This window comes from Marmota flaviventris, chromosome 2 (genome assembly GCF_047511675.1).
Source record: "Marmota flaviventris isolate mMarFla1 chromosome 2, mMarFla1.hap1, whole genome shotgun sequence".
Taxonomy (NCBI): Eukaryota; Metazoa; Chordata; class Mammalia; order Rodentia; family Sciuridae; genus Marmota; species Marmota flaviventris.
The window spans coordinates 81,886,745-82,017,473 of NC_092499.1; the positions used below are offsets into that span (position 1 = coordinate 81,886,745).

At 36.0% G+C, this 130,729-nt stretch overlaps 4 protein-coding genes and 2 pseudogenes across 4 annotated transcripts; all 6 read left to right on the forward strand.

The window, feature by feature from the left end:
- Nucleotides 1-3,345: 3,345 nt before the first annotated feature.
- Nucleotides 3,346-13,012, forward strand: LOC114084770 (olfactory receptor 4K15-like). Its single transcript, XM_027925789.2, has 4 exons — nt 3,346-4,265; nt 4,842-4,883; nt 10,950-11,039; nt 12,337-13,012. The coding sequence occupies exons 1-4, from the start codon at nt 3,346-3,348 to the stop codon at nt 13,010-13,012; spliced, it is 1,728 nt and encodes a 575-aa protein (XP_027781590.2).
- A 16,906-nt stretch (nt 13,013-29,918) lies between these two features.
- Nucleotides 29,919-30,854, forward strand: LOC114084769 (olfactory receptor 4F21-like). Its single transcript, XM_027925788.2, has one exon. The coding sequence runs from the start codon at nt 29,919-29,921 to the stop codon at nt 30,852-30,854; it is 936 nt and encodes a 311-aa protein (XP_027781589.2).
- Nucleotides 30,855-33,535: 2,681 nt separating this feature from the next.
- Nucleotides 33,536-37,284, forward strand: LOC114084768 (small ribosomal subunit protein eS6-like; annotated as a pseudogene).
- Nucleotides 37,285-68,355: 31,071 nt separating this feature from the next.
- LOC139704623 (olfactory receptor 4F21-like) lies at nt 68,356-71,178 on the forward strand (annotated as a pseudogene).
- A 13,174-nt stretch (nt 71,179-84,352) lies between these two features.
- On the forward strand, nt 84,353-85,309 carry LOC114084991 (olfactory receptor 4F6-like). The gene has a single exon (XM_027926140.2). It carries the CDS (start codon nt 84,371-84,373, stop codon nt 85,307-85,309), a length of 939 nt encoding a protein of 312 aa, XP_027781941.2. The 5' UTR covers nt 84,353-84,370.
- A 4,296-nt stretch (nt 85,310-89,605) lies between these two features.
- On the forward strand, nt 89,606-104,594 carry LOC114084895 (olfactory receptor 4F4). Its single transcript, XM_027925996.3, is given in 3 exon segments — nt 89,606-89,743; nt 98,288-99,222; nt 104,531-104,594. Coding segments are annotated over 3 exon segments (1,137 nt in total).
- The last annotated feature ends 26,135 nt before the right edge of the window (nt 104,595-130,729 follow it).

Sequence of the window (130,729 nt, forward strand, 5' to 3'; positions counted from 1 at the left end):
TCTCCCCTCAAAGTGTCCACTGTCCTATACTGACCTATCTTTTAGGCCATGGTTTATGGTGGAGAACTAAGACTGTGGAAAGTGAAATTGTGGATAAGTGAGGACAACTGTATGTACACTTCTCATTATTTATAGAAATAGTAAAGGATGGATTTAATCCAAACTGGGAATTTACAACTGCACTTGAATTAAAACTGATACACAATGACCACATATAATTAATGTGCACAGTGTGATGAGATTGACTTATGCACCCACCTAAGAGATCTTGATCACAACCAAGATAATACACATATCCAGCACTTACAGAGTTTTGTTGGGTCCCTTTGATTTTGTGTGATTTTGTGTATGATATTTTGAGTTGAGGGGGTAAATTTTTGGTGTTTTGCTATTTTGGGGGAGTTGTCTTGTAAGCTACAAATGTAAGATCTACTGACTTGAAAGATATTTAAGTATACAATGCCATATTATTTAATCTGGACATAGTGTTGTATGGTGGATCTACAAGGCTTATCCATCTGGAATAATTAATTCTTTATGACATTGAATGCCTCCTTCCTTCCCTCCCTGCCAGCACCTGGACACCATAATCATGTAGTCCACTTCTATGAATTCCACCATTTGAGATTCCTCACATAAATGGAATCATGCAGCATCTGACCTTCTGTGACTGGTTTTATTTCACTTTAGTATAATACCCTTAAGATTCATCCATGTTGTCTGAAATGATAGCATTTCTTTCTTTTGAGAAAGGCAATAATATTCACTATATGTCTACACAAATAAATTCTTTACTGATTCATCTGTCTATAAATACTTACATAACTTCCAGTTCTTGGCTATTGTGAATAATATTTCAATTAACATGAGATCAAATCAGTAACTCTTCAAGTTACTGATTCCATTTCCACTAAATATATGCCCAGTGGTGAGATTGTTGGGTCTTAAGCTAATTCTATTTTTAATGTTTTGAGGAATTTCTGCACTGTTTTTCATAGCTGTTGTACCATTTCATGTGGCAACTAACAATGTACAATTTCCCCATGCCTTAACCAAAATATTTTATCTTTTATTTAAATTTTCTTTTCTTACATTGTAACTTGTATTTAACTAATCTAACTTGCACCCGGTATTGAAAAGGGTTCAATATCACATGATGTCTTCAAATCAGGGAAGGCTGGAAGCTAAAGATCCCCAAGGAGCATGAAAGCAAAAGTCTCTCCACATACTCAGCCCTATTTAAAAGCAGAACTGGAAAATCTCTAGCTGTAGTCTACTCTTCACAGTGTGTATATACCACTCTGAGGTACACACACTATCACCAACACGGGTCACTGCAGAAAGCTAACTGGACTTGGCTTGAGATGTAAGGTAGATTGTAGTGTAAGCCTTGTCATCCAGAGAGGATCTGGTGTCAGAGCTGACTCCTGTAAAGTAAGTAAATCACAGATTATCTGATTTTAAACTTCTGCTGCATTCCATCCACTAATTTAAGAATAATTTTTTGGTTTTGTTGAGCATTTTTCTACAATTGTATCTGTTATTTAGTTGAAGTATCTGAAAATATTAAACATTTTTTTTCTTCCAACTGATCCCTGAGACTTTTGGACTCTTTACTGCAGTTTCACAAAGTAACAAAAGACAAAGTCCTTCTATACTCTTACAAATCCCAGACCCTCAGGTTTGAGGAGTTGGATTACAGGTAATTTAATATTCCCTAATATTTTCTAATTCTTTTGGACTGTGACTTTTCTACCTTTTTTTCAAAGTATTAGAAGCTGCAGAAATATTCAGGCATTATAATTAATAGGATAAAGTATAGTCAAGCTGAAAACAAGTGATAAAATTGAAATTATTTAAATATAAATGTGTTTCTTTTCCTGCTGTTATTGGCAATTTAAATTTATTTTTATTTTGATTATGTCTTCATAGAACAGAAAGTGTATTTCACAAATACTACTTTTCCTAGTCTTTTCAAAATCCAGATTCCAATCAAAAGTCATGTCTAACATGGAAGTTATATTGGTGGCTTTGCCCCTCTCTAGCTAAACAATGGGGAAATCAAACTTTCACACCAGCAAAATGGCAATAAATGTTATTATTATTAAAATAGGATTCTTTCAAAGTGCCTAACACAGAGCTGGCATATGATTGCTAATTGTTGACTTTTGAATCTTCCAATTTCTAGCCTAAAAAATGGTAAGAGAAATAATACTGAAATTGAGATGAAACAAGAGAAAGACAGAAAGGAAAGGAAGGAAGGGAGGGAAAGAGGGAGGGAGAGAGAAAGGGAGGGTGGAAGGGAGGGCGGAAGAGAGGGGAGAGGAAAGAGAGAGAAAGAAAGAAGTAAAGAAAAAGACAGAGAAATGAACAAAGAAATAAAGAAGGGAAAGAGTAAAGGAGAGAGGGAAAGAAGAAAAAGGAGGAGACAGAAGCAGAGAGAGAAGAAAGAGGAAGGAATTAGAAAAAAAATATTCTTAGGGCTTTGTGGCTTATAATATAAATATTTCAATAAGGGCAAGTGAAATAACATGCTTGCATCAGTCAAAAACAAATGTAGAATTTTATTATATCCCATGAAGGACTAGCTGTCACATAACTATCATTTAAACTAAGATGATATTTATCTTACCAATATGAGCCAAGGGCAAGTCAATGTCTGACAACAGGTGTCATTGCTCAGGCCAAGGAATAAACAGTTTTGAAGAAATACACTTTCATGGAGAAATTCAAAGTGAGGAAATACAGTATTTAATGATATAAATGTGCATTCAGCCTTTGGATCACTTTTTGTACCTGAACATCCTATCTCAAATGATTTGATGATCAGTTTTTCCCATACTGTCCTATAGACTTTGGTTCAATTCATTATCCTTCTACATACCATTTAGCAATAGATTTATGTCCTGAAACTTATCTAGATTGATTCACTTTGGTAAAATAAAGAGGCTTCAAATATATTTACATCTGTGCACTGAGGGCAAGTCTTTCTGATTCCCTGCAGTAGAAGTAGAAGCAGATTTATGACTTGGAAAAACTGTTTATGGGGAGTGTTGACTACAGACAATTTTAATCAAAAAATTCATTTTTTGACATGTGTTTTTATTTAATGTACTGACCTGCATTTCTACACTTTGGTAGCCTCTTGCTTAGTCACAGGGCTGTGCACACATCTAAATTCAAGAAACATTTATTTTGAACTTCAAACTTAGTACAATGCTAAGATTCCCATTTTGTGCATGAGATGTAGTTTTCTGATCACTGAAAGCTGAACATTAATTTCTTGTTTTTATTCTATAAGTTCATCATTTTCTCTTTGAATCTCATTAGAGAAGAAAATACTAAATGGAAGAAGCAAACCAGACTGTGGTGCATGAGTTCATTTTTCAGGGACTCTGTAACTCAAAGGAACTACAGATCTTCCTCTTCCTCTCATTCTCCATACTCTACTTGATGACTGTGGTGGGGAACCTATTTGTTGTGCTATTAATCATCATCGACCCCCATCTTCATTCCCCCATGTACTTCCTATTAGCTAATCTCTCCTTTGTTGACTTCTGCCTTTCCTCAGTTACTACCCCTAAACTGACCACAGACCTCCTAAAGGAAAAGAAGACCATTTCTTTTGGGGGCTGTATGAGCCAGATCCTCTGTGTGCATTTCTTTGGAGGAGGTGAAATGGTGCTTCTTGTGACAATGGCCTATGACCGTTATGTGGCCATCTGCAAACCACTCCATTACTCCAGCGTCATGGACAGACAAAAGTGCATCTGGCTAGTTTTGATATCATGGATCATTGGCTTTGTGCATGCCATGAGTCAACTGTTTATGATTTTGGAGCTGCCCTTCTGTGGTCCCAGAGTAGTAGACAGCTTTTTCTGTGATATTCCTTTAGTGCTTAAATTAGCCTGCATGGACATTAATACTTTGGGAATGCTGATAAATGCAGACAGTGGTATTTTGGCAACAACTTGCTTCATTGTTTTGCTGGTCTCCTACACCTATATCCTATTAACTGTCCGCCTTCACTCTGAAGGTGGTGCCTCAAAGGCCCTGTCAACCTGCACTTCCCACATCATAGTGGTGGTATTGTTCTTTGGACCCTGCATCTTCATCTATCTGTGGCCAGTCAGTATCACTTGGGTGGACAAGTTTCTAGCTGTGTTTTACACAGTAATCACACCTCTGCTGAACCCAGCCATATACACACTGAGAAATAAAGATATTAAGAAAGCCACAAAGAAACTAGTGAATCAGCACGTGAAATCCATGTGATATAGATAGGTAACTCATATAATCAGAAAATCTACTGTGGCAGTCCAGTTTGTCTGCACTTTGGCCTGTAAATTAAATTGTACTGCATATATGACTCATTCTTATCTATAAGCTATGAGTGCTCGCAGATGTATGGCTTGTGGTTTTCTTTTCTGTTATTCAAAATTTGTTCAAAATTCCAATACTTAAAATCTTGCTGCTTGGAGGGAATAATAAGTCTATGTTAATACCCCTTTGTACAAGTTCAAAGATTAGTAAATGATATAAAAATAACAATTTCCACAATTTATTAAATACTACCTATGTTCTCAACACCATGTACACATTTTACCAAGTTTATCTATAACTTGCCTAATCACTTTGAATCAGTTATCATTATTCCTTTTTTAAAAATATATCATGTGGAAGCAGGAAATATATCAATATAAAATTCATTACTTTCCTCTAATATAATTTAAAATTTTAGATCTCCATGGGAGCATCCTATTACTCTTTTACATATGTTTTAAAGCTATTTTGTGTTCCATGTGGTTCAAAGAACATTAGGAAAATTTCTATTCAAGCACAAAGAAGGTGGTAAATGAACTTATTAGAAATCTCCCAATATGGTTATGGAATATCATCCACTATAAGTGTCTTTCTAAGAATATTGTCAGGCTTTCTTTTAAACATTATTTCCCTGCAATAATTTGTTATTCAAGGTCCAATATGATATCTTTGTTTGTTGTAAATAGAAAAAGATGCAAAATGATATATCCTTCCTAATTCTAACTTGGCTAGGCATGATACTAAAGATACTTAAATGGTCTTCTTCCACCTAGAGAACAAAATGACAAATGAATAAAAACACAGTACCATTGCCCTACCCCTAAATGACATAATCCCTTTAAGTTTTCAGGTATTATTTGTTTATATAATTACAGAATTTGCCTTGATTTTTTTAAATCCTTCAATACAGAGGGAGAGGTGTTTGCAGCCCTTTGAAACACCATTTCTTTTCTTGGTTAATACAAAATTTTATACATAGTTTTATCTTACATGAATCAACAAGGAAGCCATGAGAATGGGGAAGAAGGATGCATTGTTTTAAAGCAAAAGCATTTTCAACTGATAAGAACAAAGGCAAGTAGAAACATCAATCACAACAAATTTCAATTATGTATTCATCCCCTACAAAATCCAGATATTTATGGAGTTACAGGCTATTTACCTGACAAATTTTTTGCTTTTAGGTAAAATCTCACCTGATAACAACCCCCACAAAAATACTCCAAACACACACACACAAAAAAAAATCATTCTATGTGTGTGTCTATTAAAATACACAGAGAAGGAAAATAAATAGCTTATTTCATTTAGTAGAATTAGAATGAAAAGACCAATTATATCTACATTATATGGTCTTTTAGTATAATAGTTTATATAATAATTCATAGTCTATACATTTTAATGATGATGTACATCATTTTTCTGGTGAGAATTATATTTGCACATCTTTACAATATCTTAATTTCTAATTTATTCCTATGCATAGAAGAAAGTCACAGTTTCTTGGATCTCAGAGCTATATCAATATCTTACAAGATTAAAGTGACAATATTTATATTTGGAAATTAAAGGGCAATGATAACATGACTGATTTAACTGAGATATTAAATAGTTGTACTTATGGCTTCCCCAAACCAGATAATTATAGAAGCATCACTCATATATGTATGTGAACATATGGTGACTGCTTGGAATGGTTTTAGATGAAATTTCTCAAATTAGCTCATTGATGTGGCCCTTTATTGTTAGAAATCACTATAGCTTCATAAGTGTTTTGAAACCTGCATGTAACGTCCACTTCTACCTCCCTGTGTACAAAACATAACCGTAGGGGATCCTGACTGCATTCTTGCTAGAGTGTATTAGTAGTTCTTGAAAATTGCAAACAAAGGTCTTACTTTCAAGACCTGGATCTGTGTAGTAAGCTGACTCTGAAGTTTTCTGTGTTTCCCAGCATATTCTCAGGATATTATAACCAGGAGCCATCTCAAGAAAGTAGTACTGTCTGTGCTTACTGCTTTCAGAGTATAAATCCTATGCATTTTCCTATTTCCAGGACCTTGAGCAACATCACTGCACTGGCTTAGCAGGTTGTCACATGGAAAGTCAGTCTGGCCCTGGGGAGAGACGCTCATACAAACCTGCTTAGTCTATGTAGAGGGAAATCAGACTGCAGTGGGAGATGGAGGACTTGGAAGGGGCTTCCTTTAAAATCATAAGATCAGGCCAGGCATGGTGGTGCATGCCTGTGATCCCAGAAGCTCAGGAAGAGTTCAAAGCCAGCCTCAGTAACAGCGAGGAGCTAAGCAATTCAGTGAGACCCTGTCTCTAAATAAAATACAAAATAGGGCTGGGGATTTGGCTCAGGAGTTGAGATTCCCTGAGTTCAATCCCCAGTACCCACCTCCCCCCCCCCCCAAAAAAAATCATCAGATCTGGAGTCCAGGTATCAGAGGATGGAGAGTAAAGAGATGCATGTAATGTCCTACCTGGTAGCCAAGTCTGGAAGTATCAGAATCAAGGCAGCAAATAATTACATGAAAAAAAGTTCAACTTATCCAGGGAAAGGTAGCTCAAAACTATACCTGAGATTTCATATTACACCAGTTAGAATGGCAAACATCAAGAATTCAAATAACAGGGCTGGGGTTATGGCTCAGTGGTAGTGCACTTGCCTGGCATGCGTGCAGCACTGGGTTCGAGTCTCAGCACCACATATAAATAAATAAATAAAGGTCAATAAAAAATATTTTTAAAAAAGAATTCAAATAACAATAAATGCTGGAAAAGATGAAGAAAACTTATATGTTGTTGGAAGAAGTGGAAATTAGTACAGTCCCTGTGGAAATTGGTGTGGAGGTTCCTCAAAAGACAAGAAATGTAACTACCATAAAACACACTCCTCAGCTATAGTACTTCTCAGCATTTATCCAGAATAACTACATACCCTTGATTATAGCAGCACAATTCACAATAGCCAAGTTATAGAGCCAGCCTAGCTGTCTATCAACAGATAAATTAAAATGTTGCATATATACACAATGGAGTTTTAACCAGCCATAAAGAAGGACAAAAATTATGTTATTTGCAGAAAATAGATGGAACTAGAGTACATGATGTTAAAAGAAAAATAAGCCAGACACAGATAATCAAAGGTGATTTTTTTTTTCACTCATATTTGGAAAACAGAGAGACAAAGAGGATAAAAAGGAATAGCATGAAACTAGAAAGGAGACCAGTAAATAAAAGGAAAGAGGAAAGGGGTAGAGAAGAGGAAAGGGCAAGGGGAGATCCTAGAGAATGAAGTATGTTATATGCATGTGCAAAAATGCCACAATGAAACCCACTACTTTGTATAATTATTGTGCACAAATAAAAAAAAATTTTAAGAATCCTGGGCAGAAGGTCACATGGCTTTCACTACTCTCCCCTCACAGTGCAATTCTTTACTAACTCCATTGCCTCTCTCGGCCCTCAGGAGCTTCTGGGGAAGCTGACACTAGCCCTGCCTTCAAAGTATGCTACCCAGAAAGCTCCAGCGAGAATCTGTACCTGTGGGGCTCCGCTTCTCATAATATCTCATTCCATCACTCAAAGCAGTTAGTGGCAATCCAAATAGCTTCAGCTGAAAATCAGTCCTGCTGGTCACCAAGCGAGTATCACAAAGGAAAGAAGAGGTGGGTGTCAACCCCTAGTCTTTGCTCTGTCCACTGGGTGCACAGCCCAAGAAGACTCGGAGACAAGCTTTGATCAGCATGGATGGTGAGCATCCACTCTCCCCACTTCATTCAAGCACCTGGATGGGAAAGACATTTTTATCTTCTAGTAGTACTTTTTTTTTCTGTAGCTGAGTTTTCTATTTCTTTCTTCCCATATGTGTCTCTTCTCCTCTGTTTTTATTTTTAATCTTTCTTTTTTCTTCCTTTTTACACTAGCATATGATCCAGCTATACCACTCCTGGTTGTATACTAAAAGGAAATAAGGTCAGTATAAAAAAAGTGATACCTGCATATCCATGTTTATTACAATACTGTTCATAATAAATGGAATCAGACTAGTGCCCATCAACAGATGAATAGATAAAGAAAATCATATACATGTGATATATATTTATATAATAAATAATTATATATATATATATATATATATATATATATATATATATATATATATAAAATTCAGCCATTAAGAAGAATGAAATCACATTCTTTATAGCAAAATGGATGGAATAGGAGGATGTCACATTAAATAAAAGAAGTCAGACACAGAAAGACAAGTATCACATGTTTTCTTTCATGTTCAGAAATTTAAAAAAAAAAATCTGAAAAGGGTCCATGGATTGGAGGAGAAAGGGATTGAAAGGTGGGAAAGAAAGGGTAGAAGGACATGATCAAGGTACCAGATATGCATTTATGGAAATGACACAGTGAAGTGGTACAAATAATGTATTATTAATAAAATAATTAAGTTTATTAAAGAAAATATGTTTTAATTAAAAATTAAACTATCTTTAAAATAAAAACTTTTTGCCTGGAAAAATAGAATTCAATGTATCAACAAAACCAGTTCATTACTTCAAGACAATCAAAATTGATAAAACATTAACAAGACTGATCAAGAAAGAAAGGAACAAGGCACAAATACTCAAAGTCAGAAATGAAAAAGAATACCATTCTACATAAGCTTTAATCCTTACATATATTATAGAATAATATATGTAGAACTTCATACAAAATATTTAAAAATTAATATGAAATGGGAAATTTACTATAAAAAAACTATTACCAAACCCAGAAAATCTTAATGTATTTGTTAAATGATTTTTTGTTGTAATAAAATCATTTGCTGTCCCAATTATTACTGACCACCTCAAAAACTATATCTTCATATTTGGCTGCCTGAGGCTAGCCCTCTGTGACTACAAGACTGATAAAGAGGAAAGGACCTACTCCCTCCTGCTTCCTTCTAGTTTGGCTTTCCCTCTGCCTGCTGTGCCTGTGTGTCAAAGCAATAGCTCACTCACAGCCTCATCCTGTTCCCTTGCAGAAAACAGCACTCATATACTGGCACCATGTCTTAGTCAGCTTTTTTGCTGCAAGACCAAAATTTATATGCTATTCATGCCCATCAACATGCAGTGAAGCTTTATAGTTTAATGTAATCCCATTTGTCTATTTATGTTTTTGTTTCCTGTGCTTTTGAGATCTTGTCTAAAAAGTTGAGCATAAATTTGACTCAAACACTGCATGAAGAGTTAAGAAAGAAAAATTAATTCACTATTAATGGTCATGAACATAAATTTTAAAAAAGCAAGAAACTGAAACAATAAATTATAAGAATACTACATTCTGAAAAGATTAATTTTATACCTAAAGTGAAAGGTTAATTTAAAAAATGGAAATCAATCATATGCTAAAATTAATAAGAATCAAACATCTCAATAAATATAGCAAAACAATAAAATCTAATATGAGCTTATGATAGAATTTTAGAAATGAAAGCACAGAACAAAAATTCCCCCATCTGATAAAGGATATTTACAAATATCTAACTCAAGTTACTTATTGTTAAAATATTGTAAAGCTTTCTCCCCCTAAGATTTGGAGTGAGAAGACATTCTTCTTCCCCACATTGCATTTCCAATTTATTGCAAGACCTGGACATTTACAAAGGGCTAGAGAACTAAATAAAACAGAAATAAACTACTATTCTTCACAGACAATATTTTTGTTCAAAAGTTAAATATTAATTCTATATGTTTCCCAAGTCTAAAATAGTCTACTATTTATAATAACATTTAATACATAATATTTTATGTTTGTTTTTTTCAAAAGATGGCAACTGTGATGATGTGCAGGAATCAGAGTGAAAACAGATAAAAAACTAGATCAAATTTTGTTTTAGTTAGCTTTTTTTGATGCTGTGACTAAAAAACCTGACAAAAACAATTTTAAAGGAGGAAAAGATTTTTTGAAGGCTCACAGTTTCAGAGGTCTCAGTCCATAGACACCAGCTCCATTCCTTAGGGATCAAAGTGAGGCAGAACATCATGACAGAAGACTGTGGGTAGAGGAAAGTGGCTCACTTGATGATCAGGAAGCAGAAAGAAAGACTCCTCTTGCCATATTCAAAATATATACCCCAAAGGCATACTCCCAGTGACCCACTTCCTGCAAACACACACTACCCACCTTCAGTTACCACTCAGTTAGTCCCAATAGGGATTAATTCATTGACTAGTTTAAGGTTCTCATAACCCAGTCATTTCACCTTTATTCCTTCTTGCCTTGTCTCACACATGAACTTTTGGGGGACACCTCGTATCTAAACCATAACATTTCACCTCTCCTGTGGTAAGCCATTGTTATAGATTGTGGCCGCCATTAGAAGATGGCGCTGGCTTCCACTGTGGCCTGTGGTAAACAACTCCTTTTATGGAGAGTTGGCGCGCAATCCCTGACCACCCTATGAGAAAGATCCACGTGGCGGCTTGAGATTGGTATGCGGGAGGCTTTATTAGGCTATGCTTGGGCGCTCGGCGGGGGGTTGCTAGAAGATGATACTTGAATCAAGGCCTGAATAAACTGCTAAAAGAAGAATCCTGTGTCGTGTGTTCCCTTGCCAGCGAGGGGTCGCGACACTTGGTGGCCCGCACGGGGAAGAATATTCCTCGAACCCAGGATCCAGAACTTTCAGCAGTCAGGGTGGTGCACCGGTAAGTTCCCAGGTAAGTGGGAATCTGCAAGCAAATAGCAGGACGCTCCTCTGTAAACAAAGAGAGAGTGGGGGGAAAAAATAATAGAATAGGACGCTCCTCTGTAAATTAAGAGAGAGCGGGACTTTTGTACTTTCACTTTCTTTATAGCTCTGAAAACATTATGGGCGTTACCTCTTCAAGCCCAATTTTGTTGGCCCTAGATGGGTTGCTACGTTCAAAAGGACTTAAGGTAAAGCAGAGTACTTTGCAGATGTTTTTGAGAGAAGCTGATATAGCCGCTCCTTGGTTTGCCTTTTCAGGGAGTCTTACGATTCCTAGCTGGGACAAATTAGGGAAAGATCTAGATTTCGCTCATGAGCAAGGCACCTTAGAGGGTGGTGTTATACCACTTTGGAAGTTAGTTAGAGGATGTATAGCAGATAGTAAATGCCAAGAAGCTGTGAGTGAGGGTCAAGCTGTTCTTGAGCAACTACATGAGGAAAAATCTGAAGGATCACATAGTGAAGTGGTAGAGAGTATTAAGAGTAAGAGTAGTGAGAAGGCAAAAGAGCCTGAAAATAAAAATAGGAGAAGGCTCTACCCAGACTTGACCGAATTAAAAACGCCTGAGAACACAAGCGACTCAGAGAGTTCTGAGGACCTTGATATATTGCTACAACAACTACACAAGATAAAAATAAAAAAAAAAGGAGATACAGGGCACGCAGGCCTACTGTAAGAAGGGAAAGGGATCTAATGTCGGTCAACAAAACTCTGAGGAGGAGGAGGTAGAATATCTAGAAAAAGATATGGTGCCGGTTGCCCCACCCCCGTATGTGGGGGGGAGCCAAGGTTCCGGGAGATCTTTTCATGCGCAAGTTTGGAGGACAGTTAATACAGATATGGGACTTGCATACCCTGTATTTCAGGACAATAACAGGGGAAGATATCATGAGCCTTTAGACTTTAAGATAATTAAAACCTTGGCAGAATCTGTCCGCACTTATGGCATAGATGCCGCTTTTACCCTTACTCAGGTGGAGGGACTTACTAGATTTTGCATGACTCCCTCAGATTGGGCTAGTCTAGTCTGCGCTTGTGTTTCCCCAGGGAAATATTTGGATTGGAGAGCATTTATGCTAGAGGGTGCAGTAGAGCAAGCTGCCCAAAATCATGCAGCGGAACGCCCTGCCTGGGATAAGGATATGCTTTTGGGACAAGGCAGGTTTGCTAATCAACAAACAGGATACCCCCCTGAGGTATATGAACAGATTAATAACATTTGTATCCGTGCATGGAAATCACTCCCAAATAGAGGAGAAGTGTCTGGCAATTTGACAAAAATTATACAAGGCCCCACAGAAACTTTCTCAGACTTTGTTGCTAGGATGGTAGACGCCGCAGGAAAAATCTTTGGTGACCCTGATAGAGCAATGCCCTTGATTAAACAACTTGTCTTTGAGCAATGTACTAAAAAATGTAAAGCAGCTATTACTCCTTATAAAAACAAAGGCATAGAGGCCTGGATGAAAGTCTGTAGAGAAATAGGTGGGCCGTTAACTAATGCAGGCCTTGCTGCTGCTGTCCTTCAATTATCACATAAATCCAGCCCTGTTGCCGGAAAGTGTTTTGGGTGCGGTCAAGGAGGACATTTTAAACGAGAATATCCTAACAAGAAGGGAACATCCAAAATTGAGCCCACCTCTGTTAGCCGTCAACCGGGCTTATGCCCCAGATGTAAAAAGGGAAAACATTGGGCTAATGAGTGTAGGTCCGTCAGAGATATACATGGTCAACCTTTAAAAGATAGAAACATGTCAAAAATCGGCCAGGGGGGCCCCCGACCCCAGGGCCCGCAAATATATGGGGCAATGGAAAATGGGACAATGGAGAACGAGTCATGGCCGTCCCTGCGCCATCCCAAGAATCGCAGAGAGCCACTGCAGGTGCCGCAGGACTGGACCTCTGCTCCGCCGCCAGACTCGTATTAACACCTAAAATGGGAGTCCAACTGGTGGAGACTGAGTTTAAAGGACCTTTACCACCTGGCACTGTGGGTTTGTTAATTGGGCGTGCTTCCTCTGTCCTACGAGGCCTTCATGTTTTCCCTGGGATTATTAATCCGGACACGGTGGGAACAGTAAAGGTTATGGTGGAGGCTCCAAAAGGCATTGTGTCCATTTCCCCAGGAGATCGGATTGCTCAATTGCTAATTTTGCCCAGTTTACATACTTATTTTCCTACAGACTCTTTTTTACGGACAAGTGATGAGATTGGAGCCACCGGAGGGAATTGTGTTTATTTGTCCTTGGATATGAGTGACCGTCCTATTTTAAAGCTAATTATAAAAGGAAAACCAATTTTAGGATTACTAGATACTGGGGCAGATCGTAGCATAATTGCTTTAAAGGATTGGTCAAAGGGGTGGCCGGTGCAGCTCTCAGATCAATCACTAAGAGGTTTGGGATACGCTCAAGCTCCACAAGTCAGCTGCAGGCATTTATCATGGAAAGATTCTGAAGGACGTTCTGGCACTTTTCAACCATATGTGCTCGATCTCCCAATCTCTCTATGGGGACGTGATCTTATGAAGGACATGGGGTTTCAACTTAGTAATAAATATTTAACAGTTGCCCAAAAGATAATGCAGGACATGGGATATAGACCAGGTCTTGGATTAGGAAAAAATTTGCAAGGATGTAGACATCCCCTAGAACCTCAACAAAAACTTAATAGACATGGGCTGGGTTTTTCCTAGGGGCCGCTGAGGATCAAGTGCCCGTTACCTGGAATACAGGGGAGCCGGTATGGGTTCCTCAGTGGCTGCTCCCCTCTAAAAAATTGACTGCAGCTTGTGCTTTAGTACAAGAACAATTGAAGTTGGGACATATAAAGCCCTCCACTTCTCCATGGAATACACCCATATTTATTATTAAAAAGAAGTCTGAAAAATGGCGGTTGTTGCATGATCTACGGGCCATTAATGCTCAAATACAGCTCATGGGACCCATTCAGAGAGGTTTGCCTTTGCTTTCAACAATTCCAAAAAATTGGCCAGTGATATGTATAGACATTAAAGATTGTTTCTTTTCCATTCCATTGCATCCTCAGGACTCCGAACGTTTTGCTTTTACTCTGCCTTCATGTAATCATGAGAAACCTGATCAAAGGTTTGATGGGTGGTTTTGCCTCAAGGCATGGCCAATAGTCCTACAATGTGTCAAATGTTTGTAGGAGCGACCATTGTTCCACTCAGACAAAAGTATCCATTGTTAAAGTGTATACATTATATGGATGATATATTGCTGGCAGCCAAAACCAAATCTATGTTGAAAGTAGCTTACACTGATTTGGTACATTTATTGCAATCAAAGGGCTTGCTTATTTCACCTGATAAAGTACAAACAGGAGGTTCTATTGATTATCTTGGTGCTAGTATCTCTTGTAAAACTATTACACCCCAAAAGGTGACTCTTAGGACTGATAATTTACATATGTTAAATGATTTCCAAAAATTATTGGGTGACATAAATTGGATTAGGGGTTATTTACATATTCCCAATGCTGAATTAAAACCCTTGTATGAAATTCTTAAAGGTGATTCAGACCTTTCTTCCCCTCGGCATCTTACTGAGGAAGCAAGGTCAGCGCTGCTGAAAGTGGAGGAGGCTATACAACATGCTAGCCTTTACAGGCGTCAAGAGGATAAGCCTCTTCAATTATGTGTGCTTGCCACTGTACGGCAACCCACTGGAGTTTTGTGGCAAGATGGTCCTTTATTGTGGATACATCCACGTATATCCCCTACAAAATCTATTGAGTATTATCCTGATGCAGTTGCTTCCTTAGCTATGTTAGGGATACAACAAAGTATACATTTTTTTGGTTTTCCTCCAATGTCTGTGATTGTCCCTTATACGTGTCAACAAATTCAAGTTTTGTGTGCTAACCTGGATAATTGGGCTATATTGCGATGCTCTTTTCCAGGAGAGATAGATAATCACTATCCTTCACATCCTCTTATAACATTTGTTAAGAAACATCCTATCATTTTTCCTAAAATCACTTCTTCTAAGCCTATTCCAGGAGCTACAAATATCTTTACAGATGGATCCAAAACTGGTATTGGAGCCTATGTGGTAAATGATCAACCTCCTATCCAACATCAGTTTGCTCCTGACAATCCACAATGGGTGGAGTTACAAATTGTCATAAAAGTCTTTGAACAATGTCCATTTCCTTTTAACTTAATCTCAGATTCTATTTATGTAGTTCAAGCTTTAAAGGTGTTGGAAGCAGTGGGTCCCATACACACTTCAGGAGTAATGTCTTCCCTTTTTCTCCATCTTCAAACACTGATTTGGAATCGCTCTGCCTGTTTTTACCCTTTACATATTCGAGCTCACACAGGTTTACCGGGTGCTCTTTCTGCTGGCAATGCCCAAGCTGATCTTGCTACTCGTCCTTCTTGGATGTTCCTCGTTTCCTCCTTAGACGAAGCAAGAAACTTTCACAGTAAATTTCATGTTAATGCACGAGCACTTCAAAAGCGCTTTACTATCTCCCGTGCTGATGCTCGCCAAATTGTCTTAGATTGCCCTAATTGTGTCATTTTACATCATCCTCCTTCTGTGGGCGTAAATCCTCGTGGTTTGCGGCCTTTAACAATATGGCAAATGGATGTCACTCATGTCCCTGACTTTGGCAAGCTTAAGTATGTCCATGTGTCTGTGGATACTTGTTCTGGCATTATCCATGCTTCTGCTTTGTCTGGTAAAAAGGCTGAAAATGTTATCACGCATTGCTTGGAAGCCTGGACAACATGGGGCTTACCACAGACCATTAAAACGGACAATGGTCCAGCGTATACTGGACGACAATTTTCTTCCTTTTGCAGCCAGATGGGTATCCAGCTTGTCCATGGTTTACCTTACAATCCACAAGGTCAGGGTATTGTAGAGCGTGCTCATAAGACTCTAAAAGAGATGTTAATAAAACAAAAAGGGGGAATTGGCTTAGGCCACACCCCGAAAGAGCGCCTCTCCCTGGCTCTATTTACTATTAATTTCTTGAATTTGGACATCCAAGGGCGCTCTGCTGCGACTAGGCACTGTTCGCCCTCTGCCCCAAACTTTGGGCACGTTAAGTGGAAAGATGTACTTTCTGGACAATGGTATGGGCCTGATTCCGTGCTGGCATGGGCACGAGGTTCTGTCTGTGTTTTCCCACAGGACCGGACGGAGCCAGTGTGGGTTCCAGAACGCCTGACAAGAAGAGTCCCGACATCAATCAACCAACAACAGGAGGCGCTACAACAATCTCATGATGAAGACCATCCTTCTACTGAGTGTCCTGGTTTTAATGCTGATATCGATGGTACAGGGGACATCAATGCAGTGGTGGGCGGTAGCTCGAACGTGGCCAATGCCGATGCCGGTTCACAGCAATTCTAGTGTTCTCCCCACTCTTTTTTCTACTTCATGTGAGATGTCTGCTCCTTGTGTTTCCCCTAGAGGGGACAAAGATCGATCCTTCAATCTCTCCAGCATCAATCTCACAGGAGTTTTTTGCTTCAGTTTTTCCAAGGGTGATTGCATCCATTTAAAACTTAAGAACTTGACTAACTTGGAGGACCCATTGCAGTACAGTCGGATCTCGCAGGGAGTTTTGGGTGCAGCGCTCCTACAAATTAGCTCAGGGATGCACCAGGGCTCAGGAAACTTGACAAATACTTCTGAGCTTAATATTACCACTCTGGCTATTACTTCCCAGGTGTTAATTCCGTTGTCTCCTTCTAATCAGACCTCTAATGCCACTCATTTTAAGGCTTCTCCTTATTGCACCCCTGAGTATGGCTTCCCCCCAATATTCACGCCTTGCCAAGATCATTCTTTTGAGAAACATCAAGTCGCTAAAGGTTTCTCTCTTTCCCCCTCTCTCAAAAGATATTTGTATAATTTTTCTAGCAATGCTTCCTCTGTAGGAACAGGTTGGTCCTGGTTTCAATGGTTGATTTCCAATGAAAAGGGGGCCACAGCTGATATCTCCGCTTTGGCTCAATTACGAGGAGTCCAAAGTTGGCTGTTTAATGTTTCTGGCAGTACCCAAGACTCAGAACGAGGTAGGAGACTCGGAAATTTTTCACGTAATTCACAATTAAGTAATGCTACGTTACCCTCCGCAGCAGTCTGTCTCCAATCTCCGTTCCTGTTTCTTTTGGCTAATGATACATCACAGGGGATGCTTAATTGTTCTAATGTTACCTGTTATTTGTCTGAGTGTTGGAATGGCTCTTGGACTATGGCAGTGATTATGAAAATTCCAACCTTTGTCCCGATTCCGGTTACTGCAGATCCAGAGTCTTTTCCTATTGTTGAACTGATTAGAGCCCGTAGAGATTTTGGAATTACGGCAGCTATAGTGACAGCTGTGGCGGTATCTGCTGTTGCAGCAGTTACAGCTGGAGTAGCCATGGCCAGCCAGGTACAAACTGCTGCCACTATTAATGAGGTTATTCAACAAACATCAACCATACTTAAATCTCAAAGTAGAATTAATCAACACATTTTATCTGGGATTCTGGCTGCTAATCAAAGGATAGATCTGCTTCAAGCTCAAGTTGAGGAGTTGTCTGTTCTAGTACATTTAGGTTGTGTTGATCAACGTGCACATTTATGTATAACCTCTATCAGATTTAATGATTCCAGGAATGCCTCCCACATCATCGGGGAGTATTTATCCAGAACCTGGTCCATGGAAACAGAAAACTTGATCCAGTCTCAACTAACTCAGATTGCTGTTTTGAATAGCACCCGTGTCGAACCAGTGACTTTGGGTCAATTCACCAGTTGGCTATCCTCTGCCTTTTCCTTCTTTAAGGAATGGGTGGGAGTGGGCATTTTTGGTGCTATGTGTTGCTTCGATATTGTACTTTGTTTGTGGCTTCTCTGTCGCCTTAAAACTCGCCATGCGCAAGAGAAGGCTATGATCGTACAGGCTCTTGCGGCCTTGGAAAATGGCATTTCTCCACAAATCTGGCTTGCACATCTTAAACAGTGATTTCAGGGCATGGTCATTGCACCCCAAGTTATTTTCACATTGCACTGGGATTGGCATGCCCTCTTCTTTATGCTCTCCCAGTGCTGGATAGCCTTTGCACTCTGCAGGTCTTGTTACCATTGCACACAGATGGGTTTCAGGGCTGGTACTTCTTCTCTGCTATAAAATCTATACCTTTCTCTAGGGCTTAGGGATTGTGTTGCCAACTTAAATTTTGTTATTATTACCAGGCTACCTGTGTTATCCTACTTCTCACCGTCGTCACGATGCAGGATGCGAGGCAAAGCACTGCACTTGAGTGATCCCTCAACGGACCTCAAGGAAAGCATGTCCTATTGCATGCGGGTTTGACGTCCACGCCCCGCCCTACGAAAAAAGGTGTCGGCTGATATGGGATCAGGTCTGGGGAAGGCGCCTCCTTAGGACTGGACCATACATTGCAGCCGCTTCTGCACAGTGGGATAGGACCTCTACTTTCGCCTGCATTGTTTTATAAAATAGAAGGGGGAACTGTGGTAAGCCATTGTTATAGATTGTGGCCGCCATTAGAAGATGGCGCTGGCTTCCACTGTGGCCTGTGGTAAACAACTCCTTTTATGGAGAGTTGGCACGCAATCCCTGACCACCCTATGAGAAAGATCCACGTGGCGGCTTGAGATTGGTATGCGGGAGGCTTTATTAGGCTATGCTTGGGCGCTCGGCGGGGGGTTGCTAGAAGATGATACTTGAATCAAGGCCTGAATAAACTGCTAAAAGAAGAATCCTGTGTCGTGTGTTCCCTTGCCGGCGAGGGGTCGCGACACTCTCCCAAAAGCTCATGACCATCTCACAATGCACAATACATTAGCCCATTGCCAAGAGTCCCCATGGTCTTGAAGTTCCAAGATTGCACAAAAGTTCAAGTCCAAAGTCTCCCTGAGACTTAGGGAAAGCTCTGATCATGAGCTCCTGTAAAATATCAAAAGCAATTTATAAGTGTCAAATATATAAAGGCACAGAGGTGACATTTCCATTCAGAAAAATACAGGCATAGAAAGAAGGATGGGACCAAAGCAAACCAAAATCCAACTGGGCAAACAAGTCCTCTAATTCTATGTCCGGCATCTGGAACTTATGGCATCATGATGTTCTCTCCAAAGGACTTGTAGCTTTGCCGGTTACTGCTCATGTGGCATCTCTGTTGGTTTTTCTCTGCTCAATTTCTGCAGCTTTCCTAGGATGACATTCCATGGTACTGGCATTTCTTAATCTCGGAGGTCTCCATCGCAGCTGCAGCTTCTTCCTCACATCTCCACACATCACCTTCTCAGGGGCAACCTGCAGGGATTCCAACCCTGATACGCTGCCTGGCCTCAGAGGTATTCCTTTGAAATCTTGGTGGAGGCCTCCATGACCCTCTAACTCCAGCATTCAGCATTCTACAGAACCACCATGACATGGATGACCCCAAGGTCTGTCACCATTTAGAGAAGTAGCCAAGCCTCCGTGGACCCTGGCTACAGAAACAGTCTGTGAGAGCCTGAGTAGCTGAGAATGTTGAAAAACCTTCCTAGGCCACCCTATGCAAGATGCAAGCAGTGTGTCCCACTCTTACTCCCTTGAGCCTGAGATGGGTTGGGTCTTGCCAATTCCTGAGATGCCCTCAAGCCATCTTTCTTATTATCTCTGGGCAAAGTCTTCAGCTTTTCTTTGGTGGCAGTGATGTCTTTAACTAAATTGCAACTTACTTAGCCCCAGTTTTACTTCCACATTTCAAGTCCAAATTTTTCAAATCTTTCTGCTCACTTTGTGCTCCTGATTATCAAAGTAAATTTGGCTAAGAGCCCACAGCAATATCCATGCTACCACCTGAATGCTATGCTGCCTAGAAATTTCTTCTGCCAGATTAAGAAGCCCATCACTTTTAAAATCAGTTTCACAGAAAGTCTCAGGATACTGGAAAAACATAGACAACTTCTCAGCCAGAACATATCATGAATGACCTCTAGTCCAATTACCAATTGTGTCCTCCTTCTCTTCTGAAACCTCATGAGTCCTGTCTTTACTTTGCATAGTCCTATTTGCATTATGATCTACTGAGCTTTAGAATTCCCATTATGCTCCATTTACAACCATCTAAACCTTTTCCAGATTTCATCACAAAACTTCCCAAAATTCCTCCTACAAATTCCAAAAAGTTCCAAAAGCTTCTGAATCACGTGGTCAGGTTAGTCACAGCAATGCCCCAACTTCTGGTACCCATTTCTGTTTTAGTCAGCTTTTTTCACTGCTGTGACTAAAAGACCTGATAAAGACAATTTTAGAGGAGAAAAAGTTTATTTGGGGGCTCACAGTTTCATAAGTCTCAGTCCATCAACAACTGACTCTGTCCCCGGGGCTCAAGGTGAGGCAGAGCATCATGGTGCAAGAGTGTGGCAGAGGGAAATGGCTCACATGGTGATCAGGAAGCAAAGAGAGAGACTCTATTTGAAGATACAAAAAATATGCACCAAAGGCACACCCCAAATGACCCATTTCCTCCAGCCACAACCTACCTGCCTTCAATTACCCATCAGGGGAGTCATTCGCTGATTGGTTTAAGGTTCTCATAACCTAATAATTTCCCCTCTAAAGTTTCTTTCATTGTCTCACACAAGAATTTTGGGGCAATACCTCACATCCAAACCATAAAAAAAATCATTTTTCAGAAGTAAAGGGATATCAACAAATAGAAATGGGCCTCTGTTATAACAAAACCAAAGTAGGAGCACCCAGAAAATTCATATGGCAAGGGCCACAATACCACAGGAAAGGAACAGTTTACACTGAGCAGAGCCTCAGGAGCATGCCCCTCCATGCTCCTCTCAATATATCATTTGCTTCAAGGAGTGCATCTGCCTGACAGCATCCAGGTGTTGCCATTTCTGTTACTACAGCAGCACTCACACAGGCACCACTGTCCCTGGCTGCTCCAATCCAGTGACTGACAACAGTGTGTGTGCCAGAGCCTGGGCATTTCCACCCAATGCAGAATTCCTCTAAGCCTTCGCCCTGAAGCTCCCATCAACCTGGTTAGGACTTCCTCAGTGCTGCGCTACAGTCTGAGGCTGCTCCATGCCATTCTCCTTCCTTTCCCCTCATCTTTCAATGAACCACTCTGGCATTGTTTAGCAATATGAATATTTATTTATCTGTCATTATAAAAATTAAATTTACTGAAATGTAATATAAAATTTTAGGTGTTAACGGGGTAACATGATATATCAAGATAAGTTTGCATTGTATATTTAAATCAGGTTAAACACATATATCTCCTCAAACATTTCACATATACATATGATGAAAACTCAAATATATCAATTTTGTTTTAAAAATATAGAATACATTATTATTTACCTAAAGTCACCCTACGGTACATCAGCACACAAGAACTTCTTACTCCTATCTACATATAACTTGGTACCCACTGATCAATAGGTCCCCAATCCTCCTTCTCCTACTCTCCTAGGCTCTGGGAGCTACCAGGCTACTCTCCACTTCCATGATACCAACTTCTTAGATTCCACATGAGAGTAAGATCAGGTTGTACTTGTCTTCTATGCCTGGCTTATTAAAATTAACACAGTGAAGAATTAGCTCATCCATATTACTGCAAATAACAGAATTTCTCTCTTTTATGAGTAAATAATATTGCATTGTGAATATGTCCAATTTTCTTTATCCATTTATCAGCTATTGAACACTTAGGTGGTTTCCAACTCTGCTATCGTGAATAGTGCTACAATAAACACAGGAGTAAAGAGGGGCTGGGAATATAGCTCAGTTGGTACAGTACATGCCTCATGTGCATAAGGCCCTGGATTCAATCCCAACATCACACACATACACACAAAATGGGAGTAAAGAAGTTACTTCCACATATAGATTTCATTGCCTTTGGATCAATACCCAATAGTGGGATTGTTAGATCATATGGCAGTTCTACTTTTAATTTTTTGAGGAACTTCCATACCATTTCCCACAATGGCTGTACTAATGTACTTTTTCACCAATAGTGTGCAAAATTCCCTCTTCTACACTTCCTTTCTGGAACTTCCATTTTGACTCTTTTATGAAAACCATTGTCACCAGAGAGACACTGGCATTTTGTTATGGAGGCATTGTCTGTCTGCTCCTGCTCCCTCTTTATGTGCTTGCATGCTTTTAGGCTTTCTTCCTTCTCAGGTATTCAAAAAAATATGTAATTCTGTCAATACTGCTGCTTCACAGCGCACCTGCAGTGACACTAATGCATGGTTTGTGACCACATAGTGACAGGAGAACCGGATGTCTAAGGTTATAAAGAGTTACATTCAAAAATTATGTTCAAGTAATCAACAACTTTGTCTCAGACATAAAATCAACTTTCCAACTCAGCTATGATGATAATTCAGAAGAATGTGTGATAATATGCATCAATTTAGTTCTGGAAGCAAAAGTTCAGAGTTTGAAAGTTTATCATGTGCACAGATAACAATGAGGATAAAATTTACACTTAATACTTCTTGGAAGGATGGGGAATGCTGAAATTATATTTCTATGAAGAAGAAAATATTCTTAGCTTGCAACAAAGGCTGTGAGAATATAATAAAATTTCTTCTTTCTTTGAAAAACAAGCAAATGTATTTTTTAATATTAGCATATGAATACAAGTATTCATGTTTCTAAACTATTGGTGAAATTACATAGATTACTTTTTCTGACTTTGATCAAGTTCTTACTAGCAACATCACTCAAGAACCATGTTTGGAATCCAGGTGGCCAGATTTGCACAAGAAATGGGCAAAGTATGGAAAAATAAACTTTATGCAATTTGATCAGACTAGAAAGAAGCAGCAGCTGGAAAAGCAATCTAGCTATCCCCCCACCCACCCACAGAAGCCAATGCCATGTATAGAAACAAAAGCCAGGTGATATATAGGTGTAGGTTAAGTAGGCTGTGTTAGTCTGTGTCAATCATAATTTCCTTCATATCTGCCCTCAACATAAGGAAGTCACTAGTTTCAGTGTGAAGAGGTTAAGAAGTTAAAGCAATTGGGAACTTTTAATTTTAAAGGGTGTTGGATAACAAATGTTGTAATTATAAATAAATATTGCTTCTCCTTTGATGAAGGCTTCTATTACTAATTTGAAAAAGAAAAAGTAGTTGATAAATACTGTGTTCTATTGTGTTCTTAATTCTTTTATTCTAGACCTATTTTCTTCCTCTCTTGTATTTAGGTCTGGCAAGAAATAATGAATATTTATTATTTAATTTTACAGAAACTATGCTTCACTTCTCATATACTGTTTCCATACTGCTCTCTTCTCTGGAATTTCCTCTTCTATGCAATTCAGACTTCTTACAGTGCACTACATTTTCATTAATTCTCAGACTTTCTATATTCTCATTGTTTTATATTCTATTTTTTCTAGCTTATATGTAGAAAATTGACAAATATTTTCATCACAAAAAGCTCTGCTATTTTATCCAAAGATGACTAATGCTTGGAAGCTAATGCCTTTGGGGGGTGAGGGGGGACTTCCTCTTAATAAAATAGCTTCTCTTTATTTACACAGAAATGGAATAATTCATTTCACTACAGTGAACTAAAGGGATCCCAAGCAACAACTGTACAGATAAAAGTCAAAGAAAACCCACAAGGAAGCCCAATGTGATGCTTCAATAAGTGATTTTGGAAGACCAGGATAAACTCTTTTTAAATATATCTAACCTATATATATAAATTGGTTTTTTTCCCAAATTTTAAAAATTAAAAAAACTTCAACATGGAATAATTTTAGGTATTAAAACTCCAAGTGCATATGTTTAATTTCTCTTTTTCAACACTCTTATATTTGTCAAATCCTAATTCATCATTCCTCAAAACCATAAGTTGAGTGAACAGTTAAGGGGATATTGTAGCATTTGGTCCTTAACCTGATATTAATGCCAAGGAGATATAACTAGTGATTTTGATAACTTTTAAAAATCCAATAAATATTTAATGTCTAATGTAAAACCGTATTTTCAGAGCCACATAATTACTGCTAATCACAGGGGATTGGTCAGTTTCCATTTTTCTCTATTCATAGCTAATGACACTTGACCTTTGGGGAAAACAGTGTGCAGGAAACACCTAGCTTCTTCAGAAAGCCAATACCAGAGCAGACACTGGTCATTATTCCAGTCCTGATAATTGGCTTCATTCCTAAAGTTAAGAACTATTTATAGCTGTGTGTTTGAGAGATAATGATGACCCTAAAAAGGAGCCAATCTGTCTGTGTTTTTCATGCCTTGGAGCTGCTGAGGTGAACTCTCTGCTGGCACAGGTAGGAGGGCTGTCTATCCTTTAATTTTTCAGCATCAGGTTGCATTATTATCCTCCACATCCCTTTCTTGTTGCCCATCATCTATTTTTCTTCTGTCTCCCTTTTTCTTTATTAGCTCACTTCATTGAACGATTCCTACTCAAGTTGTTTAGCCTCCTCTTGTCTTTCTTCATAGTTGAAATTATGTAATGAGATGAACTCAAAATATTCTTCAAAACTATAATAATGTTGAGTGGTACGTGAAATACTTGATTCTTCCATCCCTTCTCTCTCTGAAGACTGGGATCATAAAAATTAAAAGCAATATCTATAGATTGGCTATCACCTCCTTACGGATACACATGAAAATTCATGCTAGTTTTATTTTTGCCACAGCCATTCAATCACTTTTCCCACTCTGAAAAACTCTAGACCTCTTTTCTAAACAGTATCAAAATTACCATGATGAATTATAGTCATTTAGGACTTACTATGTGCCAAAGTATTGCATGACATTTAACATAGAAATTCCTCCATACAACTTTTCATTCTCCCTGCATTAACTTTAATACTCCTTGCTTTTAAATTAAAAAACAATAAATAATATATCTAAAAATGGAGCAAATCAAGTAATGGAGAAATAAATAGGAATAAAATTATTTAAATCTCACAACCTGTTTAAATTTTTAGTAACTACTGAATACTTACTAATACAAAATATTATCTGGTCCCCCAAAATAAAAGGGTATATACTCTACAACTGGTTCCTGATATCTTTTACTGATATCATTCTATTCCCATTAAGATGAACTTAATAATCATTTGTAAAGCCTATATTGAAGTAATTTACTTACCTAATTGATCCCTTGTACTTGAATATTTTTTTTTCCATTTAGTATTAGAGGAATACTCACAAAAAGTTCCAAAGGAACTTTCTGTATATTTTTTTCTGTTTGTTTATTTCCTTAAATTTTATTCCATGACAGAGGACAGTTCAGTCACAGCTAAGAGTGATGGCTATTACCACGTCACCCTCTCAATGAGCCCACACTTCACCTTGCCCTCAGGTGGACTGAGCAGCTCTGCCTCCCCAGTCCTCGGCAGCCACAGATGTGCTTGTCTGTTCAGGAAACAATTTAAAATAGAGTCCTGCTCTCAAATAGGGAATGAATTTAGAAATGTCTTCTTAACCTCAAATTCAAAAAACTATTCACACACCTTTTTTAAAATTTTTCAAAATTATATTTTACCTTAAAGCCTTCTACAAATCCAGATCTTATTTTTCCATAAGACATACAGTAACACACTTATAATTCTATGTGTCCAATCTTGATATTCATGTTTATTTGTTGAATACTATAACTTTTTAAATAAGCCCTCATTTTCCTACATAATCATAATGCTTTCTTTGTCATATACTAAATTCCCTAATACATTTCTAATTCTAGAGGATTTTTATTCTATATTCTGTTCAATTTAGTCAAATTATAATTTCTTAATATTTTAGATTTATAATATATTCTGATTCACTTTATAGAAATCATTAAGTTCCTCCTCTAACTCTTTTTATGTTTCCTTTTCATTATTTCCCTGATTTCAACGTGGACTTTGGTTCACTTTGCATTGTCCCATTAGATATCCACTGAGCTGTCTCAACACTGCACTTAATCCTAGGATTAGTTTGGTGAGAACTGGTATTTTTATTAACTTTGAATCTTCTTGTTTTTATTAACATGGTTTGAATTTCCATCTTATTAGGATTTCAAGTGTATCAGAAAAAAAGTGTATGTATATATAATTTATTTCAACACAATGCATACATTTCATGTTTTCTTTAAAACATTCTATTATATTTTAACAGGTTGTTACTGAGTTAATATTCATTTAAATAATCATTAAATTTAATATTTCCCAGTTAACTGTCTTATGATGTTTAAGCAGACAGTTATGTGATTTGACAAGTAATGATTACAGTTTCACTATCTTTTTTTCAATGGAATTACTTAATTTATAACATATTATTGAACCATAATGCTATCAGGCTTCCTTCCTTGTGTTTTAATTTTAATATTTCATCTAAAATCAGAAGCTTACAGGTTAAAAATCCCCAAAACATCCTGAATAAAATATTTTAAGCACTTCTTATTTTACTAAGATTTTTAATCAGAAATCAATTTTGAAGTTTACCTATCAACTGCGTGGTATATAAGTTTCCTAACATCATTATGGAAATACCCTCTGAAATCAAACTAGGCTTTCTACACTCAGAGTTTTGTGTGGTATCATGTAGAATTTTCCCTTGCTAGAACCATCAAAGGTTTTAAGTTACAAAATGACAAGACCATTGTTGATCTTTACATGGTTATTCTTGGAAGCAGAGTATAGAAGATTCTGGACTTGGGAGAAAAAAGAAAATAAAGATATCATATAATAAATACTCTTTTAGATATCAGGATGAGAAAATATGAAAAATTAAAGCATATTAAAATGATAATTAAAATTTAGAGAAAAAATTTATTTAAGAACTATTTGAGAATAAAAAAGTGTGCAATCAGACATGAAAAGTGAAGAAGTGACAACAGTGGCACACAAGTGCCTAGGCTGGCTTTCTGGAAGAATGGTAATGACATTTATTAAAGCATTGGAGTAAGTCAGATTTCACTAAAGTTGATATGAGTAGATTGGAGTTGGATATGCAGTAGATGAGACCAGGAGTTCAATTTTAGTCAGCTAAGTTGAAGGTGGAGGTAAAGTTCTCATTTGTGTATGCCACATACAGTTCTGGACACATGACTTTGGAGTTCAAGGATAAAGCTAAACTTAGATGTCAATTTGTAAGTCAGATCCTAGGCCGACATGGTGAAGATTTGGGCCTATTTTTTTTCTCTGTTAGGTGCAGGGTCTCTTTTCTAGTGCCTAAGTCTTTGATCCACTGTGAGTTGAGTTTTGTGCAGGGTAAGAGATAGGGATTTAGTTTCATTTTGTTACATGTGAATTTCCAATTTTCCCAGCACCATTTATTTGTTGAATAGGCTATCTTTTCTCCAGTGAAACTAAGTGAAATAAGCCAATCCCTAAAAAACCTGTTTTCTCTGATATGCAAATGCTAACTCACAATAAGGAGAGGAGGGAGGAGGGATTAAGGAAGAATGGAGTTAGTATAGGTAGAGGGGAATGAAGGGAAGGGAGGAGGTATAGGGGTAGGAAAGATAGTAGAATGAATCAGACATTATTACCCTATGTACATATATGACTACATGACCAGGGGGAGTCTACATCATCATGTACAACTAGAAAAATGAGAGATTATACTCCATTTTTTGTATATATATCATAGTGCATTCTACTGTCATGTATAACTAATTAAAACAAATCTTAAAAAAGAAATCAATATGTAGATACTAACTTAAATAAATAAGTCAGCATTGAATTTTAAAAGAGACAGTTGGGTCAGAACTCTGAGTCATGTCAATTATTAAAGATGAGCAGAGAACAAATAATCAGTGTCTTATTAAAATATATAGACAAGAAGTTGGAAATATAGAAAATAATTAGGAAAGAGCTGTCATAGAAATACTAGAATTGCATTCAGCTGCAATTTACAGAAAATTCATAGTGTAACAAAAAAAATTGGAGATTTTTTTACATTACAAAAAATCTGGAGGGACAATTGTTGGTTCCAGACAAGTGGTACAATATGGCTTTGGGTCCTAGGCCTCTTCTAACTCCTTGCTATTGATTTAGTTTATGTATTTTAGAATTTTGTGGTTCCTTCACATTTAAACATCACATTAAGTACATGGAAAAAAACCTTCTCTACATGAAGGTGTATCCTTTCATTTAAGAAGAGAAGTTCTCTAGAGAAGACATTGGTTTAAATCTCATTGAACAGTATTGAGTCACAGGCACCTTCTTGAACAAACTTAAGGCTGAAATGAATAGAATTAATACAATAAATTTAGAAAAATAATGCATCTTGATCTGGAGTAGAGGTATTTTGCCTAAAATTTATAGATTTCAACTTACTACCTGAAAAAAATGGAATTTCTGTTAGTAAGAAGTAAAAGGAAAATGACTTTATAGAAGTCAAGAAGCCAAAGATAGGAAAAGTCACAGCAATAAGGCCATGATAAAAGTATCAAATCCTGCAGGAATTTCAAGAAAAATAAGATTGAAAAATCATATTACATAGAATACTAAGGATTATAATTTCTCTCTCTAAAAAAAATCTATAGAAACAAAGTGTTACAGTTGAATGAAGGAAAAGTAAAGATAACTTTCCCAATGAAAGTAAAAGAGAAAAGGAAGACTTGGAAAGGGACATAGAATTATTAAAAGACTCATTTTTAGAAGTAGTCCACTACATTAATAGTTTAAGGAAAGTAAAAGTCAAATGAAGTTTAACTGAATGATGTTTGGGAAATATGCATAATATATACTTGAGGATGCTGGCCATAAAGGGCAGAGTTCTGTGGTTAGGAATGAGATTTCTATCTACTGAGGTCTGGATTCAAATCATGGTTGACACTTCATCCTCTGAAACTAAGTTTCTTCATTTATTAAATAAAATAGTAGAGGGAATTTTGTGTATTAAGTCTGATAATGTGCCAAGTCTATTGCCTTGCATGAAAACCATTCAATAAATGCTATCTATTAAAATTAGTACTCCTTGCTGGCACGGTATTGCATGCCTGTAATCCCAGTGCCTCAGGAGGCTGAGACAGAAGAATCATGAGTTCAAAGCCAACCTCAGGAAAAGTCAAGGCACTAAGCAACTCAGTAAGACCCTGTCTCTAAATAAAATACAATAAATGTGGCTCAGTAGGAAAATCCCCTGAGTTCAATCCCTAGTACCAAAAAAAAAAAAGGCATTTCTTAATTATCACGTTTTACATTCTAATTGGCATTCCATCTTTGTAGGCAACAAAGTATTGAATATGTAAGTCCTTGTATTCATTATGATGAGTCATGAGTTAAATATTATGAATCTCAATCTATGCCTCAGGCCCCCATGGTAAGTTATTCAAATAAAAACAAGACTCACACAAAAGCAAAACAGGGTGAAATGTATTAAACAGGGTTGGCCTGAAAACATTGGAGAGTAAAGTAAGAAATTCAGCTAAGGATAATTTGTGAGTTGTTACAAACCATTAACCTGAAAATATTGTCACCTGAGATTATGAGAACACTTAGAAAGTGAAGGCGGTTGCGGAGCAATGTGTAGAAATCCTTGAAAGGAAAAACAAAAACAGACAAAAAGTCTGCTCATAGGATAAAAAGGAGAATAACCCATTTGCCCCATTTGCATTCATCTGATATACATCATGCTCTTTCTCTTTTTATGTGGTCTATCATAATTTTTCTATTTCCTTCTGTTGTTATCAAGTTCAGTGCTTTCTAACTCTCATGTTTGTAACCCATAGAAATAAATTAGTAGGACTAATGATGAGTACACATTTTATCACTGATTCTGACTGTTCCCTAGTTTTTATCCACAGATGTTTAAAACCAGCTCTTCTGCCCAAGTCAATGGACGGACTGAATGGCTCTATGGATTCCAAGCTTGTGCTGCTGGGACTCTCAGGTTCTTGGGAAACTAAAGCTATTCTCACAGTGATGTTCTCCTTGCTCTACTTAGGGATCATCCTGGGAAATCTCTTCATTGTCTTCTTGGTGATTGCTGATTCTCACTTACATTCTCCTATGTACTTCCTGCTGGCCAACCTGTCCCTCATTGATGTGGGACTTTCCTCCACCACAGTTCCTAAAATGATCTTAGATCTTTTGAATGAATACAAAGCAATTTCTTTCCAAAGCTGTATGGCACAGATATGCTTCATTCACATTATAGGAGGAGTGGAGATGGTGCTGCTCATAGCCATGGCATTTGACAGATATGCAGCCATCTGTAAGCCTCTTCGCTACTTGAACATTATGAGCCCTAAAAGATGTATTTTATTTGTAGTCATTGGCTGGGTAACAGGAGTGATCCACGCTATGTCTCAGTTTTCTTTTGTTATGAACTTGTCTTTTTGTGGTCCTAATGCAATAGACAGCTTTTACTGTGACTTCCCCAGGGTCATACAGCTCGCATGCTCAGATGCAGACAAGTTTGAGTTTGTCGTTGCTGCCAACAGTGGATTCATGAGCCTGATCACCTTCTTCCTGCTCCTCCTTTCCTATGCCTTCATTTTGGTCACTGTCTGGAAACGTTCCTCTAGGGACTTGTCCAAGGCTCTTGTCACGTTATCAGCTCACATCACTGTGGTGGTTCTTTTTTTCACTCCATGTATGTTTCTCTACGTGTGGCCTTTCCCCACATCATCAGTTGACAAGTACCTGTTCATTGCTGACTTTGCTCTCACACCTGTCTTGAATCCTATAATCTATACATTAAGGAACAAAGATATTCAGATAGCCATAAAAAGATTAAGCAAGCAGAAAAATTATGTCAGATTCTGCTGACCTGAACTGTTTTGTAATTCTACACCTATACATTGGTCTGCCTCTTGGACATCTTTATTTAAGCATATGACGTTCAACCCACTGTCCAGGACAGACGGCATGGCACCTACTACCTCACTGAACAAATTTCTATTACTTCTACAAAGCACTTATTGTTTTTAGTACTGTGGGAAATATGGATCTATCAAGATATGTGTTATTCTAAAAGATAGCAGCATTATTCATAAATAATACTTTATGTTTTCTATCAAAATCACTTTGACATAAGAAAGAATATCTTTTGTTTCCCATAAACTTTGCAAATAAAATGCACACTTTTCTGGTTAATGTCAGGAGTCATCAAATCAAAGTGTTATTTATGTAAGATTAGTGAATCTACTTAGCTACTTAAATCAGGTTCCCTCCCAAACAGACCTAAAACATAACTTGATAGGATTTTTAAAGCACCTGTAAGAAAATGGGGAAGTAATCATAGAGTGAAGGATTCTTATGTTGATAAATTCAACTAGGATGCATGCCCATTATGGCCTTCCAAGTGACTCTGCCAATCCTGAAACTTAGAATTGTTTCACTTTAATGGCAAGATATATGGAATATTTTTTTTTTCATTTTTAAAGGGTGCAGTAATTCTTTGGCATGAACAGATTGTCCTGCTCTGTGCATGTCAGGAAGTCAGAGACAAACTGGCAGATAGACTTTAGGTGCTAGCAATAAACAACCATCTTCTTGCATGGAAATAATAGATGCGAAGCTTTATTTACCTGCAAAGACACTTAGGTCCCACTTAATTTCACTTTATCCTATCACAATTCCTCAAACACTCACACACGTGCATGCATGCACACAAAGATCTAGAACTTGAAGGTAATAGAATAATCTACGGCAGGATTTTCAATCCTAAATGATAGTCATTACCTTCTCTATTTCTCTAGCTAAATTGCCCTCATCATTAGGCAGTTCTCTACTGATCTGAGTTGCTTGATAAGTGAGGTAGTCCACTTCATTTATGAGAAGTACAAGTCCCTGGTTTAAACACCCTTGCTAGTCTATTATTGGTAAAATTGCACTTTCACAGATCTATCTCATCAATCATGGAACCACCAGGTGGTAGTGCCTTGGTGGATCTCTCATTTAGACAAACTCTTCATTTCACTACCCACTACAAAGAAACACTCTTATATCCAATATGAGATTAAAATGAGGTAATTCAGTCTGCTGCCTGCTAATCTTTCAACCATAAGAAAACTTCGATGACAAAAAACAGCTACAATTTTAGAATTATTAGAATCTGTACTGTGTATTCCACTCCCCACCCCCTGGAGCGGGGAAGCATTCTGCAGAACCTAGTAGATGCTAAAATTTTAAGACCAAGATAGAAACTATACAAGGTCACTGAAATCCCTTGGTTTCCAGAACTGCATGTTTCATCAATAGGACAATCTGAAGACAACTGATTTGAAACATATATCTTAAAGCATACATTACCAACTTTGCAGGGGGTTATATTTAATTTTCTACCTTAGTTTCATTTTAAAATACTATTTCAGTGTTCTATCAGATTGACAGTTCTAAGTTGTAATATGTGATCTGATTGATGATTTCCTAATCGGTGTATTGTGCAATTGCCTTATAATAAAGTGGGTACCCTGGATCTAAGAAAATATTATACAAGATTTCATAATGGAAATTAGACAGTTCATAAACTCTTGGGTAATGGCATTGGCCAAAGTTCTAAAAGACAACCTATTCTCAGAAAATATATTGATACTATAAGGACAAAATTATGAGGAAAAATCTGTCTCCTTCAGTATGAAATGGTGTTCAATGTATGCAACTCAATGATTGATTTCAGTCTTCAAAAGATGTAACCATTTTGAGGATATATCATTTAGCTTACAGGTCAAACATTCTGCACTGCCGAAACCTAGAAAAATCCTATATGAGATGAGGCCCACTCTATGGAACTCATACATAATTTTTCTTTCTACCATGACATAGTCTTCATTCTTGGGCCCATTTTGCAAGTATAGCTGTGACTGAGGAGAGATTTACAGTGATTTACTCTTAAATTAACAAGTTAAATACTTATACCTAGTATAATTTTTAATAATATATATTAATTGTATGTATTAATGGGTACAGTGTGATATTTCAGTGACAAGAAAATAACTTTAAGTGTAATTTTTTCACTAATATATAGCATATAACATGTACTGATCAATTCAAGGTAATTGATATTTCCCTGTTATAATCTTTGTATCCTTGGTAGTTTGTGTCATCTCTTTTGGTTAGTCACAAAATGTATAATAAGTTATTATGGACTATCATAATCCCTCTGTGCTTCAGAACACCAGAATTTATTACATCTACCTAACTGTATTTTCATACCCACTACCCAACTTCCCTTTATTTCCCCTTCCCCTCTTGCCACCTAACATCTAGCAATTACTATTCTACATATAGACTGATTGTTTTTAGTTTATGCATATGAGAGAGAACATACAGTGTTTATCTTTCTATGTCTGGCTTATTTCAGTTAACATAATTCCCTATAGTTCTAGGACATTTTGCTGCAAATGACAAGATTTCAGTCTTCTTTAGGACTGAATAATTTTTTTGTCATGTATCACTTTTGTTTTCCATTCTGTATCAAAACAATTGTGAATACTACTGCAATGAACATGGGCATGCGATACCTTTTTGGTAAACTGATTTCATTTCCTTTGGATATATATACTCAGAAGAATTAAGATACCTACTTATGGGGGGTCAAATTTTATTTTTAAGGCATCTTTATACTGTTATCCATAATAACCATACTAATGTACAGACCTCAAATCTTTAACAAAAAGAAAAAAATCTGAAGGCTTCATGATAGTTGATTTCAAGACATTCTATGGATCCATAGTATCCAAAACAGCACAGTACTGGCAAAAAATCAGACACATAGATTGAAGAGAATAAAGATCCCAGAAATAAGACCATGAATCAATAGCCAACTTAGTCTCAACAAAGGTATTTTGAAAACTTAAACTGAAGGAAGGTCAACCTCTTAAATGAAGGGTGCTAGAAAAACTGGCTATCCACATGCACAAGATTGAAACTTGGTCTCACTCACTCTGTACAAAAATCCATTCAAATGAATGAAAGACCTAAACATAAGGGCTCTGAAACCATTGGAGTAAAAGGCAGAAGAAACACTTAATGACATTTTTTTGGATATGAACCCAAAAGCACAGGAAACAATATCAAAAAGACAAATAACTAAAAACAGCAGAGACAACTTACAAGAGGGAGAAACATTTGCAACTATTCAACTAGCAGAGCATTAATATGTAGAATACATAACAAATTTTAAAAACTCAGTGACAAAATAGATAATCCAATTAAAATATAAATTATTTTAAAAGCAGATTTTAAATATATAAAACTGTCGTTAAAAGTTATAATAACTTATTTTTTAATTACATAGAGTTGTCAAAATAGATCTGAGATGGCAGAATATAGGATCAGCTGGCATGAAGATAGATTAATATAATTGCTCAATTTAAACAACAGAAAAATGTGAATAAAATGAACAGAATCTCAAAGACCTATATGATACCATCAAATACACCCCTATGTCCACAATAGGCATCCCAGACAAAGAGGGAAAAAATAATAAAGGTGATAAATATTATTTCAAGATTCAATGCCCCAAAACTTTCAAAATTGGATAAGAGATATAAATCTACAAATCCAAACTTTAAGAAGCTCAACAAATTCCAAATAATATTTATATAAATATGATTTTAGACCCTTATCTCAAACTATGGATAGCAAAATGAATCAAATAACTAAATATAAGAGATAAAAGTTGAAACCTTCCAAAGGAAACATAGGAGAAGCACTTCTTGACCATGAACCAGGCAAAGAGTTTTAGATAAGACATCAAAATCATGATCAATAATAAAAAATGACAAGATGAACTACATCAAAACTAGAAACATTTGCGATTCAAAACACACCATAAACAAAGAGAAAAGAGAAGCCACTGACCTGCAGAAGTATTTTTTTTTTAAGTTATATCTACCCAGGTGCAGTGGTGCACACCTGTAATCATAGTGGCTGGGGAGACTGAGTCAGGAGGATTGTGAGTTCAAAGCCAGCCTCAGCAACTTAATAAGGCTCTAAGTAACTCAGTGAGACCCTATCTTCAAATAAAATTTAAGAAGAGATGGGGATAGGCTCAGTAATTAAGTGCCACTGAATTTAATTCTTGGTACCAAAAAAAATGTTATATCTAAGACAGAACATGTATCAAGAATACATAAAGAATGCTATAAAGCAATAAAAAATCTAATTTTCAAATGAGCAAAAATTTCAATTTGCATTTCATCAAAGAAAATATAAGAATAATCAATAACCCTAACAAAAGATGTTTGGCATAAATACTTATTAGGGAAATGCAAATCACAACTAAAATATCACACAGTTTCCAGAATCCATTGGTGCTGAAACTGTCAAGAAATAAGAAATCTAATTCAATGCTGATTGGAATGTAAAATGGAACAACCATTTTGGAATACAGTGACAGTTTCTTTAAAATATTAACCATAGACCAACATGAAGCTGACTATCTCCTCCCAGCCTCTGGTGGCCAGAAACTAATTGAAGTGGGTGATGAATGCAAACTTTGTATTTTTTTATGAGAAGGATATAGCCACAGAAATTGCTGCTGATGCTCTGGGTAAGGAATGGAAGAGTTATGTGATCCAAATTAGTGACAGAAATTACAACAGACAAATTCTACCCATGAAGCAGGGTGTCTTGTCCCATGACCATATTCACCTGTACTAAGAAAGGGACATTCCTTTTATAAACTATGGAAATCTGCAGAATCTGTTCAAGGTTGCATTGTGGATGCCAATCTGAGTGTTTTCGACCTAGTTATTGTAAAAAGAGATGAATATTCCTGGGTTTGCAGTCTACTGTGCCTTGTAGACTGGAACCCCCCAAAGCTAGTAGAATCCACAAACTTTTCAATCTCTCTAAGGAAGATGCTATTCACCAACATATTGTCAGAAAACCTTTAGCAAGGAAGGTTAAAAAAAAAACCCAGGACCACAATAGAATGAATTGCACATAACTTTCTTATGTTCACATGTGAATACACCACCAGTGAAACTTCAAATCATGTACAACCACAAGAATTGGATCCTAATTAGAATAAGTTATACTCTATGTATGTATAGTATATCAAAATACACTCTACTATCATGTGTGCCTAAAAAGAACAAATGAAATAAAATAATCTAATTTAATTAAAAAGAAAAGAACCAAAAATCCAAAGATTCAGTCCCTTGGTTCTCCACATGTCCTGCAACACAAGTGCCCAGCCCAGTGTCTTGCTCTGAATAAACAGAATACTAACAAGGATAAGAAAGAGACTGTAGAATATGCCAAACTTTTGACCAAGAGAATGAAAGAAGCTAAAGGAAAATTCCAGGAACAGATCACCAAAAGACACAGGCTTCTGAGTCCAGTCAAAAATAAAAAAATTTAAGAATAAGAATAAGAATAAATACATTCAGACCACTAAAAACATTAACTATAAACTTATCATATGACCCAGCAATTTCATTGCTAAGAATACCTAAGAAAAAAACTTAAATGTGAAATTAAAAATATTAACCATCTTAAATATTAACATTCATAGCAGCATCATTCATAATTAATCAAAACTGGAAATATTCCAAATGCCCTCATGTGAAAAATAATAAATAAAATGTAGCATATGATGAGTGGGATACAAAGTAATAAAAAGAAATAGATATCAAAAATAGGATGTTGGCGGGCGCTTTGCTCCCATCTGCTTCCTCTTTTGCTTTGCTCCGGGCAGAGAAACTGAATGTGTAATCAGCAGTGGATTGTAAGTACCCGAGGCAAAGAAAGCTCAGTGCACCCAGCCTTTTTTTATTTTTTGAATATTTTTTATACAGGGAGAGTTTGTGGATTGGGATTGTTGGCGGGGCTGTGGTTTCTGTGCCGAAAATCCACTCCGTGGGAGCCGCCATTTGCTTTCTGCTCGCTGTCTTGATGGCTCTGTATACATTGTCCGGCAGCCGCACCTAGAGGTTGGAGCTGGGCTGCGTGCTGAGCCCTGTCCTCCGAAGGCTGGACTGCAGCCTCGAGCGCCTCGGTGGCCTGTTTGCCGCTGCACCTTCGGGCAGAGCCTGCTCTGGGGTCGTTCTGCACCCCCCTGCCAGGGGACCCGTGCTCCGGAGGAGGGGGGCGGAGAGCCGCGGCGGCAGCTGCTTGTGCCCCAGGGGCCAGGCACCAGGCTGAAGAGCGCGGAGGCCAGGGCGGCTCTGCTACAGTCGCAGACAAGCGCAGCGCCCGTCAGCGTGGCCCAGAGACGGAGGCGACGGCGGCAGGGTTTCATTTCTAGAAATCTGGACTGGAAACAGAAGCAGCAGTTTGTATAATCCCAAGAACTTGCTTATGCCAGGAAGCTGTAAGGGCAACATGAATATCATTGAGGAGATCTAACATGGTGGCAGGCGCAGAGAGATCAAGTCTCTGACATCTTCAACTGCGCGGGCATAGGGAGCCGTAAATTGTCTAAATGCTGTTTGCTCAGGATCACTAGGCAATGCTGAGCTGACGTGGATCTGGGGTGTACAGGCTGGGCCCCTCAGAACACACACACAGAGCCCAAATCGGAGGCAATTAAGCTTCGGTTCACCTGCTTCGTGTGACTCAGCACTAATGATCCCACTGAAATAATTGGTCGGCCCTTAGGAACTTACAGAGGTAAAAGCCAACCGAGCCTTCATAGGCAGTGGCCACAGGACTGAACCCGGGATTGGGAGAGACAGTCAGGACCCACCCGTTGCATTGGTCACCCGGCAAAGGGAACGAATGGTCACCATTTGCATGGGAAACCACCATGGCAGAGAAATGGCGTCACGGGCGGAGGAGATAACTGCATTGAAACCAGCGCGACAGGTGTGTAATCCCCTAGTCATCTCTCTCCACACAGCGGGGAAACCTTAAGGGCCACTCCCAGCTCTCCTGTGAACGCAATAACCAGACCGAGGGAATCAGGAGTGGCGTGGGACTCGCAGCGCGGAACTCCCGGCTACCGCTCCCACCAGAGCTGACAACTGAGGTCTCTTGCACCAGCTACCGGGGGCGTGGCTAAAGGAGGGCAAGCAAATTCGCTGGGGGATCTCAGCCCCAAGCTCTACAAACTTAGGGTCTGAGGGAGGCAAACAGGGAGAGTGAGCCCAGGAGTTCATGAAAACAGGGCTCCCAGGAGCAGCAGACCTGGCATGTAGCCAGTATTGTGGTGAGCGCCACAGGTGAGCACGGCCTGGCTTGAGGAACACAAGACAAGACCCTAGACACTCAGGATTGGAGACCCGCCCAGTCAAGGAGAAAGAGCTGCTGCACAGTGAATGGTTCCCACCTATTGAGAGGAGAAGCTTGGCCCAGTGGGCACAGCTCCACCTACTGGAAGAGAAGTTAATAGAACTCTAGGACTGCATTTATTATTATTATTATTATCATTTTTTTCTTTTTATTTCATTTTCAATTTTTATTTGTTGTTGTTCTTTAACTTTTTTTCAATGTTTCTAATTTTTTTTAATTTTTTTATTTTATTATTATTATTTTTCTTAAATTTTAATTTTCATTTTTTATTATCATTATTATTTTTGTTAAATTTTTTTTCTCATCTTTTCTTTCTTTCTTTATTACCCAATCTTTGTTATTTTTGTTTCTTTTGTCTTTTCATTTCTTTTCAATTTTCTTATTCCCACTTCCTTGAATTCTACCTGCCTATTCTCATTCTCTTTAGTGACTTCTTCCCTTCCCTTCTAATATCTTTCCTCCCAAGCATCAAATAAATCTATAAGAGTAAACAGAAACTCAGCAGTCAAACAGAACAAGAAGTAACATGAGCAGCATAAAAAAGCAAGGAAGAAAAGGAGTACAAACAATGAAGGACAGCCTAAATATTCAGGAGGACCTAGAGTCAGCAGAAAAATGGTCATATAAAGAACTCAAGGAATACCTTAGACAAATGGAATGGAACCTTAAAGAAGATACGAGACAGCAAATCCAAACAGTGAAAGAACACTTTGAAAATGAATTACATAAACAGATAAAAGAAGAAGTTAAGCATCTTTATCAGGAGATAGAGATTATAAAAAAAAACCAAACAATAATTCTAGAAATGAAAGAAACGATAAACCAAATTAAAAACTCAATTGAGAGTATCACCAACAGAGTGGAGCAAGTAGAAGCCAGAACATCAGATAATGAAGACAAAATATATCATCTTGAAAAGAGCATAGCCAACTCAGAAAGGCTGGTTAAAAACCACGAGAAAAACATCCAAGAGATATGGGATAACATAAAAAAAACAAACCTACGAGTCATCGGGATAGAAGAAGGTACAGAGATTCAAACCAAGGGAATGAGTAGCCTGCTGAATGAAATAATTACAGAAAACTTTCCAGAAATAAAAAAGGAAACGGATATACAAATTGTAGATGCATACAGGACACCGAGCACACAAAATCACAGTAGACCAACGCCAAGACACATTGTTATGAAGATATCCAATATACAGAACAAAGAGAAAATATTAAAAGCTACAAGAGAAAGGAGGCAGATTACATTCAGGGGTAAACCAATAAGGTTAACAACGGATTTTTCATCACAGACGCTGAAAGCGAGAAGATCCTGGAACAACGCATTTCAAACACTGAAAGACAATGGATGCCAACCAAGAATTCTGTATCCAGCAAAATTAAGCTTCAGGTATGACAACGAAATAAAAATCTTTCATAATAAACAAAAGCTAAAAGAATTTGCAGCCAGAAAACCAGCATTGCAAAGCATCTTGAGCAAAACACTACACGAGGAAGAAATGAAAAACAATAACCAAAACCATCAGTGGGAAGTGCCTCTATAAAGACAGAGGGTGGGGGGAAAGCTAACCATGGAGAAACAAACTAAATTAAAAAAAAAAAAGAAGATAAATAATCAAACATGGCTGGAAGTACAAACCATATAACAATACTAACTCTAAACGTTAATGGCTTAAACTCTCCAATAAAGCGACATAGGCTGGAAACATGGATTAAAAAAACAAATCCAACAATATGCTGCCTCCAGGAGACACATCTGATTGGAAAAGACATACACAGGCTGAAGGTGAAAGGTTGGGAAAAAATATACCACGCACACGGTCCTCGTAAGCAAGCAGGGGTGGCCATCCTCATATCGAATAAAATTGACTTCAAGACTACATTAATCAAAAGGGATAAGGAAGGACATTATATACTGTTAAAAGGAACCATTCACCAACAAGACATAACAATTATCAATATTTATGCACCAAATAATGGTGCTGCGACGTTCATAAAACAAATTCTCCTCCAGTTCAAGAATCAAATAGACCACAACACAATAATTATGGGTGACTTCAACACACCTCGCTCACCATTGGACAGATCCTCCAAACAAAAGTTGAATAAAGAAACTATAGAACTCAATATCACAATCAACAACCTAGACTTAACTGACATATATAGAATATATCAACCATCATCAAATGGATATACTTTTTTCTCAGCAGCACATGGATCCTTCTCAAAAATAGACCATATATTATGCCATAGGGCAACCCTCAGTAAATATACAGGGGTGGAGATAATACCATGCATTTTATCTGATCATAATGGAATGAAACTGGAAATCAATGATAAAAGAAGGAAGGAAAATAAATGAAAATACAGACACAACATATCGGAATCTATGGGACACAATGAAAGCAGTTTTAAGAGGGAAATTCATCGCTTGGAGGTCATTCCTCAAAAAAAGGAAAAACCAACAAATAAATGAGCTCACACTTCACCTCAAAGCCCTAGAAAAGGAAGAGCAAAACAACAGCAAATGTAGCAGAAGGCAAGAAATAATCAAAATCAGAGCGGAAATCAACGAAATTGAAACAAAAGAAACTATTGAAAAAATTAACAAAACTAAAAGTTGGTTCTTTGAAAAAATAAATAAGATCGACAGACCTTTAGCCATGCTAACGAAGAGAAGAAGAGAGAGAACTCAAATCACTAACATACGGGATGGAAAAGGCAATATCACAACAGACACTACAGAAATACAGAAGACAATTAGAAATTATTTTGAAAACCTATATTCCAATAAAATAGAAGATAGTGAAGACATCGATAAATTCCTTAAGTCATACGATTTACCCAGACTGAGTCAGGAGGATACTCACAACTTAAACAGACCAATAACAATAGATGAAATAGAAGAAGCAATCAACAGACTTCCAACCAAGAAAAGCCCGGGACCGGATGGGTATACAGCGGAGTTTTACAAAACCTTTAAGGAAGAATTAATGCCAATACTTTTCAAGTTATTTCAGGAAATAGAAAAAGAAGGAGCTCTGCCAAATTCATTCTATGAGGCCAACATCACCCTGATTCCGAAACCAGACAAAGACACCTCAAAGAAAGAAAACTACAGACCAATATCTCTGATGAACCTAGATGCAAAAATTCTCAATAAAATTCTGGCGAATCGGATACAAAGGCACATCAAAAAAATTGTGCACCATGATCAAGTAGGATTCATCCATGGGATGCAAGGATGGTTCAATATAAGGAAATCAATAAATGTTATTCACCACATCAATAGACTTAAAAATAAGAACCATATGATCATCTCAATAGACGCAGAAAAAGCATTCGACAAAGTACAGCATCCCTTTATGTTCAAAACATTAGAAAAAATAGGGATAACAGGAACTTACCTCGACATTGTAAAAGCTATCTATGCTAAGCCTCAGGCTAGCATCATTCTCAATGGAGAAAAATTGAAGGCATTCCCCCTAAAATCTGGAACAAGACAGGGATGCCCTCTATCACCACTTCTATTCAATATTGTTCTCGAAACACTGGCCAGAGCAATTAGACAGACGAAAGAAATTAAAAACATAAAAATAGAAAAGGAAGAACTTAAATTATCACTATTTGCAGAAGACATGATTCTATACCTAGAAGACCCAAAAGGGTCTACAAAAAAACTACTAGAACTAATAAATGAATTCAGCAAAGTGGCAGGATATAAAATCAACACGCATAAATCAAAGGCATTTCTGTATATCAGCGACAAAACTTCTGAAACGGAAATGAGGAAAAACACTCCATTCACAATATCCTCAAAAAAAATAAAATACTTGGGAATCAACCTAACAAAAGAGGTGAAAGATTTATATAATGAAAACTACAAAACCCTAAAAAGAGAAGTAGAAGAAGATCTTAGAAGATGGAAAAATATACCCTGTTCATGGATAGGCAGAACTAACATCATCAAAATGGCGATATTACCAAAAGTTCTCTATAGGTTTAATGCAATGCCAATCAAAATCCCAACGGCATTTCTTGTAGAAATGGATAAAGCAATCATGAAATTCATATGGAAGAATAAAAGACCCAGAATAGCAAAAGCAATTCTAAGTAGGAAGTGCGAATCAGGAGGTATAGCGATACCAGACTTAAAACTATATTACAGAGCAATAGTAACAAAAACAGCATGGTACTGGTACCAAAACAGGAGGGTGGACCAATGGTACAGAATAGAGGACACAGAGACTAATCCACAAAGCTACAACTATCTTATATTTGATAAAGGAGCTAAAACCATGCAATGGAGGGAGGATAGCATCTTCAACAAATGGTGCTGGGAAAACTGGAAATCCATATGCAACAAATTGAAACTGAATCCCCTCCTCTCGCCATGCACAAAAGTTAACTCAAAGTGGATCAAGGAGCTAGATATCAAATCAGAGACTCTGCGTCTGATAGAAGAAAAAGTTGGCGCCCATCTACATATTGTAGGGTCGGGCTCCAAATTCCTTAATAGGACACCCATAGCACAAAAGTTGATAACAAAAATCAACAAATGGGACTTACTTAAACTGAAAAGTTTTCTCTCAGCAAGAGAAACAATAAAAGAGGTAAATAGGGAGCCTACATCATGGGAACAAATTTTTACTCCTCACACTTCAGATAGAGCCCTAATATCCAGAGTATACAAAGAACTCAAAAAATTAAACAATCAGAAAACAAATAACCCAATCAACAAATGGGCCAAAGACCTGAACAGACACTTCTCAGAGGAGGACATACAATCAATCAACAAGTACATGAAAAAATGCTCACCATCTCTAGCAGTCAGAGAAATGCAAATCAAAACCACCCTAAGATACCATCTCACTCCAGTAAGATTGGCAGCCACTATGAAGTCAAACAACAACAAGTGCTGGAGAGGATGTGGGGAAAAGGGTACTCTTGTACATTGCTGGTGGGACTGCAAACTGGTGCGGCCAATCTGGAAATCAGTATGGAGATTCCTGGGAAAGCTGGGAATGGAACCACCATTTGACCCAGCTATTGCCCTTCTTGGACTTTTCCCCGAAGACCTTAAAAGAGCGTACTACAGGGATACTGCTACATCGATGTTCGTAGCAGCACAATTCACAATTGCTAGACTGTGGAACCAACCCAGATGCCCTTCAATAGATGAATGGATAAAAAAAATGTGGCATTTATACACCATGGAGTATTACGCAGCACTAAAAAATGACAAAATCATAGAATTTGCAGGGAAATGGATGGCACTAGAGCAGATTATGCTTAGTGAAGCTAGCCAATCCCTAAAAAACAAATACCAAATGTCTTCTTTGATATAATGAGAGCAACTAAGAACAGAGCAGGGAGGAAGAGCAGGAAGAAAAGATTAACATTAAACAGATACATGAGGTGGGATGGAAAGGGAGAGAAAAGGGAAATTGCATGGTAATGGAGGGAGACCCTCATTGTTATACAAAATTACATATAAGAGGTTGTGAGGGGAATGGGAAAATAAACAAGGAGAGATACGAATTACAGTGGATGGGGTAGAGAGAGAAGATGGGAGGGGAGGGAGGGGGGATGGTAGAGGATAGGAAAGGTAGCAGAATGCAACAGTCACTAGTATGGCAATATGTAAAAACGTGGGTGTGTAACTGATGTGATTCTGCAATCTGTATTTGGGGTAAAATTGGGAGTTCATAACCAACTTGAATCTAATGTATGAAATATGATATGTCAAGAGCTTTATAATGTTTTTAACAACCAATAAAAAAAAATTTAAAAAAAAATGTTACTTCAGATAAAAAGGTGTCATTTTTAGATATGGTTAAGGTTGAGGATCTTCAGTATGATAATATGAGAAAAATTTTGAATAATTGTTTTAAAATGTATCTTTTGAGTGGGTTATGAGCTTTACCACTTGAATCAAATTGTGAAATATGATATATCAAGAACTATGTAATGTTTTGAACAGCCAACAATAAAAAATTAAAAAAAAAAAAGAAGAAGGAAGGAAAAATCCTACATCACATGGAAAATGAACAATATGTTACTGAATGATCAATGGGTTACAGAAGACATAAAGGAGGAAATAAAAAAAATTCTTAGAGATAAATGAAAATGCAGAAACAACATATCGGAATCTATGGGACACAATGAAAGCAGTTTTAAGAGGGAAATTCATCGCTTGGAGGTCATTCCTCAAAAAAAGGAAAAACCAACAAATAAATGAGCTCACACTTCATCTCAAAGCCCTAGAAAAGGAAGAGCAAAACAACAGCAAATGTAGCAGAAGGCAAGAAATAATTAAAATCAGAGCGGAAATCAACGAAATTGAAACAAAAGAAACCATTGAAAAAATTAACAAAACTAAAAGTTGGTTCTTTGAAAAAATAAATAAGATCGACAGACCCTTAGCCATACTAACAAAGGGAAGAAGAGAGAGAACTCAAATTACTAACATACGGGATGAAAAAGGCAATATCACAACAGATGCTACAGAAATACAGAAGACAATTAGAAATTATTTTGAAAACCTATATTCCAATAAAATAGAAGATAGTGAAGACATCGATAAATTCCTTAAGTCATATGATTTGCCCAGAATGAGTCAGGAGGATACTCACAACGTAAACAGACCAATAACAATAGATGAAATAGAAGAAGCAATCAAAAGACTTCCAACCAAGAAAAGCCCAGGACCGGATGGGTATAGAGCGGAGTTTTACAAAACCTTTAAGGAAGAATTAATACCAATACTTTTCAAGTTATTTCAGGAAATAGAAAAAGAAGGAGCTCTGCCAAATTCATTCTATGAGGCCAACATCACCCTGATTCCGAAACCAGACAAAGACACCTCAAAGAAAGAAAACTACAGACCAATATCTCTGATGAACCTAGATGCAAAAATCCTCAATAAAATTCTGGCGAATCGGATACAAAGGCACATCAAAAAAATTGGACACCATGATCAAGTAGGATTCATCCCTGGGATGCAAGGATGGTTCAATATACGGAAATCAATAAATGTTATTCACCACATCAATAGACTTAAAAATAAGAACCATATGATCATCTCAATAGACGCAGAAAAAAGCATTCGACAAAGTACAGCATCCCTTTATGTTCAAAACATTAGAAAAACTAGGGATAACAGGAACTTACCTCGACATTGTAAAAGCTATCTATGCTAAGCCTCAGGCTAGCATCATTCTCAATGGAGAAAAATTGAAGGCATTACCCCTAAAATCTGGAACAAGACAGGGATGCCCTCTATCACCACTTCTATTCAATATAGTTCTCGAAACACTGGCCAGAGCAATTAGACAGACGAAAGAAATTAAAGGCATAAAAATAGGAAAGGAAGAACTTAAATTATCACTATTTGCAGATGACATGATTCTATACCTAGAAGACCCAAAAGGGTCTACAAAAAACTACTATAACTAATAAATGAATTCAGCAAAGTGGCAGGACATAAAATCAACACGCATAAATCAAAGGCATTTCTGTATATCAGCGACAAAACTTCTGAAACGGAAATGAGGAAAAACACTCCATTCGCAATATCCTCAAAAAAAAATAAAATACTTGGGAATCAACCTAACAAAAGAGGTGAAAGATTTATACAATGAAAACTACAAAACCCTAAAAAGAGAAGTAGAAGAAGATCTTAGAAGATGGAAAAATATACCCTGTTCATGGATAGGCAGAACTAACATCATCAAAATGGCGATATTACCAAAATTTCTCTATAGGTTTAATGCAATGCCAATCAAAATCCCAATGGCATTTCTTGTAGAAATGGATAAAGCAATCATGAAATTCATATGGAAAAATAAAAGACCCAGAATAGCAAAAGCAATTCTAAGCAGGAAGTGCGAATCAGGCGGTATAGCGATACCAGACTTAAAACTATATTACAGAGCAATAGTAACAAAAACAGCATGGTACTGGTACCAAAACAGGAGGGTGGACCAATAGTACAGAATAGAGGACACAGAGACTAATCCACAAAGCTACAACTATCTTATATTTGATAAAGGAGCTAAAACCATGCAATGGAGGGAGGATAGCATCTTCAACAAATAGTGCTGGGAAAACTGGAAATCCATATGCAACAAAATGAAACTGAATCCCCTCCTCTCGCCATGCACAAAAGTTAACTCAAAGTGGATCAAGGAGCTAGATATCAAATCAGAGACTCTGCGTCTGATAGAAGAAAAAGTTGGCGCCCATCTACATATTGTAGGGTCGGGCTCCAAATTCCTTAATAGGATACCCATAGCACAAAAGTTGATAACAAGAATCAACAAATGGGACTTACTTAAACTGAAAAGTTTTCTCTCAGTAAGAGAAACAATAAAAGAGGTAAATAGGGAGCCTACATCATGGGAACAAATTTTTACTCCTCACACTTCAGATAGAGCCCTAATATCCAGAGTATACAAAGAACTCAAAAAATTAAACAATAAGAAAACAAATAACCCAATCAACAAATGGGCCAAAGACCTGAACAGACACTTCTCAGAGGAGGACATACAATCAATCAACAAGTACATGAAAAAATGCTCACCATCTCTAGCAGTGAGAGAAATGCAAATCAAAACCACCCTAAGATACCATCTCACTCCAGTAAGATTGGCAGCCATTATGAAGTCAAACAACAACAAGTGCTGGAGAGGATGTGGGGAAAAGGGTACTCTTGTACATTGCTGGTGGGACTGCAAACTGGTGCGGCCAATCTGGAAAGCAGTATGGAGATTCCTGAGAAAGCTGGGAATGGAACCACCATTTGACCCAGCTATTGCCCTTCTTGGACTATTCCCTGAAGACCTTAAAAGAGCGTACTACAGGGATACTGCTACATCGATGTTCATAGCAGCACAATTCACAATTGCTAGACTGTGGAACCAACCCAGATGCCCTTCAATAGATGAATGGATAAAAAAAATGTGGCATTTATACACCATGGAGTATTACGCAGCACTAAAAAATGACAAAATCATAGAATTTGCAGGGAAATGGATGGCACTAGAGCAGATTATGCTTAGTGAAGCTAGCCAATCCCTAAAAAACAAATACCAAATGTCTTCTTTGATATAATGAGAGCAACTAAGAACAGAGCAGGGAGGAAGAGCAGGAAGAAAAGATTAACATTAAACAGATACATGAGGTGGGATGGAAAGGGAGAGAAAAGGGAAATTGCATGGTAATGGAGGGAGTCCCTCATTGTTATACAAAATTACATATAAGAGGTTGTGAGGGGAATGGGAAAATAAACAAGGAAAGAAATGAATTACAGTGGATGGGGTAGAGAGAGAAGATGGGAGGGGAGGGAGGGGGGATAGTAGAGGATAGGAAAGGTAGCAGAATACAACAGTTACTAATAGGGAATTATGTAAAAATGTGGATGTGTAACCGATGTGATTCTGCAATCTGTATTTGGGGTAAAATTGGGAGTTCATAACCAACTTGAATCTAATGTATGAAATATGATATGTCAATAGCTTTATAATGCTTTGAACAACCAATAAAAAAAAAGAAGACCATAAAAAAAGAAGTTATTGCTTTTAAAAAAAAATAGGATGTTAAAATTTCTGAACATTTTACCTAATTTCAACTCTTACATTCTCATTTTGCTTAGCAGGAAATTCAAGCACAAGGATGGTGAAAATGTAACTCTCTAGAATGTTAGATAGTGCTGATTTCCAGGCAGCCTGGTTCTGGAATAAACACTATTCAATCTGTGTTATTACACCTCTTATTACAAAAACAGGAAAATGGTAAGTGTAAAACTCTTCTCAAAAGTGAGAACTGGCTTGTTGAATGTGTTAAAAACTATTGAATTGTACATTTTAAGGGATTAAACTTCTGTCTATGTGAGCTATAGCTCAACAAAGTTACTACTTAAAAAATTTAAAAATAGTATATTAACTAAAAGAAGTTAGTCACAGAAGATATTGCATGTTCCATTTATATGATACATAGAGAGAAAGTAAATGTATAAAGGCCCGAAATAAATTGTTTTTGCCTATTCTGAGAGTGGAAGTGAAGATTAACTACAAATAAGTAAAAAGGATCTTTATGGTCCAATAAAATTGTTCTAAAATTGAATTGGATAATGGTTACCTAGTTATATAAATTTACTAAAAAAATTGTTGAATCATGCACTTAAAATGAATGAATTCTGTAGCATATAAATTAAATTTTCCATGAAGCTATAAAAAATAGATAACTTTCCCCTCTAATTTTGCACTACTTCTGCAGCTCCCATGATTTGTTCAATAATTGATTCACTATTTCTCAAAAGTGTATGGGAGACAAATAAAGGTTTTTGATATTTGGAATAACTAAGTTCACATCTAAAGTAAAAAGTAAACCTAAATTTTTCTTTACTTGAAAAAAATATCAAAGCACAGAATGACTGATCACACTAAAACATTTAACTTCCCTGTAACATTTTCCGCAAATCATGATAATTTACCATTGGGAAAATGGTGAGCACAGAAAACCTGGCTTCTTTGAGAAGCGATTATAGATTATATCCAATCCTACTCTACAGTCCTGGTAATTGGCTTCCTTTCTAACCATCTGAATTATTTACAATCATTTTTCTTAATAAACAGTGGCAATTCAAAAGAGGGTGCTAATCTTTGTGTGCATCTCCATCTCTTGAATTTTTCCTTGAGTAACTCCTGAACAGGGACAGAGGAAATCTGCTCTTCAACTCTCTGGCAACTGGTTACTTTGCTACCTCTCCTCTTAATTCTTTTCATTCCTAAATATCCTTTCCCTTTCTACTTCCAGTTCCCTTTTGCTAGTGCCTCCTATTTAAATCAGACATAGTTAGATGGTAGGTAGATTGATAGATGGTAGATATATAGATACTATAATACATATGTATATGTATATATCCTTGTACTCTTATTTTCATAATTTCAACTCTATTATGAGATTATTATCTCTTCAAAGATCCATTATTTTTATTAAGTTGAAATATGAAGTCATTTTTTCATCCTTTTCTCTGAAACTACTATCATAGATATAGAAAATGATATCTAAGTCTTAACTTTTTTATCCTGAGTATAATCTGACAGACCAAGCTATCTCTACATTCTGGACAGAATTGAATCACCCAGTATTTCATGCCTAAAGGAAAGAGAAACAGTAAGAAACCACATCCCTGAGTGCCCTCTTGATGTCTCCCCCTCCATAAAGGGGAGGAAGAAAACAAGCCAAGTTAAGGAAACAGAGCAAGCCTGGGCCAGAAAATCCAGGTACATATTATCTTGAAGGACACTGTCTTTCTCTTGTGAACACTGGGAATTAAGGCAAGTTAGTATTGTCTGTGGAAAGCTACTTTCTTGCACGTGATCTATGACAGCTGCTCCTGGGGATGTTGGTCATAGAAGAAGACTAAGTAAGCTAATGCTGATTATGTCACTGCTTCTGCAACCAAATAAACTCTTCCAAATTGTAAGGACCTGGGCTATCTGCCAAGTACTCAGGGGTTATCTGGTTGGGAAATACTGTGATAGACAAAGTTCAAGTTTTTTAAACAGCCACAAACCTTCTTTGGATTATTGAGATGCTGGTGTTCTTCCATTCCATACTTAGCACAAATGTTAGAACTATTGTGTGATTTAGTAAAAAGGAAAGCCTGATGGGACTGGGAACATCAACACCTCAAGGCCTTTTCTCAAGCAAAATTAGATGTGGATCAATTTCAAGCCTTGGGCATATTAGTCCAGGAGCACCTAAGAATTGGATGTTGTTAGCTGCCCTGATAGGTTTGAGTGGGTCCCGTTGCAACATCAGGGTGATAAACAAGTTCCCTTAGGAACATAGTTATAGCTGTGGAAGGGGACAAAGATATGAAGACATTTGGAAACAATTGCCACCTTTGGAACTGACTGGGCATTGCGTAGCAAAACACAGCCATGTTTCCCCACCAGATAATCAGGAAGCAGATGATCTAACTAAAGTTAAATGGCTAGGAGACGTGTATGCTGAAGATGTAACTGCTTGGCTACATGGGAAGACACGTCACAAGACAAAAAAGCTCTCTGGCCCACAGCAAAGCAAGGGGAGCTCCAATACACTCAGACATTGTGTGTGTGTGTGTGTGTGTGCCTGCACACACCTCTTACTCTGCCTGTTACTTGAAGCAGCCATGGGCAATGCCTTTTGTAGATAGCTCAGAGAGAGAAACTTGCACAATGGTAACAGGTTGACTTCATAGTACCCTTTCCCCTACCAGAAGGCTGCAAGTTTTCTTCAAATGCTTGGTACTATGTGTGGCATTCCTATGGACAAAAAGATATGGAAACATACTCTACTGGCCACATGGTAGAAAAATGGCCAAAATTTTGAATATACATTGGCACTTCCCTTGCCATATAACTACAGATATATTAACTGCATGAATAAATGGCCCACTATAACAAAAACTAAGCGTGGAAGGTATATCCTTAGCAGCGTGAAGCTCATAAGGAACATCAATAAACATGACTGCAGCACTTGCCCTAGTGCCTGTCTGATGTTGATACAAGAACCTGATGACATCACTTGGATACAAATGATGAAAGACCCTTGTTCTCCACAAATGTGAATTTAGGATAATTTGCTGTTACTGTTGCCACAGTACCAGCCACAAGTGGGCCAGACAGTCTATTAACCATGAGAATGACAAATAGGTCTTTAACAGTGTGGGTTCCTAGTCCATGGGCAAAGGGACAAGGACAAAACATAGAAATGAGAAAAAAAAGTACTAATCCGGGCCTATTAATCTCTAAAGGGGAATGCATCATTTCATCATGATCTGTAACAACCTCACTGTTATACTTTTATTTGCCAAAACCACAGGGACCACTTAGACAAGACATATGGGATTGCAAACCTGGGGTTGAGCCATAGGCTGGTACTATTCTCAGAATTATCAGGTTCCTTATATATTATTGAATAAGCATGAATGGGCTGTATCAATACCAGTTAAAAATATTTTAATACCTGTTAAAAATATCCTTAAAGCTAATCTATTTGCAGAATTAGCCAACACCATTGCAGAGGTGCAAAATAGAACAACAGATTGCTGGGCATACAACAAGCTGTCTCTGTCCTCCTCCTCTGGTCTCCCATGGCATTTTCAACCAGCCACCTGGGTGCAATGGATGTGATGTTAAAGTAGAGAAACACCCACCACTCACAGACACAGATGAATGTCTGCCCTATGGAATTGAATGTAAATTTACTTTCTCTTATATACAGGCATCAAATATCATATCTTCCACTTTGTTCTGAAACAAATGACTATAGCTAAGCCTGTGTGTGCTGTGATACACTGTGTTTGACAGCTTGAGGTAGCTCAGTTCAACACAGGTGTAAATGAGAAGGAAAGTTCCTCTCTGCATAGAATTAAATAATGGCAGTAACACCTCTCTATACTCTGTATATATAGGCTGGTCCCCTGTTAATGTAATTTACTCCTTAGGATGGCACAGTCAAACAGCAAGTATAGAAGCATATTCATCCCCTTGGGGGTGGTTATGGGAAAAGTGGTGCCCATGAGTGGCCATACTTGCTTTATAACAGGATTGGTCTTTCTAAAGACCTTATATACCAGCTTGCATACTTCTCACATGGTCTACAACCCCTACTAATTGGGACCTTGTAAAAAATTAGGCACAGAGAATTCAAACTGCCTGGGAACTTTACTCACTTTGCCATACTTTGTCAAAGAGATAAAATAAGAAAGTAACAAGTAAAAAGTTATTATACTTTAATTACTATAAAGAATATACAAGATATAACAATAGCTCATTGATTTTATTTACTCTGCTTGGGTCTTTAATGAATATTTCAGAGAAAGTAATATTTGATTTCTTGAGGGATAAAAGGAAAAGGGAAGAAACATCTACACCAGTTTTGCTGATGTCATTCAAATACTCATCAGACATCAGAAATAAGTTATATTTTCCCATTTATGGACGAATAAATACAATCAGTATCATTTGAATCTTTTTTATACTTTTAAATGTGGTTTATTTATTCATGGAAAATACTCAATTATGAGAACATTTATCTAAGTCTAGCAAAGACAGGATAAACAGAACACAAATATGTTTATCTTTAATATTGAGCATTATAATCTTACTTAAAATATAAATACATAGTGAATAAGTTTTTAAAAAAATTTATAGTCCAGAATTACACATTAGTTTTCAACTTAGCTGTTTGTACTTCATCTTTACCTGTATTACTCCTTACTGACCCTAAGGTATTAATTGCTTGTAGTAAACCTTCTTCACCTATTTTCCTCCCTGGTTGTTCACCAAAGTGCTAGGGTGTACCTCCATCCTGTTCTAACATTTACAGATACTAAAAGGAGAAGTAGTTTATGAACAAACAGGGGAAATTTGACTATTCAAATCACAGCAATAATCTTATCTACAGATAAAATAATATTTTATAAAATGCAAACATAATACTTTGCCCAATCTTCTATTTTAACTCAGAAAAAGAAAGAAGATGGAATTCTATCTAGTGTAGGGACATGGCATTGTGGATCTTAAAGGAAACCACCTGAGTACATCTGGGCTCACACTGACCTTTGGGATGAGGAATTAGTCATCTGATCAGTGGGAAACTAACTTTCATGGACCATATTTTCTATAGATAGAGAAGTCTTGTTAAAGGCCAGTGTTCATACATAGCATGCCATCATGGCCTTACTTCTACTTCCCATATCCATATTTTCTGATAAAAAAGGTAAAGCATGGTCCTTTGCCCACATGTGGAAGGAGGCTTTGTTTTCTTTTCAACTGCAATAGTACAATGTATTAAAAGCTTTCTTGTATTCAAGATAAAATTTTGTTTCTTTATTTTCTAAATTAAGGTAGTTGTTTATGGATGAAGTAACATTTTAAAAACCATAAATATTAAATATGCCAATATATTTTGCTTTATCATTTATACAGAGTGAATCTCTGTATAGTAACTGAACATTATAAGGAAGTCTTTTATTATATGATGAGACAACTCATTGTTCACTATTGCTTTAAAAGTCTACGAGTTCTCATGGTTAAAGACTGAACTAAGGGGAAAAGGAGACTTACATACTTTTTCCTGAACCTTAATGTTACCTCTTGTGCTGTAAAAATTGTTATATGATACTAAACTCCCACAAAAGTAAAATCTTCCTTCACTTGTAGACAAATATTTGTTCTATTTTTGAAAAATAAAGAATGCAGTTAACCAAAAATAATATTATTGCAGGTTCTTACTTTGATTACTACAAAAAATACAAAAGTGATTTATATTTTTTAGCTTATGTCACTTCTTCCCAAAGAGTCTTTTGAAACCAGAAATTGTGTCTTTCTCATTTCTATCTCTAGTGCCAATCCCTGCATATTAAGTGTTTTCTTTTTTTATTATTAGTTGTTCAAAACATTACAAAGCTCTTGACATATCATATTTCATACATTTGATTCAAGTAGATTATGAACTCCCATTTTTACTCCATATATATACTGCAGATTCACATCGGTTCCACATCCACTTTTTTACATACTGCCATACTAGTGTCTATTGTATTCTGCTGCCCTTCCTATCCTCTACTATGCCCCCTCCCCTCCCCTCCCATCTTTTCTCTCTACCCCATCTACTGTAATTCATTTCTCTCTCTTGTTTTTTGGCCTTTCCCTTCACTTCCTCTTATATGTAATTTTGTATAACAATGAGGGTCTCCTTTCTTTACCATGCAATTTCCCTTCTCTCTCTCTTTCCCTACCCCCTCTCGACCCTGTATAATGGTGATCTTCTTCTCATGTTCTTCCTCCCTATTATATTCTTAGTTGCTCTCATATCAAAGATGACATTTGGCATTCGTTTTTTAGGGATTGGCTAGCTTCACTTAGCATAATCTGCTCTAATGCCATCCATTTCCCTGCAAATTCCATGATTTTGTCGTTTTTTAGTGCAGAGTAATACTCCATTGTGTATAAATGCCACATTTTTTTATCCATTCATCTATTGGAGGGCATCTAGGTTGGTTCCACAGTCTAGCTATTGTGAATTGTGCTGCTATGAAAATCAATGTAGCAGTATCCCTATAGTACGCTCTTTTAAGGTCTTCAGGGAATAGTCCGAGAAGGGCAATAGCTGGGTCAAATGGTGGTTCCATTCCCAGCTTTCCCAGGAATCTCCATGCTGCTTTCCAAATTGGCCGCACCAATTTGCAGTCCCACCAGCAATGTACAAGTGTACCCTTTTCCCCACATCCTCGCCAGCACTTGTTGTTGTTTGACTTCATAATGGCTGCCAATCTCACTGGAGTGAGATGGTATCTTAGGGTGGTTTTGATTTTCATTTCTCTGACTGCTAGAGATGGTGAGCATTTTTTCATGTATTTGTTGATTGATTGTATGTCCTCTTCTGAGAAGTGTCTGTTCAGGTCCATGGCCCATTTGTTGATTGGGTTATTTGTTTTCTTATTGTTTAATTTTTTGAGTTCTTTGTATACTCTGGATATTAGGGCTCTATCTGAAGTGTGAGGAGTAAAAATTTGTTCCCAGGATGTAGGCTCCCTATTTACCTCTCTTATTGTTTCTCTTGCTGAGGAAAAACTTTTTAGTTTGAGTAAGTCCCATTTGTTGATTCTAGTTTTTAACTCTTGTGCTATGGGTGTCCTATTAAGGAATTTGGAGCCCGACACCACAATATGTAGATCGGAGCCAACTTTTTCTTCTATCAGATGCAGAGTCTCTGATTTGATATCAAGCTCCTTGATCCATTTTGAGTTAACTTTTGTGCATAGTGACAGAAAGGGATTCAGTTTCATTTTGTTGCATATGGATTTCCAGTTTTCCCAGCACCATTTGTTGAAGATGCTATCCTTCCTCCATTGCATGCTTTTAGCCCCTTTATCAAATATAAGATAGTTGTAACTTTGTGGATTAGTCTCTGTGTCCTCTATTCTGTACCATTGGTCCACCCGCCTGTTTTGGAACCAGTACCATGCTGTTTTTGTTACTATTGCTCTATAGTATAGTTTGAAATCTGGTATTGCTATGCCGCCTGATTCAGACTTCCTGCTTAGAGTTGCTTTTGCTATTCTGGGTCTTTTGTTTTTCCATATGAATTTCATGATTGCTTTATCTATTTCTACAAGAAATGCCATTGGGATTTTGATTGACATTGCATTAAACCTATAGAGAAATTTTGGTAATATCGCCATTTTGATGATGTTAGTTCTGCCTATCCATGAACAGGGTATATTTTTCCATCTTCTAAGATCCTCTTCTATTTCTCTCTTTAGGGTTCTGTAGTTTTCATTGTGTAAATCTTTCAACTCTTTTGTTAGGTCGATTCCCAAGTATTTAATTTTTTTTTTTTTGAGGATATTGTGAATGGGGTGGTTTTCCTCATTTCCAGTTCAGAAGATTTGTCACTGATATACAGAAATGCCTTTGATTTATGCGTGTTGATTTTATATCCTGCCACTTTGCTGAATTCATTTATTAGTTCTAGTAGTTTCTTTGTAGACCCTTTTGGGTCTTCTAGGTATAGAATGATGTCTTCCGCAAATAGTGATAATTTAAGTTCTTCTTTTCCTATTTTTATGCCTTTAATTTCTTTCGTCTGTCTAATTGCTCTGGCTAGTGTTTCAAGAACTATATTGAATAGAAGTGGTGATAGAGGGCATCCCTGTCTTGTTCCAGATTTTAGAGGGAATGCCTTCAATTTTTCTCCATTCAGAATGATGCTAGCCTGAAGCTTAGCATAGATAGCGTTTCCAATGTTGAGGTAAGTTCCTGTTATCCCTAGTTTATCTAATGTTTTGAACATAAAGGGATGCTGTATTTTGTCTAATGCTTTTTCTGCGTCTATCGAAATGATCATATGGTTCTTATCTTTAAGTCTATTGATGTGGTGAATAACATTTATTGATTTCCGTATATTGAACCACCCTTGCATCCCAGGGATGAATCATGGTGCACAATCATGGTGCACAATTTTTTTGATGTGTTTTTGTATCCGATTCACCAGAATTTTATTGAGGATTTTTGCATCTAGGTTCATTAGAGATATTGGTCTGTAGTTTTCTTTCTTTGAGGTGTCTTTGTCTGGTTTCGGATTCAGGGTGATGTTGGCCTCATAGAATGAATTTGGAAGAGCTCCCTCTTTTTCTATTTCCTGAAATAACTTGAAAAGTATTGGTATTAATTCTTCTTTAAAGGTTTTGTAAAACTCTGCTGTATACCCATCCAGGTCCTGGGCTTTTCTTGGTTGGTAGTCTTTTGTTTGCTTCTTCTATTTCATCCATTGTTATTGGTCTGTTCAAATTGTGTGTATCCTCCTGACTCAGTCTGGGCAAATCGTATGACTTAAGAAATTTATCGATGTCTTCACTCTCTTCTATTTTATTGGAATATAGGGTTTCAAAATAATTTCTAATTGTCTTCTGTATTTCTGTAGCATCTGTTGTGATATTGCCTTTTTCATACCATATGTTAGTAATTTGAGTTCTCTCTCTTCTTCCCTTTGTTAGCATGGCTAAGGGTCTGTCGATCTTATTTATTTTTTCGAAGAACCAACTTTTAGTTTTGTCAATTTTTTCAATGGTTTCTTTTGTTTCAATTTCATTGATTTCCGCTCTGATTTTAATCATTTCTTGCCTTCTGCTACATTTGCTGTTGTTTTGCTCTTCCTTTTCTAGGGCTTTGAGATGAAGTGTGAGCTCATTTATTTGTTGTTTTTTTCTTTTTTTGAGGAATGACCTCCAGGCGATGAATTGCCCTCTTAAAACTGCTTTCATTGTGTCCCATAGATTCCGATATGTTGTTTCTGTATTTTCATTTATCTCTAAGAATTTTTTGATTTCCTCCTTTGTGTCTTCTGTAACCCATTGATCATTCAGTAACATATTGTTCATTTTCCATGTGATGTAGGATTTTTCCTTCCTTCTTTTATCATTGATTTCCAGTTTCATTCCATTATGATCAGATAAAATGCATGGTATTATCTCCACCCCTTTATATTTACTGAGGGTTGCCCTATGGCTTAATATATGGTCTATTTTTGAGAAGGATCCATGTGCTACAGAGAAAAAAGTATATCCACTTGATGATATGCTGGGAGCCATTAGCCAAGTAGGTATGACAATTTCCTTGCCAGCGTACCCCATGTTGCTGACATGTTGCAGCGACATTGAATGTAGGTGACCTTGCTCAAGGACCAAGGCAGATTAGGGTGTTCCCGGTTTTAAGATAATCGTGTTTAGGGCGTTCCCAGAGAACGTGGATTTGGGCAGAGAACGTGGATTTCCCCAGAACGTGATTGTAGACGGCTGGTGTGAGTTCGGGAATAAAAAGTTGCTGTTTGAATCTACAAGCTGTGTGGTGGCTCGTGATTGTGTGCCCAGCCAGACTGTGGCATTTGTGCCCAGCCAGACTGCGGCATTTGTGGCCTGCTGCCCAAATCCACGTTCTCTGGGCTTCTATCTCCAAAATATACTGTCTGAATCCCGTGAGAACTCAAGGGGAACTCAGGCAGCAGGATACGCCCTATTCCCAGGAGGAATAATCTTAAACCTTAAACCTGGAACCTAAACTGGGAACGCCCTAAACACGATTATCTTAAAACCGGGAACACCCTAATCTGCCTTGGTCCTTGAGCAAGGTCACCTACATTCAATGTCGCTGCAACATGTCAGCAACATGGGGTACGCTGGCAAGGAAATTGTCATACCTACTTGGCTAATGGCTCCCAGCAATGATGGTTGATATATTCTATATATGTCAGTTAAGTCTAGGTTGTTGATTGTGATATTGAGTTCTATAGTTTCTTTATTCAACTTTTGTTTGGAGGATCTGTCCAATGGTGAGCGAGGTGTGTTGAAGTCACCCATAATTATTGTGTTGTGGTCTATTTGATTCTTGAACTTGAGGAGAGTTTGTTTCATGAACGTCGCAGCACCTTTATTTGGTGCATAAATATTGATAATTGTTATGTCTTGTTGGTGAATGGTTCCTTTTATCAGTATATAATGTCCTTCTTTATCCCTTTTGATTAACTTAGTCTTGAAGTTGATTTTATTCAATATGAGGATGGCCACCCCTGCTTGCTTACGAGGACCGTGTGCATGGTATATTTTTTCCCAACCTTTCACCTTCAGCCTGTGTATGTCTTTTCCAATCAGATGTGTCTCCTGGAGTCAGCATATTGTTGGATTTGTTTTTTTAATCCATGTTACCATCCTATGTCGCTTTATTGGAGAGTTTAAGCCATTAACGTTTAGAGTTACTATTGATATATGGTTTGTACTTCCAGCCATTTTGATTATTTATCTTTTTTTTTAATTTGGTTTGTTTCTCCATGATTAGCTTTCCCCCCTGCCCTCTGGCTTTTCTTTTTCTTTTTTCCCACTTTTGGTTTTGGTTATTGTTTTTCATTTCTTCCTCGTGTAGTGTTTTGCTCAAGATGCTTTGCAATACTGGTTTTCTGGCTGCAAATTCTTTTAACTTTTGTTTATCATGAAAGATTTTTATTTCGTTGTTGTACCTGAAGTTTAATTTTGCTGGATACACAATTCTTGGTTGGCATCCATTGTCTTTCAGTGTTTGAGATACGTTGTTCCAGGATCTTCTTGCTTTCAGCGTCTGTGATGAAAAATCCGTTGTTAACCTTATTGGTTTACCCCTGAATGTAATCTGCCTCCTTTCTCTTGTAGCTTTTAATATTTTCTCTTTGTTCTGTATATTGGATATCTTCATAACAATGTGTCTTGGCGTTGGTTTACTGTGATTTTGTATGCTCGGTGTCCTGTATGCATCTACAATTTGTACATCCGTTTCTTTTTTATTTCTTGAAAGTTTTCTATAATTATTTCATTCAGCAGGTTGCTCATTCCCTTGGTTTGAACCTCTATGCCTTTCTCTATCCCGATGACTCTTAAGTTAGGTTTTTTTTATGTTATCCCATATCTCTTGGATGTTTTTCTAGTGATTTTTTACCAGCCTTTCTGAGTTGGCTAGACTCTTTTCACGATGATATATTTTGTCTTCATTATCTGATGTTCTGGCTTCTACTTGCTCCACTCTGTTAGTGATACTCTCATTTGAGTTTTTAATTTGGTTTATAGTTTCCTTCATTTCTAGAATTATTGTTTGATTTTTTTTATAATCTCTATCTCCTGATAAAGATGCTTATTTTCTTCTTTTATCTGTTTATGTAATTCATTTTCAATGTGTTCTTTCATTGCTTGAATTTGCTGTCTCATATCCTCTTTAACATTCCATTCCATTTGTCTAAGGTATTCCTTGAGTTCTTTATTTGACCATTTTTCTGATGCCTCTAGGTCCTCCTGAACATTTAGGCTGTCCTGATTGTTTGTACACCTTTTCTTCCTTGCTTTTTCATGCTGCTCATGTTACTCCTTGTTCTGTTTGACTGCTGAGTTACTGTTTACTCCTATAAATTTATTTGATGCTTGGGAGGAAAGGTATTAGAAGGGAAGGGAAGAAGTCACTAAAGAGAATGAGAGTAAACAGGTAGAATTCAAGGAAGGGGAATAAGGAAATTGAAAAGAAATGAAAAGACAAAAGAAAAAAAATAGAAAAGAAACAAAGAAAAAAATAATCAAAAAAATAAAAATAAAAATAAAAAATAATAAAGAATATTAAAAATAAAATTTAAAAATTTAAAAAAATTTAAAAAATGAAAATGAAAAAAAAAACCCAAATTAAAAATTTAATAAATGCAGTCTTAGAGTTTGATTAACTTCTCTTCCAGTAGGTGGAGCTGTGCCCACCGGGCCAAGCTTCTCCTCTCAATATGCGGGAACCAATCACTGTGCAGCAGCTCCTCCTCCCAGACTGGGCGGGTCTCCAATCCTGAGTGCCTAGGGCCTTTTCTTGTGTCTAGTTACTTCCCCACTTTTCCTCAAGCCAGGCCCTGCTCACCGGTGACGCTCACCACAATACTGGCTACACACCAGGTCTGCTGCTCCCGGGAGCCCTATTTTCTTGAACGACTGGGCACACTCTCCCCGTTTGCCATTCCCTCAGACCCTAAGTTTGTGGAGCTTGGGGCTGAGAACCCTCAGCGTATTTTGCTTGCCCTCTGGTAGCCACGCCCCCGGTAGCTGGTGCAAGAGACCTCTGTTGTCAGCACTGGTGGGAGCGGTAGCCAGGGGTCCCTCGCCGCAGGTCCCATGCCACTCCTGATTCCCTCGGTCTTACTGTCGTGCTCACGGGAGAGCTGGGAGGGGCCCTTAAGGTTTACCAGCTGTGTAGAGAGGGAAGGCTAGGGGGTTACACACCTGTCGCAGCCGGTTTCAATGAAGTTATCAACTCCGCCGCATTCTGGTGATGTCAGTTCTCTGCCATGGTGGTATCCCATGCAAATGTCGACAGTTCGTTCCCTTTGCCGGGTGACCAATGCAATGGGTGGGTCCTGACTGGCTCTCCCAAGCCCCGTCTCAATCCTGTGGCCACTGTCTATGAAGGCTCAGTTGGTATTAACCTCCGCAGGTTCAGAAGGGCCGACCAGTTGTTTCAGCGGGATCATTTAGTGCTGAGTCACAGTGGTTTGTCTGCGAAATGCAGGCGAATGGGAGCTTGAATTCAGCTGATCCAGGCTCGGTGTGTGTTCTGAGAGGCACAGACTGTTCGCCCCAGATCCACGTCAGCTCAGAATTGCCTCTCATTTTGTATCTTGCCCCAGTTAATACAGCTCTGAATGGCAGAATGGAATGGTAGCCAAATATTTGATATTTAGGTAGATGGATCTGAAAACAGTATAGAATAGACAGAACTTAGGTAAGATAGCTGATAGACCATTCAGAAGGCTTTTGGCCATCCACGTTAAAAAGTACTTAAACATAGAGTAAGAATTGATAGTGAAAATAGAAGGAAACAAACATAATATATATTCAGGAGATATAATTATCCACCCAAGAGGTCAAAGGGTGCAACATAAATTCCTGAATTGGGCAATCTAAGACAATGGTCTTGCAATTTCTTAAGGAATTTAAACAGATGATAGAATACTATCAGCCATGCGCATTCTAACATTGTACATCCATGTGGGGTGTCTATTTATGTGCTCTAGTACAGATTTGGATATATTAGAGGACTTCAGGGATACAGATAAAGATACAGAAGTATTCAACAAATAAGGAGCACATTTATCAATAAAGCATACTAGAAATGAAAAAACTATTTAGAAAAGACTTCTGAGTTTCTTCAACAATCAAGGTTAAATAGGAGAAAATGAATCTGTATTTGAAAGATAAATTCATTGATGTAGATGAAAAATTAAAAAGTGCTGCTGTACGAATATTACAAATATAGCTGCAAGCAGCACTATCTTATGTACAATCTTATAAGCAAATTGAAAAAAAAATTTTCTCAAGTTAGAGATTTCAGAAGGTACACCTTTTTAGACTTCAGTGAGACTTCTGAAACCTAAGGTTCTCTTGCTATCTTTTCACATTATCATCTTTAACACAAGGGCTCTTAGAGTTCATGGTTGTTACACCATTAGACATCACATTAATACGGGTGCAGGAATAAATGGGCCAGGAAAAGACTCTTCTTCAAATGGCACTTCTTAAAGAATCTAAATAAGAAATCCTTCACAAAAGACATTATTCTATATCTCCTGAATACTGTCTAGGTTATATGCTTTTCTTAAACTAATCCATGACCACATGAAATTATTTTTTCATGTTTCATCCTGGGATTAAGATAAGGCTCTCCCCCAAACTGAGAGCTCTCTACCAAATGCCTAAACAGATAGGTATTCTGTTAATTGGAAATGGTGATGAAAAGGTTATGGGATACACAACATAGCAGCCAATGGCAGAAGAAATTGCCATATTAAAAAAAATGATCAACAGTATCAAATCTGGGACCCAGCATGGAGCACAGGCAGGCTCAAGACAGTCCTGCCAACACCCACTGAACCTGCACTGGGTCTGGAGACAGCTAACAGCCACAACACAGCATGCCACCGAGCTGCATCTTTGAACAAGTCGCTCAACACCCAGCCCCGCCCAAACGGATACCTCATCGCTGAAAGCAGCTGCCTCCATCTTGGGACACCTTTGTCGCCATCTTTAGTGGGCAACTCTGTAAGGATGACCCTAGCCTAACTGTAAGGATGGTCTTAGCCTAAGCAACTCCATTTTAACTCCATTCAGTCCCACCAGGCACAAGTCTACAGAGCCCACCAGGCACAAGTCTACAGAGCCCACCAGGCACAAGTCTACAGAGCCCTCAATATGTCAATCAGGCATAGACTAATAAAAACAAGTCACTTTCCACAACCCTGATAAGAGTCAGGGTAAAGTCACATGTCATTTGCCTTCACCCTGATAAGAGTTAGAGTTATAATATCAGGGCAGAGACCATCAGAACATATATCCTCTGTAAGATGTAAGATGTCACTAAGAAACCTGGTAACAGCTAAGAGAGACCTAGAGGGCGAGCAGAAGTCCAAAATGTAGTATAAATGATGGAGCAAATGAACAGACATTACAACCAGCTGATACTGATGCACTCATGCTGGAGAGCCTGATGAGAACCTAGACTGACACCCCAATTCTCCTCATCATCTGCCTTCTCCTCTGCATCATGCTCACCACTCTCAAACTCTACAGCAGCCTCTTAACTATGGTGAGAATGGCAATGTCTCCTTACAACCCTCCTCAACCTGCCATCAACTCCTCATCAGGAGAATCCTACATTGGTTCCTGACCTGATCACTGCAGTCTGAGTGAATCTGCATCTGCTGGACTTAAGGTCTAAGACATGAGACTCTGGATCTGGCACTTGAACTTAGCATGCAGAGGTAATGTCTGTAATAAGTCTGTCATGATTAAGTGTGTTTACATTGCTTAGAATTAACTTAGAATTGTTTGCTTGGATTGAATATCTCTATTGCGGTGCCCAGCATTAAGGAGTGTCATTTTATTGATTAAGAACCTATAGAGTACAATTGCCTTGAATGATTTGAGTAAATAAAAACACTGAAAAGGGCAGAAGTGCATGGACATTCTTTATTTCTTATCCTTGACTGTGTAAGTCTCACCTTTGCCAACCATGAACAAAATCCCAGCTTGGGACACTGGCTGGGCAGGAGAGATATTGGAACCCTACAGGGCTTTATAAGCCTATAGGGTAAAAATAGTAATGACTTGGATCTTCAGTGTTAGAAGGGAAAACACATGAACAACATGAAAAAAAAATTAAGGAAAAACAGTGCCCCCACACAAATCAAGATGCCACATTATTAGAATCCATGGCCAGTACAGCAGAAAAAATAACAAAGAAGGAGTTCAGGATGTACATAATTAAAATGTTCTCTGAATTAAAGGATGATGTAAGAGAGCAAATACAAGCAGCAAAAGACTATTTTAATAAAGAGCTCCATAAGCAAACACAGGAAGCAAGAAATTATTTAAATAAGGAGATAGAGGTTCTAAAAAAACAGAAATCCTTGAAATGAAAGAAATAATAAACCAAATTAAAAGCATCACCAACAGATTAAATCACTTGGAATACAAAACCTCAGACAAAGAAGACAAAATATATAATGTTGAAAAGAATGTTGACCACACAGTGAAGATGGTAAGAACAATGAACAGAACATTTAAGAATTATGGGATAACATAAACAGAACAAATTTAAGAGTTTGTTGGATCAAGGATGGCATAAAGTTCCAAACCAAAGGAATGAAAAATCTACCCAATGAAATAATATAAGAAAAATTTCCAAACATAAAGAATGAATAGAAAAATCAAATACAAGAGACTTACAGGACACCAAATGTACAAAATCACAACAGATCCACACCAAGGCATATTATAATGAGAATGCCTAGCATACAGAAAAAGAAGAATATCTTAAAAGCCATGAGAGAAATAAATCAGATTACATATAGTAGGAAACCAATTAGAATATCTGCAGATCTTTCAAGCCAGACCCTGAAAGCTAGAAGATCCTGGAACAACATATACCAACCTCTGAAAGAAAATTGATGCCAATCAAGAATCTTATATCCAGCAAAATTAAGCTTTAGATTTTATGATGAAATAAAAACCTTCCATGATGAACAAAAGTTTTTTAAAAAATTACACCTACAAACTTGCACTACAGAACATTCTTGGCAAAATATTCCATGAAGAGGAAATGAAAAACAATGAAAATCAGCAAAGGGAGGTATTACACGAAAATAAAAACTAAACAAAGGGAGAAACCAAGTCAGGTTAAATAACAAAAATGACTGGGAATACTAATCATGTTACTATAATAATAATAAATGTTAATGTCCTAAACTCACCAATCAAAAGATATATTCTGGCAGATTGAATTTAAAAGAACAAAAAGACCCAACAATGTGCTGCCTTGAAGAGACTTATCTCATAGGAAAAAACATCCACAGACAGAGGGTAAAAGGTTAGGAAAAAACATAACACTCACATGGAATTCAGAAACAAGCAAGGGTTTCAACCCTCATATCAAGTAAAGTAGACTTCAAGCCAAAGTTAATCAAAAAGGATAAAGAACATTTCATACTGCTCAAGGGAACCATACACCAACAAGATATAACAGTTAAAAATATATATGCTCGAAACAATGGAGTGTCTACATTCATCAAACTCTTCTCAAGTTTAAGAGTCAAATAGACCACAACATAATAATTCTGGGTGACTTTAACACAGCTCTTTCACCACTAGATAGATCTTCCAAACAGAAACTGAACAAATAAACTATAGAACTCAATAATACAATCAATAACTTAGAGTTAACTGACATATATAGAATATTTCATCCAAAAATGAACAAATACAATTTCTTCTCAGCAGCACATGGATCCTTCTCTCAAATAGACCACATATTATGCCACAAAGCCACTCTTAGCAAATACAAACAAGTAGAGATATTACCCTGCATTTTATCAGATCATAATGGAATGAAGTTAGAAATCAATGATAAAATAAAAAATAGAGTTAACCAACAACTGGAGACTAAATAATATGCTACTGAATGAACAATGGGTTGCAAAGGCATCAAGGAGGAGATTTTAAAATTCATAGAGGTAAATGAGAACACTGACAAAACATATCAAAATATCTGAGACACTATGAAGATGGTAGTAAAAGGAAAGTTCATTGCATGGAGTTCATTCCTTAAAAGAAGAAAAAGTCAACAAATAAATGAACTAACATTATATCTCAAAGCCCTACAAAAAGAAGAACGAATCAAAACCAAAAGCAGTAGAAGACAGGAAATAACTAAAATCAGAGCTGAAATCAATAAAATTGAAACAAAAGAAACAATTGAAAAATTGACAAAACGAAGAGTTGGTTCTTTGAAAAAATAAATAAAATTGATAAACTCTTAGCCATGTTAACAAAAAGAAGAGAGAAAAAGCTCAAATTATTAACACCCATGATGAAAAAGGAAATATCACAACAGACACTAGAGAAATACAGAAGACAATTAGAAATTATGTTGAAAATTTGTACTCCAATAAAACAGAAAATATTGAAGGCATCAACAAGTCTCTTGAGTCATATGATTTACCCAAACTGAATCAGGATGATATACACAAGTTAAACACATCAATTTCAAGCAATGAAATAGCCATGAGAAGCCTACCAATGAAAAAAAGCCCAGGACCAGATGGATACACAGCTGAGTTCCACAAGACCTTTAAAAAAGAACTAATACCAATACTCCTCGAGTTATTTTGTGAAATAGAAAAACAGGGAACACTTCCAAACTAATTATATGAGGCCAATATCACCCTAATTTCAAAACCAGACAAAGACACATCAAAGAAAGAAAACTTCAGACCAATATCTCTAATAAACATAGATGAAAAATTCTCAATAAAATCCTGCCAAATCAAATTTTAAAAAACATGTAAAAATAGTGCACCATTATAGAGTGGGGTTCATCCCAGGGATGCAAGGTTGGTACAACATATGGAAATCAATTTAATTGGAATTCATCACATCAATGGACTTAAAGATAAGAATGATTCAATGCAGAAAAAGCATTTGACAAAATACAGCATCCCTTCATGTTCAAAACACTAGAAAAACCTAGAAATAACAGAAATATATCTCAACGTTGTAAAAGCTATGTATGCTAAGCCTCAGGCCAACATCACTTTAAATTGAGAAAAATTTAAAGCATTCCCTATAATAACTGGAACAAGACAGGAAGGCCCTCTTTCACCACTTCTATTTAACATAGTTCTTGATATCTAGCCAGAGCAATTAGACAGAAGAAAGAAATTAAAGGAATATGTATAGAAAAAGAAAAACTCTAATTAGCACTATTTGCTGATGACAAGATTCTATACATAGAAGCCCCCCAAAAAAATCCACCAGAAAATTTCTAGAACTAATAAATGAATTCAGCAAAGTAGCAGGATATAAAGTCAACACCCATAAAGCAAAGGCATTTCTGTACATTAGTGATAAACCCTCTGAAAGAGAAACTAGAAAAATTACCCCATTTACAATAGCTTCAAAAACATAAAATAAAATACTTGGAAGTCAACTTAACAAAAGGGGTGAAAGACCTCTACAATGAAAACTACAGAATGCTAAAGAAAGAAATTAAAGAAGACCTTAGAAGATGGAAAGATCTCTCTTGTTCTTGGATAGGCAGAATTAATATTGTCAAAATGACCATACAACCAAAAGCACTATACAGATTTAATGCAATTCCAATCAATATTCCAATGACATTCCTCATAGAAATAAAAAAAAGCAGCCATTAAATTTATCTGGAAAAAGGAGAGACCCAGAACAGCTATAGCAATCCTTAGCAAGAAGAGTAAAGTAGATGACATCACAATATCAGACCTTAAACTATAATACAGAGCAATTGTAACAAAATAGACTTGTAGACCAAAGGTACAGAATAGAGAACACAGAGACAAACCCACACAAATACTGTTATATTATATTAGACAAAGGAACCAAAAACATATATTGGAGAAAAGATAGCCTCTTCAACAAAAATAGAAAAATGAAAATCCATATGCAACAAAATTAAATTAAACTCCTATCTCTCACCATGCACAAAACTCACTCAAAGTGGATTAAGGACCTAGAAATTAAACCAGAGACCCTGAGTCTAAGAAGAAAAAGTAGCCCCAATCTTCATCATGTGGGATTAGGCCCGGAATTCCTTAAGATTCCTATAGTACAAAAAATAAAATCAAGAATCAATAAATGGGATGGATTCAAACTAAAAAGCTTCTTCTCAGTAAAAGAAACAATCAGTGAGGTGAATATAGAGCCTACATTTTGGAAACAAATTTTTACCACATGCACATCAGATAGAGCACTAATCTCCAGGATATATAAAGAACTCAAAAATCTTAACACCAAAAAGACAAATAACCCAATCAATAAATTGGCCAAGTAACTGAACAGACACTTCTCAGAAGATGATATATAATCAACAAATATATGAAAAAAACCTTCAACATCTCTAGCAATTAGAGAAATGCAAACCAAAACTAGTCTAATATTCCATCTCACTCCAGTCAGAATGGCAGCTATTAAGAATACAAACAAAAATAAGTGTTGGTGAGGTTGTGGGGAAAAAAGACACACTCATATATATTTGTTGGTGGGACTGCAAATTGGTGAAACCAATATGGAAAGTAGTATGGAGATTCCTTGGAAAACTTGGGATGGAGCCACCATTTGGCCCAGCTATCCCACTCCTCAGTTTATACCCAAAGGACTTAAAAACAGCATATTACAGGGACACAGCCACATCGATGTTTATAGCAGCACAATTCACAATAGCCAAACCATGAAACCAATCTAGATGCCCTTCTGTAGATGAATGGATAAAGAAACTGTGGTATATGTAGACAATGGAATATTATTCATCATTAAAAGAGAATAAAATCATGGCATTTTCAGGTAAATGGATGGAGTTGGAGAATATAATGCTAAGTGAAGTAAGCCAATCCCCAAAACCAAATGCTGAATGTTTTCTCTAATATGAGGATGCTGATCCATAGTGGGGATGGTGAGGGAGCATGGGAGGAGTAGAGGTACTTTAGATAGGGCAAAGGGAAGGGAGCAGAAGGGAAAGGGGAATTGAGGTAGAAAAGATAATGAAATGAATAGGACATTACCCTAAGTACATGTATGAAAATACAAATGGTGTGACTCTACTTTGTCTACAACCTGAGACATGAAACATTCTGTTCTTTATGTGTAATATGAATTAAACTGCATCCTTCTGTCATATACAACAAATTAGAATAAATAAAATAAAAGACAATATGAAATTTTAAAAATTAGTAATTAAGAAGTATGACTGAAAAGTTATCATTGTATGCAATATCTTATATGTGATGATGCTGTATCCTCAATAACTTCTCCAAAATGATTTTCTGGAATAGAACCTAGGTTGTTTGGGTTTAATCAATAAATGTAATAAATACTTTATTTGCCTTTAAGGATTTAAGGGTAGAATAAAATCAGAATTAATTCCTATCCCACCCTCATTCTTTATATACTTGATTTTCAAAAGAGAGGAAATTCTCTGTGCATTGTGTCAGGCAAAGTGAAAAATTGATGGTGAAGAAGGAAAAAAAAGGTTAATTAATTAATCCAGATCCTTGAGGAGATCAACAGACTACTTGGAGGTGCTGACCTTGAAGAACACAGTGCCACGGTAAGCATCAGGGATTCTAAAGTCCTTCAGGTCAGGATCCTAGTCCTGGCTCTGCCACTTCATTCATCTGAGGCTCAGTTTCTTCTTTTGTAAAACAGGGATAATAAAACCAAATTCATCTTATGGATTCATTAGGACATTTAAAACAGATAATGTTCTTAACTCAATGTGTTAAATGTAGATAGGAGGCACAAAATGACAATGTTATTAAATTCTTCTCCCCCACCCTCAGTTTTACTATTGTGCCTAGGCTTACTTTGACCTTCTGGGCTCCATTGATTCTGCCCTCTCAAATACCTGGGACTACAAACACATAACCACTCCACCTGGATTCCAATATTTTATTTTAATTCATCATTAATTAATCTATAAACTTAAAATGGTCAGAACACAACAGACACTAGTATGGCAATATGTAAAAAAGTGGAAGTGTAACCGATGTGATTCTGCAATCTGTATACAGGGTAAAAATGGGAGTTCATAACCCACTTGAATCAAATGTATGAAATATGATATGTCAAGAACTATGTAATGTTTTGAACAACTAATAATAAAAATTTTAAAAATGGTCATGATAACATGTAATATCATGTCATGAACCAAGTACCTGAGTTCCATTTAAATCTTAAATGTCCAAGGTAGGGAGCAATGGGATGTGTATACAAGCCTAATGAAGTCAGAGACTATTAATGGGCTAAGATAGTGCAGGTAAGCAACTATACAATTACAGATGGTCAAGACTTATGAGAATTCAACTATAATTTTTTTTGATTCATGGTAGTGGAAAAGTGATATGAATTTAGTAGAAACAACACTTCAATTTTTTTTTTCATTTTTACTGGGCTAGCAATACATGGTATGATACTGTCTTCAGATACTGGGCAGTAGCAGGGAGCCACATATCCCAGCCAGCCATACAAACACAATGGAAAACAAGTGATACTTTACAGTATACTGTATTTCTAAACTACATGGTGTTTGATAGGTTGTGCATAGTAAGTGCATTTTCAACATGATATTTTCAACTTATAATGGCTTATCTGGAGATACCACATCATAAGTCAGGGGGCATCTGTAATATGAAAGTATTAACAATGGTATGATAGAAAAGATAGTATTTAGTTTGGTGGGAAAACACCAAGGGAAGTAGTGATAAAGAAAATTATTCTGAAATCCTTTAGAGAAAGAAAAATTACTTTAATTCTGAGATGAAAACAAAAGTACCCCCTTTGACTTCATCTGCAAAATTTTGTCACATTTTCCCCCTGACTATTCCTCCTTTACATGATAAATTTATTGCTGATTTTGTTTCTTCAATATTCTTCATTTTTCCATCCCCAAATATATCTAATTTAATTACCAGGCTAAATAGGTTATCTATGTCTGTTCCAATGATGCTTATGTTTTTTTTTTAATTTTTCTCCTCAGATCACTCAAAAATCCACTTTTCTGTCCCAATATGTGGGTTGACTAAATGATTCTATGATCACTGAACTCAGTTGTTCTAGGGAAACAAAGCTTTTTTCTCATTTTTCTTTGTTCTTTTCTCTACTTATGGTTCATCCTAGGATACCTTTTCATTTGCTTTGGGTAATTTTTGACTCTCATTTAGAGTCCCGCATGTACTTCCTGCTGACCAACCTGTCCCTCACTGATGGGTGCCTTTCCTCTACTACTATCCCCCAAGAAATCATAACCCTTTCAAATGAATACAAAGTGATTTCTTTCCAAGGTCACATAACACAGACATGCTTCATCCATGTCTGGGGAGACATGAAGATGATGTAACTCATAGTCATGGCATTTGACAGATGGGTATCAATATGTAAGCCTCTCCGTTACTTGAAAATCATGAATCCTAAAATATGTTTCATTTGTAATCACTGGCTAGGTGAGAAGGGTGACCCAGTCTTTGCTTCAATTTGGTTTTGCTACAAGATTGCTTAATAAAATAGTTTTATTGTGATTTTTTTCAAGATCTTACAACTTTAATTCATAGATGGGGTCAAGTGTAAGTTTGTTGTTGCAGCCAACAGTGGCTTCACGACCATGGACACCTTCATCCTGCTTCTCCTTTCCCATGTCTTTATTTTGCTCACTATCTGGGAATGTTCCTCGGGTAACTATGCAAAACTTTTGTCACTTTATTAGCTCACATCACACTGAATATTTTTGTTTTTCATTACACACATAATTCTCTGTCTGGCCTTCTACCCACCCCCATCACCTGACAAAAACTCATTTATTGTTTCCTTTGCTAACATAACCCAAAATAAGAGGCCTTATTCCATGTTTTGTTGACCATGTCTCTTTCAACAATGGCTATAGCTCAGCTCTTTTAATGAGAAAAGACCATGACCAAGAACTTATGAAAAGATCTCATCTCTGCCACTCACACCTCCTTCATTCATGAGTCCATCATGCAGGCACTGAAGTGAAAGAGTCAGATTATCAACCATGTAGTCCAACACTCCTCCTGAAATAAAACAAGGTGAGAAACATTAATAAGTAATTGTCATTCATCCTGCTTTTTTCCAACTAATGTACCAATTATATAGCATATCAAATTGTAATTACCAGTATTCTTTTTAAATGGCAATTCTTAGTTGTGCAGAAGTTTTAAAACTGACCCACACATAAAAACTAATTATAAGAACAAATATCATGAACAAAAATCACTCTATAACTCCTAGCAAAGTTCTAGATTGATTGCTATTTTGCCTTTCTTAAACACATAAAATAGAAAAGTTAACTCCTATGCTATGGAATGGAGAAAAGAAATATGACACTCAAAAATGAATCTAGCAATTAGGAAGGAAATTCTGTACTACTGAATGTATGCTCATCGGTGGGCCCTTAAATCATGCTCAATAAAGAAACAATGATTATAATAATAACGAACTCCTAGAAAGAGAGATAAATTTTGTCTCCTGAGTGAGGTATATTTTCAAAACAAAAGAGAATAAATTCATATACTGTGAAAGATAATTAACTTTTGAACAAATAAAAAGTTGGATTTTTTTACACAAACACAAATTGGATGTGTATATTCCAAAGTAAATTAATTGGCCCAAAATACTTGAAATTTCATCATGAAATACCTTTTTAAAATTATGCAAAATTTATAAATTTCACCTTTAATGATCTTCTGTGTACCAAGCACTCTTCCTGATGTTATGAATAAACTATCTTTATGAAGGGTATATTCTAGTACATAGCACTTGTTATAGAATACTTTCATTACTGCATATAATATATTATATTGTTACTATAACAATAGCTGTAGTATAAGTAGCCCATTAGCAGGAGGAATTAACAGAAACTGTCCCTGGGGAAGCACAGAAATTAGAATTCCTTAGGGGAAAAATAGAAAATTCAAATATTTCATTCAACAGCTGCTGAATACACATTCTTTTCATTAACATATACAAAATAGATCACATGATAGGCCACAAAAGAAGTCTCAATAATTTCTTTTCTGACAACAAAGCAATACAACTGGGGATCAATAATAAGAAACACATTGGAAACCACAAATTCATTAAAATTAAACAATTTACTTCTGAAAAACCAAAAGATCAAGGAATGAATGAAGAAAGAGATTTAAAAACTCCAGAAAAAAGTTAAAATGGAGACATAACATAGCAAAACAACAAAAATAGTACTTTTTAGAGTAATCATTGCTCATATCAAAAACAAGTATAAAGATTTCAAATAGGGCCTGAGGATGTGGCCCAAGCGGTAGCACACTCGCTTGGCATGCGTGTGGCCCGGGTTCGATCCTCAGCACCACATACAAACAAAGATGTTGTGTCTGCCAAAAACTAAAAAATAAATATTAAAAAAAATTCTCTCTCTCTCTCTGTCTCTCTCTCTCTCTCTTAAAAAATGTATAAAAAAGATTTCAAATAAAGAACATATCACTGTTATCAAAGAACTAGAAAACAAGAATGAACTAAACCCAAAATTAGTATAAGGAAAGAAGTAATAAATATCAGAGCAGAATAAAGATCTTAAAAAATACAAAGAAACAAAAAAAGAATTGATAAATAAACAAAAAACACAATCTTTTAGCTAGATAAAGAAAAGAACAGAGAATAATCAAATAAATAAAATTAGAAATAAAAAGGAACACATTTTAACTGACACCACAGAAATACAAAAGATCATTAGAAATTATTATGAACAACAATATGCCAACATATCTGATAATCTAGAAAAGATGAGAAAATTCCCAGACACATACTTTACTCAGATTGAATCATAAAGAAAATAAAAAAACTTTAATAGACCAATAATAATAAATAAGACTGAATCAATAATAAAAAGTTTCCCATCAAAGAAAATCTCAGAATCAGATGAACTCACTACTCAATTCTACCAACATTTTAATTAGAACAAATACCAATTTTTCTTAAGTTACTCCAAAACGTGAAAGAGGAATGAATTCTTCCAAAACCAAAAACATCCTATGAAGCCAGTATTCCCCTAATACCAGACCAGGAAATGAAAGAAAGAGAGAGAGAGAGAGAGAGAGAGAGACAGAGAGAGAGAGAGAGAAGGAGGAAGGAAGGAAGGAAGAGGGAGGGAGGGAGGGAGGGAGGGAGGGGAAAAGAAAGAAAACTACAACCCAATATCCTTCATGAACATACTTGCAAAAATCTTCAACAAATAGAAAACTTAATCCAACAGCACATTAAACAGATTATTAACCATGATCAAATTGGATTCATACCAGGAATGCAAGAATGGTTGGATCACATAAATTAGTAAACCATATCAACAGAATGAATGGCAAAACAATACAGTTATTACTACAGAAAAGGCATTCAATAAAAATTTAACATCCCTTCATAATGAAAAACACTGAACAAATTAGGTATGGAATGTATCTCCACATAATAAAGGACATTTATAGAAAGACAACACCTAACATTACACTGAGTGGTGAAAAGTTGAAAGCATTCTCTCTGAGATATAGAAAAAGATAAGCATACCAACTTTTACCACTCATTCAACATAACCCTAGCCAGAAAAGTCATACAAGAGAAAGAAATAAAGCAGGCATCCGAATTGGAAAAGAAGTCAAGTCACCACAATTTGTAGATGACATGATCTTATATATTAAACCTTAAAAACTTCACCCAAAGACTAAGGGACCTAATAAATGAATTCAGCAAAGAATACAAAATCAACATACAAAAATTAAAAGTGTGGCTATATGTCAATAGCAAATTACTTGATGTGGAAATCAAGCAATCAATACCAGGGGCTGGGGTTGTGGCTCAGTGGTAGAGCATTTGCCGAGCACATGTGAGGCCCTGAGTTTGATCCTCAGCACCACATAAAAATGAATAAAAAAAATAAAGGTATTGTGTCCATCTACAAATAAATGGTATTGAATGGTATTGATTATTTAAAAAAATAATCAATACCATTCAACAAAATAATTAAAAGATCTCTACAATATAAATTATCAAAAAATGATGAAAGAAATTGAAGAGAACACAAAACTTTGCAAGATATCCTGCGTTCAAAGATTGGAAGAATCAACATGGTTCAAGTGTATCTATTACCAAAGTGATTTATAAATTCAATGCAATCCCTATCAAAATATCAATGACATTCTTCAAAAAGATCTCTGATCTTTTCATTGATTATAATATCATTTCTTTTCCCAAATTCATAATACAGATATTTTTAACTTATATCATGGAGTTGACATGGTATTGTGCAATGCCTATGGCATGACTGGGATACTACAAACTGTAATCCCTTTCATCATGAGCCCCAAAATGTGTGTATCTTTTGTAGCATCAACATGGACATTGGGGATAATCCATACTGTATATCTGTTTGGTTTTGCCATAAACTTTCCCTTTTGTGAATCTAAAAGGAAGATGATATTTTACTGTGATTTTTCTTGGGCCATAAAACTTGCTTATGTAGACATTTACAGGCAGTGTTTGTATCACTGCTAACAATGGGCTTATATCCATGGCTACCTTCTTATTTTTAATTATAAGCTATGTCTTCATTTTGATCACCATCTGGACACATTCTTCAGGAGACTTCACCAGAGCATTTACCACATTGTCAGTTCACATCACATTAGTGATTTGGTTTTTATACCGTGAATATTTCTCTATGTGGAGACATCCCTAATAGTTCAAGATAAGTATTCATTTTGGACATTGCTATTACCCATCTCTTAAAAATCTAGAGTACAAGGTTATTCAGTTTCACCAAGAACAGTGAGAACCATGTGACTATTTTCATTAGTATGATAAGAACCACTATATGGGGAGATAGTTCGTCAAAGGTCCACCTATAGAAATTGATTTTTAAGTCAAAGGTGACTTCAATTTGCCAATCACAGAGGATAATTTTGTATATTTTCATTGAGAAGAGTGATAGGAAGATAAAACAGCTGATTTGCTAGATTAAAATTGATATTTACACATCATTTTCCTGATAACATTTTCTGGAACATACTAATTGTAATTACTTTTAGTTGGTAATAAATACCTGAAACTAATATATCTTATAATAAGCTTATGAACCAAATATATAACATGTGAGAGTAAATAAATTATAAACCAGCAAAACATTTTTAAATTTCTATTTTAACTTTAGTTTAAAATAGGATAAGAGGAAAATCAACCATATATTATCTATATAACACCTTGAATTCAGATTTATTTCATCTTGAACTTTGTTGTTTTGGATGCATTCCATATTTGTGTTCATATTTGAGTGATTACAGATAAAGAATGAATTCTTTATCAACACTTTAGGTAGAAAAAGTGTTTTTGCAATATTTTTCTCCCTCCTATTCTTAAAATTAGAAACTTCCAATATTCAATCATCCCAGTTTATTCTAAAAATATTTACAGTCAAATAATCACCCAAGTATGTGACCCTTATATTGGAGGTCCCGATTTCCTTTTCTGTGATTTCCTGTTCCTTGTAGTTTTATATCTGTGGTTGACATTTTGGAGCAAAATGAAACCAAAAATGGTGAGACATATTCAGTTTTAATTTAGAATTTCTACATTTGGAATAAAAACTTTATTGAAGTTATGCATGCTTTTTTCATATATTGTTTCTATTACTTTGTCAATGAAAATTACTCAATTAAAAAAAAAACAAATACTATGTTATTTTATACTGATTTTCCAGGAAACATCCAAAAATAATCTCTGGGTTTTTTTCTGTGTAAATAAATCAATTATAACTCTTTCTACTTTTTTTCCTTATTTACATGTATGGTACTTTCATCTCTTAATCATTGCTTACATTCCCCTCCATCAGTACTCTACCAGTCTTCTGGAACAACAGTCTTCTGGTTTTTCACTGGCAATTCCTTCCCAGTGTCCTTTGTGGAGTTTCCTTTATCTGGTCCACTACCAATTCTGATATTTCTCAGAATTTCATCTTTGGCCTGTTTTTACTTGTAATCTGTCCCTAGGTGTTTATCCATTCCCATGACTTTAATTACCACCTGAACACTAGGAGCTCCCAAACAGGTTTCTATTTCTTGGGTTCTTAATCCACAAATCTAAGTACCTACTTACCTGGATGTCTCATAGGCACCTTCCACTCAACAGGAATAAAACTAAATTAGCCATCTCCTTCTCAAGCCTGCTCTTCTTTCAGTTTCTCCCATCACAATAAGTGGCACCAAATTTTACCTAGTTGCACAAACCAAAATCTGGAAATAATGATGGATCCCGCTGAATGCTAATTAGTCAATAAATCATCAAATCCTATTAAATCTACTTTCTGAACATCCCTTAAATAGGTCTCCTTGTGTTCATCTGCAATACTGCCATTCTTGTCTAAAATTTCACATGTCATTTGTGGAAAAGAATATTATAATCTCTAAAGTCTTCCTGCTTTCAATCTTGTTTTCCTAAATTTCCATTATCAACACTGAAGTAATTAGAGACTTTTTAAACCGAAGCATATGAGCCTTTTGCTAAAGACCCTTAACATGCTTATATCAAAATACAAACTCCTTTTCAGGAGTTTATAGACTCAGCTTTCATCCCCATTTTCCAGCTTCAGAGAACAACATACAGTCTCCCTGCAATTACAGAGCAACTTAGATTTTCCCTTACTTGCTCAAAAACTTCAAACTCTCTTCTCTGAGGCTTATACAGACTAATAATTCTATAGGAAACATCTGTCCTCCTGTTTTGCCTATTGACACCTCTTCATTCTTCAGATCAACAGTTTCATCATTTTACTAGGGAAGGCTTCCCTAAACCTGAGTTCAGGTGAGCTATTCTCATTGTGTATTACTCTAGCACTCACTATAATCACTTTTGTAACATTAATCTTAATTTCTTACTAAAAATATGTCTTCCTCATTATATTTTAAGTTCCACGAGAGCAAGAGTTGTGTCTGTTACTGCTATAAAATCATGGACCCAACAAATTTTTTTTTAAAAATTGCAAGATGAATACTTTAACAAATGGGGCTTGGGCTTTCCTTGTACATTCAATCAATGGTCATATGATTAAAGAAGTTCCCTTTTCATTTTGCTTTCCTCTTTTCAGTTAAATTTCTCTATCTTTTCAAGTTTTGAAATCCTTTTGCAGGATTAATCTAACTCAAAATTAAATCAATCTCAGCTGAAATACTCTTCAATTATTGGTCTCTACTTTCTCTGCTACTTCTTGGCCTCATGAACTCAACATTCCTAGCTTCTGATCCACTGTTAACACAAAAGCCTTCTGGTTCTAAGAAAATTCATGAACCACGTCCAAGGTGATAGCCTTCAAATCACAGTATGCACTGTACCTGTCTGGCAACTCTCTAAAACTTTATTTCTGCCTAGATCCTCCTTTATTCATCTTAATAGGCTATTCTGTTGGGTATCCCAATCTCCCACTTAGAACAAAGACACATGAGGATAGAAGCACATTTATATGGTAGAATGATTTAAGGGTCTCGGTACTACTCACAGTGACTTCTATAGGTCAACAGGAGAACTTTCATGTAAGAGTAGTTGTGCTTCCCCTGAGCAATGAAATTGTGTTACTTAATTTTACATATATAAATATACATGTAATTAACTATGCATTCTTATTTTCCTAATACACTTGCCTACATTATTCTCCACTTTTTGTCTTTCTTGTAAATTTTAAGAATGTCATTACTTTTCTAAAATTAATTTGCTAATTTTTCCTAATTTTTCTGCTGACTTAAAGATTTCTAATTCCTCATTTCTGAACAAGAGAAAATTATATCAGCTCTAAGGATGGGGTTGTAGCTCAATGGTAGAGTGCTTGCCTAGCATGTGTGAGGCACTGGGCTTGATCCTCAGCACCACATAAAAATAAACAAAATAAAGATACCATGTCCAACTATTAAAAAATATTTTTAAAAAAGAAAATTATATTAAACTTTAAATGAATACAATTCTAAAGAAAGACAGACAGTGCCTTCACATTTTCCTCCATGAAAACTTAAAGATCAGCCCTCTATATACATACATTAATGATAAAATCTGGTCTCCAGGGAGACCCACTAGGCTTGTCTCAATGGCTTGACACAGGTCCTTGAAAATGATTATCTTCCTCTCAGGTAACTATACTTCTATTGCACACAACTGAAAACAACTCTCTATATATTCTTCTTTTACATTTATGTCTATTTTCCCTAAATCACTTAAAAATTGATCAAATAACCTACAAGATTTACTTGTAATCAGTCAACTCAAAAAGGATAAAGGTTAAACAAGAGCTTTCAAACAGACCTTCATCCCCAACACTCTGAAATTTGAAAACAAAAGTAGGCATCCAATAGCAACATCTACTGTAGTTGAAAACTGGACAAAGTTCTGTTTATTCCTCTGTTATCAATTATAAACAATGAATTTACAGATTAGGAGTTTTATTTTTATTTATTCAACTTCATTTTTGGTATCATGGGTGAGGTAATTTATGCCTGTCTACCCTGGATATATTTTCTATCCCTCATCTCAATGATTCTAAGCAATTCATACTCCAAGATTATCTGCTCTTGGTGGGGATTGTTTTCTATTAGCCAATATATTACCTTAAAATCATCCCATTTCCCCATCGTTCTATAACCAGGCAATTCTTTTGAGACTTTTCTCTTGGGGAAATCAGTGTGACTCAAAGATTTAGTTCCCAGGAGACATTAAATACGAGATGAGTGTTGGCAATCTCAGCACCATCAGTGGGTCAACTCTCATGTGCAGCTAATTTACTTCTTTCCCATTATAAAAAAAAAAAAAAAAAACTTATATATAGCTTTGTCTTTGGGGGTATTGTTTACAGTAATATAAGCTATCTGAATTTCTCCTTTTCCTAAAAATGCATCTCCTATGACTTGACTGGTAAGAAAGAAGCTTTTAAATGACAAAATTGCCCTCTGTTATCATTGCTTTCATTTCTCAATCCCTTTCTACATCCTTTCAATTTCTGTATTTCTGTAAAATTATGGTATCAGTAATTTCTCCTTTCTAAAATATTTTTGTCCTTCTATTCCATATTCTCTCTCTCTTATTTTGAAATTTCAATCACTTAGATGCATTGTCTTATTGAATTAATTCCATACATATACGCTTTTGATATTTTTCATTCATATCCTGGTGTGAAGAGTTTTCCAGATTTTTGTGCTTCTGTCTTTTGTACTCTCCCACTCATTGTAAACTTGATTTTCAATTCTACAAAGCCGACATCCTGTCTCAAATGTTCCCACCCTATTTGGATTCCAGATTCTTTTTTAAATCAGAGGAAAGTAATCTCAAGCGTTGACCTCTGATATTCTGGCATAGTTCTCTCAGCTTGGGTATCATTTTCCCCATGTTCGTAGGCTCCAGACAACATCTAAACTGAAGGGCTATGCTCAGATTCAGAAATATTCTGGCCCATGCCCAGGCATGGTAGAGAGAAGCTCGTGGCTCTGGGTTCTAAAATGGAATCTTTCCAGAATGAGCCAGTTTGTTGGAGAGATAATAAAATAAATTGGGAAAAGCAATGTTCAGTGAGGAAGAAAAATCAAAAATAGTCATTTAGGAATGGAAGGCTAATTTTGTGTTAAACCAAATAAGAACTCGAAGAATAGGGTCTTCTCAATAAATTAGAGTGATCTATCAAATATAAATTAATCTAGCTTTTTTATGACTGTTTCTACTGTGCAGATAAGAGCATTATTGAAAACCAACAGACTAGAGTCTAGGACATCTGACATCTGACATCTGGCTAGTCATTTAATCACACTGAATTGTTTCTCTACCTTTAGAATGAAGTGATTAGATAAGTTCATTTCAAAGGTCTTTCCCACTTCTATATAATTTTTGATAATCCTTTTTCTTCAACATGTGTCCACATTCCCTCTTTGAAGATATGTGTACCCAAGCCCTGAATGACTAACAAATTTTAAATCTTCAATAAGAAAAATGACAAACTCTATGGGGACTTGGCCCCTGAAGATCTCCTAGGAGCTCAACAAAACCTCCAGTGTTTCCTGAGAAGGGAGAGAAACTAAATACTGGTCTTTTCCTCCAAACAAGTTCTCCTAGACCATAAGATTCCTTCAGCAATAATATATAATATGCCAGATGTTTACAAAAAAGAGTAAAACTTTCTTGACATACTTAAATATTCAGTTTTTTATAACTAGATTGCCATCAAGAAGTATAAGCTGGCAAAGAAGTATTATTAAATGCAATTTCCCAGACTGGAGATGTAACTCGGTGGTAGAGTGTTGCCTAACATGCATGAGACCCTGGGTTCAATCCCCAGCATTGGAAAAAAAAAAAGGTAATTTCCCGCTATATATATTTGTGGGAGCTATGATTCTGTTTGTATGAAAACAATTTTATTGGTACTTTTAGAAATACATTCATCAACTTATTTTGTGAGCTTTGTCTATATGCTTTGAACTCTTTTAGCCAAGTAATATATCTAGACACTGCAGAAAAATCCCCTGCACTCCTGAACTTTAATTTTATATTTATGAACAGCTACAAATATTAGAGCTAGGTAAGTAAAATGTTGCCTGGAGGATAAAGGCATTATTTTGATCAGTTGCTTTCTAGTGTTTTTTTTAGGAGATGACTCTCTGGTCAGTGGGCTGAACCAGCATTGTCCAATTATCCACTCTTTTCCACCATACCTCACAGTCACATCCAGTCACTCATATGCTTACACTTTAACTTTTCTTCACATCAGCAATTATTCTCCCTATAGCTAGCTATTCTATTATTTTTCAAACCTCCAGCGAAAATATACATAAACAGTATTTTAAAAACCCAAGCAAATTCCACTCTCTTAGGTATTCACATTCATCGACATGTATTGCTTTTAAACCATGACAGGCAACTAGGCAAAGATGTACACTGTTCCATCAGTGATTCCTTTGATCACGGTTCTATCCTCATTGTTTCTTCTGTGGGGATCTTTCTTATTCCTTCGCCTGCCATTTCTTTTATTCTCTAATTCCCTTTGAAATTCACTTTTACTCTTCCTTTCTTTAGATCCTCTTCTACCTGTTCTTAAAACGTGCTATGGATTCTGACACCACTGCCATCTGTCACACTCATAGTCCCATATTGGCTTGTTTATTATCCCATTTCAGAATAATTAAAGACAATTAATAGATAAAATTACATGTTATAAATGGAATTTCTGAGTCTTTAAGCTTAAAAGCTCATGTAGTTTGGGGTTTTCTTCTTTAAAAAACTTAATTATCACTTATAATCTAAAACAAATACCTCTTCATCAGTATTAACTGTGAAATGAATTTCTAATTAACAAAATAACTCAAACACTTCCATTATTTTTAATTGCTTTACAATTGCTTTTATAAGCTGAAAGGCCACTTTCATTATGGGAGTCCTTTAGTATTTGATTTGTATGTTGTGTTTGAGTTTAATAGAATAAAACTTGATTTTAAGCAGTCAACATGATTCTTTAACTTCATTTCTCAAACAATAGAAAATTGAACTTAATAAGTCACCAAACACATTCAGCATGAATCCTTCCAGCAATGGTCTTCTTACTCTACAATGTTCCTGAGGTTTCATTCCCCTCTCAAAATCCTTTTTCCTCAAGCCCCCGTGATCCCAATGATTGAAATATGGATGGGAACTCCAGGGAAAGTAGTATGAATGAACTGAAAGTGTTAAGTATAGATTTTAAATGTACATAATACAATGAGAAAATGCTAGAAAGAAAATTTAGGAGAATATCTAGGTGGGAGAAGATAGGAAACAATGCAGAAATTGAGAGGCCACAAAAATAATTGTGTATTGTAGAAATAAGAAAAAAATCAAATCAATTTGTTTCCATATGTCATATTCTTACTAAAAGATTATCTCTTCTTATTCCATTGCACCTTACTGCCTCCATTTCTTTGACAAGTTAATGTGTCTCTCTTAATATCCCCACTGCAACCTCACTAGCTTTCTTCACTCTCAACTTGATAAGAATACTGGAATATCCATTTTCCTTCTATTTATTTCATTATTACCAGAAGTTATTCAGAATGGCCAACTCTAGTCAAAGTAAAGCAGAGGAGAGGTTTTTCTAGTGGATGTTCCAAGAAGGTTTAAGAAGTTTAAACAAAACCCTTAACTTATTTAACTATATCTACACACTAGATAATCTTGACTATGAAAAAAGGGGTTTCATATAAGGAGGTATTAGAATCCTTTATTCTTCAGTCAGTTTGTCCTCTTCTGAGTCAATTCTGGTTTTCAAGCATTTTTGATAAACCATTCATTCCTTCATCTTCCCTTGCCATTGGATGTGTTTGAAAAAAAAAACTAACATGAATATAATATAATCACTGGAAAACATTTCAAAATCTAAAAGCATACTTTAAAATTCTTAAACAATCAGAAGCAATTACTGTTATTTGAAAAGTTGGACCATGAAATTTGTTTATCTTTACTGTACTTAATATATTAGAGCAGTCTTCCTGATGCTACTGTAAATTCTTCTGTCAATAGTTAGTTTAATAGATGTATTACAGTTCATTATGTAAATATATTATAATATACTTAAACCTAGTGTTTGGTATTTAAATTGATACAAGCTTTTACCACTATCAATAAAGTACAATGAACATTTTTGTCTTGAAGACAACTTCTGTATAAATAGAATTCCAAAAGAAATAGTATTGCATCAAATAAATATGGATCAACATTCTTGATAACTTATTTCAAAATTTTCTTCAAGGTTTAAATCAGTCTTTATCTCCTCCAACAATGTATGAAAGTGCCTATCTCACTGAGCCTTTGACAGTCTTGATAATAATAATTGTAAGCCTTTTTTTCTAATTTAATAAGAAAATAATAGTATTGCATTTTATCATATTCTTTGACTTATAAGATACACATACACAAATATATGTATATATATGTACTATATATGTGCATATATGTATATATTCTAGCTTAAATTTCTAAATTTTCTCTTTACATCATTTGCTCATTTATTTATTAGATTTTTTTTATGTTCTCTTGAATGGTTTTAACTCTTTTTCATATTGTGAAGATCCAACATTTTGTCTCTTTATAGAATTCAAATTCAAGTACAGAATGACTCATGAGTTGGCTTCAGGTACATTATTTCAGATATAGGCAGAAATCAGTTTTTAGAAATGTCTTAGCTATTATTATGCAATTATGTTCTAATGTGTAATTTTCAATTAAATTTATCATTATTGTGATATTTTAAAAATGTGTTTATTTTTCAATTTTTGAAAACCATTTTTATGTGTTCATATATAATCTTCCAATTATTTGGGACTCTATATTTATTCATTATTTGTTTACAAACTATTCTTTTCTTTTCCCTGAATTTCTTGAGTTTGTTTTATGCATTTTTTCAACCTCTTTGTTTTTCTCCTCCTTCAGTACTGGGAATTGAAGTCAGAAGAACTCTACTTCTGAGCTACATGTGCAGCCATTTTTATTTTTTATTTTGAGACAGGGTCTTGATAAATTTCCAAGGCCAGCTTCAAACTTGTAATCCTTCTACTTCAACCTCCGGAGTTGCTAGAATTACAGGCTAAACAACCATACATGGCTTCTTTCCAGTTTCTTAAATTAACTGAGAAGTTTATGAATTTGAGCAAATAAAAGCATTAACAACAATAAATTTGCTCTAAGTGCAGTCTTGTCTGTGCTACATAAATCTTTTATACCCTGGGTTCCCATTATTTTGTAAATGGTCTACTATCAACTAAATAAAAATTTTGTTAGTAATCAAATTAAAATTATCAACTTTTAACACATTATTTTTAGTGCCTCTAAGTTGATTCCTTCTTTTCTTTCAGGTCATTTCATTGTCTTCCCTTCTTTCTGATTCAATGGACCAAGTAAATGCCTCTGTGATAACTGAATTTGTATTACTAGGACTTGCACAATCCTTGGGAATGCAGTTTTTCCTTCTTCTTGTCTTTTCTTTATTTTACATGGGAATTATTCTGGGAAACCTCTTCATAGTGTTCACAGTGATTTTTGATCCTCACTTACACTCCCCCATGTATATATTTCTGGCCAACCTATCACTCATTGACTTAGGCCTTTCATCTACCACAGTTCCTAGGATGATCTCTGATCTTTTCACTGACTATAAAGTCATTTCCTTCCAAGATTGCATGATACAGATGTTCTTTATCCATGTCACGGGGGGAGTGGAGATGGTGTTGCTCATAGCCATGGCATATGACAGGTACACAGCCATCTGCAAGCCTCTGCATTACCTAACCATTATGAACTCCAAAACATGCACACTTTTGGTAATAGCTGCTTGGGTCACTGGAGTGATTCATGCTGTGTCTCAGTTTGTTTTTGTCATAAATTTACCCTTCTGTGGCCCCAATAATGTGGGGAGTTTTTATTGTGATTTGCCTAGGGTTATTAAACTTGCATGCATGGACACTTATAGACTAGAATTTGTAGTCACTGCCAACAGTGGCTTTATATCTATGGGCACCTTCTTTTTCTTAATTATTTCCTACATCTTTATTCTGGTCACTGTCCAACAACATTATTCAAATGATTTATCCAAAGCCTTCTTCACCTTGTCAGCTCACATCACTGTAGTAGTGATGTTTTTTGTTCCATGCATGTTTCTCTATGTGTGGCCTTTCCCCACTAGGTCATTGGATAATTTTTTTGCTATTGTGGACTTTGTTGTCACCCCTGTCTTAAATCCTGTCATCTACACTTTAAGAAATAAAGATATGAAATTGGCAATGAGAAGGCTGAGTAGGCGGGTTTCAAGTTCTAGGGAGAGGACATAGTACCTTTCCTTGACAAGAGCACAGGATGAATATCACAGACTATCAAGATCCCCATTGTAAATAATAACACTACGGAATGCATACACTTTTTTATTTCCTTTAAAACTCTTGGGAAGTTTGTAGAACAGAAACTATTAAAATCAAAGAATTTTATTTCAGATGGAGTTGTAACAACTTTTGTTAATCATTTAAAAAAACTAAGTGTTATATATTTCCATCTAACCTGCATACCTAAATTGTACTTACCATCAATGACTATATTTGGTTTTCATATGGTTATTTTATGTCTTTGTATAAATGCATATACATACACATGAGTTAACTTCATCAGCATCTTTTTACTAATAATAGGCATCACTGGCCATTAATACATATTTCTCATGGAAATTATGTGGATACAATGGATAATCTATGGGTTTATATAAACCAAGACATTTTTAAAAATAATATCTTACTTTTATCATTTTTTATTTGTTCTAATTAGTTATACATGACAGCAGAATGCACTTTAACACAGTGTACACATATGGAGCACAACTTTTCACTCCTCTGACTGTACATGATCCAGAGTCACACAAGTTGTGAGATACATACATGTATCTACAGTACTAATGTCCATCTCATTCCATCATCCTTCCAGCCTTCACACCCCTCCCCTCACTCACTCTCCTCTGCCCAATTCAAAGTTCCTCCACTCTTCTATGTTCCCTGACCCCATTATGGATCAGCATTCACTTATCAGAGAAAACATTCACCCTTTGGTTTTATGGGATTAGTTTATTTCACTTAGCATGATATTCTCCCACTTCAACCATTTACCAGCAAATGCCATAATTTCATTTTTCTTTAAGGCTGAGTCATATTCTATTTTGTATATATACCCACTTTCTTTATCCATTCATCTGTTAAAGGGCATCTAGTTTGGTTCCATAGTTTGGCTATTGTGAATTGAGCTGCTATAAACATTGATGTGGCCACATCACTGTAGTATGCTGATTTTAAGTCTTTTGGGTATAAACTGAGGAGTGAGATAGCTGGGCCAAATGATGGTTCCATCCCAAGTTTTCCAAGGAATCACCATATTGGTTTTACCAATTTTCAGTCCCACCAGCAATGTCTGAATGTACCTTTCCCCACAGACTCGCCAGCACTTATTTTTGCTTGTGTTAACCAATAAATACTTAAATTGAGGGAAAAATGATTCCTAGATAGATAGGAAGATAAACACTATGTTACAACTCTTAATTAGTCTCTGCAATTTGATTTTCTCTTTTTTTAAAAAAGAGAGAGTGGGGGGGGGAGAGAGAATTTTTTTTAATATTTATTTTTTAGTTTTCAGCGAACACAACATCTTTGTTTGTATGTGGTGCTGAGGATCTAACCCAGGCCGCACGCATGCCAGGCGAGCGCGCTACCGCTTGAGCCACATCCCCAGCCCCTGCAATTTGATTTTCAATGTGTTTTGTAGAATGTTTTTAGAATAGACTAGAACCATGCATGATGCAAAATTTGTGAATGTTTCACATTTTTAACAGTACAAGTCTATTCTATTACCCTTAAATTATTTGGTTTGAAAAAAAAAACCTCTTCGATTCTACAAGTCTTTGTAGGAACTTATTTCTAGAGGAAAAATACCACAATGAGATCTCAAAAGCTTACTAATTGTGCCTACTCTTAAACTAGATTCTTTAAGACAGAGAAGGTATTTGACATCTTTAAGACTAAATCTGGAGGGGATCCGAGATGGTGGGCTAGAGAGACGCTGCATTCTGTGTTGCCTTGGACCTGGAATTCAAAAAGAGGGAATACTGTTTCTCTGTGAGTGATTAGAGGATCCCCCCAAAAGCTGCTTCCATGCAGGAAACATGGCTGCTGTGCCACTCAGGTCTCCAGGCCTCAGCGTCAGCACAGGACTCCCAGCCACTCATCCACACAGGTCCTCTGGTGCCCAAGTAGGTCCCCCACCATCAGCACCAGCACAGAGACTGCTGGCCACCCACCCATGCAGGATTCCCAGCCCCTGCCCACGTCCAGGAACTCCAGCCGCCACTCACGTGTGGACCCCAGTCTACCAACATGGGGGTCCTCTGGTCACTTCCAACTCGGGACATTGAACTACTGCCACAGTCCCCTACACACAGTAGCCTGCACCTGGGGACACTGCACTGGGTCCAGAGACTTTCACCAGTCACAATACTGCAGGCCACAGAGCTGCATCTCTGAACACACCACTCAACACCTCAGCCCAGCCCCCCATCCCCACCTCACACCCCATGGCTGAAAGAAGCTGCCTCCATCTTGGGACACCTTTGTCGCCATTTTTCACTGGGGCAACACCCAGCTTGGAACACTGGCTGGGGCTTGTAAGCATTATAAGGTACTGAAAGTTCTCAACTTCCCTCCTCCCTGGCAGCCTCTAACCTGGCACAGCACCTGTAGCTATGCAGCCAGTCCTTAGCTCAGAAAGCTGGGTCACAAAACTGTCATCTGAGCTGTCCAATATAAAACAGCTCTCCATGACGGGTGTGCAGCTCCCAGACTCAGTCCATAAGACTTCTGGAGAGAAATGTTCCTGATTGGAAAGTAGAAAGGGAGGGAAAAAGTGAGATACAGTTTAGAGACTAAATTGGAGACCTGGATTTACAAGATCTACAGGTAATGTAAGGAGATAAAACCAAGCGCCCACATCACAAGTCAGGCCCCAAAGGAGATCCTTAGGCCAACCCTCTCACCCTAATAACTTTCATCATTCTTAGGGTGGAGATACCAGCTAACAACTGACAACCCTTCCTATTGGATGAGAAGGGAAGCTGGAAATGTACTCACCTCCAGCAGAAACAATCCTTCTATCTTCCTTAGATATTCATTCTCTCTCTCTCTCTCTCTCTCTCTCTCTCTCTCTCTCTCTCTCTCTCTCTCTCTCTTCTCCTGCCATCACTTCTATCTTCCTTAGATATTTTTTTCTCTCTCTCTTCTCCTGACATCACATCCCCAATATTTGTAAAACTTTTCATTAATTAGACTACTGAGGACTGGGATATCTGAATAGTATATTACAGTGGTGTTGTGTTGCAAGCCATCCATGATCTGTGTGTGTGAGCCATGAGCATGTGAGTATACGAGGGCACTGGTCTGGTATTGGGTGCTAATTGGGCTGTGCGACACAAGAGCGCCTTTCCTCTGGTTCTGCCTGTGATCTCACACAGCACCTGAGATAGGTTTGACTAGCCAAGATGTCAATCAATCTCCTGCCTACAAGACATCACAAAGACTTCACCTTCAAAACCCGATTCCCTGCCTTATTTGGTGAAGAACATTCCATCAACCCTCCCTTGTGAGTCCCCCCCTATAAAATAAAAAGAATCCAGGTGCACATTCTCTCTTTCCAGTGCTGCTCAGCATGGAACTGACCCTTGGGGTCACCAAGCAGTCTTGCCCTCCACCTTAGAAACTCATTTTCTTTTGTTGCGTGGTTTCTTTACCATTTTCTTAGTTATTGATACAGTCAGCTCCTTTGAACCCAGCTCACCTCACCAGTCCAGCCAGCTGGCAACAATGTTGTATATTCTTTTATCTCCTATTCTAACATTTTTTTTACTTCTCTTAATATATATATTTGTTTGTTTTCTGTATTCTACTGTCTTCCCACTTCCTTGTCTCCCCCTAATCATCTGTCTCTTCTGCTACTAACCAACTTCTTTAGATTCCTCTTTCACGCTTTCTAAAATCTAATAACTCTATATCCTCATTCATACCCCCTCAACGTCTCATCGTACACCTTACCCCCTGTTCTTTGTCCACCAGTGGAAACTATAGACCCTTTTACAAACCTACTGTTTATATTGTAGATAATAATTGAATATATTTCAGTATATTGTGATAAACCTGTAAATGTCTTAATAGCAGCTATTTGTTTCAGGCTTTATATTGTTTGTATTGGGATTTATTCACATTTTTCTCTCCCTAAAGGAGAGGTATTGGAAACCTGCAGGAACACTATAAAAATGGTAACACTTCGGAACAAAAGTGCTAGAAAGGAAGACACAAACAACATGAAGAAAACAAGGGAAGAAAATGCCCCCCACAAACCAAGATATTACATTATTAGAATCCAGACAGATGGAGTTTAGGGTGTACATAATTAAAATGTTCTCTGAAATGATAATATACGAGAGCAAATACAGGCAGCAAAAGATCATTTCAATAAAGAGCTGCATAAGAAAATACAGGAAGCAAAAAATTACTTTAATAAGGAGATAGAAGTTCTGCAAAAAAAAAACAACAGAAACCCTTGAAATGAAAGAAACAAGAAACCAAATTGAAAGTTCAATAGAAAGCATCACCAACAGATTAGATCACTTGGAATACAGAACCTCAGACAATCAAGACAAAATATATAGTCTTGAAAAGAATGCTGAGCACACAGTGAAGATGGTAAGTAACAATGAGCAGAACATTCAAGAATTATAGGATAACATAAAATGACCAAATTTAAGGGTCATTAGGATTGAGGAAGGCATAGAGTTTCAAACCAAATGAATGAACAATCTATTCAATGAAAATATATTAGAAAAATTAGCAAACATAAACAATGAATTGGAAAATCAAATACAAGAGGTTTACATGACACAAAATGTACAAAATCACAACAGATCTATATCAAGTCACATTACAATGAAAATGCATAGCATATAGAATAAGGAGAGAATTTTAAAAGCAACAAGAGAAAGGAATCAGAATACATATGAGGGGAAAAATTTAGGATCTCTGCAGATTTTTCAACCCACACTGAAAGCTAGAAGATCCTGGAACAACATATACCAATCTCTGAAAGAAAATGGATGTCAACCAAGACTATTATATTCAGCAAAATTAGGCTTTAGATTTGATGATGAAATAAAAACCTTCCATGATAAATAAAAGTTAAAAGAATTTACAATTAGAAAGCCTGCACTACAAAACATCCTTGGCAAAATATTCCATGAAGAGGAAAAGAAAAACAACAATGAAAATCAGCAAATGGAAAAATACACTAAAGAAAATACTAATCAAAGGAGAAACCAAGTCAAATTAAATTCCAAAATGAATACCAAAAATACCAAATATAAATAAATATGACTGGGACTACAAATCATGTCTCAATAATAATTCTGGATGTTAATGGTCTAAACTCACCAATCAAAAGACATAGACTGACAGATTGCATTTAAAAAAAATACTCAACAATATGCTGCCTTCAAGAGATTCATCTCATAGGAAAATCCATCCACAGACTGAAGGTGAGGGTTGGGAAAAAACATACCACTCACATGGACAGCGGAAACAAGCAAGGGTTTCCACCTTCATATCAAATAAAGTAGACTTCAAGCTAAAGTTAGTCAAAAGGGATAAAGAAGGACATTTCATACTGCTCAAGGAACTATGCACTAATAAGACATAACAATTATAAATATATATGCCCCAAATAATGGAGAATATAAAATTATCAAACTCTTCTCAAGTTCAAGAGTCAAATAGACAACAACACAATAATTCTGGGTAACTTTAACACAGATCTTCACCTCTGGACATATCTTCCAAACCAAAGCTGAACAAATCAACTATAGAACTCAATAAAACAATTAATGACTTAAACTTAACTGACATATATTGAATATTGCATCCATCAATGAGCAAATACACTTTTTTCTCAGCAGCACATGAATTCTTCTCTAAAATAGATCATATATTATGCAACAAAGCAACTCTTAGCAAATACAAAAAAGTAGATATTCTACCCTGCATTCTATCATATCATAATGGAATGAAATTAGAAATCAACAATAAAATAAAAAATAAAAACTACTCCAACACCTGGAGAATAAGGAATACGCTACTAAATGAACAATGGATTACAAGACATCAAGGAGGAGATTAAAAAATTCCTAGAGGTAAATTTTAGAATGCTGACAAAACATATTAAAATCTCTGAGACACTATGAAGATAGTAGTAAAAGTAAAGTTCATTGCATGGAGTTCATTCCTTAAAAGAAAAAAAAGTTAACAAATAAATGACCTAACATTATAACTCAAAGTCCTAGAAAAAAATAAAACAACAAATCAAAACCAAAAGCAGTAGAAGAGAGGAAACAACTAAAATCAGAGCTGAAATCAATGAAATTGAAACAAAAGAAACAATAGAAAAAAATTGACAAAACAAAAAGTTGGTTTTTTTGAAAAAATAAATAAAATTGATAAACTCTTAGCCATGCTAACAAAAAGAAAGAGAGAGAAAACTCAAACTATTAACATCCATAATGAAAAAGAAAATATCAAAACAAACACTAGAGAAATATAGAAGACAATTAGAAGTTATTTTGAAAATTTGTACTTCAATAAAATAGAAAATATCAAAATCATTGACCAATTTCTAGAGTCATATGATTTGACCAAACTGAATCAGGATGATATATATAAGTTAAACAGATCAATTTCAAGCAATGAAATAGAAGATGCCATCAGAAGCCTACCAACCAAAACAAGCCCAGCACCAGAATCATACAAAGCTGAGTTCTACAAGACCTTCAAATAAAGACTAATACTAATACTCCTCAAACTATTTCATAAAATAGAAAAAGAGGGAACATTTCCAAACTCATTCTATGAGGCTAATATCACGCTGGTAGCAAAAGAAGACAGACACATCAAAGAAAGAAAACTTCAGACTAATATCTCTAATGAACATAGATGCAAAAATTTTCAATAAAACTCTGTCAAGTAGAATAAAAAAACATATCAAAAGATAGTTCCCCATGATCAAATGGGGTTCATCCCAGGGATGTAATGTTGGCTCTACATAAGGAAATCAATAAGTATAATTTATCACATCAATAGACTTAAAGATAAAATTCATATGATCACCTTGATTGATGCATAAAAAGCATTTGACAAAATACAACAACTCTTCATGTTCAAAACACTAGAAAAACTATGAATAATCAGAACATATCCCATTGTAAAAGCTATGTATGCTCAGCCTCAGGCCAACATCATTCTAAATAGAGAAAAATTGAAAGCATTTCCTCTAATAACTGGAACAAGACAGAGATGCCCTCTTTCACAACTTCTATTTAACATAGTTCTTGATACTCTAGCCAGAGTAATTAGATAGAAGAAAGAAATTAAAGGGATACAGATAGGAAAAAAAGATCTCAAGTTATCACTATTTGCCAATGATATGATTCTATACATAGAAGACCAAAAAATTCCACCAGAAAACTTCCATAACTAATAAATAAATTCAGCAAAGTAGCCTGATATAAAATTGATACTCATAAGTCAAAGGCATTTCTGTACATCAGTGATAAATCCTCTGAAAGAGAAACTAGGAAAACTACCCAATTTACAATAGCCTCAAAAACATAAAATAAAATACTTGGGAATCAACATAACAAAAGAGGTGAAAGACCTCTACAATGAAAATTACAGAATTTTAAAGGAAGAAATTAAAGAAGACCTTAGATGATGGAAAAATCTCTCTTATTCTTGGATAGGCAGAATTAATATTGTCAAATAACCATACTACCAAAATCACTATTCAGATTTAATGCAATTCCAATCAAAATCCCAATGACATTCCATATAGAAATAGAAAAGGCAATCATGAAATTCATCTGGAAAAAGAAGAGACTCACAACAGCTAAAGAAATCCTTATCAAGAAGAGTGAAGCAAGTGGCATCATTATACCAGAACTTAAACTATACTACAGAGCAATAGTAACAAAAACAGCATGGTATTGGCACCAAAATAGACTTATAGACCAATGGTACAGAATAGAGGACCCAGAGACAAATCCACATAATTACAGTTATCTTATATAAGACAAAGGTACCAAAAACATATATTGGAGAAAAGATTGCCTCTTCAAAAAATAGTGCTGGGAAAAATTGAAATCCATATGCAACAAAATGAAATTAAGCCCCTTTATCTCAACTATGGACAAAACCCAATGAAAATTGGATCGAGGTCCTAGGAATTAAACCAGAGACCCTGTGCCTAATAGAAGAAAAAGGCCCAAATTTCCATCATGTCAGATTAGGCCCTGACTTCCTTAATAAGACTTCTATTAAAAAAATCAAGAATCAATAAATGGGATGGGTTCAAACTAAAAAGATTCTTCTCGACAAAAGAAACAACCAGTGAGGTGAATAGAGAGCCTACATTTTGGGAACAAATTTTTACCACACACATATCAGGTAGAGCACTAATCTCTAGGATATATAAAGAACTCAAAAATCTTAACACCAAAAAAAAACAAAATAACCCAATCAATAAACAGGCCAAGGAACTGAACAGACACTTCTCAGAAGATGATATACAATCAATCAACAAATATATGAAAAAATGTTCAACATCTCTAGCAATTAGAGAAATGCAAACCAAAACTACTCTGAAATTTCATCTCACTCCAGTCAGAATGGCAGCTATTAAGAATACAAACAAAAATAAGTGTTGGTGAGGTTGTGGGGGGAAACACACACTCATATATTGTTGGTGGGAGTACAAATTGGTGAAACCAATATGGAAAGTAGTATGGAGATTCCTTGAAAAACTTGTGATGGAACCACCATTTGGCCCAGCTATCCCACTCCTCAGTTTATATCCAAAGGACTTAAAATAGCATACTACAGGGACACAGCCACATCAATGTTTATAGCAGCACAATTCACAATAGCCAAACCATGGAACCAATCTAGATGCCCTTTTATATATGAATGGATAAAGAAACTGTGGTATATATAGACAATAGAATATTATTCATAATTAAAAGAGAATAAAATCATGGCATTTGCAGGTAAATGGAAGGAGTTAGAAAATATAATGCTAAATGATATACGCCAATCCCAAAAAACCAAATGCTGAACGTTTTCTCTGACATGAGGATGCTGATCCATAATGGGGATGGTAGGGGAGCATGGGAGGAATGGAGGAACTTTAGATAGGGCAAAGGGGAGGAAGATGGAGGGATGGGGCAGGAGATGGACATCATTACACAAGTACCTATATGAAGACATGAATGGTGTGACTCTACTTTGTGTACAACCAGAGACATAAAAAATTCTGCCCTATATATGTACAATGAATTGAAATGCATTCTGCTGTCATATATAATAAATTAGAATAAATAATTTTTTAAACAAAGATTAAATCTGAAAACCCTGGTGGTCAAGAAACACAATTGATATGTCATTTAAATGCATTCCTAAAGCAGATTTAATAAATTGACAGATTTAATAAATTTAATAAATTGATATGTCATTTAAATGCATTCCTAAGACAGATTTAATAAATTTAATTAATTTTTGGATGGCCACTCATTTTTATCTTCAATATAGTAATTAAAGTTATAAAATAAGTGATACAAAGTGAGGCTTTCTATTATTGATCAAGGTGTTTTTCCTATATATTCTCCACAACTTGGTCACCAATGTTCTAAGCTTTTCTCTTTTTATAGAATCCAAGTGTTATTACTCACTATCTTACTAACCTATCTATATTTTAATTTCATAACTTTATCTCATTTGTTTTACTATAATTGTTTTAAAAATCACCTTTAGACTCAGTGAAATAGTAAAAATACTCATATGCACCAAGAAATTACTGTGATATCCCTTAACTCAAGAAGATTCTGTTTCCTCTAATGACCAAGGGAAAACCTGTGAGACTATAAAAGTAAGTCTTTGTACTCAAAGCTCAGCCTGACTACTTTCAGATCCTTTTGGCTGATTCTGGTCACTTTCAGAAAGGGATCATAATTAAACAGATAGTTTGCTAAGGAGAATAATTCATATAAATGGTATTCTCTTAGTAATTTTTAACAATTTGAGAGAGTACAAATAAAATGAAATTTGTACTCCTCTTTTTCTGAAAATTGCTGTACTCTCTTCCAGTTATGAAACAGGTAGGTGGATTGATGAAACTGAAATACATTAGTATAACTAAACAAATTGTAGCATTTTATTGACAATGATATACTTCTATCTGTAGAAATTCATTTTATAGAATTTAATCAGGTGTTTATTTTCAGGAAAATGGAAGGATTGTGTAGGGTTGGCTTAAATTTTTAGAAGAAATAATGTGAAAACTTTAAGAAAAGATAACCCTTATTATATTTAGTGTTCTACTGGCAGCAATTGTTGAGTCCTTCTCCTGAATTTTCTGGGCTATTGTATTCTACCCTCCTTACTTGGTGATCCTAGCCTTATTTTCCCCAAATATAGTATTATATTTTGTTTTTGTTTTTGTTTTGTTTTGTTGCCCAGATCCTTATAATCCCAATGAAAGTTGGTTTGGGACATTTCTTTCATATAAAGGTGCAAATCATACTATTAAAGGGGGAAAGATTTTGACAGCTTTTGATTGACTGAATTCATTTTTAAAACACAAAAACTAAGAATCAAAGATTTTGAAAGCCATGTCCAAGATCACGCAGTGAATTTGTACTAGAAACCAAGTTCCTGACTTCCATCTCAATGACGCCTTATAAAGACATATGGTATTTATATATAAAGAAGGGTAAAAAAAATTTAAGAAAAAAAAAAGTTCTAATGGGGGGAAGATTTTCATTTTTAGATGTGGCTAGTGATCAACATAATCAGTTTTATTTTAAAAATTAAGATTCCAAAACCTCCTCCAATTAGCTTACCGTTACAATCAGTACACTGCTTCTAAAACTGCATGACCAATGTGATTCTGCAACATGTATACTTAGAAAAATGAGAAAGTATATCCTATCTGATTCAAATGTATGTCAAGATCATTGTACTGTCATGTGTAACTAAGTAAAACAATTTAAAAAATAAATAAAAAAATAAAACTTCATGAATCACTTTTGAAGAGTCATAAATGAGCTTTGAAAGGATTATGGTGAAGGGTCTCCTACAGCTGAGAGTCCCCTATTATCGCTCTAGTCGGAGCAGCATAAGCTTAGGGTATGTGAAGTTTTAAATAAGTAAGAAATTTCTTTTGTTGGAGAATAGTATTCCTGAATTCTTACTTACTATTATGATAGAAAATATTTTTGCCACACAGGAGAAACCTTGGGCCAACCATCCTTGGCATATCTCCCATTGAGACATAATTTCAAGTATGCACTTTTCAATCTATTAATTGAGTTTCACATCAATAAAAACTAAAGTCAATTCTAAATTGCATATTTTGACTCTAAAAAAACCCCCAAACAATTCATCACATCAGAAATGATCTCACAATCAGAAATTCTACCACTTGTATTGTCATTAATTAGTACAATTTTATTTATTATTGTGTTAGCAGAAGGGAACTAAAACGAGTATTCATGACTTATTTATCATTAGGTTCTCTATGCTTGTGGAAATTAGAATTATTAAATCTTTATTGGACTTTGTAAACAGTAATTTGCTGTTTGAGTGAGTAGGACTAAGAAATAGAATTCAGGATATTGGAAAGTGTAATTTCCAAGGACAATGGAAAACTATGATTAAATAAATATCCAAATAAATAATAGTATTTCTCTGAAAAATTTGGCAAGTGTGACTTTGTATATCTTCATGTCTGTCCATTTACCTCTTTTACATTTTACTTCCACCCAATCTGACAAATATTCTCAGGGCTATTTTTCACATACAGGATACATTACACTCCCTACTTTACTGCAATACTTCTTGAAACAGTATTTATTTTCTCTCCTAGATATGTAATTGAAATGACTCTCTCAAATCATGTCCAAGAATCACCATTTGACCTCTAACCTAGGAGAGAACAACTTACAAAGATGCCCCAACAGCTCCTCTTTGTGTATAGATGACTACCATTATTCTTTACCTCATTTCCAAATTTATTTCTACTCCTAAAAGTGATCCTTATGTTAAACATTGCTACTTTAAAGTTATTGTAATTATTATCAAGGTTAAATCCATCACAATGCTCAAAATGAAAATACATGAATAATATTTTATCATCTCCTACATACTGTTGACATTTTCTATTATTTTCCCTGAACAATGACTTCTATATATTGACCAGTTACTATATGATAGAAAATTTATATTCATGGTCACATCTAATCCTTTTAGCAAGCCTTGTCCAGATGACCCCAAGCATCTACATGGCTTGTCCAAGGTCATTCAGCAACATAATAGATACAGCCTGGACTGGAATTCAGGCCTCCTGGCACAGAAGCTCCCATCTTACCTACCCTAAGGTATTGCTTGGTGGACACTCACCAATCTTCCCACCTTGTTTCTGTTCACACAACCACAACCTGTACTTATTACCTATGATTGGGCTTAAAACAATCAGTTTTACTTCCAGTCTCCCCCCTTTCAGTTCACGTTGAGAGGAGTTAATTTACTAAACAGTTGTTCATAAGTCTTCAATATCTCTTCAATGTTTTCCAGAATCCCTTTTGAATGTGATCTCCCATTAAATTTCACACTTTCTCTCATGTAAGCTTGATCACATTTCCTTCTTTCTTGCTCCACCTTTGGATATCCCATCCTTTTATCCTCTCTCACTTTTAAAATTTTATATCTTGATATTTTCACTTTTTTGTTCTATTTTTCATCATGCATTTTATTTTAACATATGTCTTTTTCTTCCAAACTTTAATATCATCAAGTGATGGAAAATACGTGCTAGAGAATTTGAACAGTTTTTGAAGTTGAGAGGAAATGAGATGAATGTAGGTAACAGTACAGACAACCTGGCAGAGAGGGTAACAGAGTCACTCGTATTTTATTAGAAATAAGCAATATGAGTGGAGATAATGTAAAGACTTAGATAACCTAACTATAAGGGATAACCAGGGAAGTGGTGTGAGATAAAGTTCTAACTTTAGATTTTAAATTATAAAACCTTTATGTAGTGAACCACTCATTCTATGAGTGAGGAGAGTGCACAGAATGAGGCTTTTGATTGAATATAACAATTCTGATTTCCTTTTCATTCTCTTCTCCAAGGGAATTGTAGAGACCATCTCCTGGAATGAATCAATAAGTGAAGCAAATCACTCTGTGGTGACTGAGTTCATTTTCCTTGGACTCTCCAATTCTCAGGAACTCCAGATTTTCCTGTTTCTGTTCTTCTTTGTTTTCTATGTAGAAATTGTGTTTGGAAACCTTCTTATTATCATAACAGTGGCTTCAGACTCACACCTTCACTCCCCCATGTACTTCTTGCTGGCCAACCTCTCACTCATTGATCTGTCTCTGTCTTCAGTCACAGCCCCCAAGATGATTGCTGACCTTTTCAGAACACGCAAAGTCATCTCTTTCAAGGGCTGTCTGGCACAGATATTTCTTCTTCACCTCTTTGGTGGGAGTGAGTTGGTGATCCTCATCGCCATGGCCTTTGATAGATATACAGCGATCTGTAAACCCCTACATTACACTACAATTATGTGTGGCAATGTGTGCGTTGGCATTGTAGCCGCTGCATAGGGGATTGGTTTCCTTCACTCAGTGAGCCAGTTGGCCTTTGCAGTGAACTTACCCTTCTGTGGTCCCAATGAGGTGGATAGCTTTTACTGTGACCTCCCTCGGGTAATCAAACTTGCCTGTACAGACATTTATAGGTTGGATATAATGGTCATTGCTAACAGTGGTGTGCTCACTGTGTGTTTTTTTGTTCTCCTAATCATCTCCTACACCATCATCCTAATGACCATCCAGCATCGCCCTTCGGATAGATCATCCAAGGCTTTGTCCACTTTGACTGCTCACATCACAGTAGTTCTTTTGTTTTTTGGACCATGCATCTTCATTTATGCCTGGCCATTCCCTGTCAAGTCATTAGATAAATTCCTTGCTGTGTTTTATTCTGTGGTCACTCCTCTCTTGAACCCAATTATATACACACTGAGAAACAAAGACATGAAGACTGCAATGAGACGGCTGGGAAAATGGAATGGGAATTCAGGGATAACATCTTAGGTCTTCTGTAACTGAGAGTTTGATTTGATATAATGACATAATATATAGTAAATTTTGTAATTTATTTAGAAAAGCTCACGAAAATTGTTACTTCCATTCTCATATCATTTAATAATTGTTAAACACATATTCTGCATCAATTTAGCTTTCAACATCTTTGTGTGCTTTATTTTTGGATACAAATGCAAAATTAAAAGACATTACAAATTTTTACAACAATGGAAGGCTTAAATCCATTAGTATCTGGGAGCCTTCATGGGTAATTTTGTGTTAAATAGAGGTCAAGATGAAAACTAGCCTGGCTTATACAAATATTTTTCAATTTTATTTGTCTCATTTACACTAAAAACATCAATAAAGGAATTACCACATGACTATCTCAAGAAGGTATGCTTAGTGATATGGATTTATGTAAATTTTTAAAAGGTTAAAAATTGTAAGAGGCTAACAATTTATAGTTTGCTTCCTGCCACTATAACAATCCTTACTCTATGAGTGAATTATCAGAGAGTGATAGGAAGAGTGAGGCTACCAACATGAAATTTACCTTGAAGATACTTGATATCCTGTAGTATATGACAACACCTTATAAGCAACAAAAAGAATTTAAAGGGATCCAGTGTCTCGGTATGTTGGCATGAAGTGTATTGCTTGAATCCACCTGTATCCTTTTTTCATGATTAGCTTTTGAAAGTAAAAAAAATAACTAGGGTTAACTCTACTTAACTTTTACTAACCATGTCTTAAGGTACATTATTTAGCTATTGTATCTTTAGTTTCCATATTTTAAAACAAAGAGATAATAATACTTGTTGCATGTGGTTATTATAAGAGATAATGAGCTGGGCACAACAGCACATGCCTGTAATCCCAGTAGCTCTGGAGACTAAGAGAGGAGAATCACAAGTTCAAAGCCAGCCTCATCAATGGTGAGGCACTAAGCAACTCAGTGAGACACTGTCTCTAAATAAAATACAAGGGCTGGGGATATAGCTCAGTTGGTAAAGTGCTTGCCTTGCATGCACAGGGTCCTAGTTCAATCCCCAGCACCACAAAAAAAAAAAAAAGAAAGAAAATACAAAATAGGGCTGGGGATATGGCTTAGTGGTCCAGCCAGTGCTCCTGAGTTCAATCCCCAGTACTAAAAAAAAAAAGAGAGAGAGAATGAAATAATAAATAAATAATAATAAATATATATCAGATAACACAATTTGTGGCATATTCATCACTCAATAAATATTAAGTAATTTTATAATTATTATGTAAACCCTATATATCAACAAAGTCAAAAGTTCTCAACCATTATGTTTTCCCTGACACAACTGAGGGATGCAATATGTTCTAGTCTTAGAAATGTTCATTGAGAGCACAGCTGTCCTAAGAGGAAGGATGTGTGTTTATGTGCCAGTGTGTGCATTTTTGTGTGCACTCCTGCACTCAGACTTTGCCATCCTCAGAAGGCACTCTAAACAATCAGGATGGAAGAAGATAAGAATATCAGTCGAAAAAAGACACTTAAATAATGATTCTGACAACTCTCTCCTCTTCCCAGTGAGAATCCTAAGGAAAAAGGAATGTATTGTCAAAGTTTGGCTTGAATTAATAGATAAGGGAAAAGGGTTAGATTATTTCTACTCCAGGGAAAAAAAAGATGAGATTTATAAGCATATTTAAAACACCTAAGAAAATTAGTATATATTAATGACAGTATTTCAAATCAATGAGAAAATGAAGGACCCATTAAACCGACAGTGAAAAAATTGTATAGCAATATGGGGAAAAAACAGTTCAAATATTAAAAGAAAATATGAATTAGTGTCTTTATAATCTGTAAATGTGATAAAGATTAATACTACTAACTATGTAGAATTAGTTTTTAATGATTGATAAAAATATCTAAAAAAATAAGAAGATAATGAGAAGGTATTTGCAATTCACATCACAAGGAGTAACAGTTCTAATATGTAAAGAACTTCCAAAAATCTAACAAACTAATAGAAAAATGGACAACTAATATAAACTTACAGTTCATACTTAAAAAGATGAACACCATCTTTAAATACATGATAAAATGTTCACGCTCTCTTAGGTTGAGATATATGCAAAGTACAGTGATACTTAATGTAAAGAATCTCAAAGAAAGGAGATACAGAGACAAGGTGCAGGGGCAGGGAAGGTGGCAGAGTGGCTCCTTGTCCAAGCGGCCACGTTTATTTATACTAACAGGTTACATTAGGTCATCAACCAAAACCACAGTATTACTATTGTTTAGAGTATCAGTAAAGTTGCTTATGCTGCAGTTATATTTCACAGTTACAATATGCCATGTTAGGAGCTTTGTGCAGTTCTCAAGAAAGTCCATTGTCTGAAGTTACTATTAGGCGGGCAGCTCCAGGAGCACCAGAGCTTGATGAAACATTGTAGTTACCAAGCAAGCAAGTTCCTTTATTCCCAGGAGCTATGTGCCCAAGGTCAAGGTCAAACCCTGGTGAAGAACATTGCTACAGTGGCCAGGCATCCCGTGTTTTTGACACGGAAGTTTCCCAGTAGCCAGGCATTCTGCCTTTGCACAGAAACTTCCTAGCCACCAAGCATTCCACAATTACGAAGAGTATCAGAGACCCAATCCCAAACACAGAACTTCTACAATTTTAAATGTCGGATCTGGTCTATATGGTATCAAATATCTGACCTAAGTATGTGATAAAACAACCTGTTGATGAACCTATAAAGAGGTACTCATGCCTTGTTGGCGAAAAAAAAAAAAGGTAAAATCTCTTAGCACTACCTAGAAAAATTAACATTCCATTTATTTTTTATCTGGAAATCATCTAAGGACATATTAGCAAAAATACAAAACAACAAACCACAAGGCTTAAAGCATTGAGATGTTGTTTTTAATAGCAAGAAATGAAAAATACCTAAGATAAGATCAGTAAAAATGAACTCCTCACATAAATTATATATTAATGCAGTTTTAAGCAACTAATATCTCCAAATACTTTTCTGGAATAATAGACAAGATATTTCATAAGTGAAAAACAATAATGTGCCAAAGAGTGTCTCTACAATGCTGATTTCTATTTAAAATGGAGATACATATATATTAGATTTATATGTATATGTAGATGTATAAATATTTAAGTAAGCATTTTAAATAGAACATGAAAAACAACAAAAAGTTTTCTTTTGGCAGGATGAAGAAACAGGGCAAGGCACAGGGATAAAAGCCAGGTTTTCTGAATACATCTTATCTTATGGTTTGGCTTTGGAATCATATAACTATTTTCTATATACTTAAAATTAAATTAAATCAACAGGAAAAGAAACTTCAATCTCAAAAAAAAAAAATCACATTTAAACTAAAACAAGTAATTTAGTGGCATTTTCAATTGGGTAGTATAACATCAGAGAAAATAATCATTTCATTAGACACTAAGACAAAGTCAAAGTGATGTGGAATATATCCTGAGAATGGAAAACATAAAAAGAACCAAAACTTCTTACTTGCTACTAGTAAAAATATTAGTTTTACTGTTATAGAAATATTTTGAGATAAAGTAAGTAATTGTATTAATAGCAATAAGAGTCAAAATTGTCAGTATTAAAGAAGATACTAATTAAAACACCAAATAATCTTTTCTTATTTGGATTAGAAATATGAAGTATTAACTTAGTTTTCTTCTACTAATAATATAAGTATTTTTTAACTCTATCCACTGAAAATACCTTGAAGCAATGACAGCCCAGTAGCAATGAATTCATCTAATGGCCTTTTGCAGCATTCAAATACTATTTTCCACTAAGAAGAATCAGGGATTCTTAGATAAATAATTCATTATAGATCTGAAGCAGAAACACACATGATTGTTCTGGAACATTTTTTTTCAGGTCTCAATGAAAGGAAGCTAAATAAAACTATTGGGATCATGTCAAAAAAACACAGGAGCCAACTTCAACAGTTAATAGTTAACCAGAAATGAAACCATATAAGCATAAATAATAAGAATGATGAGTTTAACAGATTGAAGCCTCAGTACATAAAAGTATCCATAAAAATCACAATAATTCTCAAAATAAAATATAGTATATTTCCATCCTTTGGAAGTAATTAATATGTCTACTAAATATTCTGAAACTTGATGACAAAAAAGAAAGACCCAAGTAATGTATTATGTCCTTCCTATATGATAATTTTGAGAGGAGGTAAATACATTGTTGATGAAGAAAAATATTTGTAAAGAAATTCAAGATACTGGGTCTGGGTTTGTGGCTCAGTGGCGGAACACTCGCCTAGCACGTGTGAGGTGCTGGGTTCGATCCTCAGTACCACATAAAAATAAATAAAATAAAGCCATTTTGTCCAACTACAACTAACAAAATATTTTTTAAAAAGAAAGAAATGAAGGTCATAATCCCCATGACTCAGGAGGGGAGGCAAGAGGATGGCAAATCTGAGCCAGCCTCAGTAACTTAGTGAGACCCTCTCTCAAAATAAAAAATTTTAAAAAAAAATAAATTCAAGATACTCATTGCAATGAGAACTATAGAACTAAAAAAAAATCAACATTTTGCAATTCATAATAAATTAATGGATTTAAAGGAGCAATCAATAGACACTAAGATGATTGATTAACAGTTTTCAGAAAAAAAAAACTTATAAGAAAAAGATAGGCTGACAATACCTTAACACATCGGTCAATATTTATATCACATGGAGGAAATATGAAAAAATATAACACAAAGTATAAAAATGAGCCTGATTAATAAAAGCTCTCTAATTCCAGTCTATAGGAAATCTATAGCAGAGAGAAATATGTGAGAACACTACATGAATTCAATGACATAAATACAAAGCATGGATTCCTCAGATCCATTTCTGGACCTCCTCTCCTACACTCTGGAGCTTGAGGTTTCTGTGTTATACAGGTACTGAAAGAACCACAGGAGAATGCTGGGCATCCTGAAAACCAGGAAATGATGTCTTCTCATCCAACCCAAGAATTCTCACCAGAGGAGAAAACAAAAAGTTTATTATTCCAAAAGCTGAGCTTCATTCATTTTGTTAGTACAGAGTTTGGATATTGTCAAAACCTGCTCATTCTGATTTTTGACCTTTGAAGATGTCATACTATAACTCATTTTCTTCAAATCTGGAGTTCTCAGTCCTGAGAAATGAGGATAATAATCTTGGAGGCCATTAAAGGTATCATCCATGATTGAAAGATATTCCTGTGGACCCACAGAGCAATGACCTAAGTCAACCTGACAAAAAGGATATTTTGTACATGTGCTTCAGGCCCTCAGAGGAAACCCAGATTTCCATCACCAGTAAAAACCATACCTACAGTTTTTGTTTATTTGTTTGTTTGTTTGGTACTGGGGATTGAATTTAGGGGCACTCGACCACTGAGCCACATCCCCAGCTTTATTTTTGTTTTAGAGACAGAGTCTCACTGAGTTGCTCAGAGCTTCGGCTTTGCTGAGGCTGGCTTTGAACTTGTGATCCTCCTATCTCAGCCTACAGTTTTTTCCTGACAGAGATTGGTGGTGCACACCTATAATTCCAGCAAGTCAGAGGAACACAAGTTCAAAGTCACTCTCAGAAATATGTCTCTCAAACTTTTTATAATAGGAGAAAATAATGCAAAGAAGCACAAAAGACCCTGGGAGTTAGACCACAGAGGTAGAAAATCGCAATCTCTAAGCCCAGGTGAAAATACTCAGAAGAAACCCTTCCAGTTAATATCTTCATATCTGGCCTCCATAACTGATAAAATAAATGTCTGTTGTTAAAGTTACTGTCTGGTGACCTGTGGTATGACAGCCCCTAAAAATTGACACAGTGACTTTCCCCAGATCATTACTGAATAAAATACAATTGAATCACATCACACTCCAACAGCATTGAGAGGCTGAACTGCTGTAAGAAATGACCTTTGAGTGTACCTTTTTGCCCACATTCTCATCAACACTTATTATTGCTTGTGTTCTTGATAATTGACATTCTGATGGAGTGAGATGAAATCTTAGAGTAGTTTTTATTTGCATTTCTCTAATTGCTAGTGGTGATGAACATTTTTTCATATGTTTATTGATCAGTTGTATTTCTTCTTCTGTGGAGTGCTCTCAGTCCCTTAGCCCATTTATTGATTGCATTTTTTATTTATTTATTTATTTATTTATTTATTTATTTATTTATGTTAAGATTTTTGAGTTGGGGGGAAAAGGTACACTCATACATTGCTGGTGGGACTGAAAATTGGTACAGTCACTCTGGAAACCAGTATGGATATATGGATATATGGATATTTCCTCAGAAAACTTGAAATCAAACCACCATTTGACCCAGCTATCTCACTCCTCAGTTTATACAAGGGGCTTAAAATCAGCATACTACAGTCAAACAGCCACATCAATGTTTATAGCAGCTCAATTCACAATAGTTAAACAGTAGAACCAACCTAGATGCCCTTCAAAAGATGAATGGATTAAAAAATGTGGTACATATACACAATGTAATATTACCCAACCTTAAAGAAGAATGAAATTGTATCATTTGCAGGTAAATGGATGGAACTAGAGAATAGCATGCTAAGGGAAATAAGCCCATCCCAAAAAAACAAAGGCTAAATGTTTTCCCTGATAAGTGAATGCTTATCCACAGTGGGAGAAGGGGTAGGGAAGAATGAAGAAACTTTGGATTGTGCAGAGGGGACTGAGAGGAGGGGTGGGGCAGTGGAGATGGGAAGGACAGTAGAATGCAACAGGCATCATTACCCTATATACATGTATGATTACACTACCCATGTAACTCAGCACCATATGCAGCCAGAGGAATGAGAAGTTATGCTCCATTTGAGTACAATGTGTCTAAATGCATTCTACTGTCATATATAACTAATTAGAATAAAATTTTTAAAAAGAAATGACCTTTGAGAGATCAGTAGAGAAAAGCAACCTAAGGGTAGGAAGCAGAGAGGAAATGAGAAGTTCTGGGGCATGATATTGGCCAAATTATATGTTGTTATGTGCATGTACAAAAATGTAACAATAAATCCCATCATTATGCCCAATTATAATGCATCAGTGAAAACGTAGAAAAATAATAAATACAAAGCATAGAATGTTGAACAGGACAAATACTCTGGATTATTCAGAAAATAAATTCATGGAGTTAAACAGCAGAAGTGAGGAAATGAGAGAAGTCAACAGATTGAAAAGACAACACAACCAAATCAGGGCTGACATCTGAACATACTCTAGCAAAAGTGTTTGACAGAACCAGGAAAAGTGAATAAGGACTAAGTATTTGATTCTCATAGATAATGAGGGAGGGAGGGGGAGAGAGAGAAAGAGAGAGAGAGAGAGAGATTTGAAAATATCAGAAGCAGCTAGGAATAGAGAAATTAAGAAAAGAAAAATTCACTGAGATAAGCCCAACTTTTGCATATCATTTTCTACCATTTATCAATTCTTGGTGTAGTCAAAAGGCTGAAAAATCAGGCAGAGAGAAGCTGCTGAAAGACAACACAGCAGAGCCTCTGACAACCTCATGAGCTAAAAGAGGCAAAAGTGAGAGCTGAGTTCTACTGAGGCATCAAGGAAATGACAAACAGAGTGGTTTTCTTTTTGTTTTTATTTGTTTGTTTTTTCAGGTTTTTTTTTCTTTTGGGGGAGGGGACCAGTGAGAAACAGAGTTTTCTAATTGAAACTTGTAATGGCCTGCTGAGTATTCAAATGTGTATCTCTCTGTTTACTTGGCTCTTCCTTCATTTCTTTCAGTAGTGTTATATAATTTTCACTACACAATTTTGTGAAAAGATAATCCTACAGCTATATGATTTTTTATGAATATCATGTACTAATAAGTTTATTAAATTCATACATTTTTCTAGTGATTGCTTTGTAGGATTTTTAATATTTGCCAAACCAGTAATGCTATCATCTATAAGTGGAAACAATTCTAAAATTTTTTATCGTTTTCTTCCTTTTACTTCTCTTATAGCAATGCCTAAGATTTCCAGTACAATGAAGAACAGATTCTTGAGAGAAGATATTTTTGCCTTGTTCCAAGAGAAAAATATGCTTTTTGACAAATTTGTCAATTCCACTAAACTGTTAAATATATTAGCATAGAATTCTTTTCAATATTACTTTATGATTTTTAACATCATTAGTATCTTCATTGATATTTCCTCTTTCATTCTAATTCAGTCATTTTTTTCTATTTTATTGATCAACCTAACAAAGGACTTGATGAGATGTACTAAACATTTCAAAGATTTAAGCTTTGATAGAGTTGTTTGCTTTTTTTATAGTGGTTAATTCTATGGATCAACTTAAGCTATAATACCCAGCTATTTTGGCAAATGCTAGTCTAGATAGTCCTTTGAAGGTATTCTTATTAGATGAAATTAGCATCTAAATCAATAGACTTTAAATAAAATAGAAGAACCTCAATAGGGTAGAGAGGACTCCTTCAATCAGTTGAAGTCCTTAAGCAGAAAGGAAGGAAGGAAGGAAGGAAGGAAGGAAGGAAGGAAGGAAGGAAAAAGAAAGAAAGAAGATGAGATTCTACCTCTAGACTCTAGTCTTTCAAACTCACCAGCTGCAACATCTATTCTTCCCTGGGTCTCCAGCCTGCTGGATTTACATTTGCCAGACTCCACACTTGCTTGAGTTAATTCTTTAAAATAGAAGCACATAAAATTATCCACTTGCTATTGTTTCAGTCTCTATGGAGAACCCTAATGCATTAATTTAATATATTTTGTCTCCTTTCTATTTTATTGATTCCTGCTCTTATCTGTCATGCTTCTTTCTTTCTGTTCATTTGAGTTTAATTTGCTTGTCTTTTTCTAACTTCTTTTTTCATCTCTATTGATATATAATTGACAAATAAAAATTGCATGTACTTAAGCTGTATGGCTGTATGTTTCAATATATGTGGACACTATGAAATAACCTCTACAATTGAACTAATTAGCATGCATCATCTTACATATTTACCAGTATGCATATGTATGTGCACATTACCAGTGTGCACATGTAGAACACTTCAGGTCTCCCCCGAGTTTTACCACCTTAGATTCAACATGTAAGTAGATGCTGCAGTCTTCCTCCAGACTGTCTCTTATAGCATAAAGCTCCAGTTTCATCCACATGTAGCAAGAGGCAAGATCTTCTTTTTAAGGCTGAATATTATCCTGTTGTGTGTATGTGTCATATATTTTTTTATCCATTCATCTGTCAGTAGACTCTTTTGCTATTTCTATGTCTTAGCTATTGTAAGTAATGCTGTAGAGAACATGGGAATGCAGATATCTCTAGGACATACTGACTTAATTTCCTTCAAATATAGATCAAGGTATAGAATCATATGATAAGTCTTTTTAATTGTTTGAGATATATACTAATTCTATAATGGCTATATTAATATACAGTCCCAGCAACAGTGTACAAAGATTTCCATTTCTCTGCATCTTAACCATTTGTTATCTTTTGTCTTTTCTTGTAATAGAGATTTTTTTAACAGAATTTTTGGTGTCATTGTGGTATTGATTTGAATTTTTCTGGTAATTAATGGTAATAAGCATCTTTTAATATGCCTATTTGGTATTTATATCATCTTTTGAGAAATGTCTCTTCAGGTTATATACCTATTTTATAGTTTTTGCATGTATGTGCTATTAAATAGCATGATTTCCTTATAAATTTAGCATATAAGCCCCTTATCAGATGTATAGTTTAAAAGTATTTTCTACAAAACTTTAAGATGTATTATTTCTCTGTTAATTGTTTTTGCTATGCAGAATGTTTTAGTTTAACACACTTCTCCTTATCTATTTTTGCTTTAGTTGTTTATTCTTTTGATGTCTCTTGGTCAACTTTTCTTTATCAACACAAAACACCTGAGATAATCAACTTAAAATGAGAAAGATTTACTTTGACTTATAGTTTTGAAGGTTTAAGTCCATGATCAATTGGCTCTATTGCTTGTAGGGCTGTGGCAATGCATTATATCATGGTATTATAGTCAATCACTGAAACAGTGACAAAATACCAACCATGGACTCACCGCAAACTTGGAATTAGGGCACCATCTAGTGCTGAAATAGTGGAAGACAATGCAGGCCAAAGAAATAAGAAACCTGATTAGAATTTCTGGAAAGATGGGAACAAACCAAGCCAGATTATAAACTGGAATGAATACCTAATCCTTCGGTGCACAGCCAACATTGCACACCAATAAGCATCCAGAACTTTCAGGGAACCATGACCTCATCAAACAGTCAAAATAAGGCACCAAAACTAACCAGATAGCAAACATTATGAGCAAATGCTTGGGAGGATCATTTAAAACAGCTGTTTTAAGGAAACTAAGTGAACTTTAAGAGAACATAGATAAATGTTTTAATATTATAACAGAAAAACTTCACAAAAGATGGAAGCAACTAGAAAATCAAATCAAAATCTTGAAGTTGAAAAATACAGCAAAATTTAAAACATGATATTAGGCGTTAGCAGCAGGATAGATGAAGCGGAAGTTACTCAAAAGTACACAGAGAAGCAATTCACAATAGCTAAACTATGGAACCAGCCTAAGTGCCTTTAAACAGAGGAATGGATAAAAAAGATGGGGCATATGTATATATAATGGAATGTTAGTCAGCGTTACAAAAGAATGAAATTATGGCATTTCCCGGTAAATGGATGGAGCTGGTAAATATCATGCTAAGTGAAATAAATCAATCCCAAAAAAAAACAAAAGCTGAATGTTTTCTCTGATATGCAGATGCTAACTCACAATGATGGCAGGGGCAGGGGTGGTGGGACCCACCCTCCCCCACTAGGGAAGAATAAAGTAAGTTTAGATTAGGTAGAGGGGAGTGAAGGGAGGGGATGGGGTATGGGGGTAGGAAGGATAATAGAATACAGACATTATTACCCTATGTACATATATAATTATATAACCCGTCATTCTACATCATGTACAATCAAAGAATGAGAATTTATACACCATTATACATGATGTATCAAAGTACATCCTACTGTCATGTATAAATAATTAAAACAAATTTATTTTAAAAAAAATAGGTACACAGAGAAGGAAAACAAGAATGTAGAGGAATGAAAAAAGCTTTAGGAACATTAGGAGAGCACAGATGGATAACAACAGAAAACTTTCCAAACCTAAAAGAGGATACAAACACCAGGTGCAGAGAGGTCTAAAGTCATCAGTCAAATTTAACTCAATCAAGTCTGCCCCAAGATAGCTTATAATAAAGAGCAGATTCTCAAAGGTTCAATGAAAAAGAAACAAACAGCTCGTAGGTGTGTCTCAACTGGTCTGACAAGTGATTTCTCAACAGAAATCTTATAAGCCAGAAGAGTGGAATGAAATTTTCACAGTACTAAAGGGGGGGGGTAGTCCACTGAGAGCTCTGTACCCAGTAAAACTATCCTTTAGAAATAAAGAGAGAAATCATTCCCAAAGAAGCAAACACATAGAAAATGTATGTCCTCCAGATCTGTCCTATACGAAATTCTAAAGGGAGTTTTCCAAACTGAAAGGAAGAAACACTAATGGATAAGAAGAAAACAGGGAAAGGCATTAAATTTGTTGATAATAGAAAGTACATAAACAAATTCAGAATGTCTTAATGTAACAATGGTATACAAATCATTCACATTAACAGAAAATGAAAACACAAAATAATTAAAACAATAATAGCTACATTAACATATTGAGATGGGCAATACAGAAAGATGTAAAATGAGATATAAAAAATTCAAAAATGAAGGAATAAATGGACTGCAAGTGTAGAGGTTTTCCATTAGTATATCCACGCCCCTGTCTGTCTTCCTCCCTCTAGTTCGTTCCCTACCTTAACGATCATGTTATGTTGCTATCATTACAAAATAAGGTATTGAATCAGTCAGTAAGTTTTTTGCAAAACTCATGATAAGCACAAAGCAAAAATCTATAAAAGACAAAGCAAAAATAATAAGCAAAGAGTCAAAACACACTACTAGAGTAAATCACTTAACCATAAAGGAAGACTATGAGAGAAGAGAAAAAGAAAAAGAAACAGAGAGAGAGAGAGAGAGAGAGAGAGAGAGAGAAAGGAACAAGAGGGAGGGAAGAGGAAGGAAGGAAGGAAGGAAGGAAGGAAGGAAGGAAGGAAGGAAGGAAGGAAGGAAGGAAGGAAGGAAGATAGAACACAACTTATAAAACAGCTGTAGGAAAAATAATTTCTGTTGATAATTACCTTGAATATAAATGAATTAAATTTCTCCAATTAAAAGACATAGAAACACTGAATGGATAAAAATCAAAACCCAGCTACGTTGTTTACAAAAAAAAAAAAAAAAAAAAAAAAAAAAACACTTCCCCTCTAAAATTATGCGTAGATAGAAAAAGATACTCCATGAAAATGAAATCCAAAAGAAAGCAGGAGTAGCCATACCTATATAAAATAGACTTTAAATCAAAAGCAGTAAAAAGATACAATAAAGGTCATTATGCAATTATAAAGGAGTCAATCCAATAATAAAAAGTAACAAATATATATTATATATTACATATTTGTGTGTATATATACATACACACACACATACACACACACACATACACATACACACATGTATATGACCAATACAGGATCAGCCAAATATATAAAGCAAATATTAATAGACCTAAATGGAGAGAGAGACTCCAATATATTAACAGTAAGGGGTTTTGGCACACCACTTTCAGCAATAGACAAATCATCCAGACAGAATATCAACAAAGTAACAGCAGAATTAAATTGTATTTTAAATCAATGAACTTAATAGACATCTACAGAACCATCCATCCAACAAATGCAGCATAAACACTCTTCCTAGATCAGATGATAGGCCACAAACAAGTCTCAACAAATTTTTAAAAATTGAGATTGTGGTATGCTATGGTTTGGATCTGGAATATCCTCTAAAAGATCCTGTGTTAAAGGCTTGTTTTTCAAGTGGCACAATTGGGAGGTGAGGAACATTTAAGACAAGGGTCCTATGATGCCGCAGTCCAGCTGGGCAAAATAACCGGGAGGTGACAAGCAACTTGAAGGTTGAAGTGGGTACTGCTTTATTGAGGGGAAACTTAGTGGGAACTGAACGGGAACTCAAGGTAGCAGGAACAGCAGAGGTATATATACCTAACTGATTACACACAGCTTGACTCAATTAGCATCATCTAGATACAGCAGTCAGCCAATAAGGAATCCCCATCATCTTAATGGCTCGGTGGCGTTGCCTCACAAACCACTCCTCATGGCAAACTGCCAGGCGCCATCTTGACTTGATTTGCGGTCCCCAACACTATGAGAGGTCTTCAAGTCAATGGAGGCATACCTTTGAAAGAGATTGTGTGACCCCTGTCTCTTCCTCTTTCTTGGTCCCTAGCCATAAGGTAAGCAGTTCTGTCTGTCACACAATACCACCATGATGATCCACCTTACCACAATTCTAAAAGCAACGAGGCTAAATGTTCATGGACTTGAACCTCCAAAATCACAAGCCATAATGACACTTTTCCCTTTATAAGTTGATTATTTTATGTATTTGCTACAGTAGTGGAAAATTGACAAGACCATATTGAGTATCTTTTCTGAACACAGTGCAATCTAAGTATACAACAATAAAATAAAATAAAAATAGCAAGGGCATGTTTAGAAAATATCCAAATCATATACATGGAAATTAAATAAATCCTTCTTGACAAACCAATGCCTCAGGAAAGATATCAAAAGAAAATTTTAAATTTTTCTTGAAATGAATGAAAATGGAATCACAACACATCAAAACTCTTAGGATATAACACAAGAAATTCTAACAGAAAAGCTTATCATAAAATATTTAAATCAGAAAATTCAGAAAGACTTAAAATAAATCAGTTTTTGCTGTACCTCAATAACTAGAAAAATAAGAAAATATCAAATCCAAAAGTAATAGGAAAAAATTAACAGAGATGAGAGAAGAAACTAAAAAAGTATAAAATATCAACAAATTTGAGTTAGTTTTTTAAAAGATAAACAAAAATGGCAAATCTTTAGCTAGACTAAGAAAAGACTCTGGTAAATATAATCAGAGATGAAAACAGAGACATTACAACCGAAACCACAGAAATAAAAAGGAGCATTAGGGATTATTGTGAAACAAGCATATACCAACAAATTTGAAAACATAGAAGGAATGGATAAAATTCTGTACACATATAACCTACCAAAATTGAACCATGAAGACATAGAAAACCTGAACAAACTAGTAACAATGAGATTGAATCAGTAATAAAATCTCCTAAAAAGAAAATCTGATGGCCAGATAGCTACACTAATAGATGCTACCAAGCATTTAAACTAACACCAATTTTTCCTTAACTATTCCAAGGTATTGAAAGGGAGGGAATTCTTCCAAACTCATCCTGTGATGCCAGAACAACCCTGATACAAAAACAACATGATGATAAGGCAAAAAAAGAAAACTATAGACTAATATGAATATAGATGCAAACTTTTTCAGCAAAATACTGACAAATGAAATCCAACAGAACATCATAAAGATCTTTCATCATGATCATATGAAATTCATCCCAAGAACACAGGGATGTTTCACTGTATGCAGATTGATAAACGCAATCCATTATATCAACACAAGAGAAGAATCCTGATTGCCTCAATAAATGCAGAAAAAACATTCAATAAATTTCAACATGTCTTCATGATAAAAGTTCTATACAAATTAAGTACTGAAAGAACATACCTCAACAAAATCTATATATTACAACCCCATAACCAGCCATTTGAATGGGGAAGATGAGAGTTTTTCCACTAAGATTTGGAACAATACAAGGATGTCCATTATCACCACTATTATTCAACATAGTGATGGAAGTTTTAGCCAAAGCAATTATGCCAAAGAAAGAAACAAAGAGCTTACAAATAATAAGAGCAAAAATCAAATTATCCTGTTTGAAAATAAGTAAAGAATCCATAAAAAGACTATTAGAACTGATAAATTCAGTAGAGTCAAGGGATACAAAGTAAGCATACATAAATCAATAGCATTTTTATACACAAAAAATTATGTCAATGAGAAAGAAATCATGATATTAAGCTCATTTGCAATAGCCACAAAAATAAAATACACCAGAATATATTTAACCAAAGAAATAAATGACCACCACAATGCAAATTATAAAACATTGATGTAAGAAGTTGAAAACTTTGGAAAGATTTTCTGCATTCATGAATTAATATAGTCAAAAGTTCTATAGTAATCAATGTAATTTGTATATTTAATGAAATATTTATCAAAATACCAATGACATCTTTTTAATTTGGTATATATGACAGCAGAATGTATTATAATTCATATTACACATATAGAACACAATTTTTCATATTTCTGGTTGTACACAAAGTAGAGTCACACCATTCATGTCTTCATACATGTACTTAGGGTAATGATGCCCATCTCATTCCATCGTCTTTCCTACAACCATGCTTCCTCCTTTCCCTTCCCTCCCCTTTGCCCTATCTAGAGTTCATCTAATACTCCCATGCTATGAATCAGCATCCTTAAATCAGAGAAAAATTCAGCATTTAGTTTGTTGGGATTGGCTTACTTCACTTAACATTATATTCTCCAACTCCATCCATTTACCTGCAAATGCCATGATTTTATTCTCTTTTAATGCTGAATAATATTCAATTGTGTATATATACCACATTTTCTTCATCCATTCATCTACTGAAGGGCATCAAGATTGGTTCCACAGTTTAGCTATTGTGAATTGTGCTGCTATAAACATTGATGTGGCTGTGTCCATGTAGTATGCTGTTTTTAAGTCCTTTATGTATAGACTAAGGAGTGGGATGGCTGGGTCAAATGGAGGTTCCTTTCCAAGTTTTCAAAGGATTCTCCATACTGCTTTCCATATTGGATTCACCAATTTGCAGTCCCACTGGCAATGTATGAGTGTGCCTTTTCCCCCACATCCTTGCCAACACTTGTTGTTGTTTGTTTCCAAAATGAAGGCTCTCTATTTACCTCACTAATTGTTTCTTTTGCTGAGAAGAAGCTTTCTAGTTTGAATCCATCCCATTTATTGATTCTTGATTTTATTTCTTGCACTACAGGAGTCTTATTGAGGAAGTAGGGACTTAATCCAACATGATGGAGATTTGGGCCTATTTTTCTTCTAATAGGTGCAGAGTCTCTGATTTAATTCCTAGGTCTTTGATCCACTTTGAATTGAGTTTTGTGCATGTTGAGAGATAGGGGCTCAATTTCATATTGTTGCATAAGGATTTCCAGTTTTCCCAGCACTATTTTATGAAAAAGCTATCTTTTCTCCAATGTGCGTTTTTGCACCTTTGTCTAATATAACATAACTGTAATTATGTGGGTTAGTCTCTGTGATATCTATTCTATACCATTGTTCTAAAAGTCTCTTTTGGTGCCAATACTATGCTGTTTTTGTTACTATTGCTCTGTAGTATAGTTTAAGGTCTGGTATAATGATGCCACCTGCTTCACTCTTCTTGCTAAGGATTACTTTAGCTATTCTGGTTCTCTTCTTTTTCCAGATGAATTTCATGTCTGCTTTTTCTGTTTCTATGAGGAATGTCATTACCAATGACATTTTAAAGAACTAGAAAAAAATGCTAAAAATTATATGGAAACAGGAAAAAACCCTGAACAGCCACTGCAATACTGAGGGGGAAAAAAAAAAGACTGAACCAGGAGGAAGCACACTATATGACTTCAAAATATACAAAGTTATAGTAATCAATACAGCATGAATTGGTAAAAAAAAAAAAAATAGATCCATAAACCAAGGGAACAGAATAGAGTTCCTAAGAAATTACTCCCAGGCATTTACAGCCACCTGATATTCAACAAAGTTGTCAGAAATACCCACTGGAGAAAGAACTGCTTCTTAAATAAATGGTGGTGGGGAAATTGGATTTCCATATGCAAAAGGTTTAAATTTGACACCTATCTTTCTCACCCTATATGAAAAAAATAATATCAAAATAGATCAAGTATCTAATGTAAGACCTGGTACTAGAAAACTATTGGAAGAAAATAGGGGAAACATTGAAAGGAACAATTTTTTTTTTTTTGGAGAAGACCCCAAAAGCACAGGAAACAAAAGCAAAAATAGATAAATGGGAATACATCAAACTAAGAAGTTTCTGCACATCAAAGGAAACAATCAACATGAAGGTAAAACATACAGAATGGTAAAACATTTTTCAAATTATTCATTTGACAAAAGATTCATATCCAGAATATATAAGGAACTCAGAAATCTCAATAACAAAAAAAAGTAACCCCATATGAAACAGACACTTTTCAAAAGAAGAAATTCAGTTGCCCAACAAATTTATGAAAAATTATTGTCATTAGTCACAGGGAAATAAAATTTTTAGAAAATGATATATTAGGGCTGGGATTGTAGCTCAGTGGTAGAGTGCTCACCTTGCATGTGGAAGGCACTGGTTCGATCCTCAGCACCACATAAAAATAAAAAAAAAGGTATTGTGTCCATCTACAATAAAAAATTTTTAATGATATATTATCTCACCCCAATTGGAATGGCTATGATCAAAAAGACAAAAGATAACAAGTTCAGGCAAAGATGTGGAGAAAAAGGAATTCTTATATACTGTTAGTGGGAATGTAAAATAGTGTAGCCATTATGGAGCACAGTATAGAGGTTCCTCAAAAAAAAAAAAAACTAAGAATAGATCTTTCATATAATCCAGCTATCCCACTCTGTAAATATATCTAAAGAAAATGATGTCAACATACCCAGAAATGCCTGCACAGACATGTTTATTGCTGTATTATTTATAAAAGCTAAAATATGGGATCAACCTAGATACCTATTAACAAATGGATAAAGAAAATGTGGTAAATGTACACAATGCAATATTGTTCAGCCATTAAAAAAAGAATGGCATCCTATGGTTTGCAATAAAATGGATGGAATGGGACGATATATCAGTTAGTGGAATAATTCACATGCAGAAAGACAAATATCATATCTTCTCTTTCATGTGTGGATGCTAAAATAATCAATATAGAACAGTGATTATCAGAGGCTGTGAGTGGTGGGTTGGAGAGCAATAGAAGGAGACTAGTAATGCATACAAAATACATTTAGATCAAGATAATAAGATTATTACCCTATAACACAGTAGGATGAATGTAGTTTACAATAACCTATCATATATTTTATGAACAACTAGGAAGAGCTTGAAGGTTCCAAACGAAAATAATGATAAAGAGATGGAAAGCTTAATTACCCTGACATTATCACTACACATTATGTATAGGTATCAAAATACCACACTGTACTTCATACATATGTACAGTGAAAATGATAATTAATAAAGCAAATAAATAAATAAAAGAAAATATACAAACATTTGTAGAAAGTATGGGTAGTTCCTAAAATCACTGAGTATATGGGAAATCATTCTGTGACACTAAAACAAAATGTGATTTTTTTAACAATGAATTTATGGACCTTTAATGATAACAGTTTTTGCAACCAAAAACATTTTTTAGAAGTCCATCATATGCAAATTCAAAATACAAAAAGCAAATTGGGGGCAAATATTTACAAGATATATAGCAAACTAAGAACCAATTTTACTAACATAGATACAATTCTTAAAATTAAAGAAGACCAGACACCTAACAGATTTTTTTAAATGGGCAAGTAGTAACATCAGTGTAAATCACAGCAAGCAAATGCCAAAGGCCCACTACTCTACAGAAACATTGAAAAAGTCAGAAAAAAAAAATATCAGAAACAACTTTGTCAGAACTTTAGAAAACAGTGAATATGTTTTTAGCAACTAAGTGAATGTTGAATTAAGAAAACAGCAACTTTAAAATGGTAGTAGGGCTCTGTGGCTTTGGATACCCTAGTTCTTGACTCAAGGGGACAAACTTTTTTTTTTTTTTTTGTACTTGGGATTCAACCTAGGGCACTTAACCACTAAGCCATATCCCTCTCCCTTTTTATTTTTTATTTTGAGACTGAGTTCTGCTAAATTCCTTAGGACCTCACTAAATTGCTGAGGCTAGCTTTTAATTTGACATCCTCCTGCCTCAGCCTCCCCAAGCTGCTGGGATTACAGGCATGAGCCACATGCCCTGCACAAACTTTATTCTTGAAAGAATCTTCTAACCTGAAGGACTGATCTAAGGTGCTTTTCTTCCACATAATGCAGAACTCAAAGAGAAATAGTGATAAGTATTCCTTGAAAATATTGTAAGGCAAATCAATAACCCACAACTCTCAGAGGTAAAAAGGTCACAATTAAGGCAAACTACACATTACCGGAAACACTGGAGGAATGCAAAGAAAAGAGTTCCTTTAGAAAGTTAGGATATTTAAAAGAACCAATTTATCCTGAAGAGCTTCAAAAGCCAAATGCATGCCCAGGATGGCAGACATGCTGAGAAAATGACCAAGAAGACACTAAGCTTTTGCCTTTGGTGATTTCTAGGTTCAGGTAAAATAAAAAGTCAAGACTCAAGCAAAGTTATACATAGCTTGGCTGAGTGTTGAAGGAGTACCCCAGCACACACTCAATCAGCAAATATTGGGAGAGGTTTTTTGCTGGATTTTTCTTTCTTCAATGGTTGGGTATTTAGCTCAGTGGTTGAGAGTTTGCCTAGCATGCATGGGCCCTTGGGGCTCTGGGTCCAATCCCAAACACCACAAAACAATTTTTAAAAAACACTAAATATACACAAGCTAACTGAACAGAGCCTTCAGAGATAAAATGTGAGAAAGAATACAGATATTAAGCATGTGTGATGGCTCCTGCCTCTAACCCCAGCAGATTGGGAGGATGAGGCTGGAGAACCACAAGTTCAAGGTCAACCTCAGCAACTTAGCAAGGCTTTATGCAATTTACTGAGACCCTATCTCAAAAAAATAAAAAGGGTTGGGGGATGTAGCTCAGTGGTAAAGTTCTCCTGGGTTAAATCCCCAGTACTCCCTCGCAAGAGAATACAGATAAAAGTTACTAAAAAAAAGTTTGACATGCCGTAGCAAATTTAAAAAGAACTTTCTTCCAGGATCACTACGTTGTAATATCTAAAATGTCAAGTTTTTAACAAAGAATTAAGATTCATGCAAAAAGAAAATATCCTTCACTCACAAAAAATATATATATATAATGTACATGAAAAACCAAAGATATTGTACAAAGACCTTAAATTAACAGTTTTGAATAAGTTCAAAGAGCTAAATAAAACCAAGAAAATGATGCATAAACAAATCAAGAATATAAGTAAAAATACAGAAATTATAAAAAAAAAATCCAAACAGAAATTCTAAAACAGAAAAGTACAATAACCAAATGAAAACAATCACTAGAAGGTTTTGATGGAAGATTTGAGGAGATAGAAAAAATGATCAATGAACTTGAAGACAAATTAAATTAATTCATTTAGTCTGGAGAGAAGGAAAGAAGTGACAAGAATCAAGTAAATAAACAAAACCTAGGGACCTGTGTCACAACATCAAGATGCCGACTAAAGGACACCACAAAACAGAAGGGAGAAGGGAAAAAAAAATCACTTGAAGAGACATAGTAGAAAACATCCAAGTTAATTAAAGACACAAACCTACACATTCAAAAAGTTCAGTAAACTCCAAGAAGGAAAAATGCAAAGATATCTACCATTAAGACATATATAATCAAATTGTCAAAAGCTGAAGACAAAGAGAATCTTTGAAAGTAGCAAGAAAGAGACAATTTATTGTTTACAAAGAGTCATCAGTGAGACTAATAACAGATATCCATAAGTAATGGGAGCTAACAAGTTTGGGGATGACATTTTAAAGTGATGAAAGAAGTCCACCAAGAATTCTATATCCAGAATATAGAATTACTTACTATCCTTCAAGCATAAATAAGAAATCAAACATTCCTACATGAAAAAAGAGAGATAAATCTAAACAAGTTCATAAATAGTGGATTTGCACTTCTAGATATACTAAAGAGAGGCCTTTAAATAGATATCAAAAGACACTGGAAAATAACCCAAAGCCAAATGAAAAAATAAATAACTTCAGTATATATAACCCATAAATAAATATGAAAGGCAGTATTTGCAACTCCTATTATGTTCTATATATCTTTATGGTTTAATTAACAAATGTATAAAATAAAAACTGTAAAAATATGTTAATAGGAACACAATTTATAAAGATGTAACTTGTGAAATTAACAACATAAAGAAGATGGCAAGGTTCAGGGAAAGAGCAGAGATTTTGTGTGTTATTGATTGTGGGAGGCCATCCTCGCATATGATTTGAGTTACCTCCCTGACTGGGTGAGAGGCACTTAGACACAGCTGTGTCAGAGGTTTCCCCACACTTTTCCAGGTCTGGGGGCTTGTCCATACAGAGGTGTGTCTAGCCACTGCCCTGAAGAACCAAGGTTAGAATCCCTAACCTTGGGATGCTGCCCCCCTTAACGTTCATTGGATGGGATTTTCTCTGGAATTTTTTGTTCCCCAATAAAAGCCCATTCCCTGGCATGTTCCCTCTCTCTCTCTCTCTCTCTCTCTCTCTCTCTCTCTCTCTCTCTCTCTCTCTCTCTCTCTTCCTCCCTCCCTCCCTCCTCCCTCCTCTCTCTCTCATTCTCTCACTCTCAATAGCCTCTTCAGTAAACCTCGCTACTGCTGTAGGTGGCTAGAGGCAGGAGCTAGGAGAATCCGTCCTGGATCTGGTTTTAAAGGTAATTAGAGACTTGTCTCTTTAATTTAAAACTCCCCAGCATTTTCTCAGGATTCAAACCTTCTTTAATGAAGCCAGCGCTGGTCGTTTGGCAGAATTGATGTTAAGTGAGTTTCTACTTAAACTAAATTATTCTAAATTAGGAATGTTAAGCTCAGCCCTTACAGAAACCACTAAGAAAATGTCTTTTAAAACATACAGAAAAGGTAAATATAAGGTACATATAATATGCTTTAAAGTTTTCAATCTAGAAGAGAGACTTACAGAATTGAGTTTTTTAATTATTCAATTATGTGGTCTGCAAAATAGTTACTTTACATCAAAAGATACAAACAGTTTGAAAGTGAAAGTATGAGGAAAGATATCCCATGCAAATAGTAAACAAAAGATATCTGAAGTGAATTAACAAAATATATTTTAAGTGAAAAACTCTTACAACAAACAAAGGACATTATATACTGATAACAGAAATAATTAATCAGGAAGATATAACAAGCCAGGCACCGTAGCACACACCTGTAATCCCAGGGGTTTAGGAGTCTGAGGCAGGAGGATCTTGATTTCAAAGCCAGCCTCAGCAAAAGCAAGGTGCTAAGCAACTCAGTGAGACCCTGTCTCTAAATAAAATACAAAATAGGGCTGGGGATGTGGCTCAGTGCCTGAGTGCCCCTGAGTTCAATTCCCAGTTTCAAAAATTAAAAAAAGATAGAACAATTAAAATGACATAGAGCTCTGAAACAAGTACTGTGAAAATTAGAGGGAGAGACTGACAGTTCTAAAAAAATATTTGAGGACTACAAAAAGCAAGCTTCAATAAAAAAATAGAATGTCGATACATGTTCATGGAGAAAATAGAGAAGTTGAACAAAACTATGAACAAAATGAACCGAAGAATTGTATAAAGAACATTCTTTCTATCAGCAGCAGAGTATATGTTCTTCTCAAGTGAGCATGGAACATCCTCCAGGAGAAAAATGTTAGGCCATAAAACATGCCCAGTAAAATTTATAGGAACTCATGCAAAGTACCTCATCACAATGAAATGAAACAAGAAATTAAAAAAAAAAAAAAAAAAAAAAACAGAAAGAAAACTGCAAAATTCACAAATATTTGGAAATCAACACACTGTTATTCAATCAATGAATCAAAAAGAAATCACAAGAGAAATTAGAAAATATTTAGACATAAATAAAAACAAAAATAAAAAATACCAAAATGCATATGTCAAAAGCAGTACTCAGAGGGAAAATTATAACACCTACAATAAATAAGGAAGAAAGACATGAATCAATAACCAAATTTTACTCATTGAACTCTAAAAGAAAAAACAAACTATTTGCTCATGAGCATTAAAAATGTCAAACTAAATGCATAGCTAGCAGAAGAAAAGAAATAAAAATTGCAGCAGAGATCAGTGAAATATAGGATAGAATAATAATAAATAGATTAACAAAACTAAAAGTTGGATCCTTGTAATGATCAACAAAATTGACAAACTTGTATCTAGACTACTGAAAACATCTCTGGTCAACTTATTTCTTTATAAGGGAGCCAAAATTATTCAATAGAGAATAATGATCTTTTCAACAAAAGGTGCTTAGACACCTGGATAGGTACTTGCAAAAGAATAAAGTTGAACCTTTACCTCATACTATCAGCAAAATTGAACTGAATCAATAACATATAAATATCAGAGCTAGATCCCTAAACTCTCAGAAAAAAAAGAACAGGAATAAATCATGATCTTGGATTGTCAATGAGTTCTTCGATAAAACATCAAAAGTAAAAGCAATGAATAAAAATAAATTGGACTTCATCCTCATTAAAAACTTATGTGCATTTTTTCATGTACTTGTTGATTGATTGTATGTCCCCCTCTGAGAAGTGTCTGTTCAGGTCCTTGGCCCATTTCTTGATTGGGTTATTTGTTATCTTATTGTCTAATTTTTTCAGTTCTTTGTATACTCTAGATATTAGGGCTCTATCTGAAGTGTGAGGAGTAAATATTTGTTCCCAGGATGTAGGCTCCCTATTTACCTCTCTTATTGTTTCTTTTGCTGAGAAAAAATCTTTTTAGTTTCAGTAAGTCCCATTTGTTGATTCTAGTTATTAACTTTTGTGCTATGGGTGTCCTATTGAGGAATTTGGAGCCCGATCCCACAGTATGTAGATCGTAGCCAACTTTTTCTTCTATCAGACGCCGTGTCTCTGATTTGATATCAAGCTCCTTGATCCATTTTGAATTAACTTTTGTGCATGGCGAGAGAAAGGCATTCAGTTTCATTTTGTTGCATATGGATTTCCAGTTTTCCCAGCACCATTTGTTGAAGATGCTATCCTTCCTCCATTGCATGCTTTTAGCCCCTTTATCAAATATAAGATAGTTGTAGTTTTGTGGATTGGTTTCTGTGTCCTCTATTCTGTACCATTGGTCCACCCGCCTGTTTTGGTACCAGTACCATGCTGTTTTTGTTACTATTGCTCTGTAGTATAGTTTGAAGTCTGGTATCGCTATACCGCCTGATTCACACTTCCTGCTTAGCATTGTTTTTGCTATTCTGATCTTTTATTTTTCCATATAAATTTCATCTCTAGCAGTCAGAGAAATGCAAATCAAAACCACCCTAAGATACCATCTCACTCCAGTAAGATTGGCAGCCATTATGAAGTCAAACAACAAGTGCTGGCGAGGATGTGGGGAAAAGGGTACTCTTGTACATTGCTGGTGGGATTGCAAATTGGTGCAGCCAATTTGGAAAGCAGTATGGAGATTTCTTGGAAAGCTGGGAATGGAACCACCATTTGACCCAGCTATTCCCCTTCTAGGTCTATTCCCTAAAGACCTAAAAAGAGCATGCTACAGGGACACTGCTACATCGATGTTCATAGCAGCACAATTCACAATAGCAAGACTGTGGAACCAACCTAGATGCCCTTCAATAGATGAATGGATAAAAAAAAAATGTGGCATTTATACACAATGGAGTATTACTCTGCATTAAAAAATGACAAAATCATAGAATTTGCAGGGAAATGGATGGCATTAGAGCAGATTATGCTAAGTGAAGCTAGCCAATCCCTAAAAAACAAATGCCAAATCTCTTCTTTGATATAAGGAGTGTAACTAAGAACAGAGTAGGGACGAAGAGCATGAGAACAAGATTAACATTAAACTGGGATGAGAGGTGGGAGGGAAAGGGAGAGAGAATGGAAATTGCATGGAAATGGAAGGAGACCCTCAGGGTTATACAAAATTTCATACAAGAGGAAGTGAGGGGAAAGGGGAAAATAATACAAGGGGGAGAAATGAATGACAGTAGAGGGGGTAGAGAGAGAAGAGGGGAGGGGAGGGGAGGGGGATAGTAGAGGATAGGAAAGGCAGCAGAATACAACAGACACTAGTATGGCAATATGTAAATCAATGGATGTGTAACTGATGTGATTCTGCAATTTGTATATGGGTAAAAATGGGAGTTCATAACCCACTTGAATCAAAGTGTGAAATATGATATATCAAGAACTATGTAATGTTTTGAACAACCAACAATAAAAAATTTTTAAAAAAGAATTTTTAAAAAAATAAAGAAAGAAAATTTGAAAGTAAAAGTGTGGGAAAAGTTATACAAATGAACAAAAAAATACCTTATGAAAATGGACCAATATCTTACAAATTAAATATAAATGCAAAATTGTTATAGGACATTAGAGTATTTTACAAGTATATGTAGCAACTTGAAATTACTCCTATAAAGATCTCACTAAATATATGAGGAAAAACCTTATTAGTTCAAAAGAAATGGAAAAATCAGCAGCAATAATATGAGATTTAACACTTTCATTGATAAATTAGGGAATACATTAAACATTAGAAAAATTGAAAAAAAAAAACATGTGCAACAAAGGACATTATCAAGTAGATTAAAACACACCTACAGAATAGAAGAAACACTTGCAAAACCTCCAAGCATATAGTGTTTTATATTTGTTCTAATTAGTTATACATGATAGCAGAATGCATTTCTATTCATTGTACATAAATGGAGCACAAGTTTCCATTTCTCTGGTTTTACACAATGTCACACCACATGTGTAGTCATACATGTACCCAGGGTAATGATATTCATCTCTTTCTAAGGGTTATAGATTATATAAAGAACACTTATAATTAAACAACAAAAAGACAAGTTATCCAGTTAAAAAAGGAGTAAAGAGGTTGAATAAACATTCCTTTAAAGGAAATATACAAATTGTCAAGAAGTTCATGAAAAGATGCTGAACATCATTGGTCATTAGGGAAGTGTACACTAAAACCACAAGATGCCACTTCATGCCCACCATGAGGCTATAATAAAGGAAGATGGAAAATAACCAATGTTGGCAAATCTCTGAAGGAACTGGATTTCCCACACAATGCTGGTGATAATATAAAGGGACACAGCTACTTGGAAAACATTTTAGCAGTTCCTCAAAATATACTAAAGAAAATGAAGATATGATACAACAATTTTATTCTTAGGTATATGCAAAAGAATTGAAAAGAGATATGTTTAATTTTTTATTAGTACATTATAGTTATACATAATATTGATGTTAATTTTGACATAATTATACAAACTTGTAATATAATTTGTCTCAATTCTGCCCACAGTACTTCTTTCCCCTTGCCCTCCTTTCCTCCCTCCCCATTCCCTTTTCTCTATTCTGTCCGTTCTTCTATTTACTTATAGCTTTTAATTAATACACTATAGACATACATAAAGGTGAAATTCACTGTGGTATATGTCGTGACCCCTTGCCCGCAAGGAAGACGCAACTCAGGAATCTTCTTTCAGCAGTTTATTCAGGCCCTTGATATTTCTCCTTCTTCTTTTCGGATGCCCCTCCCAGCCTTAATAAAGCATCTCAAGCCCCAATGCAAAGCTGCCACGTGGAGCTTTCTCATAGGGTGATAAGGGATTACGTGCCAACTCTCCAAAAAAGGAGTTGTTTATCACAGGCCACAGTGGAAGCCGGCGCCATCTTCTAATGGCGGCCACGGTCTATAGGAATGGCTCACCACAGTTCCCCCTTCTGTTTTATAAAACAATGCAGGCGAAAGTAGAGGTCCTATCCCACTGTGCAGAAGTGGCTGCAATGTATGGTTCAGTCCTAAGGAGGCGCCTTCCCCAGACCTGATCCCATATCAGCCGACGCCTTTTTTCGTAGGGCGGGGCGTGGACGTCAAACCCACATGCAATAGGACATGCTTTCCTTGAGGTCCGTTGAGGGATCACTCAAGTGCAGTGCCTTGCCTCGCATCCTGCATCGTGACGACGATGAGAAGTAGGATAACACAGGTAGCCTGGTAATGATGACAAAATTTAAGTTGGCAACACAATCCCTAAGCCCCAGAGGAAGGTAAAGAGTCTGTAGCCGAGAAGAAAGACCAGTCCTGAAACCCATCTGCGTGCAATGGTAACAAGACCTGCAGAGTGCAAGGGCTATTCAGTACCGGGAGAGCATAAAGAAGAGGACATGCCAATCCCAGTGCAATGTGAAACTAACTTGGGGTGCAATGGCCATGCCCAGAAATCACTGTTTAAGATGTGCAAGCCAGATTTGTGGAGAAATGCCATTTTCTAAAGCTGCAAGAGCTTGTATGATCATAGCTTTCTCTTGCGCATGGCGAGCTTTAAGGCGACAGAGAAGCCACAAACAAAGTACAACACCGAAGCAACACATTACACCAAAAATGCCTACCCCCACCCACTCTTTGAAGAAGGAAAAAGCAGAAGATATCCAATCGGTGAATTGACCCAAAGTCACGGGATCGACACGGGTACTGTTCAAGACAGCTATCTGGGTTAGTTGAGACTGGATCATGTCTTCCGCTGCCATGGACCAATTTCCGGCCAAATATTCGCCAATGATGCGGGAGGCATTCCTGGAATCATTAAATCTGACAGAGGTTATACATAAATGTGCACGTTGATCAATACAACCCAAATGTACTAGGTCAGACAGTTCCTCAACTTGAGCTTGAAGCAGATCTATCCTTTGATTAGCAGCCAAAATCCCAGATAAAATGTGTTGATTAATTTTACTTTGGGATTCAAGTATGGTGGATGTTTGTTGAATAACCTGATTAATAGTGGCAGCAGTTTGTACCTGGCTGGCCATGGCTACTCCAACTGTAACTGCTGCAGCAGCAGATACCGCCACAGCTGTCACTATAGCTGCCGTAATTCCAAAATCTCTACGGGTTCTAATCAATTCAACAATAGGAAAGGATTCTGGATCTGCAGTAACCGGGATCGGGACAAAGGTTGGAATTTTCATAATCACTGCCATAGTCCAGGAGCCATTCCAACACTCAGACAAGTAGCAAGTAACATTAGAACAATTAAGCATCCCCTGTAATGTAACATTAGCCAAAAGAAACAGGAATGGAGATTGGAGACAGACTGCTGCGGAGGGTAATGTAGCATTAGATAATTGTGAATTATTTGCAAAAATTTTAAGCCTCCTACCTCGCTCTGAGTCTTGGGTAATGCCAGAAACATTAAACAGCCAACTTTGGACTCCTAATATTTCCCTAGGGAAACACAAGCGCGGACTAGACTAGCCCAATCTGAGGGATACAAAATCTAGTAAGTCCCTCCACCTGAGTGAGAGTGAAAGCGGCATCTATGCCATAAGTGCGGACGGATTCTGCCAAGGTTTTATCTTAAAGTCTAAAGGCTCATGATATCTTCCCCTATTATTGTCCTGAAACACCGGGTACGCAAGTCCCATATCTGTATTAACTGTCCTCCAAACTTGCGCATGAAAAGATCTCCCGGAACCTTGGCTCCCCCCCACATACGGGGGTGGGGCAACAGGCATCATATCTTCTTCTAAATTTTCAACCTCCTCCTCCTCAGAATTCTGTGGACCAATATTAGATCCCTCCCCCTTCTTACAGTAGGCATGCGCGCCTTGTGTCTCCTTTTTCTTCTTTTTCATTTTTATCTTATGTAGTTGTTGTAACAATATATCAAGGTCCTCAGAACTCTCTGAGTCCCTTGTGTTCTCAGGCGTTTTTAATTCGGTCAAGTCTGGGTAGAGCCTTCTCCTATTTTTATCTTCAGGCTCTTTTGCCTTCTCACTACTGTTACTTTTGATACTCTCTGCCACTTCACTATGTGACCCTTCAGATTTTTCCTCATGTAGTTGTTCAAGAATGGCCTGACCCTCACTCACAGCTTCTTGGCATTTACCATCTGTAAGGCAACTACGGACCATTTTCCAAAGGGGTATCACCCCACCCTCTAATATGCCCTGCTCAGATGCAAAGTCAAGATCTTTGCCTAATTTATCCCAACTAGGTACAGTAAGGCTGCCCGAAAATGCAAACCACGGTGCAGCGATATCTATCTTCTGTAAAAATCTCTGTAAAGTACTATGCTTCACTTCCAGTCCCTTGGAACGTAACAGGCCATCTAGGGCCAGAAGAAGCGGACTTGAAGATGCGGCACCCATGACACAACAACAAAAGAAGCACAAAAAACAAAAGCGAAATGACACAACAAAAGAAACACAGAAAACAAAAGCGAAAGTACACAGTGCAGCTGCAATAAAATGTAATGCTCTCTCTTTCTTTACAGAGGAGCTGCCCCGCTTTGGTCGCGGGTCCCACTTACTAGGGACTAACCCCGCTTTGGTCGCGGATCCCACTCACCTGGGACTAACCCCGCTTTGGTAGCGGATCCCACTTACCTGGGACTAACCGGTGCACCACCCCTGACTGCTGAAATTTCTGGTTCCCGGGTTTCGGCACCACTTGTAGCGACCCCTTGCCCGCAAGGAAGACGCAACTCAGGAATCTTCTTTCAGCAGTTTATTCAGGCCCTTGATATTTCTTCTTCTTCTTCTCGGATGCCCCTCCCAGCCTTAATAAAGCATCTCAAGCCCCAATGCAAAGCTGCCACGTGGAGCTTTCTCATAGGGTGATAAGGGATTACGTGCCAACTCTCCAAAAAAGGAGTTGTTTATCACAGGCCACAGTGGAAGCCGGCGCCATCTTCTAATGGCGGCCACGGTCTATAGGAACGGCTCACCACAGGTATATTTATATATGTTCATAGAATAGTTTGGTCAGTTTTATTCCTTCATTCCTCCCTTTCGCATCCCTCCTGCCTCCCCTTTAATCCACTTCCTCCATTATTCTCTCTTCTATTTTCATGGGATTCTCCCCACTGCCTTTCTTCCCCTCCCTTATTTTGGTCTTGTTTCACATATGACAGAAAACATTTGACCCTTGACTTGTTGGGTCTGGTTTATTTTACTTAGCATGCTGTTCCCAGTTGTGTCCATTTACCTACAAATGACATAAGTTCATCTCCTTTATGACTAAATAAAACTCCATTTTGTGATATATATATATATATATATATATATATATATATATATATATATATATATCACATTTTCTTTCTCCATTCATCAGTTGACAAGTACCTGGGCTGAGTCCATAACTTGGCTATTGTGAATCATGCTGCTATAACCGTTAAACGTTGATGTAGCTGTATCACTGCAGTATGGTGATTTTAGATATTTTAGATGAATAACAAGAAGTAGGATAGCTAGGTCATATGGTGGTTCCATTCCCAGTTTTTTGAGGAACTCCCATACTGCTTTCTAGAGTGGTTGTACTAATTTGCAGTCCCACAAACAATGTATGAATAGATCTTTTCTCTGCATCCTCACCAGCACTTATTATTATTTGTATTCTTGATGATTTCCATTCTCACTGGAGATGTAGTTTTGATTTACATATCCCTGATAGCTAGGAATGTTGAACATTTTTAATATATTTGTTGGCCATTATGCACTTCTTCTTTTGAGAAGTGTATGTTTAGTTCTTTGGCTCATGGATTGATTGGGTTATTTGCTTTTTTGGTGTTAAGTTTTTTGAGTTCTTTATATACTCTGGATATTGATCATCTGTCTGAAGAGTAAGTGGCAATGATCTCCCATTCTGTAGGCTCTCTCTTCTTGTTTCCCAAAAAAAACATGTACATACATGTCCTTAACAGCTCCATTCACAATAGCCAAAACAGTAAATTATTCAAATGTTCATCAATAGTTCAATGGATAAACAAAATGCGATATGTGTGTGTGTGTGTGTGTGTGTGTGTGTATAAAGGTTATTCAACCATTAGAAGAAAGAATGAAGTGCTGATACACTCTGCAATATGGTAAATCCAGAGACAGAGAGTAGATTGGTAGTTGCCAGAGGCTGGAGAAAGGGGAAGAATGGACGCTATTTAATGGGTACAGTTTCCTTCCAGGATGATATGTATTAAAACTAAAGAGACGGTGATTGTGAAACACTGTGAATGTACCAGGTTACACTGAATTGTTCACTTTAAAATGATAAATGGTATGTGAATTCTGCCTCAAAATTAAAAATGAAGAAATTGGCAAGAGAGATATATATACACACCCAAAACAGACATAAAACTATCTCATAAACATATAAAAGTTATTTCATCTTCACCATAATAAAACAAGTACAAATTAAAACCACAATGAAATACTGTTTCTCTCCTATTAGGTTGGCAAAAATCCCAAACATTTTGGTGAGACTGTATAGAAACAGTTTATTTGGGAATGCAAAATAGTTCAAC

Excerpts from the sequence above, each read along its gene's own strand:
- LOC114084770 (XM_027925789.2), top strand. The coding sequence starts at position 3,346 with ATGGAAGAAGCAAACCAGACTGTGGTGCATGAGTTCATTTTTCAGGGA. Across the intron at positions 4,266-4,841 it reads CTAGTGAATCAGCACGTGAA|AAAGAAGGTGGTAAATGAAC; the intron begins ATCCATGTGATA and ends CTATTCAAGCAC. Across the intron at positions 4,884-10,949 it reads ATTAGAAATCTCCCAATATG|CGAGGGGTCGCGACACTTGG; the intron begins GTTATGGAATAT and ends TTCCCTTGCCAG.
- LOC114084769 (XM_027925788.2), top strand. The coding sequence starts at position 29,919 with ATGGACGGACTGAATGGCTCTATGGATTCCAAGCTTGTGCTGCTGGGA.
- LOC114084991 (XM_027926140.2), top strand. The coding sequence starts at position 84,371 with ATGGACCAAGTAAATGCCTCTGTGATAACTGAATTTGTATTACTAGGA.